The 121,896-nt window shown below is 46.9% G+C and overlaps 1 protein-coding gene across 1 annotated transcript; it reads right to left on the bottom strand.

Annotated features, from left to right (window-relative positions):
* Nucleotides 1–1,902: 1,902 nt before the first annotated feature.
* On the bottom strand, nucleotides 1,903–77,172 carry SP7 (Sp7 transcription factor). Its single transcript, XM_081898838.1, is given in 3 exon segments — nucleotides 1,903–3,403; nucleotides 3,405–3,506; nucleotides 76,632–77,172. Coding segments are annotated over 3 exon segments (1,272 nt in total). The 5' UTR covers nucleotides 76,647–77,172; the 3' UTR covers nucleotides 1,903–2,248.
* Nucleotides 77,173–121,896: the final 44,724 nt, after the last annotated feature.

Below are 121,896 nucleotides of genomic sequence, written 5' to 3'. Positions count from 1 at the left end.
GAAACGGCAGGCTGATCTAAGGTAAATGGAAGCAGTTCAGCAATATGCGTCCACAGAAAGGCACTGTCCCCAAATCAGAGTTGGCCATACCGTTGGGCAGAGAGAGGTGGCATATGTCAAAGATAGCCCCTGTTTGTTACTTCTGATCACTCTCTTCTGCTGGAGGTCAGCTCTGTATGCCTCATGGCCGGTCCTACACCCCCCAAATTCGCCTGCTGAGCCTCAGGTATGGTGAAGGCTCATCATCAGCACTGAAATAAGATTCACCTGCCAGTCAAATCAGCTTCTGAACATGGAATGTGGGACACGGTCCTTTCCTTTGCCACAGGCGGCAAAATGATCAGCTCTGCTCCCCCCAAAATAGGGGCGTGTGCCAGTGGCTCCCCATCACTGATACTTAAGCCAGAGGTCTTAAAGTAAACTAAACCCTTTCCCCTGGAATATGTGCACTTAGCAAATTGAAAAACTGGCTCCGTATTTCTGATATTAACAAGGGGTTTTCAAAATCCCAATGGATCGTAAAAAACCGACACAGAACTTAAAAAAAAAGCATTTCAAGATTATAAATACTTTTTTTCACCTTATGAAGCAAACAAAAAACAAAAGAAACCGAGCAAGTTATAGATCATGCTGTTTTGCACAGAGCAAGTCCCCCAGTTAACAGAGACTACCCTGATAAGATAACAGATGCCTCACATTACAGAGGCCTCTTGGAGAACCTAGTTGCCTCCTTCCCTCTGTTAATTTGTCATCATAATTTAAGGCATAAATATACTTCTAGATTAAATACATGGGGAGAGGGAGCTCCAAGGGTCTTGTAGCACCTTTGCGGGACAACTTGCCCCTTCTTGACTTCTACAGAGTGGTTGGCCTTCGTTCCGCTCCAACCCTCTTTACCTCTGTGCATCTAGCAGAGTACATCAGAAGAAATTTCCACGTTCTCTGGATTTCAATGGAAAGAGAGTCCCGTTTTTTAACAGTATGGGGCCATGTCCACCAACTGTCTGAATATAGTCTCTTATCCATGTGGTCGGCTTCCATTCCCATGGTCCTCAGCTTGGTACATGCATGCTAAACCAGGAGCAAAGGCATGGCTGCCACCTGCAAAAGGCAGACACAGTCTCTGGAGCAATGTTATACCACCAACATGGCATTTGCCAGACTTGCATTGACAGGAGAGGGAGCGATGGAGCCCTTGTTGTGTGTGAAGAAGGGAGAGGTGGTTGTGTAAATGGATGCCCATCCACCCCCCTTCAAAACTGTCCTCTGAACTTGCCTGCTACTGCCCAAGAGCAACATGCTTCATTTTAAATTGAATGAGATTTTAATGGCAAAGCTCCCATTACCTGTACAAACCCCCAACCAATGGCTCCCAATTGCATATAAAAGGGCTTCAAATTTATTCATGCTCCACCAGTCAGTTCTATTTCCTATTAGTCCCACTGTTAACTGCATGTCCAGACTCGGAGATGGCTTCTGTACCTTTAAGAGTGTCACCAGTTATGGCTTTTCTTATCAGTGCTGCAGTGTACCTGAAAAGCCGCCTCTAGTGGAATTTGCCCTAGCTTGCCATTCTTAAAGGAACAGCAGCCCCTTCTGAATCTATGAAGCCTATTTGCCATGTCCTGAGCTAGAGATCGCGCTTGCCTCTTTAAGAGCTCTGGACCAGGGGTATGTTCTGTGGAGACAGGTATTCCACCTTAGTCTCAAAGCTGCTCCAGACCTCTCACTGTCTTCTTCTCTCCACCTGCTGCAAGACTGCTGCTCACTGCACAAAGTTAGAGGAGGTGATTCAAACTGAATCCTCAGTGGGTTACGCTAGACAAAAGGTGATTCCTGTACATACCCTGAGAAAAACCCACTTTATTGGGGTTGCTAGTTTGCTAGGTTGCTAATTGCTAGTTGGCCAACTCTGCATGGCACGACTTCAGATTTCTTGTCCATTCCCTTGAGTGACCATGCCGAGACCAAGGCAGGGACGCGCTTTGGTTGTAACCATCCAGAGGATGACCGGAGACTTAGCTTCAAGATTTTGGCTCGGATATTTGTGTCTTTGGCCACAAAGTCGTGGACCTTCAGGGGTCTCTCAGCGAAGTTCGTTTGGGGGGTTGGAGGGGAAGTGAAGTTTGGCACGAGGTTTGCGTCTGTGCTTTGCCCCGGGGAATAAATTATTTCGCTCAGAGGCGTTAAAGAAGGGTGTCGGTGGTGTGACGCAACAAAGGTGGAGCAAGCACTCAGCACCAGCGACCTAGATCTCCAACAGGTTGCTCTGCTCTGGGCTGGTGGTGTCTTTCTCGTCTCCAGGGAGGCTGTCCTGCAAGGCGGCGCTGGGAGAACCGGCCCCTGCGGCCGCCTCTTCCCGTTCCGCTTCGCCCTCGGGGGGCTTCCCTACGCCCATCTCGTTGTGGGTCTTCTGGTGCTTGCTGAGGTGGTCGCTGCGGGTGAAGCGCTTGTTGCAAAGCAAGCAGGTGAACTTCTTCTCCCGGGTGTGGGTGCGGACGTGGCGCTCCAGCTCGTCCGAGCGGGTGAAGCGCTTGCCGCAGAAGAGCCAGTTGCAGACGAAGGGGCGCTCCCCAGTGTGCCACCGCAGGTGGGCCTTGAGGTGCGAGGCCTTCCCGTAGACCTTCCCGCAGCCCGGGATATGGCAGCTGTGGATGGGCTTCTTCCGCAGGCTGGCTGCCGAGGCCCCGAGCCTCTCCAGCTCTTGGCAGTTGGGGCAGTCGCAGGTCGACCGGCCTGCCGAACTCCCAAAGGAGCCGCCTCTTCCGGACTTCAATCCAATCCCGCCTTCCATCAGGGAGTTGTTGGCCACCGGCTTCGGCTTGTACATCTCTTGGGGCAGCACATGTTGACCTGAAGGGAGAAGGTGTGATGAGGAAGTGATGCCCACAGCCGGGTATGGAGCAGAGTTTAAGGTGGTGAATTCGGAAGTGTAACTGGGCAGCTGGGGGCTGATGGGAGCCTGGCTGGGCATGGTCTGCAAGGAGCTTTGAAGTCCATCTGACTGGGGCTGGGAGCTCAGCCAGTTGCTGTTGGAGTGCATGTCCCACCAGGAAGCCGTGGGGTTGCTAGAGGTGGTGGAGATGCCCGGGTGGATGCCAGCTTTGTACCAGGAGCCATAAGGGTGTGCCATGTCCAAAGAGGTGTAGACACTGGGGAGGCAGTCGGAGGAAGGGTGCCCTTTGGATACCAACAGGGATGATGGGTCTTGAGATGTTGGGGACGCTGGGAAGGAATGGGAGAACGGGCTGTAATCATTGCTGTAAGTGGTGGAAGCTTGAGGGCTTGCTGAAGGAGACAGGAGTCCATTCCCGTTAGGGAAAGTGGCCGTATAGGAATCTCCCATGCCTTCTGCGCTCCAGATTTTTGGAGCAAAAGGCTCCACACCCAGAAGATAAGGTTTCTCTCCCAAGCTTTTCCTCCGCTTTTCCCAACAGGGTCAAATCCAATTTGTGGCAAGTGTCCGTCAACATTCCCAGGGGGCTGGAGCCATTGGAAGCTTCTTCCTAGACGTGGGAAGGGGGTGGGGAAGAGAGAAAAAGAAAGCAAAAATCTTTGGCAAAGGGAAATTGAATATATAGTTTGTGATTACTGTTTGGGATTACTGTACTGTGTTTTTATTTTGTAGTTTTACGCTGTGAACCATCCTGAGATCTTCGAAGGAAGAGCAGTATACACTTATTTAATGAAATAAATAAATTAAACAATTACTATTCAGCATGATATCTGAACTTCAGCTTGTGGTTTGTCTCCCCGAAAGCAGGAGCGGTAAGCCAAGAACAAGCCTTAGCTACAGCTCATGGTTTGTTTGGAAAGAAACACATCATGAGCCTGGTTCAGATAAAACCATGGTTTAGCGCACAGCTTTGCTCCAGAAACAAGAGCAGGGGAGGAGCAAAGGACCTGCGATTTCGACAAGATGCACTAACATCTTAAGTTTAAATCTTTAGTTTAGCTTATGGCTTTAAGCGATGTGCAGCCGAAGCTACTACTGTGTGATGATACTGATAAGTCATTGAGCAAACCCTATTGAAACGAATATGAGCCATGAAAACATGTGGCGTTTTTGCACAACTTCACTTGGATTAAACTATTCTCGTTGTTTTTGCAATTGCTGATAACCTGCTTTTCTGTCAGCTTCCCCCTTCTTGGAACTGAGCTGTGAGCTACATTTGCCATGGGGTTCAACTATCCTGTGAGATGTTTTCCACATCCCAAGAACACTCACCGAGAGAATCAGAACCATTACATAACAGGTAATTTTCCCGTTCCTATTCTGGGCTGCTGGCTGTGTTAAATTCTATCCACACCTTCCCTTTGTTCTGTTGGTTTCAATTAGATGGTAAGCCATATGGTCTGGAAGACTATCTGCTTCCACACAGTGCCTAGTTGTTGCATAACTGTGGTAGTAAAGGGAGGGCCTTTTTAGGTTTACTGGAAAAATTCATGCCCTGTATCATGGAAAAGGTCCCCATTTTGTATCCAGAAACAAAATTTGAAAAGACTTGAAATTCAAGTAGTTTTGCATTTCATTCTGGCTGTTTCACAAATCTCACCTTGTGGCATCACAGCCAGAGGTGAAATTCAAACCCTGCTTCTAAATGCAAGGAAAAATACTATTACAGTGTCTGTTTCTCTGTCTCTCTGTCTCTCTGTCTCTGTCTCTCTCTCTCTCTCTCTCTCTCTCAGAAATGAGTCTGGGCAAATGCATGAATTTTATCTTTACGAACTATTGACTCTTAATTCTAGCATGAACCTACAAAGTTTCATTCACCCAACCCGGCTAAGACAGAATTGACCACACATTTTAAACAAAAACCATTTTCAATTAGTTGAACTGTAATCTCTTCCAAATTGTAGGAAAGGACATAAGAAGAAAGGACTGTAAGCTTTTCCAATATGCTGTAACGGCAGCCAGAATCCTGTTGGCTCAGAAGTGGAAACAAGAGGAGATACCGACGATAGAAGAATGGAGATCAAAATTGATAGACTATGCGGAATTGGATAAATTAACTGGGAAAATTAGATATACTAAAGACCAAAAGTTCATCGAGGACTGGGGAAAATTTGTGGATTATCTGAAAAACATATGTGGTGTAAATACAACACTAGTGGGATTTCAAGAGGCACTGTAAAAAATAAATAAGTATTGTTTACTAGAAATAATGGGAGTAAGGAGGAACAATGGCAATACGAAAGAAGGGAATGTGTATTAAAGGTATAAACATGGATGATTGTCAGAGACGCTGAAGGAAGTCCAAAACAGTCATAATTTGTTGTATTCGGGATAAAATGTATAACTGGATGAAAACTAATTTTTTTTTTAAAGTAATCTCTTCCAAATTGACTGTGAGGTATAAAGAAGGGACAGGGAAGTTCCCATCTGCCCCAACCAACATGACCAATGGTCAGGGATGATGGGAGTTGCAGTCCACCAACATCTGGAGAGACAAAATTTCGCTATCCTTGAGATAAGGTACACATTGCTTATATCCTTCCCTGAGACTATGGCTGGTCAGTCATTAAGACATGTTGCTAGACTACAAGACAGGGAAGAAGGGACTGTAGTCTAGTGTTAGAATGCATGCTTTGCATAGAGAAAGTCTCGCGCTTAATTCCATATTTAATCCCTTTAACCTATGGATTAAAGGACTGGGTGACAATGATGGGAAGGACTCTCTGCTAGTGATCTGGGATCCAGTGCTACTCAGACAACCCTGGGTGAGATGGATAAATAATCTGACCTTGTATAAACTTGCATTTTACAGCCCCATATAGAGGTGGACTTTGGTACTATGGCATTCTTGACCCCGCCCCCTGCCCAGAAAACTAATAATTTTATTTTTACAATAATTCTTTTTGGTACAGTTGCTTTTTCATGGATCTTCTCAGCAGGTACCCATATAAATACAGGGTTGTTGTTGTTTTGTACCCCCTCAACTCTGCACCCTGTGTGGCACCCATCCTGAATCTGGCCCTGGCCCTTCCTCCAACTCAATTCTCATGGTAAGGTTCTGCAAGACAGGGAGTAACTACAGAAGTATTTTGAAAACTTTGGAAGATCAACAACAGCAGAGGAAAGATAATGTATTTGGGGGCTCCGTTAATTTGTCTTGCACGGTGAAGCTTGTAGCTGCCACTGCATTGACTTAAAAAAAAACTGTGTTAAAATAGTACAAAGGTTAAGTTGCTGAGGCCGATACGAAATATCTCCATTTCAAAAGGCCAGACTTTCAGGAGAACCACAAAGGTTGGGAGAGAGCGTGCTTGGCACATCTTAACAGTGGGCAACTGTGTTCACTGCTGAAATGGTTTCTCTTGGGTGGGTTACACAGCCGCAGTATTTGTATTGGTGCCTTCTGCTTCATTAGCATGAGGTGGAGACCACTGGCTTTAGGCCAGAGCCTCTTCATCGGATTGAAGGCATTTGCACTTTCATTTTGCACATGTCGTGCTGACAGAAAGCACCGCTTGAAGAAGTTCTACCCAGGGTGCCGTGTCCTCCGAGCATCCATGGCTGCTCCTTACAAGTATGGCATTTGGCGAGTGGTAGAGAAACCAGCAGGGTGGCGCTGTGGGTTAAAACACAGAGCCTAGGACTTGCTGATCAGAAGGTCGGCGCTTCGAATCCCCACAATGGGGTGAGTTCCCATTGCTCGGTCCAAGCTCCTGCCAACCTAGCAGTTCGAAAGCATGTCAAAGTGCAAGTAGATAAATAGGTACCACTCCAGCGGGAAGATAAACAGCGTTTCTGTGCGCTGCTCTGGTTCGCCAGAAGCGGCTTAGTCATGCTGGCCACATGACCCAGAAGCTGTACGCCGGCTCCCTCACCCAGTAAAGCGAGATGAGCGCCGCAACCCCAGAGTCAGCCACGACTGGACCTAATGGTCAGGGGTCGCTTTACCTTTTAGAGAAACCAGCACCCAAAGAACCTCAGCTTATGTTTAGACAGGAGGGCCACAGAATTTGATATGGGTGATGCAGAGAGGTTTGACAGGTGATAGTGTGTGGGATAATAGTCAGTGGGTGCTACAGGCATCTCACTCGCCCTTTTCTGACTCTCATGCATGTGTTCTCAATCCCATATGGGGCGGGGAAGATGATCAGGTATTGGGGATGAGTGGTGTCGCTCAGTTTGCACCAAAAGAGTTGCCACTGGGTGGGCAGAGGAGACTGAAAGACCGAGGAGCCAATGAGAAGAACATGCACACATGGGATCAAAGCCACTGGCATCTCTTCAGATGAAGGCATGGGAAAACCCTATGTATGTTCTGACCACAAGCAAGTGCAGTCTCACTCCCCTACCTCTCACCGCAACAATGTGCATGCTTCTCATAACATCTTATCCGGAGACCTGTTCCACACAATGTAGGAAGAAGAAGAGTTTGGATTTGGATCACTCCAACAAACACTCTGTGAGGTGAGTGAGGCTGAGAGACTTCAGAGAAGTGTGACTGGCCCAAGGTCACCCAGCAGCTGCATGTGGAGGAGCGGGGAATCAAACCCAGTTCACCAGATTATGAGTCCACCCCTCTTAACCACTACACCACACTGGACACTTACATACAACAGCTGCCCTCTGCTTGCCTACCGAAGATCTTCCTCTTTTAACCAGCCTTTTCCAGTCTGCATCTGTACTAAAATAGTTTTTAAGATTTGTAAAACAGCTTTATCCCTTGTTTTTTTCTGCCCTGGGATGAAGGGTGGGATACAAATTTAACAAATAAACAACCAGCGCAACCCATCAACTCCCACAATTTTATACTATCATGAGTCTCTAATGTAGGAGTGGAAAATATTTTTTGGCTCTGCCAGCTAGATCCTTATCAGATTCCAGCATAGAAGGCGGGTAGTGGATCTGGAAGGTGGATCTGTCAAATGCCTGGCATCACCGTGTGCTGTGATTTCAGTTTTACTGTTCATCAGCTGATGGGCAGTAGAGTTCCCAGGAATCTTTGGGAAAGTCACATGCCTTCCCCATATGATGTGGATATGACCTAAGTTGGGGAGAGTCAACGTCAGCACTCTTCACCCTTGAGCACTGACTGGGCTGGCTGGGACTAGTGGGAGTTGGTCCACCAACATCTGGAAGGGACCATGTTTTCTACCTCTGCAATAAGTGGTTCACGTTAGCCCTTGGGAATCAGTCATATGCATCTGCTTAAAATACCTCTCAGAGTAAAGAACTCAGTGTAACTTCACAGACGCAGAACAAGGCTTAAGATAATGATGAGAACAGACAAAACAACCATGCAATTTACATGACATTATTTGTAAAGTCATCACTGTACACCAAAGAACAAGAGGAACTCAAGAAAACAAGCAAGGCAATAGCTGTTGTATGGTCAGTTCTGACCACAGGGAGTGGAGGAAGAGGGAAGGATAAGAGGAACACGCAGGAGAAGCTGTGGCCGCGGCGTCTCTGGCTTAATCAGCAGGTTTAGCAGGAGAGAAGGAAATCTCAGATTTGCAAGCCGGCAAGGGACGCGGGTGGCGCTGTGGGTTAAAGCCTCAGCGCCTAGGGCTTGCCGATTGAAAGGTCGGCGGTTCGAATCCCCGCGGCGGGGTGCGCTCCCGCTGCTCGGTCCCAGCGCCTGCCAACCTAGCAGTTCGAAAGCACCTCCGGGTGCAAGTAGATAAATAGGAACCGCTTACCAGCGGGAAGGTAAACGGCGTTTCCGTGTGCAGCTCTGGCTCGCCAGAGCAGCGATGTCACGCTGGCCACGTGACCCGGAAGTGTCTTCGGACAGCACTGGCCCCTGGCCTCTTGAGTGAGATGGGCGCACAACCCCAGAGTCTGGCAAGACTGGCCCGTACGGGCAGGGGTACCTTTACCTTTACCTTTAAGCCTAGATAAATAATATTTAAGTTACTTCAGGTAGGCGTCTAATGCCAATGAAGAGATCGGCAGAACTTGTGGGGCTGGAAATGGCACAAAATCCTGTAACAGTAACTGTCCTATTCAAAGCTCAAAAACACACTTCTGTGCTAACAGTAAGTGTGTAAGGGGGGGGGGGGGAGGAATGCCAAGTTATATCGTAACCCATCCCTGCCATCTAAATCTTGCTATTGAACATCTTATTATTATTGCGACTTCTGAGCAACTCCTGTTTTCAATATCCCCAGGTTCCCTCCCCCCACTGCCCCGCTTAATGGCTTCTTTTAATTAAATTATGTTGTGGCATTTTAAACCAAGCTCTTTCCCTCCCGCAAACAACTTCCTCTTCATTTTCCCCCTTTATGTTTTTCAGTCTGGTGTTTCACATGAGCACAATTTTCCAAGACCGACATGTGGTACCACATTATTATTATTATTATTATTATTATTATTATTATTATTATTACTACTACTACTACTATTATCAAACACATCAAATGCACTCTGTTCTCAGTTAATTCCTCAAAGGCTTAAAAAGCAGCAGCAGGGAACCTGCGGCCCTCCAGATATGGCCAGACTCCAACTCCCAACATCCTTGATCATTTGTCCTGCTGGCCAGAGTAAATGGAGAATTCAGCAACATTTTGGGGACCCAGCCCTGGCTTAGAGCCTCCCTGCTTGGGGTCCCTTTATCTTGTCACCAAGGCTCGTGTTTAAAACCTTTCCATGAGCAAGAGAGGAGAAGCCTCTTCTAGAATTAGAACATTTCCGTGACAAAAGATTCTTCCCGATTTAATAAATAATAAAATAATAATACTGGGGCGCGGGTGGCGCTGTGGGTTAAACCACAGAGCCTAGGACTTGCTGATCAGAAGATCGGCAGTTCGAATCCCCGCGACGGGGTGAGCTCCCATTACTCGGTCTCTGCTCCTGCCAACCTAGCAGTTTGAAAGCACGTCAAAGTACAAGTAGATAAATAGGTAGCGCTCCGGCGGGAAGGTAAGCGGTGTTTCTGTGCGCTGCTCTGGTTCGCCAGAAGCGGCTTAGTCATGCTGGCCACATGACCTGGAAGCTCCCTCGGCCAATAAAGCGAGATGGGCGCCGCAACCCCAGAGTCGGCCACGACTGGACCTAATGGTCAGGGGTCCCTTTACCTTTACCTAAAATAATAATACTAGTTCAAATCTGCATTCATCACTATATATGCAATGCATTATCTCCCTACCTACAGGACTGCCTCTCCCGGTATGCCCCACAGAGGACCTTAAGGTCCATAAATAGCAACACCTTAGAGGTCTCGGGCCCTAAAGAAGTCAGATTAGCCTCAACCAGGGCCAGGGCCTTTTCAACACTGGCTCCAGCCTGGTGGAATGCTCTGTCTCATGAGATCAGGGCCCTGCAGGATCTGATTTCTTTCCGCAGGGCCTGCAAGACAGAGCTGTTCCGCCTGGCCTTTGCTTTGGACTCAACCTGACCCTTATGTTTCCCTCCCTTTATGTGATCTATGGGCTACTTTTAAAATGAGGCTGCATTTTAAATTGCATTTTAACCCGTATTTTAAATTGGGTTTTGTTTTTTTTGTCCCCCCCATTATGTTTTTACTGTAATTTTTATTGGTGTTAGCCGCCCTGCGCCCGACTCTGGCTGGGGAGGGCAGAGTATAAATAAAATTTATTATTTATTATTATTATTATTATTCATGAGAACTCCCTTTACCAGCTGGGAGCACAGGCACAAAAATAGAGGGATATATTCCTTCGCATTGAAACTGGATTGGGCCCATTTAAACTGCATTGGGTTGCTTTCCCAGAGCACATACTGGAGAACTGGACTCAGTGTTAGTGGCAGAGTGGTAAATGCTGCACCTCCCAACCTATTCTAGTCCTTCCACCCATCCTCCTTCCCTCCAAACACCCCAAAAAGGGTTTTTTAATTGCCACAAGAGCAGATGGAGGTAGAGGATGAGGGGGTAGAACCTGGAAAGGAAGATGTGGAGGATACAGCAGCTGGACCATCTCCCTCTGCATCATTCACCTGAAAGGTGAAGCCCACTTCTCTGGGTTCCATTAGGTACGCAGGAAGCTGCCTTATACCATGTCAGACCCTTGATCCAGCTACCCCAGTAGTATCTACACTGACGGCAACAGTATCCAGGCTTTCAGAAAGGGTTCTCTCCCAGACACACCTGGAGACTGAACTTCCAGCATGCAAAACACATGAATTATAGCAACACCACCCATCTGTCAATCTTTGGGGGAAGAAGGATGTTTCCCTAGCATAGCTGTCAAGTGTCCCTTATTTGGCGGGACAGTCCCTTATCCCAGCGCCGTTTCCCACTGCTGTCCCTTATTTATGATGTCCCTTAAATTTCCTTGGTTTCAAAGGAAGCAGCTCCTCTCCCTCCCTCCCTGCCGGCCAGGGAGGAGGGAGGCTCCAACTGTGTTCCTTGGCTGCGTTGCTCACCCAATAAGGAGTCTAAGAACGACTGGGGGGTGGAGCTTGCATGCCTTGTGCCGATCAAATCGGCCACATTGCCTGGGGACTCGCCTTTGCTCAGCGCTTCCCAGTGGAGAGGTGGTTTTCCTTGCTGCATCTCCTTTGCCGGGTTGCTGCACTGTGGGAACCACCGCTTGAGGCTTCGTTTGGCTGCTGGTTGACTAAAATCCCTTATTTTGGCTGCTGATCCCTTGTTTTCGAGGCTGTTGGTCCCTTATTTTCAAATCTGTAAGTTGACAGCTATGTTCCCTAGTGGCTCAGGAGACTCCTGTGACCAAGGCAGTCCTCAGAAGCTGTCAGCAAAAGAGGAGCAGCTTCAGTTGGGTGAGTTGTGCTCTGATGTGCCTCAGAGTTGCCTGCTGTGTAGGACTACTGTTTTGGGTCTAATTGCACCAAGGAAGGAACCTTCAAATTTCCTTTTAAGAAGCAGTTCCTTGCAGGAAAGGATACATTGCCCAGTTCATATTGCACCGTCCTTTGACCACGTGGCGCATAATAATTTGCATGAAGCAGCAGGGGGTGGGCTAATTTATGCAGGAGTGTCTATTATGTCTTGGACTAGATCAGGGATGTCCAACAGGTAGATCGCGATCTATTCGTAGATCACCAGGCTGTCCTAGGTAGATCACCGGGGTGTTGTAGGTAGATCAGTTGAAAAAATTGTGGCCTCTCTCCCTCCAAAAAGCTCAACTATCCCCCCCCAAAAAAAAACAACTCAACAACTTTGGGCAGTTAGCCGCCATCTTGGGTAGATCACTGCCAGTTTTTTAATAGTGGGAGTAGATCACAATCTCTTGGGAGTTGGACGTGCCTGGACTAGATAAGTGTTCTTCAACCTTCATTTCCCAGATGTTGCTTTGGACTCCAGCTCCCATCATCCCCAGCCAGCTTAACCAATGGTAAGGGATGATGGGAGTTGTAGTCCAATAGCATCTGGGAACCCAGTGTTGATGAACACTGTACTAGATGACCTTTCCATTCCAACTTACAAAAAGTACTTGAGAGATGGTCATGACCCACAGGGATACTGGCCAACACCACCACTTTCGTAGTTCATAAACACTCTGGGACATTACTAAGAGTTTGTTTAAAGATTTAGATGTGTTCTCCACAAGTACAAGAACAAGGCATTCCAAAGTGTTTCAACATAAAAAAATAGCATGTAGGAACGAATCCCTTATGTCCTAACATTGCTAAGTTGTGTGATTCTCTAGCCCAACTATTAGCTGACACCAGTGGGTTGTCAGGATACTAGGTAAATTGCATTTTGTCAGCCTTTGCCAATCTGCTGCCATCCAGATGTTTTGGGCTACAATTCCCATCAGCCAGGACAGCACAGCTAAACATCCAAAGGGAGAGAGAGAGAACTTAACATAGGGCTGCCATTGTTGGCTGCCAGCACTTCTTACAAGAAATATTTATTGCTCTCATACTGTGTATCTTCATATGCCTTTAAATACTGCGCACCAAGATTGACAATCCCAGAATCATAGAGAGGTAAAAAAATCAAAAGCTCATGGTCTTTACAACGTTATTGACAAGTGTACTACGACAACACACTCACATTTTGAGATAACAAATGCCACTATCCAAAACAAAATTTGAAATCCAAACTTCACATGCCAACTTTTGAGTGGCACAATGTGGTATCAAATCGGAACTATGTGTGAATATCCCTTTTGGATCCAGGCTACAGTGTTAGGATATTTCCGTTCTACCTTAAAAGGGAGCAGGCTTTGTGAGTCACAGAGTCTGCGTATTTCCTGTTCACAGGATGTTTCTGTTGTGTCTATGCTTTCGTTTCTCTCTCTGTGCCTGAACACGCAAGCAGACAGTCATGTTTTTTCCTTTGTTCTGACCAACGCTGGATAAACTTATAAATAATGCTCTCCTGCGTGCATCTTTCGCTGTGCGAATTCTGCTGATAGAGCGTGCATCAGCTCTGGAATGTGGCAAGCTATTTTCTGGAGCTCGTGTCGCTAATTGCTGATACTGTATCTACGGGAGATCAATGGATCGTCCGGAGGCAACGTGGGGGCCATGATGGGCTTTATCTCCCTGGCAGTATCCCAACATACAGTTGTTGGATATCGGCACCTAGGAACTGGGTGATGGCAGTCCTGAAGAACCCCAATAGATTGGGCACTGCTGAATGGAAGCCAAATCCCCCCAAGTCATGTGCTAAATTGTCCAGATTTGTATCACCAAAGCGAGATGTTTGCATAAATTTTGCATGTGCTGATTTATATTCACAGATTCAAATGTAGAAATAATTACTAGAATACCTGTATGTCAGGGAACGGCCATCGGAGCCAGAGGTGGAGGGAAGGCTCCAGAGGGATGCCGGAGAGGGTCCCAGCAGGCAGAGAGGCAGCCCATCTGCTGGGGAAGGAAATCAGCGTAACACCAGTGGAGAAGGGGGGCATATGGGGGAATCAGAGAGGAGGCTCCAGGACTCTTCACCGGAGACCAGCGGAGAGAGCACGGGTGCTCCGCTGCCCACACCCTCCCTGCGCAGAAGACTTCCGCGCAGGGAGAGTAGGAGGAGACTTGGCGTCAAAGAACTTCTTTGCTGGAAGAAGTTCAAGAAACGCCCACTGACGGATTCTGCCAGCGACTGAGACAGGCACGAAGTGAAGGGCTGTCCAGACGGAAAGGGTTCAACCAGGTAACCTGGCCAGGAGTGGCAGCAACTTACGCACGAGCAACCCCTAGAACCATTACACTGTATAACATCCTAGTGGGAAAGGCTGACTAGGTGTGACTCTGTGTCTGCTCAGTTGGCTGTCGATGGGCAACTTCAAGACCCTATTTCTGCTCTCCTCCCTTCTTTAGGGTTCCATATCTTTGAAACAGCCTTCAACAAAACAGCCATTCAAATACAGGACTCCTTAAAAATGCTGAATGAAGGCCTCAAAAAAACTTCAGCAGGAGTCTTAAGTCAGTTTTTCAATGTTATGATCAGTTTTAGCTGATTGTGTATCTATTTTATCTTACTGTACACCGCTTTGGAGAGTAAGGGGTTAAGAAAGAATGAAAGAAAAGTAGAGGACTGCCCCTTTGTCAGCCCTTCAAATAGAGGACTGCTCTCTACAAGGTAGAACACATGGGCACCCCAGAAGGAATGAAAGGCCTTGTAAGCCATGGAAAAGGAAGTCTGTGTGGCTCAAGGGAAGCAAGTGATCTGACATTAAACAAGCAATGCTTGAATTTGAGCCAGGGATCAGTAAAAAAAAGGTAAAGGACCCCTGGATGGTTAAGTCCAGTCACAGGTGGCTATAGGGGTTGTGGCGCTCATCTCGCTTTCAGGCTGAGGGAGCCAGCGTTTGTCCACCGACAGCTTTCCGGGTCATGTGGCCAGCATGGCTAAACCAACGGGAAACAGTGACAGAAACCAGAGCGCATGGAAACGCTGTTTACCTTCCCAACACAGTGGTACCTATTTATGTACTTGCACTGGTATGCTTTCGAACTGCTAAGTTGGCAGGAGGCGGGACAGAGCAATGGGAGCTCACCCCGTCGTGGGGATTCGAACTGCCAACCTTCTGATTGGCAAATCCAAGAGGCTCAGTGCTTTAGACCACAGCGCCACTCGCATCCCCATGGATCAGTACCAAAGACTGCTTAGTATGGATGGAGTTCATCACTGGAGCCTACGAAGACACATCTAATATGTCAACTATTCACCACCATGGATTGTGGAAGCCCCTACCTATCTGCATTTAGTAGGGAAGGCCATTGTGGTCTGAGATGACCTGGACTTTCAAATAAGCATAAACGCAAGTCTTTATTTTTGTTTCAGTCAAATAAATTAAGTACTTAACCACTAGCTCTTCTTTAAGAGTGTTAACCTAGCACAGCCTTCACCACCTTGGTGCCCTCTAGCTGTTTTGGACTACAACTCCCATCAGCCAGGACGGCTGGGGCTGATGGGAATTGTAGTCCAACAACACCTAAAGGACAACAGGTTGGCCAAGGCTGTCCTGCCAGAATCTCAACCTGCCCTGCTGGGTTAGGCTAGGAATCCAGAGAACCGGCATTTACCTTTAGTGGGAAGCCATCACTGTGCCTTCTGCACAATTCCTTCCCACTGTTTACTTTTCCTCCATCCTCTGAGCCAAACAGGACTTTGAATGCCTGTGGCAGCTGTGGGAGGACAGTGAGCAACAAGGAGCCTGGGAAGGGAACAGGACAGAAGGCTCTGCAGTGGCAACTTCTTCCACTGCCTTGGGACTTTTCAAACTAGGGCTACAGCCTAGCAAATATGAGCAATGAGTCATAGGCCTTCTATTGTAAAAGCCAGCAAGCGACTTGCCTGAGGTCAAGCAGTAGATTCCTACCCTGCTGGAACAGGGGAGTATAATTTCTATTCCTGCTCGTTGTGTAGTTGGCTCGGAATTTGTTTGCTCCTGAAGAGAAATTGTCATCTTAGAAGCTGTGTTTTTATATGTTTCATATTTCGTTATTTGTGGTTTATACCATCCCTTTCTCCCTCTCTTTCTCCCTGAGTTGGGGCTGTTTTTATGAGGATTCCGGTCATGCTGACAGGGTAGGCTGTCTTTTCCAAGGATAACAAGTCAACAGGGCCCACAATAAGATGGAAAATGTGCTTTTTTGGTGTGCACACACATGGGATGTTTTGCAAAATGGACTTTGTAAAACTGTTGGTTAAAAGGTAGCAGTTTTACGGTGAGGCAAAACGCAGATGGGCTCCATCATTCAAGCTTGCCTCCTGCATCAGAGACACACACCAATTAAAAACCAGGGGTTGTCAGTGAATCTTTTGAGCAAGGTTAGCACATGGAGAAATCAACTGTGAAAGCTAGGAGCAAGACCTAGCCAAAAACTGTTATGCTCTTTAAAGCCACACTGATTTCAATGGAAGAAATGTAAACACTGTAAACATTTTCTGCTTCCTTTTTCAGATCTCATTGCTTTTCAAGGCTCCGGTTCATTTCACTAGATCTGATTTTTGCCCAGATCCCTTGGAAAAGTGACATTTGTGTGCACACTTTCTCTATTTCCGTGGTGGCTGAGCTGGAGGAAGAGAGAGAAGTGTGGTCAAGTGTGGGCCCATGGCAATGACTTAGAAATCCTAACTTGACCATCAACCAAAAGAAAGTTGTTTACCCCAGGATCAGAGATAAGGTTCTCAAACAACAATGTAACTCTACGCAGGGAGGGTGGAGCGTAGTCTGCCAGGTGACCTCGGTCACTCCAGCAACAACTTAGTGAAAAGCAGATAATGTACTCATCAAAACACCCCATTGCTCAATCACCCAGTGGCCAATTTGTTCAACCAGACTGGCTTGTTCAGAATGTGGGTGCAGATTTTGGCAAGCATAGAAGTGGCAATGCAACAAATTCCTTTTTACAGTCCTATCATCTGGTCGACCAGCTTTCAGTAACCTAGTGAGGTGGGAAAACTGGACTATATGAGCCTGTCCCTATGAAAAATAAATATGAGGGGAAGGATAAGTTTATCACAGCAGTGAGACTTGGCCTTAGTAAAGGTAAAGGTAAAGGGACCCCTGACCATTAGGTCCAGTCATGGCTGACTCTGGTGTTGCAGCGCTCATCTTGCTTTATTGGCCGAGAGAGCCGGCGTTTGTCTGCAGACTGTTTTTCCAGGTCATGTGGCCAGCATGACTAAGCCGCTTCTGGCGAACCAGAGCAGTGCACGGAAACGCCGTTTACTTTCCCGCTGAAGCGGTACCTATTTATCTACTTGCACTTTGACATGCTTTTGAACTGCTAGCTTGACAGGAGCAGGGCCCAAGCAATGGGAGCTCACCCCGTCACGGGGATTCAAACCGCCGACCTTCTGATCGGCAAGTCCTAGGCTCTGTGGTTTAACCCTAGGCCTTAGTTGTTGTTGTTGTTGTTGTTTAGTCATTTAGTCGTGTCCGACTCTTCATGACCCCATGGACCAGAGCACGCCAGGCACCTCTGTCCTCCACTGCCTCCCGCAGTTTGGTCAAACTCATGCTGGTAACCTCGAAAACACTATCCAACCACTTGGCCTTAGTAGGGACCCATAAAACACTTGGCCTTAGTAGGGACCCATAAATGTAGCTTACATTGTAAGCTGGGTATAGCCTGAAAGGAGATACAGTAATACAGTCCTAGCATAGCCACTTATTTAGGAAACGCATCACCCAAAAAGAGGACAAACTGCATAAAATGTGCAAAATCTAATTTATATGTCTAGGTGCACATTTAGAAATACTTAATAGAAATTAAATAGAAAGAGGCACATTTAGAAATAATTAATAGAATTTAAGTAGAGATGCAATACAGCTCACCAGGTGTGACCAGGTAAACTGTGTTCCTGCTCAGCCTGCTGTCCAGGTAATCAAATGTTGGTGAGTGGGATAGCTCAGTCAGTAGAGCATGAGACTCTTAGTCTCAAGGTTGTCTGTTTGAGCCCCACATTGGGCAAAAAGGTTCCTGCATTGCAGGGGGATGGGCTAGATCAGTGTTTTTCAACCATTGTTCCGCGGCACACTAGTGTGCCGTGAGATGTTGCCTGGTGTGCCGTGGGAAAAATTGAACAATTTGAAAGATTTTTTTAAAATGTCAAATTTTCACCCACTAGGCGGGCGCCGGACTGTGTCCACACTATTTTCCACCCGTCCTGGGTGGGGATCAGATCGCTCTCATCCGATTCCCCATAGAGAGCAGCGGGGCTCTGACATCTCCCTCTCCGCACACAGTGCAGAGACGGAGCTGTCATCCGCCGGCTCAGCGGGGATCAGAGGATCGATCCCCGCTGAGCAGAGAACGGTCCGCAACGTTTTTGTTTGCCATTAAAGAAAAAAATATTAAACATTTTCTAATGGTGGTGTGCCTCGTGATTTTTTTCATGAAACAAGTGTGCCATTGCCCAAAAAAGGTTGAAAAACACTGGGCTAGATGACCACTGCTCCCTTCTTAGGGTTCTTCAAACTGAACCTGGACTGAGCCACTTGTTCTCTGGAAAGCTGTAAGCAAATCAATAGGGAGGCAAACATACAGCCCACTTGATCTTCCTTTCACAGCAAACTTAGAAGTCTTCCATTAGCCCAGTTTTTCCATATCAGAAAGCTTTGTAACCAGATAGGATATTGACCCATGGTTTGAAGTTGGATTAATATCCTGGCTTATTCTAAAGCTGATACCCATAGTTTCCTGATTCAGGTGGAGGCTTAGTGTGAAAGGAAGAGTGAAGGAATGACTTATTCACCTCCCAGCTTTTAGAGCCAATATATTGACCCAACTGACTCAGTGTTAAGAACACTAGAAAAGGCCTGGTTGAACAAACCAAAGGTTCGTCTACCTTTCTCTTCCCAACAGATACTTCTGAGAAGTTTACAAGCAAGACACAAAGGCAACAGCCTTCTTTTGTTGTTCATAGTCCACAGCTTCTGGTGTTGCCTCTCTCTCAGCATTTATTGTAGTGCATTTTCATTTATGAAATTTCCATGCCACTTTTCATAGAAGTCCCAGAGCGGTTCACAAAATGTTTCGATAAACCACAGCAATAAAATATACACTGACAATACCAAGTCAACAAACAATGCACATTCAACACTCGATTTGAAACAGCCTCAGAGTTCAGAGGAGGGTTTGGGGACTAAAACCGCTTTGGCTGAAATTGCAGAAGCAGGGAACCTGTGGCCCTGCAGGCGTTGCTGGTCTTCATGAACCCAAGCAAGCATCACCAGTGATCAAGGATGATGGGAGTTACAGTCTGACAAAATCTGAAAGTCACAGGTTCCTCTTGTCTTTGACCAGAGTTGGACAGCAGTATAAATCTGCTCATTCTCTGGGACCTCTCAGTGGTACTTGATACTTCCATAGGGGTCAGGAGACTGTGGCTCTTCAGATGTTGGTGGACTCCAATTCCCATCACCCCTGGCTATTTGCCATGTTGTCTGATGCAAGTTGGAGACCAAGAACATCTGGAGGGATACATATCCCCCATCTCCACTAGGGAGCGGTGCTTTCTCTGTAGCAGCACCTACTTTGCAGAATCCAGTGCCAATGGAAGCGATTCTGGCTACGTGTCTACTGGCTTTTTGACACAAGCTGGTCACATGACTTTTCAGAAGGAGCTGCATGTTGGCTAAGGACTATTGGAACTGTTTGGGTAGTGGGGTTGGCCAGGATTTCTGCTGGAGTCTTTTGGGCTGTGTTTATTTTGATACCAATTTTAAGCTGTAAAAAGTGTCCCTGGTGATTGATTTTGAAGCTTTATTTATTTATTAAACATTTTTCTTGCATTTATATTTGACATTCCTTCCATCACAGAGCCCAAGGCAGCATAAATACAGCACCCAGGTGGTCGCCCATCCAAGCACTGACCAGGCCCAGACCTGCCAAGCTTCAGCAAGGCTTGTTTCATAGAATCACAAATCATAGAATTGTAGAGTTGGAAGGGATCCTGAGGATCATCTAGTCCAACCCCCTGCAATGCAGGAATATGCATTTGTCCCATATGGGGATCAAACCTGCAACCTTGGCGTTATCAGCACCATCCCCTAACCAACTGAGCTATCCAGTTGGTTTCTTATCCAGTTGGCAATAGCCTCAAGTGCCTTCAAACCATACCCTGAAGGCACAGGAGGCCCTGATTTTCGCACCACCATCATGGCAGAAAAAGTAGCATTTAAATGACGAATAAATCTCTGAACACTGATTGCCCTCCTGATCCAATGAAGGCATGACTGGGAAGAGTCGGAACGAGTGATGTGCTACCTGGCAACAGCCTCCGCATAGCTATGCCCTTCTTTCAAACCCCATAGCTGTAGAACCAGCTATATTTCTAACAAGGTCATGTTCACTCTTGCTAGTTGGTTTCAGCTTGTGGGTTTTCTGCAGTGTCCTGGAGACATTCCTGGACTCTGAGAAAACCAAGAGAGGAGACAGCAAGCCCATCCCAGACTCGAGATCACCAGCAAATGGAGACAGGACCTTTCTTGGAGTGGAAAGGCATTAACATCCATTTGCTTTCACCACAGACAAGATCAATAGAGTCCTGCTGGCTACAGACTCTCCTGGGACATTCAGTGCCAGGCTTATTCACACAGGTCTGGTGTCCCACAATTTTGGCAGCGCCGTTTTAATTTGCCGGCGTTGTTGTTGTCGTCTTGGGATTCTCTGCAAACATTCCTAGCCTTACACTCCCGAAATCTGCTTCTCCCGAGCCAAATGTGGCCTGTTCAAACAGACTGGAGATTCTTGCTGGCTTCTGCAGCACAAACAGAAGCCCCTTCGGATCACAGGCAAGCCAATGGGGCCGGAGGTAGGCCAAAATGGCTTTGGGGGAGGTGGTTGGCTACCACATCTTACTGGCTACTGGGCTGGGCAAGGTGCCAAGCAAGGAAGCACCCCTGCCTCCCCTTTCAGCCCCAGGAGAAGTGAGAAACGCCAGGACTCTCAGTTACTCGGACAAAATATGAAGGCACTTGGGCATGCTAGCATGGCAAGAAGAGTTTGGTCCAGGGGTTGCCCAAGATTTAAGGCTCATCAGCACAACTGGATTTGGGGAGGGAAGTGCCACAGGTCACATCCCCTCTTGTTACTTCTATCCCCATAAGAGAAAGAGTGAAAATATTGGTTCCCTGGCACCATATTTGTATAAATTAACTATCCCAAAATACAGATGTGCCTTCACACTGGCCAGATTGGATGTGATGCCCTCTGCCGTACTTGAGGGCAGATACCAAAAGATTCCAACTGAGAAACAACTCTGCCCCTGTGGAGATGGCAATCTGGAAACAGAACAGTGGCTCATGTTCTCCTGTCCTGTCCCCTTTATAAAGATCTGAGGAATGAGATCATCACCCCACTCTTACTTACCATCCCAGACCGCCCATCTGAGGCCACATGGTTCTTTCTTTTATCAGAACAAAATGATCAGACAACAGCAAAGGTTGCTAGGTTTATCGAGGGTGCAATGAGATTAAGGGCCACTATCTGAACGATAATCTTGACCATTTGATTGTCCTTTTTACCCACTGTTGTCTTTTTTCATCTGTATATATTTTATATATTTTATTTGTATATATTTATTGTTTTAGGTGGTTAAGGCGAATAAAGTTTATCTTATCTATGTGGGAATCTGTTTGATTTTCCAAGGGAGCTGGGTGAAAGTCGGATCCAAGAGTATTAATCTGAGCCTCAAAAAGCACATAGAAGTGAAAGAGGAAGTGGGAATACAGGTCACTCTTCCAACTTCCTCCTTCAGTTCTATGCCCCTTTTAAGGGAGAAAAGGGCAAGGGCAGTGAGAGGGGGTCTCAGAGCTTTTTGTGGGTGCCAAGGGAAGACCTCAAGGGCACTATTACACCCATGAGCACCACAATGGTGACCTCTGGTCTAGTTCATTTCTTGCCTAGAACACAAGGAACCATTTGTCACTTTGTCTGCACTACAGATAAGTGGTTCAACTGTCAATTTGTCTCCTTTAGGAACAATCGTTCTATAGCAGGGGTGAGCCTAAAGATCTTGGGTTAAGAACTTAATTCGTTCTGGAGGTCCGTTCTTAACCTGAAACTGTTCTTAACCTGAGACACCACTTTAGCTAACGGGGCCTCCTGTTGCTGCCGCGCCGCCGGAGCACGATTTGTGTTCTCATCCTGAAGCAAAGTTCTTAACCCGAGGTACTATTTCTGGGTTAGCGGAGTCTGTAACCTGAAGCGTTTGTAACCTGAAGCATCTGTAACCCGAGGTACCACTGTATTTCCAATCAACGAACAGAAGGAGATTGGAAGATGCAACCTCTTCCTACTGACTGAATCAGCGAGGGCCTTTCAGACAGGGAATTTACCCAAAATAAATAGGGCCACTTACACTTTGTGGCTCACCTGACTCAGATAGGATCCATGCAGTGTTAGATATCAAAGCTAGGAGGGAAATGTCACCTTAAGCCTGGGTTATGGGCGCAACAATGGAATATCTAGGCACACCTTTTTAATAACAAGAATACAAAGCTGAAAATGAATGAACTGCAGCTAAAATATTATGTTCATTTTTCACATGGTCTAGTCTTTCCCTTGCCCACTCCCCTAATAGTCTTAAGAGGGTCTCTTCTCAAGTCTGCAGAGAGCAGCTGGAATTGGGGAGGCAGAAAAAGGTCCTCCTTTCCTTCCACTTTGCAGTTTTAATCTAAAATATTAGCCGCAGTACTGAGCCCAGAGCTCAGAAACTGCTCATGCTAATGAAATTCCCCGTTGCAAAATGCGCCTAGAACAATGGGAATTTCGAACACTGGATCCATGTTATAACGATGTGCCTATCTGTGGTGCAATGGGCCGGTATGCCTGGTTGTTAACCAGAAGGTTGGCGGTTTGAGTCCATCCTGGGACGGCTGTGGGCAGGATTCCTGAAAAGCAGGGGACTGGACTAGATGACCCTTGGGTTCCCTTCCAGCTGTACAATTCTATGATTTTATGACGTTTTGACAGGTGTCCAACAAAATCTCCAAACGCTTCACATAGAGAAGCATGCAGAGCCAGCCTCAGGTTTCCAAGGTTTCCTGGGTATCAGTGGGCCAAACCCTTCCCTCTTGACCAATATGCCAATGCCCGATTTCCAAAGAAAAGCACAAACTTTACTACTTCACTCGTTGTCTTTTCCATATTTCTTCCAACAGTGTAAGTTAAAAGGCAACTTCTACACACCTAAAAAGGTAATGGGTAAAGGGACCCCTGACCATTAGATCCAGCCGTGACCGACTCTGGGGTTGCGCGCTCATCTCGCTTTATTGGCTGAGGGAGCCGGCGTATAGCTTCTGGGTCATGTGGCCAGCATGACTAAGCAAACCGGAGCAGCGCACGGAAACACCGTTTACCTTCCCGCCGGAGTGGTACCTATTTATCTACTTGCACTTTGACGTGCTTTTGAACTGCTAGGTGGGCAGGAGCAGGGACCGAGCAACGGGAGCTCACCCCGTTGCAGGTATTCGAACCGCCGACCTTCTGATTGGCAAGCCCTAGGCTCCGTGGTTTAACCCACAGTGCCACCCACGTCCCTTTCTACACACCTACAAGGGAGTAAATCTTACTGAACTAATCAGGACTTTATATATATGCCCAGGTAAATCTATTTTCCACCTGATGAGGTGGGGAGAGAAGCCCAGTTGCTTCCGCAGCAAGAATTTGACACGGAGATGCTAGTTGTATTGCAAGCAGCACATGTCCTCTGAAAGATTATAAAGAAACAAAGGGGGGATCCATACACCATATGAACATAAGGAGGAACAACACAGAGCAGATGCAGAGAACCAAAGGCAGATATTCTGTTCAGCCAAAGGAACCCAAATCATACTATTGTTTTATTTTTAAAATGGAACAGGCCGCCTTTTAAAGCACAACTCATCCAAAGCAGGTAGAGTAGAATTAGGTAACTTCGAGTGCAAGTAAACCTTTCCTCAGAGAGCCTTTGATGAGGCTCAGGTATAATTTGGCATATTTGAGCCACATAGCAGCAGAGTCTCTCTGCTGGGGTCTCTCACACACCCCATCCTTGGTCCAGGCAGTAGACCTTTAAAGCCCAAAACGGTCTCGGCCCAGTACACCTGAAGGAGCGTCTCCACCGCCATCGTTCTGCCCAGACACTGAGGTCTAGCTTCAAGGGCCTTCTGGCGGTTCCCTCACTGCGAGAAGTGAGGTTACAGGGAACCAGGCAGAGCGCCTTCTCAGTGGTGGCGCCCGCCCTGTGGAACGCCCTTCCATCAGATGTCAAGGAAATAAACAGCTACCTGACTTTTAGAAGACATCTGAAGGCAGCCCTGTTTAGGGAAGTTTTTAATGTCTGATGTTTTATCCCTTCATTATCATCATCATTAATTTTGTTGGGAGCTGCCCAGAGTGGCTGGGTGGGGTATAAATTATATTATCATCATCATCATCATCATTGATGAGAGGAACGAGAAAGGCAGCACAACCTGCTACACAGACCTCCTTTTTACAGGTCCTAGATAAAAGGTGCTGTCTTAAGAGGCAGACCATTGTTCCATCTCCCCTTGTACCATTTACCCCATGTTATTTTTCCAGAAAAAGAAGTGAGGTAACTCACCATGAACACCTCTATCATTCTCTTAGAATGCAAATGGCGCCCAACTGAGTTCCTTGGAATTTCGGCTGAAAAAATGCCCTTCTTTTATCCTGATTTGCTGCATCTCTTCTGCCGAGGTCTTTCCCATTCTTTTTAACTGGGAGAGGTTCAGGATTGAACCTGAGGCTTTTACATGCAAAAAATTGTAGTCTGTCCTTAGAGCTATGGTCCTTATCCTTTGCCACTTTTCTCCCTTGAGCAAATGAACTTTCAAGCTTGCAAGCTCTTATATAGAAAAGCCTTAGGCCAAAGCCCAGAAATTGTGGCCTTTAAAGCACATCAACCCCAGCCATTGGTCAAGCATAATGGGGGTTATATTTCAACACATCTGGAGGACACTACGTTGGCTATCCCTGCCATAGATTTGCAACTTTAATGCAATATTTATGCTACGCCTTTTATCTGGCAAGTTGTCTAACACAGATTCCCCCCTCGGAGCTGCACTTTTCTTATGAGGAGACTGCATTGTCTAGTCTCCTCACAGAATGTTCTCTGTACTGTACTTTGAAAGAGAATGTGGTGAAACTTGATATAATGTACAGAAGGACTCATATTCTTCTTGACCAGGTTCCAGCCATTTTGTGTACCAAAGCCAAACCACTTAGGTTTTTCATAAGAAGCTGCCTTATGTTGAATCAGATCATTAGGTCCACCTAACTCAATACAGTGGTACCTCAGAAGTCGAACGGAAGCCATTCCAGAAGTCCATTCGACTTCCAAAATGTTCGGAAACCAAGTGTGGCAGCCCTGTTGGACGTTCGGCTTCCAAAGAACATTCGCAAACCGGAACAGTCACTTCCGAGTTTGCGACATTCGGGAGCCAAAACAGACGAGTACCAAGGTGTTTGACAACCAAGGTACGACTGTATTCTCTACACTGGCAGGGGTTACTTTACATGCTACCTATATCCTTCTTTACTCCTGGCTCGCGGTAGGGACTATGTCTAGGTATTAAATAAGTCTCTGTGTCCAGTTCTGAGATTGTAACCAAAATTCCTTGGGAGCGGTTCAAAACCCAACCGTCTCATGAAGTCACAATCCACACTTGAAACGAGGAGCTTTTCTCATTTTAAAAAGGGCGTATGTGCTTTTCCTTGCTGCTTGGAGTCCAGATTGAGAGAGTGTTGCTTGGTCCTCAGAGAGAGGCAAGCCCAAGAAAGTTTGGTGACTGAGCTAGAAGTCATATGGTGCCCCCTCCAGTGGCAGTAAAATGTAATAAAAAACACCACGGCTCCCTATACAGTAATTGGGAGTTCAGTGGAACGTACTCGTGAGTAAACATGAATATGATTATTGTAAATAATAGTACCCCCCATAAAAAGTGCTGGTCTTTAATGCTTCCCCCAAAATCCACCATCTGTGGCAGGCTGTGTCACCCAGCCTAAAGACTGGGGCCAACCCTGTCAACAATTCCTACCGTAGCTTTCCTTGAGACGATGTTACTTAAGTATATTGCCCTGAATGAAACTTAATTCAAGTATCATCACATTGTGCTGGAATCTAGACCACTTAATGCTGATCTTTGTTTTTCTGGAGTCAGGTAGAAAACCCACCCGAATTCTCACAGCCAAGGAATTGGGGAAAACAAAACACAACAAGCGTCTGTCCTTTTTCACATCCTGTTGACTCATTTTTGGTCTGTGACCCGTGAGTTGAGAAACCCACTTCTAAAATCTTGGCAAGAAGGGATGTGCCATCGCTCCTTGGGGAATTCCTTCGACTCTTTGTGCTGGGAAATTTGCGAGAGAGAGATCAAAGGGAGGTGTCTATAGGATTGGGTGTGGGGTGAGGAGAATAGACTCACACCTGCGCTCTGACCTCTGACCTCCTAAACAGCCTGGAGCTCTCCATCTCCAGAAATCAAAAGGAAGGTGAACAACAAGAAGATGCCCGAGAGAAGGGGGGAAATGGCCAGTCACTACTTGTTTGGACTTAAAAAGACAAAAAAACTTATCACTGCAGAACTGCACCACAGCAAGACATAAGACTGGGTCCTATGTGTGGATCTGTTGATCATTCAATGCCTTGCAAAATCAAGTGATCCACTGCCTATGGGAATAGACTGGCATACAGAACACAACACAACAGACAGGATTTTTACATCACGACATCCGACACAGAGTTCCTAATTTCAGCTGCCCATCAACACAGATAGAGCAACATCTCAAATGCAGAGAAATCGGACGATTCATATGAATGTATTCATGACACAGGTCAGGAGCCAGAGAGCAGCTTAAGTTGAGGGCCTTGTGCTACCCCAGCAGAATTTATTTTTCTCCTTTTCCTTTGAACAGCTGGCCACCGTGCCATATCACGAATTGTTTTCGAAACTCCCCCTTCATTTCAAAAACAGTTTGCCATGCAGCCGAGAGAGGCTGCTATTTGAGAAAAATAAAGCATTCTTTGGATCCACACTGAGATGATTATGCAGTGCTCAACTGTTCCAATTCACTTCGGATGAACAACAGGACGGGTTTCTCGTAGGGATGGACTGAACAATCCATCCCACTCGATGGACTGTTAACATTTAGGGAGAGATCTGCTCCTCCCTTTGCTTGCTGCCATTTGCAGAAATCAGATCTTTGAGAACAGCTTTCTTTCTCTTCACATTTTCGGTCAAGAGTTCCTTATCGTCCTATATTCCATGCCTTTAGTGGTCTCTTTGGCACACTATTTTATATCTCTGAATTCACAAAACCCAGTAACAAGGAGTTCCACAGGTAAATTGTTTCTTTGCTTTTAAAAAACTCATTTTGCTTCTTTCCTCAAGAGACAGCATAAATGGCGGGTCTATCTTTACTTTTTCTAATTTTTTTATGTTTGTAGGCATTGATTTTATTAATCCCCATAAAGGAGCGTTTTGCTTTGTGCACCCCAAACATTTAACGCATGTGACTTTTCCCAAAGAATCATGGAAACTGCAGTTTAACCCCTCACAGAACTACAATTCCCAGCACCAAACTACAGTTCCTAGGATTCTTTGGGAAAAGTAATGGGCTTTAAATGCATAGTGTGTACATAGGCTTAACCTCCATAGGAGAAAAGCCAGCTTAACAACAGACTACTCTGCTGGAAATCTCTTTGGAACAGTTAAATCTGATGTTGTAGCCGCCATCAACTGCTGAACACTCTGGACAAATGTATGTAGGCAGATATACAAGAGCTGTGCTCCTGTGTAATAGATATATACTGAAATGTGGAAAGATCCAGTGGACAAGATCAGAGGATGGGGAATCCATGGTCTTTCAGATGGTGTCCAACTTCAACTTTCATCAGCCCCAGACAGGATGACCATATGCCCAGGTTGGCATCTATCTATCTTGGGAGACCATGGAGGAGTGTGTCTTTGTGGATGAAGTCAAACTGTTACAAGGGTAAAGCGCCTGCTCTGACTGTAGAGACTGATCCCGGAGAGACATGTTTTGTTGCGGCCGGGGCAGATGAAGGTGTCTGACTGTTACGGCTGGGTGATACCTTGTTGTTAACATTGTGGCATAAAGGTAAAGGTAAAGGGACCCCTGACAATTACCGGTAAGTCCAGTCGCAAACGACTCTGGGGTTGCGGCGCTCATCTCGCTTTACAGGCCGAGGGAGCCGGCATTTGTCCACTTCCGCAGATTGTGTTTTCCGGGTCACGTGGCCAGCATGACTAAGCCGCTTCTGGTGAACCAGAGCAGCTCATGGAAACGCCATTTACCTTCCCGCCGGAGTGGTACCTATTTATCTACTTGTACTGTGTGCTATCAAACTGCAAGGTTGGCAGGAGCAGGGACCGAGCAACGGGAGCTCACCCCGTCGCGGGGATTCGAACCACCAACCTTCTGATCGGCAAGCCCAAGCAGCACAGTGGTTTAACCCACAGCGCCACCCACACTAAAAACCAGCAGCTAAACACCGCAATTTGCTGATATATCACAATGTCGGAAATGTATCTTGGCCTCTTCTTAGCCACTTTAAGGAAAGAAGCAGCAGGTGAGATATGTCCCCAACCCCATACAGTGGTACCTCAGGTTACATATGCTTCAGGTTACATACGCTTCAGGTTACAGACTCTGCTAACCCAGAAATAGTACCTCAGGTTAAGAACTTTGCTTCAGGATGAGAACAGAAATCGGGCACCGGCGGTTAAGAACTGTTTCAGGTTAAAAACGGACCTCCGGAACGAATTAAGTACTTAACCCGAGGTACCACTACTGTACTGCTCTGACTCACGTGAGCAAGAGCAGGATGGGGGCTGGGTGAACTGAGGGGCGGGCAGTTTCACATGCCCCACGGTTGATCAAGCCCCACAAAAAAATCTGGCACACACGAGCCAGAAGGGGTGTGTGCTTTCTTAAACCAGAAGCCAGAGGGATGGGGGAAAGGCGGAGGCAGACATGCAGCCGGGCAACCTGTTCCTGCCAGTCAGTTGCTTCAGGAGTGACCGTTTGAGAGGAAGAGTCCGCCTGCCCGTCCTGCGAAGGCTGCATGTCCACCACCTCTCAGCTGATCAAGCCCCACACTCTGGCTCTCAGGAGCTGGAGGTGAGAGGCTTCCTTAAACTACTCAGCTGGCGGACGTGCAGAGCAGTTTAAGGAAGCGGAGCAGTTTAAGGAAGCCCCCACCTTGTGCTAAGATCAGCTGAGAGCCAGCAGGTGCGCAGCCTTTGCACAGGTGGACTTTTTGAGCTGCCGATACATCACAGGTCCCCAGCCAGTGCCAGAACAACACAGGCAGGCAGGGAGACGGGAGTGGGGCGCACTGTGCTGGTGGCGGCTGGGGAGCTGCGATGTATCGGCAGCTGGAAAAGTCTGAAACCGGTATAGTGATCTGAATTTCTTGATTTATCGCCCAGCTCTACTGATGGTAAGAGATGCGGGTGGCACTGTGGGTTAAACCACAGAGCCTAGGACTTGCCAATCAGAATATCAGCTGTTCAAATCCCGCGACGGGGTGAGCTCCCGTTGCTTGGTCCCTGCTCCTGCCAACTTAACAGTTCAAAAGCACCTCAAAGTGCAAGTAGATAAATAGGTACTGCTCCGGCGTGAAGGTAAACAGCGTTTCCGTGTGCTGCTCTGGTTTGCCAGAAGCGGCTTAGTCATGCTGGCCACATGACCTGGAAGTTGTACGCAGGCTCCCTCGGCCAGTAAAGCGAGATGAGCGCCGCAACCCCAGAGTCGGTCATGACTGGACCTAATGGTCAGGGGTCCCTTTACCTTTACTACTGATGGTACTGCTGCAGATGCGCAATGGCATTTCTTCTCTCTGTGCTCCTCCCAGCGGTCATTCCTCTTCTGGCCACTGCTATGGATGCACAACCTGACTGTCTGTCTCCAAGCACTGTGGTCATCTGCAAGGGATTCCCAAGGCGGGGTCTCTGCGTGTATTCTTCTCTTCTCCAAATTACCCCCTTCTTCTACCATCACTTTGTAGCAGCCCAGATTCCCAGGACTATGTTTACCTCAACCATCTAGTTAGTTTCAATCAGATTTCCTGACCCATCCTCCAAGCACGTCCCCTTTGAAGTAAATCCCAGTGAGTTCAAAGAGGCTTCCTTCCTTCATCAGAATCACATAATCATAGGAGATGAAAGGGATAAAAATGGCAGTGGCTCCCTAGTCAAATCTAGACCCAAAATAAAGGGCCAACGACCATTATCTGCCTATACACCTCAGATCACAGAGTGCATGAGAAGAAAGCAAGGTTTCACGGGACAGTTAGGTCAGGGAGGTTGTTCTAGGTGTCTCCAGCCAGTCAATCCATGCACACTGCAGGAGATGGCAGAACACTTTAATCTGCTTCAATTGCACAAGCCTAAATTTTATGGGATGCACCTGAATCCCTTCCACAAAACAGTGACAGGCACCTAAAAATTACCTAAGGGTTAAACCACAGAGCCTAGGACTTGCCGATCAGAAGGCTGGTGGTTCGAATCCCCGCCACGGGATGAGCTCCCGTTGCTCGGTCCCTGCTCCTGCCCACCTAGCAGTTTGAAAGCACGTCAAAATGCAAATAGATAAATAGGTACCGCTCCGGTGGGAAGGTAAATGGCGCTTCCATGTGCTGCTCTGGTTCACCAGAAGCGGCTTAGTCATGCTGGCCACATGACCCGGAAGCTGTACGCCGGCTCCCTCGGCCAATAAAGTGAGATTAGCGCCGCAACCCTGGAGTCAGCCACAAATGGACCTAATGGTCAGGGGTCCCTTTACATTTACTTTTGCCGCTGCCATTGCCAGGCAATTTGATTTGGTGAGCATTTCCACTTGTCCTGTGCCCACAAGGCAAGGTTCCAAGCAATTTTCCCTTTGCTCCCAGGGAAAACCCACTCTTTAGTGCTGAATTGGAGAAAACGTCAATCCAGAGGAAATCAAAATTGCTGTTTGCTCCGATTGAGCACTAAAGAACAGTTTCCCCTGAGTCAGGTGGGGAGCAGCGATGAGCAACAGCTAAGCATAAGTGAGGCTAAGCCCCAATTTCAAGTATCGAGGGACAGGGAGGGGCCTTCTCCCACTTCTCTTCCTCCACACCGTTCATCACCATATGCACCTCTATCTATCACAGGAGTGGGGAGTCTGGAGCCATCCAGCTGCCAGCTGTGCGGTGGTTTAGCATCTGGATCCCACATTGCTTTCCACCAGGTAAGTAGCCACTTTCCCCTTGCAATTTGACTGGTGGTGGTCCAATGGTCACAACCTGAGCCTTAAGGAAACACTTAGCACAGCACCTGGCATTTAGTGGCATACTGCCTGCGACAGAACGAAGACATCAGGTTTAGTAGCCGTTGATAACCTTACTGTGCACGAATTTGACTAATCCACATTGGTGGCCATCACTCTCAGGAGTGTGTTGACTAAATGGACAATGACCAAATGGGCAACCTGATTTTTTTTAAAAAAATGTTTTTGCATGCTTGCTTAAAGATGCACCTGTTTGCCTAGACCTTTTGAAGAGGGGTGAAATACATGGTGATAATTTGCTTCTGCTGTCTGATTTATCTGTGATTGTTATCTGTGATATAAATTTTGCAATACTGCTTGGCTTATTTTTATGGTTAATTATTACTGTATTTTTCGCTCTATAAGACGCACCAGACCAAAAGATGCACCTAGTTTTTGGAGGAGGAAAACAAAAAATATATATATTATGAATCTCAGAAGCCAGAACAGCAAAAGGGATCGCTGCACAGTCAAGGCAGTAATCCCTCTTGTTGTTCTGGCTTCTGGGATAGCTGCACAGCCTGCATTCACTCCATAAGATGCACACACATTTCCCCTTACTTTTTAGGAGGGGGAAAGTGAGTCTTATAGAGCAAAAAATACGGTACTTTAATTTTTACTGTGTGCTGCCCTGAGACCCTTGGGCGGAGGGCAGGCTACACATATAGGGGTGGCAAAACTGGTTCCCTCCATATGTTGATTTTATTGTTTTCTCTTTTTTGTAAACTGCTTTGAGGTTTTATTTTTTACAGTCAAACGGTGTGTACATTTTATGAAATAAATCAGTGTTTCTTATTTTACCTTGCCCTTCAACGTGTTGCTGAGGCAGATTACAAACAGCCCAAAAACAATACCAGTGTTTATTTTCGTGAGGGAACATTTCAGAAAGTGGCAAATTCAAAAGAGCTGGTAGGTATTAGTCCTAATTAGGTGATATATCCCCAAGAGTCAGTCTCTTTCTGATCTCCCTCCACATGAGTCCTCCACATATATCTAAGGCAGGGCAGCAGAAGACTGCTCAAGAACTCCTGGACCTCAGTAACCCATGAGAAGTTAGCATCTGAAAAGAAATACCATGACAGCACTCCCAGGCAGATGAGCCTAGCAGATGCAGCAACAGTAATCATAGAATTGCAGAGTTGGAAGGATCGAACCTGCATATATCTTTAGAAACCTGAAAGGGTTTGCGCAACTCACGTGGTTAGCATCGGAATCCCAAAAGCAGCCTTCCTCAGCCTCGGGATTTTGGCCTACAACTCCCATGATCCTTAGCTAACAGGACCAGTGGTCAGGGATGCTGGGAATTGTAGTCCCAAAACATCTGGAGGGCCGAGGTTGAGGAAGTCTGCCCAAAAGGATCCAGGCGCAGAATGCAAAATAAAATTTAGAACGATGTGCTGCTTTTGAGAAGACTGCTTCGTGGACGCTCTGTGGGGCACAATCCCAAAGGTGTATTGGGGAAGAAGTCCCCACTTGAGGTGGCCACTTCCATCACCCCCTCCCTCAAGACACACTGCAGACCCAGACTGTGCTATCCTGGAGGGCACTGTGTCCTATTCACAAGGAATTTGACAGGAGTGCTGCCGATGGAAGCAAAGATCAGGTGTGGAACCGCATACCCACCCAGTTAGATTAGGACCGTGGCAGCGTAAAGGGTTAAAGGCCTTCTTCTTCCAATAGCACAGTCCAAACCTGTTCACACGCTGCCGGACAGGCAGCAAAACCCACACAAACCCACAAAACCGTGCCAGGTTTAATAAGAACCTGGGAAACCAGTGTTTCAAGTCCTCCCTAGGCCATACAGCTAACTGGGTCACTCGCTCCCAGCCTAATCTCCCTCACAGGGTTGTTGTGAAGATGATATGAAGAGAGGGAGAGATATGAACACCACCTTGAGCTTCTTGGAGAAAAGGTGGCATATTAATGCGATAATAAGTAAAATGTCTCGTATTGCCCAAAATCTGTATCGAAGCAGAGGGTTTTCTTGGTTCCATTGCAGTGATTTCATTTTTTTATCATCTAGTTCATTACAGAGAGAAGAGAAGCTACTTCACATTGCTACCATTGGTTCCAGTAAAGCAAAACCGGCCTTAACATAAGGGCAATTTACCACAGCGGCTGATTTAGCCCCACGGACACCAAGAGAACAAAGCCACTTTCAACCACCAGTTAATTCCCTTGCAAAAAGAACAATTTCTGCTATTGAAGGACTCTGCTCCAAAGTAAATTGTTCACCTCACGTTGAAATGGGGGAATATCGATGGGAGGGTCCCTAGCTCACTGGAAGAGTATGGGTTTGCACATAGATGGTCCCTAGGTCACACCCACACCATATATTTAAAGCATATGACTTTCCACAAATAATCCTGGGAACCCTAGTTTCCCCGTCAAAGAGCGATAATTCCCAGCACACGTAACAAACAACAGTTCTCGGGATTTCATGGGAGACGTTATGCGCTTTAAATGTCTGCCATGCACATGACCCACATTGACATAGCCTACAACATTTCTCCAATGAAAATAGGGATGCCCTATTCAATAATAATAATAATAATAATAATAATAATAATAATAATCCATCTGGGTTGCCCCAGCCACTCTGGGCAGCTTCCAACAGGTATAAAAACATAATAAAACATTAAACATTTTAAAAAAACCTTCCCTGGTGTCCTGCAGCCAATCAGAAGCAGCAGAAGCTGTGCCGGACGTTCGGCTTCCGTGGCAAAGTTCGCAAACCGGAACACCTACTTCTGAGTTTGTGGCATTCGAGTTCCAAGTTGTTTGTGAACTAAGCTGTTTGAAAACCAAGGCATGACTGTAGTTTATCTCCTTGGCTTCGGAGTCACATAACTCCATACCCTCCAACATTTCTCCAATGAAAACAGGGATGTCCGAAGGAAAAGCGGGACATTCCGGGATCAAATCAGAAACCGGGATGGCTTCTGCAAATCCGGAACTTTCCCTGGAAAACAGGGATACTCAGAAGGTGTACTCCATGTCTCCAGCTCGTGATCAGGTTGGGTAGCAAGTTCTGGGGGAAAGCCTTGCCTGAGAGAAACCACCAGCCAGAGCAGACAGCTCTGGGGTTATAAAGACCAATGACTTGATGCAGTGCAAGACACCAGATGTTCAAAAAACCCTCAGTGGTTGTTCAAGGCAGGAGCAGCCACAGAAGGTGGCAATGGTGGGCATTTGTCAGGTCCCCAAGACCAGCAGAGGGACCACCATCATAACAGCAGCACCATCTCCACTTCGCAGGAGATCTAGGGCATCTCACTCTTTTCAGGAGGCGCTGAGCATGCTGTGCACCAGGACCCACAAAATGTTGGAGCCAGCTCTTAATTAGGTTGCGTTTCGGCAGAGACACTATGATCTTCAACAACAAGTAATCTGGCGCTCCAGTGAACCAAGAATGGATCACCATCAGCCCGCGGACTAGACGCAGTCTGTGCGTCTCCTGTTGCATGTTGCTGGTTTATACTTAAACGTTTGGCCTGCACACTCAACTGAGCACTAAGAACTCCTTCCTTGCAGAGTTTAGAGACGCAGAGGAGCTGATCTGTGTGGGACAGGAAAAACTCCCACTTAAATCTTACGTCCATTTTGGGCAAGCTGCTATCACTCAGCCCCAGATCCCCATCTTTGACTCAGAGGTTAAATAATACTAGCCTAGCTTACAGGGTTGTTGTACGGATGCTAAGGATTATTGGTGTTTGAAATGCACAGAATTCTAACCTCTGGAAAGGAGGGAGATGGTTTAGCCAAATGGACCAACCATGCCAACATAATCCTGATAACTAAAATTAGATTTCTGAATGGTTTGAGTGGTTTCAACGATTCCTACCATTATTTCAAAATGTGTGTGTGTACAAGAATCCTTCACAGAACCATCTTCTATGCCAGAGCTGGTTAAATGTGCAATTTTTTGAACTTAAAATGTTTTTAGTGATCGCTTAAGAGTCCTAATACTTACAAGATAATTTTATTTAGTTCCCTGAAACAAGCAATTCTTTTTAACGTGGAGCACCTAAGACAAAATCTAAGAATAGAATCGTGGCCGTTCAAATGCCACTACCTTGATGAAGTCCATCGCCCCTTCTTCTCCATTTCCCAAAGTTGCACATTTTAGCCTTGAAGGAAGGGGCGTCTGTCTCTAGGCTTTTCTTTAATGTGGAACATGACCTTATTAATGCACCTATTTCCAGACTGTATTGCTCACAACTTTTTTTTTTAAAAAAAATCAAACTTCAAACAACTTGCCGTTCCTTTAGAAAAAGAAAAAAAGAGAACTGCTCAGTGCTGGTTTTATTTTCCAGTCAATCATTAGTTCCATTTTTAATTAAAATGGCTTGTTATCATCTTAACCCTTTCAGGTCCTCAAACCCCAACCCTTTACTTTGCATCATGACTGCATCTTTAAAATATATATATAAAAAAGCCACCCACAAATCTTAATAACAAAGTTGTAAACAGAAGAGCAGGATAGGGGGAAAGAAAATATCTGTAGCCAATAAAATCTGAAAATAGCCCTGAACTAAGATTCTGTCCTCAGCTGAAACCTAAATATTTGTGAATACAGTGGCTGAACAGTTGGTTTTCTTCTGCGTGTTTCTCAATCCTCACTCCAGAAGCTATGGAGGGGGGAAGATATCTCAAAACAGAATCAATTTCTCTGGAACAAAACTCCTCTCTTTCAAAATCAGATTGGTGAAACATTTGCAGTCCATTTAATCTTTTTTTTTGTGCTGCTGGTGATGAGGAAATAACAACACACATATAAACACACATCAGGAAATGGAATAGTTGGTTTTTGTGTTTTTTTCCCAAGTATCCCTTCATGACAAACTAAATACAGATGACAAATACTAGGCAGCTCAGGAGAGCTGTACCCCTAGACCATCAAATGGACTCTATATAAAAGTTCAGGCAAAAAAAACCATCCTTATTCTATTTTGCTAACCTCTGATCGACTCTCGCTTTTATTGTGCACAGTTGCACACCTTCCCCCCCAACCCCTTAAACTCCAGGTTCTGCCTGTTGCGTTATTTAGAAAGCTGCAAATACCCATTTATAAAAGGAAACGGAGGAGGGGACGGGTGGGTAGGTGGGTGGAGGGAACAAAAGTAAAATTGCTCCTTACTTCTTTCCTCAGCTCCTTGAGGTCTCTGAGTTTTGGTTTCCACCTGGTCTGACAAAAGATCCCTCTTGCTTCTTCAAGTCAGGGCTCTCTGGGGCCCCTGATCCCGCACAGCAGGGAGATCACCTCCAGCACTGGCGATGCCATCGCTGTCCCAGCCTGAGGGGTTTGCTGCGGAGTTTTGAGGAGGAAGGAGAGAGACAAGCAAAAGAGAGAGAGAGCGAGAGCTGGTCTGTAGTTGGAAGAGAGAGAGAGAGAGAGCGCTCCTCTGCTTTACAAGATCCACCCTCTAATTACAGCCTGGGAGCCTTTGAGGACCCGCTAGTATCCAATAAAAGAGGAGGAACTGTGGTGCAGAAGGGGATGTAGTCAACATCTTCAGATTGGGTTTTCCTCCTCCACCACCACCACCACCCCTCCTTCCCCCAGACTTTGGAGGGAGAAAAAGAGGAGGGGAGCAGGCACAGAGAGGGATTAAAAAGAGAAGAATGGGGGAACAAAAGCACAGGGAGGGAGGAAAAGGAGCAAAGGGCGAAAAGTCGGCAAAGTAAAGAAGGGAAGACAGGGTCCAAGAGGGGAGCGGGGAAGTGGCCAAGCAGGACAGGTAGCTAAGAAAGCTACCAGAGGCAGATCTACCCAGGGATGGCTGTGGGCAGGATTCGTGCATTGCAAAGGGTTGGTCTGGATGACCCCTGGGGTCCCTTCCAGCTCTCCAATTCTATGATTCTAAAATTGCAGCTCCAATGACTAATAAACAGATTTATTCATCATAGTACAGTGGTACCTCGGGTTAAGTACTTAATTCGTTCCGGAGGTCCATTCTTAACCTGAAACTGTTCTTAACCTGAAGCACCACTTTAGCTAATGGGGCCTCCCACTGCTGCTGTGCCAATTTCTGTTCTCATCCTGAAGCAAAGTTCTTAACCCGAGGTACTATTTCTGGGTTAGCGGAGTCTGAAGTGTATGTAACCCGAGGTACCACTGTATATTTCTTTCGGTAGATCTTTTTGCCGATTGGCACCGAATATGGTTTTGTTTTTTTTTAAGTACATCGATTATCCTACATTTCTTCCATTGTGGAATTTTAAGGCAGTGAAGCTGTGATTCCCAGGCAGTCTTCCATTCAGGCTCTGACAAGACCCAAGCAGGCATGGCTTCCGCAAGGTGGCTCCATCGGTGAGCAATGTTGGGCTCTCAGCCAAAGGTGCACTGTGATTGCACCTGATAACTGATTATCTACAACCTTTCTGTATTCCTTACAACAGCCATGTGAAGTAGTCCAGCTTTTTATGTTTTCATCTTCTCCGCCTTGGGACTGAGCGAGCCACTTGGCATAGCACAAATACAATTGTTTGTGTTGATTGGCAAGGATATTCCTCAGCTGGCTTTTTTCCTTTTTCATTTCTTTTGTGCCGGCCAGACTTGATACGGAGACACTTAGCAGGCGAAACTTTGCTTGATCTACCTTCTAGGGAAACCTTTGCAATTTCTTGGGCCATTGTTCAGTGGGAGATTGAGTGCAGAGTGTCCCAGGTTCCAGCAGCCTCATACTGAATGTAAATGGATTGTGGAAAAGACTCTATGAATCAAAAGTGGAGATACTATATGTACTTTTCTTTCTTTCTTTCTTTCTTTGCTTCTTACACAAGAAAATCTTTAGCAATAAAAAAACTTTTCAAAAGAAAAGAACATCTCAGGAGTGAGGAAACCCTCTCTAGCTGAACTCTTCCGTGGTCTCGGCCAATCAAAGTAGAAGGATTATTACTATTATTTTATTATCTGTTAAATTTGTGTACCGATCCTCATCTGAAGATCACAGAAATGCAAAATGAGAACACAAAATGCATAATAAAGGCAATAACAAGAGTAGAAAGCAGGTTCGTGCAATCTAAATCCGTGTACATCGGGTGGCTGTTTGGAAAATAAAATAAAATAAATGTGGCAGCAGGGCCAGTTTAAAAGTTGTCATCTGCAGCTGCCTGGAGCTTTTGCTACTAATGCTGTTTTGGCATCACAGTTCCAGGAAGATGTGTCCAAAGATTCAGAAGGGAGCTTCCAGGAGAACAGAGGACCTGAAGACAAACAAGACGCTCTGCGTATGTTCATCCTAGAGAAAAGCTGTTAAGAGGAAGAGGCAGTGGGTTCAGATTAGAAGAGATTATTAAGTTAAACATCATATTTCTTCATAGGAAGGCTGAGGTATGTGGTGGGGGAAAGCACAGAAGGAAGATGCTCAGGGAACTGACCAGCGGTGGTGGATTGGCGGCGCATGATTTGCAGAGAATCAACAAGGGCTTCTTTCGTTAAAAAAAACCTCTCAGGAACAATCACAGCAACAAAGAGGCTCCTCCTCCCTTCTAAACTGTTTTGATCTGCGGTAACTCAGTTGTAGACTTTGTACCTGTATAGGCAGGTGACATCTGGCTCCATCACACATGCACACCCACAACACACATGCACATTGTTTTGTACCTGGGACTGCATACATGCCATGCCCTTAAAGTCCATTTGAAGCACATGTTTTCCACCCAGGGATTCTGGACACTGCCATTTACAATTCACAGAAGACTTGCAATTTCTAGCAGCCCTTAACAAATGACAGTGCCCAGAATTCTTTGAGGGGCCAGCGTGTACCTGTATGTAGCCTAGCTCCAGTCTGTGGATCCTGGGATTCTTGTAAGTAGGAATAGATTGATCGATCCTGCAGAGCTGAACTCTGCCCACAGTGTACAGGGAGATTAGAATTCAAATCAGCCGCTTCTTAGTTCATTCGGTGGTTTGGGGCTGATTGCTATCTCCTAATCTGCATGGCAGGGCTGTTGAGAGGCTAAAATGGCAAATGATATTTTTACATTTATGTCCCATCATTCTTCCAATGATCTCAGAGTGCTGTACATAGTTCTCCCCGTTTATCCTCAACAACACCCCTGTAAAAAAATAGTGACTGGACCAAGGTTACCCAGTGATCTTCAGTTTTCCATAGACCGGTGACACCCAGGCTGGGCTACTGCCATGTGCTCCACATGGGGTTGCCTTTAAATATGGTTTAAAGGTAAAGGGACCCCTGACAGTTAAGTCCAGTCACGAACAACTCTGGGGTTGCAGCACTCTTCTTGCTTTACAGGCCGAGGGAGACGGCATTTGTCCGCAGACAGTTTTTCCAGGTCATGTGGCCAGCATGACTAAGCCGCTTCTGGCCTTCCCGCCAGAGTGGTACCAATTAATCTACTTGCACTTTTTGGCGTGCTTTTGAGCTGCTAGGTTGGCAGGAGAAGGGACCAAGCAACAGGCGCTCATTCCGTTGTGGGGATTCAAACCGCCGACCTTCCGATCGGCAAGCCCGAGGCTCAGTGGTTTACACCACAGCGCCAGCCGCGTCCCAAATATGGTTTAGTGACTGCAAGAGATGCAGCATGTGTCCACCCAAGTGGGGGGGGGGGACACACGACTAAGTGGTCAGAATATGTGACCTCCATGTTGAATCAGTTCAACTGGTTGTCAGGGTGCCAACTTCTGGTCTGGCGTGGGGTCAACACCTTCCTTTCACCTCTTGGTCAGCATCCAACACCCTATGGCTGTAACTGCCCTAGTGGGTTGGGCAGGCATCAGGAAGCAGAGCTCTTTGCAGACCCTCTAAGTATCCCTATTTTCCAGGGACGTCCCTGATTTAGAGAAGCCGTCCTGGTTTCTGATTTGATCCCGCAATGTCCCCTTTCTCCTTAGGAAGTCCCAATTTTCACTGAAAAAATGTTGGAGGGTACGGAGTTATCCGACCCTCGAGCTGTCTGAAGGCAATCCTGTATAGAGAAGTTTTTTAAAATGTTTAATGTTTTGTTATGTTTTTATATATGTTGGAAGCTGCCCAGAGTGGCTGGGGCAACCCAGTAAGATGTGTGGGACAGAAACAGTCAAATTATCATTATGGAATGAGACATCCCTATTTCCATTGGAGAAATGTTGGAGCTTATGTCTTTGGGCATTTATGGAAAGCTCTGTGAAGAGGACTATGTCACTGCAGGTCTTTTGAAAAGGTCCTGAAGGCTTGCTTATTTTCTATTGCATTCTCTTTATAAGCTTGCTGAATTTATAACATTGTTTTAGTAGAGATACTTTAGAGAAACTCCGTGCTTTCATTGGGCTGGCTGTGTTTTTAGTGTTATGGGTGGTGCTTATCTCTTTTTCATTTTTAGTACTACGGTTTTCTTGCATTTGGGGGCTTATTTGGAGGCTTGAGAGGGTATTTATGCTGAAAAGCAGCTTATACATATTTTAAATAAATAAATAGGTCTAAGCAAAGTCCTGGCCAAGCAGGGATTCTCCCCAGTGTTAGTCACACCTGCACTGTGCATTTTAAATCACATTTAAAGCATGTAAAAAGGTAAAGGTGGTTTGTTAAGGGTGCTGGGAATCATAGCTCTATGAGGGGTAAACTACAGTTCCCATGATTCTTTAGGGGAAGCCAACTTGACTCTTCTCACAGGTAATAATAATGATTACTCATGGGATATTAGTAGCATAGCAGCAATAATAATTTCCGTAGTATATTTGGCAGGTTTCAGCTGAATTTCCTGGGGGACTGTTCCCTTCTATTTTATCATGAACTGAAAGTCCCTTGGTTGTTCCTATCCAGAGTCACCATATATGAGCAGCACTAACCAATATAACATTTCCCCCCTCCTCTCTCTCCCTCTCTTGATGATCACCCTCATCCCCTCTGCCTGACACAGGAGACCTTGCTGTGGAGCCAATGAGCCTTCCCTTTGCTTGTATTTTCTCCTTAGTTAGGAAAAGAAAAAGCCACTAATTAAAGATACAGCAGCTCTTGTGGTCATTTGGAGTCTGCGCTTTGCTAACATTTGGAAGTGTTTAGTTTTTTGTGAATCTGAAGTTGGGGGGGGGGGAACGGTGGCGGCGGGGAGAGCAGTGATTGGTGGAAGGAAAAAGAAATCAAAGATCACAGTGGCATGCGCTCCTGACCTCAAATTGATTTTCCAGCATGACATTAAAGCCTTAAAAAAAATAAAAATGCACACAGAAAGAGAGAGAGAGAGAGAACACAGCCAGGAAGGCAAAGATGGGGACTACCCAGCCCAGGGAACACGCTGTATCCGCTACCACTGCTGCTACCAAACGCTGTCCACTCCAGGCTCTTGTTACCCACTCAACACTTTCCTGGAGAGCTTTGTGGCGTGTTGGGAAAGAAGGAGTTGAACTATTCTGTGTTCTATTTACTCAAAAGCCGAATAAAAGTTGTGTGAGAACTTCAATACATAACAAAAGTTTTGTGCTTTGGCCACCGAAGGCAACATATATTTGAGCTGTACAGTGGTACCTCGGGTTACATACGCTTCAGGTTACAGACGCTTCAGGTTACAGACTCCGCTAACCCAGAAATAGTACCTCGGGTTAAGAACTTTGCTTCAGGATGAGAACATGTGCTCCGGCTGCACGGCAGCAGCAGGAGGCCCCATTAGCTAAAGTGGTGCTTCAGGTTAAGAACAGTTTCAGGTTAAGAACGGACCTCCGGAACGAATTAAGTACTTAACCTGAGGTACCACTGTATTTTAATCCTGTCCGGCCCACAGTGATCCCAGATGCCAGCAGACAAGACCTACACTTTGCCTTCAAAACAATCATGCAAGGTAGCTTGGGCTGAGCGAGGGTGGCTGGCTGAAGGCTACCCAGGACTGAGCAAGGATTTGAATTCAGGTAGACTAAGAACACATCCACACGATACCGTTAAAGCACACACCTTCCCCCAGAGGATCCTGGGAACCGTAGTTTACCCCTCACAGAGCTGCAATATCCCAGTACCCTTATCAAACTATAGTTCCCAGGATACTTTGAGAGAAACCATGTGCTTTAGAAGGATAGTGTGGAAGTGAGCATAGCACAACTCACTGACTCCTGCAAGGAACTAGACCAATTCTTCCTTTGGAAATGGCTCTTCGGAGGGAAGGCTGCGTCTGGGCAGCTGTGCGTTGTGCGAAGAGACAACTGGGAAGGGACAGGCATGGTGCTGCTGGCCACCCTTTTATTCATTGATTTATCTGGAGGAGCCCTGCCCCACAAAAAGCATATTTAAAAGATGCCATTTCCACAGCAGCTTACAGTGCAATCCTAACCAAGTGGGCCACAATACTCTGAGTGACCACCTACCTCTAATTTTAGAGCTTGCAGGTCGGCCTTTTGACTATTCTATTGCCGAGCCACAATATATACCTTCTGTAAATTTGGGTATACTTGCTCCCAAAAGACTCAAATGGTCCCCAATATTGAATGAAAATCTAACCCTCCTCCTTCAGTCAGCGGAGTTTAAGCTTATTCGCTCCGCTATTGTGTCAGGCAATTCAGTAGATGCGATTATGGAACGCTTTAAATCACTTTTGGAAAGATTGAAACCCCATTTAACAACAGTGATACATAGCTCCGCTACAAAGAGGGCAAAGGACGGAGCTAGTTGGTTTGACCTGGAGTGCAGGCAAACAAGGAGACAAACGAGAACAGCCTACCAGAGATATAGGAAATCAGGGACCGCCATCCTACTTAATGCTTATATTTATCTGAGACGGTCTTACAAACAATTATTAAGGAGAAAGAAACTGGAAGCTGAACGAGCCGCATGGCAAAGTTTGGTTAAGGCATCGCACGAGAAAGATACTACTTGCTTTTGGCGAACCATATCTGGTCTACTGGACCAGGAGTGCACTAATTCCATCTGTACAGTGGAATCAATGGAGTGGTTGCGCCATTTTCAATCTTTGTTCTATGACCAGGAAGCCCAACATTACAAACTATGCATCCAATTGGAGGACCTACCCCATTGGCCACCAGTAACTGTAAAGGAAGTGGAGAACTTAATCGCACAATTAAAGAACAACAAGGCCCCAGGGAATGATTACATCCCTGCCGAACTTCTGAAGTCCAACATTGGCTGGTGGGCCCCCCTGCTGGCGTCTCTATTTTCTTGGATCGACTCAACGGGTTTACTCCCAGATGGTTGGACTGAGGCAATAGTTATTCCAATCTATAAAAAAGGACCTATGCCAGACCCGGCGAGTTATAGACCAATCAGCCTTCTGCCTATACCCAGCAAACTATATGCCAAACATCTTTATATTAAGCTAACTAGCTGGCTGGAAACTGAAGCTATTCTAGCGGAAGAGCAAGCGGGTTTCAGGCAAGGCAGATCCACCATAGACCATTGCTTCACTCTAGCCTATTTAATTGAGAAATATGCCAAAAAATCCCGTGGGGTGCTATACGCAGCCTTTATCGATCTAAAGGCTGCTTTCGATTCAATTCCACGTGCAAGACTCTGGGATAAATTGAGCACATCAAGTATAGACAAAAGACTATTATTTCTGATCAGCTGTTTATATAAAGACACGGTGCTGTATGTAAGAACTTCGTTAAATGGCCATCTTATAGGACCAGTTCCTGTCAGCAAGCGGGTCAAGCAAGGTTGCATCCTGGCCCCAGTTCTATTCAACTTTTACATCAATGATATGGTTAACTGTTTGTCATCTCCGGACTTCCATGCCCCCAAACTGGCTGACAAATCAATATCAGTGCTTTTGTATGCTGATGATGCGATACTCCTATCTCGAACAAGAATAGGCTTAAATAGGCTCATAGGTGAATTTTCAGCATACTGTAGGAGAGAGCAACTGGCAATAAACTATCAGAAAACCAAAATTATGGTTTTTGCAAGGAAACACAGACAGTACAGCTGGAGGATGGATAACCAGACAATTGAACAGGTTAAAGCCTTCAAATATCTGGGTATCGTTTTCCAGTCGACCGGGTCCTGGGATGTCCATCAAAAATGTGCCAAAGAAAAAGCAGCTCAAAGTATTAAGATGCTGTCCCGCTTCTTTTACACGAAGGGGGGCAGATACATCCCAGCAGCCTTTGAAGTTTTTCAAGCAAAACCTCTGGCGCAGTTACTGTATGGGGCACAAATCTGGACGGGGAACCACTGCTCCAGTCTTGAAACTGTTCAGTCTAAATTCCTAAGGCAGATATTCGGCGTCCCCTCCTGTGTTCCAAACGCAGCATTACGACTCGAGGCCTGTCTTCCATCTGTTGAAACTCAGACCTGGCAAAGAACACTCAACTATTGGCTTCGTCTTAACCTAAATCCACCCGGTCTACTGCCTCTAGTAATGCAAGACCCTCACAAAAGCAAGTGGTTCAAAACTGTGCATCAAAAACTCCTTACATGCGGTCTGCATTGGCAGTCCCTACTATCAATGGGCCTCATTAAAGCAAAGAGTCTAATAGGCCAGCGCCTGAAAGACATTGAACGGCAAAACAACCTGACTATCTTAAAGAAACTGCGCCCATGGTATACCTACTTTCCCCCTTCCCATTTTGACTCTCCAGCTTCATATTTGTTTAAATTAACCATCCCAAAATATAGACGTGCCTTTACATTGGCTAGATGGGATGTTCTTCCTTCTGCTGTACTCGAAGGTCGTTACCAAAAGACTCCATTCGAAAAACGACTCTGCCCATGTGGAGATGGTAACACGGAAACAGTGTCCCACGTCCTCCTATCCTGCCCCCTTTACAAAGACCTAAGGAATGAGATTATTACTCCACTCATTCTCTCCAACCCCGGCCGTTCACAAGACACTACACTGTATTTTCTCTTATCTGATACGGACAGTCAGATAACAGAGAAGGTCGCGAGGTACATCGAGAGAGCTGTGAAATTGAGGGCCACCATCTGAGTGACAGACTTGTTCATCTGACGGACCTCCTTCTGCTTGTTCTTTTCTTCCTTTTATTCTTACTTTATTTTTAATTCTTGCATAGCTGTGGCCTGTTGGCTTTGCTAATAAAGTTTTGATTGATTGATTTTTGCCTTATTTAGTTTTCGTGTGTTGACTCCTCATCTTTTTTTTTTCATTTAAAAAAATATGGGTAAGTTCCTCTGTCTGCAACCCCTTTCTCCAGGAAGGGAGCAGGAGTTAGCATGCAAGTGTGCCCCACAGCTGATGATGAAATCCACTGGTCTGGACCTGCAACGGAACAACACAGAAAAGCCATTTCCTTCCATGTTTATAAACAACAACCCTTTCCATAGTTTAAAAAAATCATTACTGTACCTGTTAAGTAGATGCCTTTGGACCATGTAATTTAAAAAATGTTAGGATGCAACTGAGTACATGTTAGCTTTGTTGGTTTTGCTTTCTGCATGAGTCAAAAAGGGCAGAGACGGTACGGAGGCATGGAATTTGAAATCCAGGATGACGGAGCCTCCATTTGGAGTTGCAGGTCTGACTGGGACAAGGGAGAACTCCCGGAATATGGCCCCTTCCAGACTGTTGCTCTTATGTGGCGGAATTCCGTTGCATACCGGCAAATTCAGGTTGCACTGTTCATTTCTTGCATGTCGGTTAAAACCTTTGCAGCCAGCATTGTAAAAACCTGTCTGCAAAAAACAAAACCAAACAGGAGGATTGCTCAATAAACAGATTGTCTGTAAGCGACCTGAGAGACAAAGGTCACAGTAGGTCACATTTGCAGGTCACATTTGCAGGTCACAGTAAACCAGGCATGGCCAAACCCGGCCCTCCAGCTGTTTTGGGACTACAACTCCCATCATCCCTAGCTAACAGGACCAGTGGTCAGGGATGATGGGAGTTGTAGTCCCCAAACAGCTGGCGGGCCGGGTTTGGGGATGCCTGTAGTAAACCATGGCTAATGGTTTGACTGGGTTCAACGAGATCGCTTCCGTTTTGCTGCTCTCCTAGTGTGAGCAGGAGCAACCAGCCACAACAGGGCAGCCATTTGACTTTGGTTTGTCTGGCGTTTACTGGTTTGGAAGTAGCGCTAAGCCAGGGATCATGGTTTGTTGCTCCTGCTAGGCCCTGGCGGAGGAAGAGGAGTGCGGGGGGAGCGCACCGCCCCCGGCAGCGCAATCCTGGTGGGGTGCCATCACGGCTGCCCCCCCGCCCGTGCTGGATGCCACACCCGCTACTGCTGCTAGGGAAGGATTGGAGCAGGAACCACGTAAGGTAAAGGGACCCCTGACCATTAGGTCCAGTCGTGACCGACTCTGGGGTTGCAGCACTCATCTCGCTTTATTGGCCGAGGGAGCCGGCGTACAGCTTCTGGGTCATGTGGCCAGCATGACTAAGCCGCTTCTGGAGAACCAGAGCAGTGCACGGCTGGAGCGGTACCTATTTATCTACTTGCACTTTGACGTGCTTTTGAACTGCTAGGTTGGCAGGAGCAGGGACCGAGCAACAGGAGCTCACCCCGTCACAGGGATTCGAACCGCCGACCTTCTCATCGGCAAGTCCTAGGCTCTGTGGTTTAACCCACAGCGCCACCCGCGTCCCAGGAACCACGTGCACATGTACAATAAACCATTGACTATGGCTTACGCTGCTGGCATGTGAAGGCAGCCCCAAAGTTGTTGCCAGCTGGAAAGATTGAGTTTAGAAGAGCACAGAGCATAGAAGAGTTGCTGAGCTGCAGTAGCACCTTTGGGTAAAGGAGACCTGGCCATTGCTCTCTCACCTCTTTCCCCATCCACTGATGTAAGGATAAACAGTAAACTGGTTCCTCCATGGGCTTATCTCCCAGCTAATCAGTTTGATCTGCCTTCTCCATCCTGAGGGCAGTACTGAGGGGGAAGGGTGTGTGAGCACAGAGCCTTGCTGGTTTAATACGCACCCCTTCCTCCAACATCTGGGCTGGCAGCATCAATCTGGCATGATATAGGCACTCATAGGAAATATCACATGTGAGTCCACGGAGGAGTAAAAAAGAAGGAAATAAGTTATTAGCCAAAGTCATGTTGCTACTGAAAACCTGTAACTCCCGAAAGTGGGAGGAGGACTTCTGGTGGTGTTGGAATGTTGAGAGCAACAAATATTTACAAAGAAAGAAAGAAAGAAAATGAACTGGACAAAACCAGACTGCGTTCACAACATGGGGTAGGGGGAGAGGCATATGGCTGTACTTTATCTTTAAAATTATCGTTGCAAAGATTGGTAATCGGAGAATGTTTTTCAAGAAATCAAATTGTTTTCTTCAGTAGCTGCTTGAAAAAGAAGTCTCCTTTATCGGTAAAGCAATATTCCAAGGTTTGGGGGGGGGGTTTAAATCAAACTGAGATTGCAGGAATTTGTGTGGATTTACATTATTGCAGCCGTAGCAAAGAAAGTCAGTAACAGAAGGGGTATCTTTTGACCAAATGGAATATCATAGTCTGGCCTTTCTTTGACTTTGTCCACAGCTACCCTCCAAAATCTTTGTACAGTGGTACCTCTGGTTATGTACTTAATTCATTCCAGAGGTCCGTTCTTAACCTGAAACCGTTCTTAACCTGAAGCACCACTTTAGCTAATGGGGCCTCTTGTTGCCGCCGCGCTGCTGGAGCACGATTTCTGTTCTCATCCTGAAGCAAAGTTCTTAACCTGAGGTACTATTTCTGGGTTAGTGGAGTGTGTAACCTAAAGCGTCTGTAACCTGAAGCGTATGTAACTCGAGGTACCACTGTTGTGAACAGGATCCATTCCAGAGGCCCGTTCCAGTGGCGTAGCGTGGGGGGTGCAGGGGGAGCCGGCCGCACCGGGCGCAACATCGGGGGGTTGGGGGGCGCAAATCCACGGGTTAGGGGGCGCAAATCCACGGGTTAGGGGGCGCAAATTACTTGCCTTGCCCCGGGTGCTGACAACCCACGCTACGCCACTGGCCCATTCACAACATGAAAAGAGCGCAACCTTCAGCAGTGCATCTGCACATGCGCGGGTTGTGATTCGCCGTTTCTGCACATGCGTGTGACATCATTTTGTGCGTCTGCGCATGCACGAGCGGCGAAACTCAGAAGTAACCCTTTCCGGTACTTCTGGATCGCTGTGGGATGTAACCTGAAAGAACGTAACATGAAGCGGACGTAACATGAGGTATGGCTGTATATGTGGCCAGATTTTAAAAATGTATAAAAATTGTCGACTATTGTTTAAGTATATAGATACCATTTTGAAAGCCAGCAAGAAGCAAGCCTCAGTAAGGAGCCGAAAGACAGCCCACAATGAATTGTTGACGGAGATCAAGATTTTTTGACCGTGTTGGCTGGGGCTGATGGGAGTTGGAGTCCAACACTATCTGGAAGCAACACCATTGGCTACCCCCGGCCTAGTTTATTTCCCAGCCAGTATGACGCAAGGTGACGTGGCAGGCTTGCATACGATCACATACTTGTTCAACTGGTGTAACCCAAGGATTCACAGTGGCACTGCTAAGACTGGAGTACACACACACACACACAAAAAAAAAATCCTGTACCAGGCCTTCTGGATGGAGTAGCAAAAAATAAATTTTAAAAAAAGACCACCGCAATCTGATTGGGACTTAAACATAATCTAATATACCAGTGGCCTCAAAACAGGATACATCTAAAACTCCCAACTTAAGTATTAAAGAACAGTTATGCAAGGTTTGGAAAACTGCTGAAATGGCAAAACTCCCAAAAGGCATCCATATAAGGCAGAAAATGTACCCGATACTTTATAAAAATCATTATTAGATTCTGTAAACATCAGAACAAAATGAAGATAATCAATACAATATTTCCCCAGTATTTAATATCTCTGCAGCTGTTCCAAGTCATGTAAGCCGAATCACATTAACTCTTTATTATTCTTCCCTGCACAATCATAACTTTGATATTTTATTTGGTATTCAGTTTTTTTCTTATGTTTAAGAAAAACAGGCTGAGGATCTGCGTTGTGTCTGGAGATTTGGCACTGGGGCAGTAGCTGGGGCAAGGCTCTTGATGCCTCTCTGCCTCCTCTCCGCCCAGTTACTGCAGGTGTAATAAGCCGAACAGTGCTGCTAGGGCAGAAGGCAAGGAGACCAACAGTAGGTGGCGCCAGAGCCAGTGGTAGGTGCAGCCTGAAGCAATGACAGGCCCTCCCTGCTGAGTCCTTGAAGGGCAATACCAAAACAAAGGAGGAAGAAGCTGAGCAGCAGTGCCAACAGGAGCTCCCAGTGGCACAATGAATCAGTGCATATGACCGGGTTCAGAATACCAGTGCAAAGCTTATTCATTTAAATTCATTTAAATTCATTTAAATTTACAATCACCAAGCAAACAAATAAAATAATTTTCATAAGTTCCCTTGCACTTCCCCCCTCCCCTTTGTGGGTCCTTATGTTAACCTTTTCCTCCTGCATCTTCTCTGTTAATCCAATTCTATTAAATCTCCAATAAAACCATCATCCAACAAGCGTCATTCCAGTCCTACTAATAATTTCAATTGTTTACAACGAATCTTTTAGGTAAATTCTATATTTCCCCCATTCCTTATTGAAATGTTGGTCTACCTGATTCCTAATTCTTCTGGTCAGTTTTGCCATTTCTGCAAGTCCATCAGTTTAATCTGCCATCTTCTCTGGTACGGACTTTGCCTTCTTTCCATCTCTAGGCTAATAGTGTCCGGGCAGCAGTGGTTGCATACATGAAAAGTCTCTTCTGGTCACTTGGAATTTCAGCACCTACAATTCCTAGAAGAAAGGCTTCCAGTTTTTGTTTTTGTTTTGAAAAGGTTGTCTTAAACACACCCATCCAGCCCTGTTCATTGTCATCTCCCAAAATACTTTTACCACTTTGCAAGTCCACTACTTATGGTGGACTTACATTTCCAGCATGTAGTTGATCTTGTTTTATACATTTTAGCTAATTTTGCTAGGGGTTAAATATGGAATAGGTGTGATATAGGCGTCTTTCCAAGAATCTGGCACCCTCCCTGTGTTTAATATCCCATTCATTACATCTTTTATTGGTTGTGCCAGAATACCAGTGCAAAGTTTAGAGGTGGTATGTAACTCCTGTTACCAGCTTTGGGAAACATGTGTTTGTGTCTTTATGTGCCTCCACCAGACTCTGAGCTGTGTTACAGAAACCCTGTTTCTGAATATCCTCTAGGTAGCAGAACAGATTTTCCACAGACCCTCTTTGTGTACTCCTTGGCAACCGTCAACCTTTGATATGACTCTTCAGGCATGGCTGTTGAATTGTTGCTGTTTAGTCGTTTAGTCGTGTCCGACTCTTCGTGACTCCATGGACCAGAACACGCCAGGCGCTCCTGTCTTCCATTGCCTCCCACAGTTTGGTCAAACTCATGCTGGTAGCTTCGAGAACACTGTCCCACCATCTCATCCTCTGTCGTCCCCTTCTCCTTGTGCCCTCCATCTTTCCCAACATCAGTGTCTTTCCCAGGGAGCCTTCTCTTCTTATGAGGTGGCCAAAGTCTTGGAGCCTCAGCTTCAGGATCTGTCCTTCCAGTGAGCACTCAGGGCTGATTTCCTTAAGAATGGAGAGGTTTGATCTTCTTGCAGTCCATGGGACTCTCAAGAGTCTCCTCCAGCACCATAATTCAAAAGCATCAATTCTTCGGCGATCAGCCTTCTTTATGGTCCAGCTCTCACTTCCATACATCACTACTGGGAAAAGCGGACCTTTGTTGGCAAGGTGATGTCTCTGCTTTTTGCAACAGGCCCATTTTCTCGGTGGATCAAGCAAGGTGTGGGACCATTTTGTCTCTGGTTCTGAGTCATTATTGGAGCTAAATTGTTACTTTGAAAGAATGGGCACAGCAAATATGGCAAGTTAAATGGGTGTGATTTAAGGAGATTGTAGGTGCTGGTCTTCTTGAAGCCTTACCCAACCCTCCTCCTTTATAATTCTAGTTGCACCCTTGGAGTGCAAACCAAACTTTGATAATGGTAGATCCATCCAGGCAAGTGATTTAAGATAATACAGACATGCTTACTCTGCACATAGCTTGAGAGTGTAAGTCTTCCGGTTGTGTCCTCAGGAGTTGAAACCCACAGACTCCCTTACCTCCTGCGGCAACATTTGCCAGGAACCTCATTTTGATGTCATTGTTTGCTGTGGGGCCCTTCTACTCAAACACTCCCCTTTCCAGGCCCTCCTTCATTGTGCTAGCGCCATGGCAACAAGGTCCTGGATGAGGAAAATCCATCCTGCTCACAGGTTCCTGGTTTTGGAGGTAGAAGACAAAAGGCTCCACAGGTGAGATAGGCCTTGGGCAAAAATGCATGACAAAGACACATTCCTGCTTAACAAAAGGATGGATGGGAGGTTGGGGAGCAGAGCAGCTAATAAAGGAATATCTCCTAAATAGCCAAGGGCATTTTGAGGAACTTGCAGAGGATGCTGGTGGTGTGAAGAAAGTTCTTATTCATTTTTAAAGTCAGGATTGCTCCTTCAGGTAAAAAACATTTCAGCAGGAAGACAGGCAATGCATCATGGGAAAAAAAGAAAAGAAAAAGAGGACACAGGTTTGAATATGTTAATTTATATGCATAGATGCAATTTTAAGAAATGCATCTCACTTACAGCTAGGAAGACTGTGCAGGCGAACTGTGTGCCCTGCTCAGTTTGCTGTCCAGCTGCTAAGTTACTGTTCGTGGGCAACTTCAAGGCCTCTCCTGCCTTTGTGGTCCTGGACTGGATAGCTTTTCAATTAGAAGTCTTTGTCAAACAGAGGACTGACATCCTTCCAAACAGGGGACAGTGCTCTCTGTATAGTAGAATGGCCACTTTAAAGGGGCACACTCAGAACAATTTAGCTTGGAATAGTTACATCTTAGGAACGCAGGTGGTGCCCAAAGAGCCTAGGGCTTGCCAATCAGAAGGTCGGTGGTTTGAATCCCTGCCACGGGGTGCGCTCCCATTGCTTGGTCCCAGCTCCTGCCAACCTAGCAGTTCGAAAGCACGTCAAAGTGCAAGTAGATACACTTTAGTTACATCTTAGGGATGCGGATGGCGCTGTGGTCTAAACCACAGAGCCTTAGGCTTGCCAATCAGAAGACCAGTGCTTTGAATCCCTGCGACGGGGTGAGCTCCCGTTGCTCAGTCCCTGCTCCTGCCAACATCAAAGTGCAAGTAGATAGTGCAAGGCAGGAAGGTAAACGGTGTTTCCGTGCGCTGCTCTGGTTCGCCAGAAGCGGCTTAGTCATGCTGGCCAAATGACCCAGAAGCTGTACACTGGCTCCCTCGGCCAATAAAGCAAGATGAGTGCTGCAACCCCAGAGTCGTCCGTGACTGGAGCTAACGGTTAGGGACCCCCTTACCTTTATCTCTAACCATTGCACCCTGCTTATGGTTTAACTGATTAAATCAAGTAGCAGAAGCTGGGTCTCTCTCTCTCTCTCTCTCTCTCTCACACACACACACACACTCAAGCACTAACTAATAAAAACAACACGCACCATGTTCCCTACCTAAGCTAGAGAAAGGGTTGCACAGCTTCTCTCTCTGCCATGTGAATTATCACACAAATGGGCTCATTGCACAAGGACCTGTAGGTTTGATGCTCCCACATCTCACCTGAGGTGATGGGGAAGGGTGCTCCCAGTCCTCTGCCACAAGGAGGAAAACAGTTGTTACCTCAAAGTTGCTACCACTCAAGAGTAGACCAGTCATAGAAGCCTAGGGGATGAGATCCATTTGTCCCCCCCAATAAAATATTGAGGGGGCCAGGCACCCCCAAAGTTGATGGCCATTCAAATGATGTGTACGCACCTCACCTTGTGATCGATTATGCAAGAAGGGGCTTACCTGGGCTCTCCAATATTTTATTCAAACTTAGAAAAATGGCAGACGAAGGTGATGGAATATGCAGAATTGGCAGAACCGACCGGGAAAATCCGAAACCAGCGTGACCAAGTTTTCCAAAAAGACTGAGGTAAATTTGTACAATATTTGAAGGACAACTGCAAACAATTAACAACACTAGCAGGATTGATTTAAGAAGACTTGTGTATGATTTATACCTTTTAATATTTATTTTAAAAGGTGATAATTGGAATGATTGAAAGATAAACAGGAAGAGGTACAAATGCTATGACTTAGAAAGGAATTATGAAAACCATGAGGTGGGAGGGAGGGAAGTTGATCAGCTCTTATGAGCGAAATTAATGTGAATAATAAGAATGTATTTAAATATTATGAAATGAAAACTTAATAAAAATATTTCATTCAAGCTGGCACCCCTGAGGCCAGTTGCTGTTGTGTATGCTAAAAGGTTAAGTTGATGATGTTTGGCCTCAGGCTGCTGCAGTTTTCTTCCAATTGCAGCTACCGTGTGGTTTCCCCCTCAGTCTAGTTATATTGCAATAAAATAAGAGTGTGTTGAGGGCCTAGCTATGTGGCTATCACAGTAAAATAGGGGTTTTCCCCCCCTGGGTGTGGGGGGCCTAGGGCACAAGGGCCCCTAGGTACAACTCTGCCAATCAGACCTCGAGGCCCTTATCCTCCATAAGTCCCCTTGCCATTCCCTTCGCCTAGAACTTCAACCAAGATGGCTGCCACCAAAAGCGATTCCTATGGGACCCTTTGGTCCATTCAGAGTTTTGCGGTCACCCGACCAAAGGGAGTGAGCTGAGGAGAAATGAAAGGGTTATAAATAAACACAGCATTTAGGTCCTTTGGCTGATTACAGGGCAGAGCCGCAGTCTGGCTGTGCAGGAAACTTGCTCTCTTATTTTAGCATCTTGTGTTTTGGGTGACCCGACTCCCAGGGCCACGAGCGGAGCCAATCTCAGTTATCTCAATACTGTTGTCCCATGTCAGTAAAGAGATATTTGGAACTGTTGGAAGTCCTTTTTATTCTGCGTTCATGATTAATTGTGCTCATGAGGGTGCTGAAGTGGTTATATGTGACTCCACTCTCTTTTTTTATTGTTGTATTTTTCAATTTTACAAACATCAGATAAAAGCAGAAAGCAATACACATATCCCCTTTGACTTCCCTCTTCCCTTTTGTGGATCCTTACGTTATAATCCCCCCCCCGCATCGCCTTTATAATTCCAATTTTTAACTATTCTTCAGTTCAAAATTTTAACTACATATTTTAAATCAATCCTGCTAAGTAATTTAATTGTTTACATTAATTTTTCAAATAGATCATATACTTCCTCCTTTATTAAAAATTGATTCTTCCTGGTTTCTAATTCTTCCCATAAGTTTTGCCATTTTGGCATAGTCCGATTTTTCCATCTGCCATTCTTCCTGACTGTATCTTCCTTCGATCTATGGGCTAGCAACATCCGGGCAACTGTGGTCATGTACATAAACAGTTTTTTTCTGGTCCTTCAGTATCTCCACACCTAATATTCCTAAAAATAAAGCTTCTGGTTTCTTCCCACTTTCAACACGTTTCAGGGTGAGAGGCAGCTTTGTTTCTGGTCAATGTGTCTCTTGTAACTTCCTGCTGAAATCCTCTAATTTTTATGCCCCAAATTCTTTATTTTCTGCCCTGCTTTTGTTGCACTGTAGCCCCTGCAGACAACGTGATAGCATTGGGGTAGCATCGCAGAACAACTAATAAGGCTGAATGATGTGTGGAGAGTTCAGTCTAAATCCATCGCTAGTTCACTATTATTGCTTCAATGGCATGTTGCTAATGTTGTTGTTGTTGTTTGGTTGTTTAGTCGTGTCCTACTCTTCGTGACCTCATGGACCAGAGCATGCCAGGCACTCCTGTCTTCCACTGCCTCCTGCAGTTTGGTCAAACTCATGCTGGTAGCTTCAAGAACACTGTCCAACCATCTCGTCCTCTGTCATCCCCTTCTCCTTGTGCCCTCCATCTTTCCCAACATCAGGGGCTTTTCCAGGGAGTCTTCTCTTCTCATGAGGTGGCCAAAGTATTGGAGTCTCAGCTTCAGGATCTGTCCTTCCAGTGAGCACTCAGGGCTGATTTCCTTCAGAATGGAGAGGTTTGATCTTCTTGCAGTCCATGGGACTCTCAAGAGTCTCCTCCAGCACCAGAATTCAAAAGCATCAATTCTTCGGCGATCAACCTTCTTTATCGTCCAGCTCACACTTCTGTACATCACTACTGGGAAAACCATAACTTTAACTATATGGGCTTTTGTTGGCAAGGTGATGTCTCTGCTTTTTAAGATGTTGCTAATACATCCACAAAACAAGAACAGTCTGGAGGGGGCCAGGGATTTCCTCTGGTTCTTTCTCCACCCTCTCTCTCTCTTCCAAAGCACTGCTTCTGTCACAAGACAAAAGAGAAAGTATCTGGTCATAGAATGAATGGAAATGTGGCCAGATGTGAAAACAGTGAAGAATATGTCTGGAACCAATAGAGGCAAAGAGAGTAACGGGCTGACAGTCTCCAGAACGGAGGTGTCACTCACAGGATGAGGTTACCAGATGCCCCTCATAAGGAGAGCGCTGTGGGGTCAGGCTGAAAGCTCACCCATTCCAGCATCCTATTTCTCACAGTGACCAACCAGATGTCCCTATGATAGGCAGCTCACAAGCAAGGCAGTTATCTCCCCACTTGTGATTTCATTTTGAAAGGCATGGTGCTGCTTCCAAATCATAGCATGTCTGTACAATATGAGTTTTAAAAATTGTTATGTACTAAGCTTAGATCCTAGAACAATAGGCAAGTAGGATCCTCGAATGCAACAACTGATTGGCTTGCAGGAAAAGACCAATCAGGCTCCAGTTAATCAGCCTATTATGCTGGTGTGATCATAGAATGCAACAACTGATTGGCCTGCAGGAAAAGACCAATCAGGCTCCAGGAGGGAAACAGAATCAGCCAATCAGACGGGACTCATTGTGTAAATAATGTATATAAAAGCCTGAGGGTTTTGGGGGGGGGGGCAATTAAATCACTGTTTTACAAGCTGCAATAAAGAGCATAAAATCACTGCAGGACTCCGAGTATATTTCAAAAATTGTTTCTAAATTGTATTTTAAGCTGGTGGTAATCTACCCTGGTACCTAGGGGCGAAAAACAGGTTGTCAGCAACAACAACATGGGGTGCCCTTTATTGCCAGACCTAGCTGTAATCCTCAAGGCAGCCACCAAGAGAAACGAGGCTACATTCACAAGTGATGTTTAAATGTACTGTTGCATTTTCCCTCTGCCTTAAATTTCTTAAAGCGCACATTTTTGAAAGCGTAAAATGTAGACTTTCAGTCAAAAAATAACATTTCACCTCTGCTTTTGGTACAACAGCCCCATTCTGGAATCAATGCATCGATGTCCTAAAATTCAACAGAGTTGGGCAGGTACTAGAAACAGGCCAAAGGCAGTAAGCAGTATCAGAGGTCAAAGTCAGGCCAAAGGTCATTCCCAAAGGAATCGACTGCAAGGGACTAACACAAGGATGAACCGAGGAGGTAGTATCCTGAGCAGCAATAGGAAGGCGAGGCTGTGCACACATTTTCAGAGCTATTACCCCTCTTTTTAATACAGTAGCTCTAGGCGCGTTTCGGCAAGGGGATAACTAGAAAAGCATAATTAAGAAACAAAAGGACATACGCATCTGCTGAATTAGCTTTCAGGTCCCTTCATGGATAAGGAATTGGGTATTTATTCCCAGGTTTAGATGAAAGCGTGTCAAAAACTCATCTTCATCAGAACTTCAAATGGTGCAGGGATAAAGTACCGTATTTTTCGCCCCATAGGGCGCACCGGCCCATAGGGCGCACCTAGTTTTTTTGGGGGGGAATAAAAAAAATATTTCCTCCCCAGACGCGGGGCTGGGGCGGGGGAAGCCCAAGCTTCCGCCGACCCCAGCCCCCAGAACAGGCTGCTATCCGCAAGCCGTGAGAGCCCGGCGGGAAGTCACGCCAGTCTCCCCAGGCTTGCGGATATCTGCCCAAAGCCCGGGATGTGCCCCGCTGTGCTCCCCGGGTTTCAGGCTGCCGCGGGCTCCCAAGGATTGCAGATAGCTTCCTGAAGCCTGGAGAATGAGAGGGATCAGTGTGACCAACCCCTCTCGCTCTCCAGGCTTCAGCGAAAGCCTGCATTCTCCCCATAGGACGCACACACATTTCCCCTTCATTTTTGGAGGAGAAAAGGTGCGTCCTATAGGGCGAAAAATACAATAGTTGTATGTATTGCAGCATCTTTCATGAAAACTTTACATCTGTGCAAAGCTCTGTCCAGGCAGGATGTGTGTGTGTGTGTGTGTGTGTTTATATTTCACATCTTGTCGACCGGGACTTGTTTCAAAGTGGCAAGTGATGCTGCTTCTCTTACCACTACAGTCTCCAAAATAATTGCCCAAGCTTCTGCTCTGCCAAGGCTTGTTAGAGGACACTAGAGCAAGAATTGGATCATAACTACTCCGTTTAAATCACATGGTTTGCCCCAAGGAATCTTGGGAACTGTCACTCACATCTAATAGAGCAACAATTCCCAGCACCCTTAAAGGTAAAGGTATAGGGACCCCTGACCATTAGGTTCAGTCGTGGCCAACTCTGGGGTTGCGGCACTCATCTCACTTTATTGGCCGAGGGAGCCAGCGTACAGCTTCTGGGTCATGTGGCCAGCATGACTAAGCCGCTTCTGGCGAACCAGAGCAGCGCACGGAAACGCTGTTTACCTTCCCGCCGGAGCAGTACCTATTTATTTATTTGCATTTTGACATGCTTTCGAACTGCTAGGTTGGCAGGAGCAGGGACCGAGCAATGGGAGCTCACCCTGTTGTGGGGATTCAAACTGCCAACCTTCTGATCGGCAAGTCGTAGGCTCTGTGGTTTAACCCACAGCGCCACCCGTGTCCCCCCAGCACCCTTAGTAGACTACAATACATTTCTGCCATTGGTTTTCTGCAGTTTCATACAGCTCAGTGAATCTCCTTTATCACAGATGCCCAAATCACCTCTGATATGTCCCTTATTTTTCAAAATGTGGCATTTCAACCCATGCATGGGATGTGCATATCTGATATGCCCTAATTCTGTCCGCTTTTTCAAATGTGACTCTCTGGTTTCACCCATGAATAGACTTTTCTTCCTCCCTCTTTGACAATTTCCGGTCTCTCCAGGGGAGGCAAGGACTGTGGAGGGTACATCTTTGGGTGGTAGGGGGCCTGGGGGGGGCGGGTGGCGCGGGAAGGGAATATAATTGAAGGGAGTGTTCTGTGCGGGGTATACTTTGTAAATTAGATTTCTAGTGGAATCCAATTTGGAGCAGACAGCGCCGGGTTGACAGCTACTAACTCGATTACCTGCACCTTCTAATGTTCATTCTGTGGGAATTGCCAGCCAGCTCAGCTTGCAAGGCGGATGGGTTTGATTTAGCAATGGCTTCAGTGGGGCATTTGCAGATTTGGGGAGGGGGGAACAAGCCCTGCGGTGAAGTGAAGCCATTGCGTTTCCCTCAGCCTCAACTGAGATGCTCAAGGCAATCGAAAGACGCATGGGCAGCACCGCTTACGAAGCCGCACCACTTCTCAGAATGCATAGCTGCCATGTCATGCTTCTTCTGTCAGGGCTGGGCCCAATTCTGCCTGATTTGGGGTTTTAAGCATGTCCGCCCCACTGGTCTTCAAGCTCAGGAGCCTGGACAGCTCAGTTTTTGTTTTTTGTTTTGCTTTCCAACAGTTTTATTTTACAGTGGTACCTCAGGTTAAGTACTTAATTCGTTCCAGAGGTCTGTACTTAACCTGAAACTGTTCTTAACTTGAAGCACCACTCCTCCTGCTGCCGCCGCGCCGCCAGAGCACGATTTCTGTTCTCATCCTGAAGCAAAGTTCTTAACCTGAAGCACTATTTCTGGGTTAGTGGAGTCTGTAACCTGAAGCGTATGTAACCTGAAGCGTATGTAACCCAGGGTACCACTGTATAACAAATTTCACATCATGCTTCTTCACCATGCTTTAGAAATTCTTGGATATTATACCATCGTTCTTTGCAAGGCGCAGGATTGAGTCCTCAGATTCCCCCATTCTGCGAATTGCTCCACAAATTGCCTACGTTTTGAATTGGCCATTGACTCTGCCTGTGACTTTATCAGCCTCAGAAATATTCATCTGGATGCAGGCACGGTCTTTAGCACCAATTATCCGGTTGCTAGCAGAGCATTTACGAGGAACGTAGAGATCCACAAATTCCCCAATTCCCCAGCGTCGTTCTGCATTGTGTTTTTCTAGGGTTTTGCCACAAGTGACGTGCAACCAGAAATCGCTCCTCACACGCCACGAGCCCAGGCCGGAAACTCTGGACAGCTCAGTTAGTTAGAGTGTGGTCTGATAAAGCCACTTCCACACTAAGAAGGAGGTGGGGTTGCGGGCTTCACGGTCCCTCCACACACGCAACGGCCCCACACGATTGGGGGGATTCCAGGCCGTGTCACCCCCTAGCCGGCCAATCGGCTGGCTCAGGGCGGGGCCTGCCCTATAAAGGCAGGACGCGGCTGGGGATCTCCCTCTCTGCTGCCCACCCTATAAGGTTTTCTTTTTGACCTTGCTATGGACCTTGGTTGGTCGCCATTGAGGGGCCTGGTAGGAATTTTTCCACTTGGCAAATTGGCACCAGCCACTTGCTTTTCGCCTACCTCATAGCAAATCATCACAACTTCCTGGGTATTGGCGGTTAGGCATTGGTTTAGTTCTGTAGATGGACGAGGGGGCGTAGCGCCATCACCTGCCCCGCATATTGAAGGGTAGTCCGATAAAGGATTCCGGGGGGCGTGGCCCTGTCCAAAGTCTAGGGAGGTTAGGGCCTAAGGTGCACACCCTATTGGTGACCCCGGGGGAGTTCCTGGTTGATGTGCATCAGTAGGACTCCCCCTACTGGTGGTAAACCCTTCCTGGACTTCAAGCAGACAGGCTGGAGTCGGTTAGGACCAATGCCTAAGCCAATACTGCTCATCACCTGTAACCAATAAAGTTGTGGCCTTTTTTAGCCCATTAACCTTAATAATTGTGTCATGTGTCATTATTTCCACCTTGGGGGGGGGGTCAGGAACTCGCCATGCAACATCAAGGTTGCAGGTTCAATCTTCCTGCATTGCAGGGGTTTGGAATAGATGATCCTTAGGCTCCCTTCCAAGTCTAGAATTCTATTATTCTTGGGACAGTGAAGGCACCATCTCTCAAAGAATTGCTTAGGGCAGGAATGGGGAACCTCAGGCTGTGATTCCTGCATTGCAGGGGGTTGGACTAGATGGACTTTGGGGTCCCTTCCAGCTCTACAGCTCAATGACTGAAGAGACTCTTTGATTGTTCCCATTCCATGAAAGATTCCAAAGAGACAGAATTAGAACAAGGACCATGAATGAAAACTGGCTTACTGTTCTGATGTAAACTGCATTTACTTGGAAGAAAGTTCTGTTGAAACCAGTGAGACCATGGAATATGTTCAGGACCGAGATATCTGTGCAGTGGAAGTTGGTGGTTAGAGATTTTGGGGTTGTATTTCTAAGCTCTGAGAAAGGAACTAAGTATAATGGTTTAGAACAGGATGGCGTAAAGCCCTGGAAGGGAAGCGGGATTTAGATATTTAGAATGAGAGTTGGGAAGATTCCTGGGCTTTATCCCCAGCTTTGCCACTGGGCTTGGCAACCCTGTTTTTTGGATGCTTTCCTAGAGGTTTCGTGTCATGAAGAAATGTCTTTCAGAGACTAAGAGACCCAGAGACGAATTTGCTGCGGAGTAGCAATCAGATTTTTTTTGCTGATAACAAAAGTCGATCTCATTCTCCGTTTGTATTCATCCTGAGAATTCCCTCTACTGGTTTTAATTCTTCTAAGTAGCAATAGGGCCCTGTAAATGAATCTTTAATTCTTGGAGGCTCCAGAATAATCCTGCAGGGCTCACAGGCAACCTGAGCTGCCATTAGCAATGCATGCTTAAAACATTCCTGCACAAGTTTGTGACCCACTGAGCTGAACACAGCCTACCAATCTTGGAAAAACCTGAATCTTGAATTTTCAGTACCCCATTTTTCTATTTTGCAAAGTGTATGTTCCTGTAAAAGGGACGCGGGTGACACTGTGGGTTAAAACACAGAGCCTAGGGCTTGCCGATCAGAAGGTCGGCGGTTCGAATCCCCGCAATGGGGTGAACTCCCGTTGCTCGGTCCCTGCTCCTGCCAACCTAGCAGTTCGAAAGCACATCAAAGTGCAAGTAGATAAATAGGTACTGCTCCGGCACGAAGGTAAATGGCATTTCTGTGCGCTGCTCTGGTTCACCAGAAGTGGCTTAGTCATGCTGGCCACACGACCTGGAAGCTGTACGCTGGCTCACTCGGCCAATAAAGTGAGATGAGTGCCACAACCCAAGAGTTGGTCACGACTGGACCTAATGGTCCCTTTACCTTTACGTTCCTGTAAATCAGGGTCATTTAGGGTTACAATGGTGCCCCAAAAGCTTCTCAGCTGCCCATCACTGCCCCCTTCGTCATCTGGTGGCTGGGGTGGTTATTTTATTTTTTTCTCCCTTGAAAAGTACATAGAGCGGGAGGAGGAAGTTGAAAGAGTGGTACAGTTTCGCACTTCTTTTTTCAACTCTATGCGCTTTTCAAGGTTCATGTTAATTCCACTGGATGTGACTTCAGTGCAGATCCCTTGGGAAAGCATGAACAGACATGCACTTTCTCTCTTTCTGTCTCTCCTCTGGGGGTCTGAAGGGGAAAGAAAAGAGACCAGCGGGTAGGTGACTCCCAAAAGCCAACACATTCATCAATGAATTAGTTAAAGGTAGAGGGACCCCTGACCATTAGGTCCAGTAGTGACCGACTCTGAGGTTGCGGCGCTCATCTCTCTTTATTGGCCAAGGGAGCCAGCGTACAGCTTCCGGGTCATGTGGCCAGCATGACAAAGCCGCTTCTGGCAAACCAGAGCAGCGCACGGAAACGCCGTTTACCCGCCGGAGCGGTACCTATTTACTGTATCTACTTGCACTTTGATGTGCTTTAGGTTGGCAGGAGCAGGGACCGAGCAATGGGAGCTCACCCCGTCGCGTGGATTTGAACTGCCGACCTTCTGATCGGCAAGTCCTAGGCTCTGTGGTTTAACCCACAGCGCCACCCGCGTCCCTGCATGAATTAGTTAGCTGTGTGCAAATATATATTATTTTGATGCACCTTTCCAGTTCCCTTTCTCCATATTTGTGTTAATTGGACACAATGCAGACAGCTAGAGCCGGATTATGAGGGCTTCAGTTTAAAGCAGCAGCTGAGTGAGATCAGCTTCAAATTCCAGCCTGAGAGCAGGGGCATACCAAGGGTTGGCCAGTTTGGCCTCCACTAACGGGGCATAAAAATTGTGCCTCTCTATTCTGGATTGGTAAGGCTAGGAGCCCATCCACTCCCTGGGCTGCATCTCCATAGACTTGATTGAATGTCAGGCCTAATGAGCAGAGTAGCTCCTTACTGGCAGTCTTCCTGCATGAAAATCAGATGCCGGGACTAAAATTCCCCACCTTCTCAGGGCTTTTTCCAAGCAATCAGAGACTGAGCCTTCATGCAGCCAAGCAGCTCTTTCGCCCTTTTCATGCCTCATCTGGTTCTGGGAAGTGGCAAGTGAGGAGGGAAGCTTGTCACAGGAGGGGGAGACACTCGTGACTCTTTACCAGCCTGGTCCATCTCTGCCTCTTGGCCTCTCTCCTCCCACCCTCCTGTTTCAGCTTCTGCCTCTGATGCTGTTCTCTGTCACAGACTCTCTCAGCTCACTAAGCCCTGTTACCTCTTCAGCTTCTGAAATTTGGGGCGTGGCTTCTGCTTTGTGTGTGTGTAGAGTCCTGGATTTCTGCCCTGAAGTCCTGCCCCCTGATGGCACCACTAAGGAAAGCTTGTCTGAGCAATGGGCATAAGCTAAGCAACAGAGGAAGAATGTGCCATTTCAGTGTCTCAAGCTGCATGGGAACAGGGCTGGTTTAAAAAACCAGTGCTGACAGGGGACATTTTACACTTTACACTGGCACCTTCTTTTCTACCTCCAGCCCCTCTCCCAGAGGAGGCGGCCAATGAAGTCCACGCACATCTGGGCATTGGCCCCCCATCAGCAGGAATGATGTCTGAGTCACGGCTTCGCATGTCGCTACACACCAGCAGCCGAGCGAAATAAAAGGGAGGCAGGAGAAAACTGGCAGAGGCTCTGTGAAGACACCCACAGTAGCAGATTGCGACGAATGCTTTTCCTTCTGCTTCTTAAACTGGGAAATTAAAAGCAGCTGAGGGGAAATCCAAATGTTATCTCAACCGCGTAGCTGCTGCCGATAATCACTTCCACCAAAAATCGTTTCCACGTGCTCAGGGCTCCACGTGGCTGTGGTAATGTATGGAGGATATCCTGTTTGCCAGCCCCTTCACACAAACCCCAAAAAGCTAACCCAAGTTGCTGGTAAATGGGTGCATCTTTCCCAGGAGGTGGGACTTTTACTTATTCTTGGACTCTTGCTGCATCTATGATAGCTTCACAAGTGTGAAAGGCACTTACTGTGTGGTACCCACACAACATTATTGAGAGATGCAACACACATCCATCTACATCAAGGGTGGGCAACCTCTCCAGTCCGAGGACCACATTCCCTTGCAGGCAACTTTCCAGGAGCCACTCACATGCCAGTGGTGTGCAAGGCCAGAAGTCATAGAAACTAACACATTATAGAAAGACAGATAGACAGACAGATAGATACAGTGGACGCTCGGGTTGCAAACATGATCCGTGCGGGATGCTCGTTCGCAACCTGCAGCATCCGCAACCTGCAGCGGCGCGTCTGCGCACGCACGGGTTGCGATTCGGCATTTCTGCGCATAAGCAAAGCGTGATTTAGTGCTTCTGCGCATGCGCGACAGCCAGAACCCGGAAGTAACCCATTCTGGTACTTCCGGGTTTTGGCGGTCCGTAACCCGAAAAAACGCAACTTGAAGCGTCTGTAACCCAAGGTATGACTGTATATAGATATATATTAAAGTTTTCATAAGTTTACAAACAGACACACTACGTATAAACACATACATCCAGTGCTTTTTTTCTTTTAAAAAAATGTTTAGGGGCACTCTCTAAACATTGAAATACTGTCACTCAATGAGGCCAAACTTAGATTTAAAAAATGTTAAAGGGTATGCGTCCCCCTGCGTCCCCCAGAAAAAAGCACTGTACACATCCAATACAAATACATATTTGACTTCCCTCCCCTCTTTTGTGGTTTCTTTCTTAATTTCAGTTTTTTACACTGCATCTTCTACTTTATTCCATTTTCAAGTTAATCTTCTGTTTCTCTCCATTATATTTTTAACCGTTTGTTTTAAGTTAATCCTACTAATGAATTAGTTAATCCTACTAAGTTAATCCCACTAATGAATTAGCAGGTGGCGCTGTGGGTTAAACCACAGAGCCTAGGACTTGCCAGTCAGAAGGTCGGCGGTTCGAATCCCCGCAACAGGGTGAGCTCCCATTGCTCGATCCCAGCTCCTGCCAACCTAGCAGTTCGAAAGCACGTAAAAGTGCAAGTAGATAAATAGGTATCGCTCCGGCGGGAAGGTAAACGGCGTTTCCATGCGCTGCTCTGGTTTGCCAGAAGCAGCTCAGTCATGCTGGCCATATGACCCGGAAGCTGTATGCCGGCTCCCTCGGCCAATAAAATGAGATGAGCGCCACAACCCCAGAGTCAGCCACGACTGGATCTAATGGTCAGGGGTCCCTTTACCTTTACCTAGGAAACCTAAGGAAGCATCAATTGTTGGTGCAGAATCTGCAGCTGAATCTTTCGCCCAGCGACTTTGAGAAATGCACAACTGTCAGCCCAGTCCCTGGTCAAAGTCTGATGGCTTAGGGACCCTTCTTAACCTTCAAGAGTTGTGATTAATGAACACGGGAGAGCAGATTTCCAAACAAGGATGACATTGGTGTACGTAGCCCTGCCAAGCAAGTGCATCACTCAGATATCTTAGCTCTTCTCCCCACAGATGATGCAGGTTTTAAGTTGCAGACAGACAACACCTTCTCCAAACAGTTGGATGGGGGTCCATAGTGGGCATTGCTGCTTATGTACACTGGTCTTGATGTTTTCTCTGGCCAACAGGTTTTTCAGGCTTTTGTGGTGCTTTAAAAACTTGGAAAACCTGTTTGACCAGAAGTGACAGTAGGGCAAAAGACACGGGCATCTACAAGAATGGGGAACCTGAAGCCCTCCAGCTCTGGTTGGACTCCAATTCCCATCAGCCCCAGCCAGCAAGGGATGATGAGAACTGTAGTCCAGCAAACATCTGGAACACCACAAATTCCTTGCACCTGATATTTAGGTAAAGGTGAAGGGACCCCTGACCATTAGGTCCAGTCGTGGCCAACTCTGGGGTTGCGGCGCTCGTCTCGCTTTATTGGCCGAGGGAGCCGCGTACAGCTTCTGGGTCATGTGGCCAACATGACAAAGCTGCTTCTGGCAAAGCAGAGCAGCGCACGGAAACGCCGTTTACCTTCCCGCCGGGGCAGTACCTATTTATCTACTTGCACTTTGACATGCTTTCAAACTGCTAGGTTGGCAGAAGCAGGGACTAAACAACGGGAGCTCACCCCGTCATGGGGATTCGAACCGCCGACCTTCTGATCGGCAAGTCCTAGGCTCTGTGGTTTAACCCACAGCGCCACCCACGTCCCTTATGCCCCTGATATTTACTTTTATTTTTTTAAAAAATTGTATGCCACTTGATTGTAGCAACACCTCTGAGTGGTTTGCAAGAAATATTAAAATTATAAATGAGGAACAATCACATGCCATGCCTCTTTTAAAAGCTGTTGCATGTCTGCAGCCTTACACTGTTGAAGCAATCCTAGAAATCATAGGAAGCCTATGATGGAGTTATTCCTCTCTCTCTCTCTCTCTCTCTCTCTCTCTCTCTCTCTCTCTCTGTGTGTGTGTGTGTGTGTAGGAGGGGCTCCCTCCAACCATCTTACCCCCAGGGGCTAAAGATCTGAGGGAACTCCTCGCCCAAACAGGCGCTTCTCCTTCAAAGAGGAAGCAAAATAAACTGTAGAATGAGTTCCATGTGCAGAGGTTGCTGTGTGTGTATGTGTGTGTTTAGGGGAAGGGGTTGGGGGTGGGGAGTAAGAAAGGCTCCTGGGATGAGTAGAGGGGAGCGTGGAAGCCACAAGGCACCGGGCAGGATGGGTCCCACCCAAGAATCAGGGAAAGAGAATATGGCAAAGAGAAGCAAATAATTAGGGGGAGGCGGGGAACAGAGCGTTGCCCCCCGAAGTGTGTGTCTTTGCATGAGAGCACACACAAAGAAAATCTGCTATGGAGATATGGGAGCCGATAAACTGGTTTCATTCTGATAATAAAAGTTGGTTGCAGATTGATTCTGCATTCCCCTGCAGTGTGTCCATTTGAAAACAGATGCAGATGATGCCAGCAAGGGGTGTGTGTGTGTGTGTTTTATGTACTGAGTTGAATAGGATCCAAAATGCAGCAGTCTGATTGGCCCTAGAACAATAGGATTCAGAATGCAGCAGTCTGGTTGGTCCTAGAACAATAGGATTCAGAATGCAGCAGTCCGATTGGTCCACAGGAGCCACCCAATCCAGCTCCAGGTGGAAGTGAATCCGCAACCTGATTGGCCTACAGGAGAATGCCGGAATTAGCCAATCACGTGGGGCCCATTATGTAAATAATGTATATAAAGCAGACATCCTGGGGGGACCTCCATTTCCCCTCACCACTATGAGCTGAATAAAGAGCATGAAATCCGCTCTCGACTCCGAGTATATTTTAGTGTGTGTGTCCATTCCTGCCCAGTGATGTTGTCCAAGGTCACAGTCTCTCCCCCCCCCCCCCTTTCTTCTTCATTCATCCAGGGCAAATAAAGGGAGCAAAACTGTGGATACCTTAACAAATCAGAAGCTTTTCAAACTTTTTCAGTCCACTGTCCCTCAGACCTTGTGGGGGTCCAGACTATATTTTTTTGGGGGGGGGGGGAAGAATGAATTCCTATGCCCCACAAATAACCCAGAGATACATTTTAAATAAAAGGACACATTCTACTCATGTAAAAACACACAGTCCGCGGGCTGGATTTAGAAGGTGATTGGGCCGCATCCGGCCCCTGGGCCTTAGTTTGCTGACCCATGGTGTATCCAGTAACCCCACCCTGCCCCTTGTGGACAGCAGGATCTAGAATCAATCTAGATTGAAAGCAGCACATTGAGGATGAGCAGCAACAATTCTGTATGGGGGGGGGAACACCCTATATTTTTGTGTTACAAACTGGTTACGTGTATACACAGCTCAAGCCAAGGATGTCGCATCGAACATTAGGATAGCGCCTCTGTTTCCTACAACTGGAAACCATTTCCCCCTATTCTTTATGCGGAAACTTTTTATTTTTTGACTGGGTGGGGGAAAGGTGATTAAAATCTGGTGGGTGGGCCATCAGAGGCCAGATAAAAAATACCTCCGGGGCTGCTGCTTGAGTGACTCTAAAAGGCATGGAGCTATTATGGACTGCCAGCCTCTGAGTCAACAGGGAATTTCCTCCCAATTCTAAGAAGAGATTCAGAGGTGGGATTTCCCCCCCCCCCCCGGACCACAGCAGGAGGGGTAATTCCTCCCCCTTCCATGCCTGCTCCGGCCCCACCAATTATTAATTCCCCCCTCCCACCCACGTGCATTTTTAGGGGGAAACAACTTGCACATTAAATACAAAGAAGTGTGTGACATGACGCCTAGTCCGGCCCTTAAGACTAAACATTTTGGGTTTGGGAGTTAATTATCCAGACTAAAAAGTCTTATCTGGATGTACAAATCACTCCTAGCCTAGTTCAGCCCTTAGACTAAAAGTTTTGGGTTTCGTAGTTAATTGTCCAGCCTGAAAAGCATCATATGGCCCTACAAATCTGCCCGATGTGAGATGCAGGCTGCCTCCATCTTGTTTAATCCCTGCATCTTTTTTTGCCTGCCTGTCCTCATGCACACCCCTTCGGCTCTCTTGCGTTCTCTCTCCCTCTTTCTCTGAAAAAGGCCAATCCCTGGCCGTCCAAGGAGCCTCCCTCAGCCCCGGATGTTTCCCTTGTGGTCAGAGGCCCTGAAATAAGCTCCTCTAATGGGTGTGTGGGCTGTGGCGGCCGCTCGCTCCACCCGAAGCCCCACTCGCCTTTGCCAGCTGCCACTGGGCTCCAGACAGCTCAGCAGCGGAGGGGATGGGGAAGGCCACAAGCATGTGGAAGCTACCTCCCATCGCTTTCTTCCCTGCTGGAGCAAGGACAGAAATACCGGGCGAGGGAGGGTGCCAGAGGCGTAGGAGAGGAAGGATAACTTCGGCCCGCAAAGGGCTTCCTGCAACGACACACACAAATGCACCGTGTGGGAGCTGACAGGATCCCTGAAGGAGTTTACGGAGGTTCACCTACAGCCCTGGGCCAGGGCTTAAGTTGTAAACAAAGAAGCGCACATTTGCCCTCTGACCCAGAGGACTAGATTGGTACAGCCCGTCAACTTGTGCACATGAACAGCACACACGCTCAAAGGCACTGGCTGCACAAAGCCGTTCTTTTTTTGTCCTCTCACAACCTAAACCGGGACGATTCTTTACCCGAGGGCCATATTGGCTTCCAGGGGCCACATGCCAGGCCTGGGCTGGGGGGGGTGGAATGGGTGTGGCAACTATATGCCCTCCAGCATTTCTCCGATGAAAATAGGGATGTCCCATTTCAAAAAAATAAGAAGAAGAATTTTATTATTTATACCTGGGTTCTCCCAGCCACTCTGGGCAGCTTCCAACATACATTAAAAGAGAATAAAACATTAAACTTTTTTTTAAACAACTTCCCTATTCAGGGCTACCTTCCGATGTCTTCTAAAGGTTGCATAGTTACTTCTCTCCTTGGCTCGGGGGTCGCATAATTCCATACCGTCCAACATTTCTCTGATGAAAATAGGGACGTCCTAAGGAAAAGCGGGACATTCCAGGATCAAATCAGAAACTGGGACGTCTGTAATCCTGGGACTGCCCCTGGAAAATAGGGGCACTTGGAGTGTCTGTAACCAATGCGGCTTTTCCCATTTGGGGAAGAAATGGAGACAGTGAGAGATTTTACTTTCTTGGGCTCCATGATCACTGCAGATGGTGTCAGCAGCCACGAAATTAAAAGACGCCTGCTTCTTGGGAGAAAAGCAATGACAAACCTGGACAGCATCTTAAAAAGCAGAGACATCACCTTGCCAACAAAGGTCCGTATAGTTAAAGCTATGGTTTTCCCAGTAGTGATGTATGGAAGTGAGAGCTGGACCAGAAAGAAGGCTGATCGCCAAAGAATTGATGCTTTTGAATTCTGGTGCTGGAGGAGACTCATGAGAGTCCCATGGACTGCAAGAAGATCAAACCTCTCCATTCTGAAGGAAATCAGCCCTTAGTGCTCACTGGAAGAACAGATCCTGAAGCTGAGGCTCCAATACTTTGGCCACCTCATGAGAAGAGAAGACTCCCTGGAAAAGACCCTGGTGTTGGGAAAGATGGAGGGCACAAGGAGAAGGGGACGACAGAGGACGAGATGGTTGGACAGTGTTCTTGAAGCTACCAGCATGAGTTTGACCAAACTGCGGGAGGCAGTGGAAGACAGGAGTGCCTGGCATGCTCTGGTCCATGGGGTCACAAAGAGCCGGACACCACTAAGCGACTAAACAATAACAACAACAGTAGGCTGGTTTCTTTGCACTCGCCACCACAGCCGTCTCTGTTCACCATCCAAGCAAGCAAGAAATATTATTAGAGTTCATTGATCCATTCCAGCCAGGTGAAAACACCCAAGGGTTGGTGGGCGGTGGTGGGACTGGGTAGGAATCTTGGGGGTCAGAGAGATAGGCCTGGGAGGCCACGTTCCCACCACTCAGTCTCTATGCCCTGCATCTTACTGGACCCCCAATTCCTTTATCTGCTTTTGGGAGCATTTGAACCTTTCAAAGGCAGTTTGATGGGAGATGACAAGACCACCCGGTACTGCACTGCAGCGATTCCACCTGAGCAAGTTGCAAGTGCTCCAATTCTATGATTCAGTGATACTGAGATCATGATGATGCACATTGCAATGTATAGTCCCTTGCAGGTTTATTTAGTAATAATATTTTTTTCCCGTAGAGAAAGTTACATTTGTTACTCGACGATTATATTCCAGTTCAACAAAACTAGTGACTTCCCACTTACCCAATACTGATGTTTATAACTCAAATTCTGTACAATTGCGTCGTATCTAATTTCATCCTCTGTCATATATTCTGCTGCTTTCTTGCGCTTCAAACCCTGATGTGGTCTTCACATATGGAAAATAACATTTTAGATAGACTAGAAAGGGTTTCCAGTCTCCTTTAAAAGTTTCCACATTTTATCAGTGCTGTCAATTTTGCCATCTCTGCCATCTCTGCATATTCCAAGATTTTCACCAACCATTCTTCCTTCCATTTCTGTGCATAAATAATCCTCACCACTATAGTCACATACATAAATACCGGCATTAAGGCTTCCTTTGGGGTTTTGCTAGTATCCCCAGCAGGAAAGATGCTGGCGTCTTGGGGAAAGTCACTTAATTTCCCCCCTTTATTTCATTCTTTACCATGTCCCCAAAGGCCTTTGCCTTTTTCATGGTTCGACTATGGCTGACGCACAAAACCAGTGTGCGCTTGTCAAGTCATACGGGTGGACACACAGCCTAAATTGTGGCTGTGTGTCCTCTGGCTCAGGAGGCAGAATAGGCAGCCCCAAAGTCAACCCGGAGGGTAGGGGCAAAGCCATAAAGTCGGACTTCGGGGGCCTAGGGCCAGGGGGGGGGGACTGACCACCAGACCACACTGAGTCTTTTTGTTTGCTTTTTACTAATGTATCCTTTTTTGCCTCTCCCATGGCAAATCCGCAGATGGTTTGGCCAGAGCTGGCTCGGATCTTTCTCCAAAACCTCTGGCTCAACTCCCTCTTTAATTAACAAGCAGAGCCCTGTTGCTTTTTTAAAAAGCGTTCCTTTTTTTTACATGCCTCCTATTCTCCCATGTAACCTCTGGAAATAAAAGTAGAAACGTGGGCAACTGATAGGCCTTGAACAGCTCTCCCTCTCTCGGGAGCTGACCGCCCTAGCGCCATGGGTGTTTTGGAGGCCGGCTCCAGAACCCAGGCTAGCCTAGCAGACACTGGGAGTCTTATGTTCTCCCCCTCCCTGTTCTGAACCAGCGCTTCATTGGGCTGCAGCATCTCATGTGCTCAGGAAGAATGCCGAGTCAGGCACAAACCATTGCACACTCCGAAAAACAGCCTCAGCGTCCGCCAACGCCCAGGACAGATTCACCAACTCCCTGTGCTTTGCAGAGAGGTGCGTTTTCATAGGCTGCCACACTTGTCCGTCAGTCGGTTGGATGCAGCCTCTGAAGTTCTGGAAGCTGGGCTTTGGAACTTTGTGGTTTGCTCCCCTTCCCTGATTCCCTCTGACCTACTGTCTAATTAGCACCAAGGCCTGGGGCTAAAAATACCTTTGAGCGCAGGGCTGGGCAAGCTCCTCTCTGTTCCTTTCTTGTTTTGCAGGCTGTGTGGTCACCACGGGGAGTGGGCGAGACCCACCCAGCCCTCCCCGTGCCAACCTGGCAGATTGCAAACGTTGGCCACAAAGCCATGCACCACTGAAGTTATTTCTGTCCCTTTGCATTGGCTCTCGCTGTCCTCCAGCCTGGGGTGTTTGCAGGGTCCCATCCCTGGTTCAGAAGGCACATGGACAGAGGCTGCAGTGCTCTTGGTGCGCCTTACGAAGCAGCTCTGACCGGAAGGGCGTTCCCACGTTGCGTTCAGTAAGCGTACAAATTGTGCACACAGATACTTGAGCTGCACACTTGTGCAGTTGTTCGCAGGTCAGGTTTAAGGAGTGTGCAGTCTGTGTGGCTGTGTACACAGTAGCTGAGCTGTGCAAAGGAAGAACGTCAGTGTGTGTGGTGACAGCTTGCACATGTATTCAGTATAACATGTGAACAAGCTTACAGGAGCAGTATCAATCGATGGATAACATTTGGTTCTCACTGTTTCACAGGACTCTCAAAAGCAGCTGGACAACATCATGAAAAACACACACACACACACACACACACACACACACGAAGAACATCAGAATAAGTGTCTCTGCTTCCTTTCAGAAAAGGATGAGCGCTCTTTATTAGAAAACAACAAGAAGAGACCGTGTCTCATTTTCTCCCCGCACACTCCAAACATGGTCTTGAGACATCAAGGGAATCCATCACCCCATTGCTGCATGCACCATGGGGGGGAAATGGGAAATTCTTCCTGCTGCTGACAGTGGAATAAATACTGGCCCATTCTGGTACTAGTGGCCTCAGATGTTCCATATAGAAAGGAATTCAGAATCCACCCGCCCCAGATAGAAAAGAATTAAGAGGTTGCGCTTCAGACTACCCATTCTTCAACCAAAAGCTGGCAACCATAGAGAATCCCTTCCCTGGGATTGATGGATGAATGGATAATTGCCCACAGCCTTAAAGCAGAGAACAGCAGCGTATCTGCCGATCCCCTGGAAATAAGAGATAACCATCCTATCAATTCAGAACAAGGAAGAGTCTGGCTGTCCTGCCATTAATTTTCGCTGGCTGGCATCTGTCTGTCTCAGGAGGCAATGGAGGAGTCAAACTGCTGGAAGGTTACAGCGCCTGCCGTAAGGTTGGAAGGTTACAGAGGCTGAAGAGACTGATATGGGAGAGACATGTTTTGTTGCAGCTGGGGCAAAGGAAGGCGCTGGGTTGTGCTGCCGCAGGTGCACCATGGTGTTTCTTCTCTCTGGTCATTCTGCCTCTGGTCACAGCTCTGGGTGCACGGCCTGTCTGTCTCCAGTCACTGTGGTCATCTGCAAGGGATTCCCATACAGCGGGGTTCATGTTGCCAGCCTTCATGTCACATTTGCAGATATCTTTGTAGTGCATAGTTGGTCTGCCAACGGGCCTGGTATCTGAATCCAGCTCCCTGTAGAGAACGTCCTTGGGGATCCTGCCATCTTCCATTCTGCGTACATGACACCCAGCTCTATCTCTTTTTTAAATCAGAATCAGTGAAGGCGGTGAAGGTCTTGTGTGAGTGCCTGGAGGCGGTTGGAGGGTGGATGGCGGCTAACAGATTGAGGTTGAATCCTGACAAGACAGAAGTACTATTTTGGGGGGACAAAGGGAGGGCGGGTGTGGGGGTTCCCTAGTCCTGAATGGGGTAACTGTGCCCCTGAAGGACCAGGTGCGCAGCCTGGGAGTCATTTTGGACTCACAGCGCTCCATGGAGGTGCAGGTTAATTCTGTGTCCAGGGTGGCTGTTTACCAGCTCCACCTGGTACACAGGCTGAGACCCTACCTGCCCGCGGACTGTCTTGCCAGAGTGGTGCATGTGCTAGTTAGCTCCCACTTGGACTACTGCAATGCGCTCTATGTGGGGCTACATTTGAAGGTGACCCATAAACTGCAATTAATCCAGAATGTGGCAGCTAGACTGGTGACTGGGAGCGGCCGCAGGGACCATATAACACTGGTTCTGAGAGATCTGCATTGGCTCCCGGTACATTTCTGAGCACAATTCAAAGTGTGGGTGCTGCCCTTTAAAGCCCTAAATGGCCTCGGTCCTGGATACCTGAAGGAGCGTCCCCACCCCCGTCGTTCATCCCAGACACTGAGATCCAGCACCAAGGGCCTTCTGGCGGTTCCCTCATTGCGAGAAGTGAGGTTACAGGGAACCAGACAGAGGGCCTTTTCGGTAGTGGCGTCTGCCCTGTGGAACATTTCTTCAGATGTGAAGGAAATAAGCAGCTATCTTATCTTTAAAAGACATCTTTTAAAGGCAGCCCTGATTAGGGAAGATTTTAATATTTAATGCTGTATTGAAGCGCTGGTTCAGAACAGGGAGGGGGACCCTTTTAATTTTCAGTGCAGGGAAACTGGCAAGAGGGATGTGTTGAAGTGGGTGTGTTTATTGTGCAGACATGGGGGTGGGTGGGGAGGGGAGGCAGGGGGTATGTTTCTTTTTTTAGTGGAGAAGCCAGGGCAGTCCCTTTTCTGTGTTGGTCCTGCCATCGCTCTGTGGCCTAGGCTTGGTTTAGATGAATCATCATTTTGAGTGAACACACAAACCATAATTAGCTTTGGAATATAAATATGGAAAGTTCGGCGAATGTTACTGACCAATATAGCTCCCCAGCTCATTATCTGCACCCGGGCTGCTCCACACAGCTATTTTCTGAACAAAGGGCTTCGCTTCACTTTCCAGTTATTTAAATAAAGCTCAGGGAGATTTATGAGACTTAGAAGCTGGGAGAGGGATGGCAGCGCAGGAGGAGATGCTTGGCTGTTCAGCGTAGCCGCTGTGGAGACAGAATCTCTCCCTCTGAGGAGAAGTCAGAAGCAGAGCTCATCCTGGCTCCTCAGTCTTGGACGGAGGGAGGAATAGCTGGGGCAGGAGAATAGCTGAGGATTTACCTCAGCAAACACACTGCAGGCTGCTTTGGGGGCCAAGGTGAGCTAAAGTGACTCGGGTCACACCCAAATCGTACATTTAAAGCACTCTTAAAACTTTATTTCATTTTGGGATAACAATGATACAGATTCCTTCAAGTACCAGACTGATATATTTGCTTTGGGTGCTTGTAAATTTCCCTTTTCAGATACAGTAGAGAAGGGGGGGGGCGTTGTTAAGAGTGCTGAGAATTATAGTTCTGTGCAGGGTAAACTAAACTAGAGCTTCCAAGATTCTTTGGGGGGACGTCATGACTGTTAAGGTGGTAAGAGCGCTATAAATGTATGGTGTGGCTGTGACCTCAGACTGTCATTCCCCTGGCGGAAATTCAACTCACCTTGAATGGCACCACCTCTCTCATTCTCTGCCTGTTCTTCCTGAAAACATACAAACTCAAGGATCCATCTTGCCTAAAATCCTGTTTCCAAATGTCTCTGGGAATCCAGAAGGCAACAACCCCCCCTCCCCAAACTGCAACTGTTATTCAGATGTACACTCAGAGCTGTCTTTCCCATAGGGCTTAGTGGCTCGTTGCGCCAGGGCGCCGTCCTCTCAGGGGTACCCCAGCGAGTGGGGGAGCTGCGCGGCTTTGCCAGTGGCCTCCCCTTTCCCTGCACACCGCCAGCTGCACCCCGCCAACTATCTTTCCTTCCTACCCTCCTCGGCCCGCCCCACTCTGCAGGCAGGCGCATTGGCGCTGCTCCCACAAGTGCTCTGTGGCAGTGGCACGGCAGCAGCGGCCGAGGAGCCGCTCCTCGACTCTGAGGCGGTGGCCGTCTCCTCCTCCTCCACCACCTCCTGTCCCTCGGCCATGGGAATCCCCTTAGCCGCCTCCCGCGAGCTGCTGTCGCCGCCGCCTGAGGAAGCGGCAGGAGCAGCGGTGGCGGGAGTGTGGTGTAGTGGTTAAGAGCAGTAGACTCGTAATCTGGGGAACCGGATTCGCGTCTCCGCTCCTCCACATGCAGCTGCTGGGTGACCTTGGGCCAGTCACACTTCTCTGAAATCTCTCAGCCCCGCTCACCTCACAGAGTGTTTGTTGTGGGGGAGGAAGGGAAAGGAGATTGTTAGCCGCTTTGAGACTCCTTTGGGTAGTGATAAAGCGGGATACCAAATCCAAACTCTTCTCTTCTTCTCCGTGTCACCGGTTCCTGCCCCACCACCACTCCCTAGGACACAGGCAGTGGCGTGGCAACCGCCTACTGCTCTTCGGGCCGCTGGGCAGCAGCAAGAACGCCGGCAGCGGGCTGTCATCAGGCAGCAGAGGAGGAAGAGGCGCCCCGCAGGCAAGCATGGGGTTCCGGCGGTCTGGCCAGCCACGCCGCATCCACCACATCGGCGCTGTCTTCTATGGGCAGCGACTCCCGGGGCTATGAGGTGGTCTGCAAGTTGGGCCCCGAGTTCTAAATTCTGGGAAAGGGAGGGGGCGCCGGGGGGGCTCTTTGCACCAGGGTGCCGGATATGCTTAAGACGGCCCTGTGTACACTGCCTCTGAATATGGAGGCTCAATGAAACCATAATGCTCTTAGCATGAGACTTGATTCCTGTGTTGCAGGGGATTAGACTAGATGATCCGCATGGTCCCTTCCAACTCTACAGTTCTTTGATTCCCGCCATGCTAGCTTCATTGGGCGAATGACAGCCTAGTATTATGAGAGAGGGAGGCACATTTCTATATATACCCTTTCTCCACACCCTTTATAATTTTTTGTACGTCTATCCTCCTATTGAAACATATTTTTCTCCAAACGAAAAAAGTAAACCAAACTCTTTTTCCTCCTGGAGAACATGCTATAACCCACTTCTTTATTTAGCTAGATTTCTTACCTGCCTTTCACCAAAAGGTCCCAGGGAAACACAGCAACGCAAAACGCAATTTTTGGCATTTTGGCATATAAGCCAGTCTATAAATTATTGCCATTATTAAACAGATAAAATTAATGACAAAACTAGAGGCTGCTGCCCCTCCCCGCTCAGCTTGCCAACCCAAACACCCACCCTAGGTGCTGTGTGAAGAAATACGGTACTTATTTTCCTTCGGCCTTTTTACCTGCCCTGAAATCATCTGTCTCAGCAACAGAACCTTCTACAGAGAGTTTTGCCAGGGGGGAAGGTAGCTGCTGCCCTCAAGTTCACAATCTAAAAACAGCACAAAAGGAAAATGATTAGGGAGGGAGGAGGAGACGAGCAAACTCAGGTTCAAGGTCTTAGTTACACGTTGTCCTAATGATAAGCCAGAATGGAAACATTTCAAGGAGAAGAGCCATCAAGATCTGCTAACAGCCTGATATGCCATCTGCTGCCAGCTGACAAGATGATGGAGTCATTCAAAAGGGTTGCTCAGGAGAATTAGGATGAATGAGGGAAAGACACTGAGCTGAGTCACAGAATAATATCTGCCAATGTCAGGGGATGACTTGCATGAATTGGCTGTTGCTGATCCAATACGGCAGAAAAGACTTTCATAGCACCTGAGATGCAATGCATTTCAGTGGCGTCATTTCACACATTCAACTGCCAGTCACTGAGTACAGAAAAGTCAAATGATATATGTGTAAAAACATCCCCAAAACACTGGGCTCCAGAAAAGGCTGGCACACAGAAGCCTAATTTCCCTCCCAAAATTTCTTTCACAAACGATGCCCCTGAAAAGACACCTTAGAGCTGCTCTTTCTCCAGTGGGTTTGGCTCAACTGACAGACCCTCCAAGTGTCCCTGTTTTCCAGGGACAGTTCCAGATTAACAGAAGCCGTCCGGTTTCTGAGTTGATTCCAGAATGTCCCACTTTTCCTTAACGGTAAAGGGACCTCTGACCATTAGGTCCAGTCATGGCCGACTCTGGGGTTGTAGCGCTCATCTCACTTTATTGGCCGAGGGAGCCGGCATACAGCTTCTGGGTCATGTGGCCAGCATGACTAAGCCACGTCTGGCGAACCAGAGCAGCACATGGAAACGCCGTTTACCTTCCCGCCAGAGTGGTAACTATTTATCTACTTCCACTTTGACGTGTTTTCGAACTGCTAGGTGGGCAGGAGCAGGGACCGAGCAGCGGGAGCTCACCCTGTCACGGGGATTGGAACCACCGACCTTCTGATCAGCAAGTCCTAGGCTCTGTGGTTTAACCCACAGCGCCACCCGCATCTCTCACTTTTCCTTAGGTTGTTCCTATTTTCATTGGATAAATGTTGAAGGTTATGGACCGCTGAGTCCTCCAAAGGCAACCCTGTACAAGGAAGTTTTAAAAATGTTTAATGTGTGTGTTTTTTAATATGTTGGAAGCTGCCTAGAGTGGCTGGGTAATCCAGTCAGATGGTTTGGGTATAAATAGTATCATTATTATTATTATTATTATTATTATTATTATTATTATTATTATGGAATAGAATGTCCCTGTTTTCATCAGATAAATGTTGGAGGGTATGCACTCTATTCTGATCTCTCACAAACCAGCTACAGATTTTTAATGCGCTGCAATTGTTTTGTGCGTGCGACACACTTAGGACCATCGACTTTCCAAAGGTGCGAACACACAGGGGGAGCAGAAGTGAGATCATGTCAGTTAGAGCTGAGGCAATCTCTCTCTCTCTCTCTTCCTCCCCCCCCACCCAAAAAAGGCTTCCAAGCCACACTCATTCAGCCCCATCTCAGGGTTCACCGCATGCTGAGAATGGTTCCCTAATTGCAGGCTCCAAAGAGAGGCGGCCGGGCCAGGCTTCTGCAAGCCACATGAGAAGCGACACCGGGGTAAGCGGAGGCTCTCCGGGTCTGGCTCGCGGCCCCCACCCCACCCCCATCGCAGACGTCATGTGGCAGTGATTGAGCTGTGGTTGAGAGACCTCATCAAAGCCACGGTCCCCGTGCACAACAAGCTGCATACGCAGCAGAGGGGGTGGGAACTGGGGTGGGTGGGGGTAGAGAGAGAGAAAGATGACTACAACATCCAGGCAGCTCAGTTGAAAGGGTTAAAGGACCTACTGTCATCCACATTCTTAGGAACTGGGATTATCTGCCACTATCACTTTGTTATAAGGGGGGAAAAACTGCTCCTTTTCCCTTATGGGGAACCCAAAAGCCCGTATAGAATCCTTTAAGTGGATTCCCTATTGGTAAGTGAAAATAACAGAGTATATTGAGAAGCAAAGCGGCTAGTAAGCCTGATCTTTATTGTAACAGAAAGTAAAAAGGTAAAGGGACCCCTGACCATTAGGTCCAGTCGTGACCGACTCAGGGGTTGCGGCACTCATCTCGTTTTATTGGCCAAGGGAGCCGGCATACAGCTTCCGGGTCATGTGGCCAGCATGACTAAGCCGCTTCTGGCGAACCAGAGCAGCGCACGGAAACACTGTTTACCTTCCTGCCAGAGCGGTACCTATTTATCTACTTGCACTTTGACGTGCTTTCGAACTGCTAGGTTGGCAGGAGCAGGGACCGAGCAACAGGAGCTCACCCCGTCGCGGGGATTCGAACAACAGACCTTCTGATCGGCAAGTCCTAGGCTCTGTGGTTTAACCCACAACGCCACACGTGTCCAGTGCTGCAATTAATCCAGAATGCGGCAGCTAGACTGGTAGCGGCTGCCGAGACCACATAACACCGGTCCTAAGAGATCTGCATAGGCTCCCAGTACGTTTCCTGGGAGTCATTTTGGACTCACAGCTGTCCATGGAGGCGCAGGTTAATTCTGTGTCCAGGGTGGCTGTCTACCAGCTCTACCTGGTACTCAGGCTATGACCCTTCCTGCCCGCAGACTGTCTCGCCAGAGTGGTGCATGCTCTGGCTATCTCCCGCTTGGACTACTGCAATGTGCTCTACATGGGGCTATCTTTGAAGGTGACCTGGAAACTGCAATTAATCCAGAATGCGGCAGCTAAACTGGTGACTGGGAGTGGCCTCGGGACCACATAACACCTGTCCTGAGAGATCTGCATTGGCTCCCAGTACGTTTCCGAGCACAATTCAAAGTGTTTGTGCTGACCTTTAAAGCCCTAAACGGCCTCGGTCCTGTATACCTGAAGGAGCGTCTCCACCCCCATCGTTCATCCCAGATACTGAGATCCAGTGCCAAGGGCCTTCTGGCGGTTCCCTCATTGCGAGAAGTGAGGTTACAGGGAACCAGACACAGGGCCTTCTCAGTAGTGGCGCCCGCCCTGTGAAACGCCCTCCCTTCAGATGTGAAGGAAATAAGCAGCTATCCTATCTTTAAAAGACATCTGAAGGCAGCCCTGTTTAGGGAAGTTTTTAATATTTAATGCTGTACTGTTTTTAACACTCGATTGGGAGCCACCCAGAGTGGCTGGGGAAACTCAGCCAGATGGGTGGGGTATAAATAAATTATTATTATTATTATTATTATTATTATTATTATTATTATTATTACTGCTGCAACAGGGTCCCACTCCACACAGGCAGGAAGAAGGAGAGAACCCAGAACAATGGTGCACAAGCCCTTATATAGACTTTTGAAATTGCCCACCCTGTAGCCCAAGACCACCCCCCAAAACATCATACATACATCACAGAAAGAGGCGGGTCTACAGCAGAAATCCTGTCTGCCAGGATACCTGAGAATGGTCACTGATTGCTTTACCTGGGCAGCCTGGCCATTCTTTTGTGATGGTTAATACTTTAGTTCCTGAATCCATGTCACAGGCTCACCCTATTCATAAACAAATACGCCCTGAAGATAGGATTTGTAAGCGGAAAAGACAATGGGAAGGCTTTCCCCATTTGCCTCCCTTACTGCAGAGGTCATTGGGAGAGTCAAAATGACTTCAGGATTGCTCTTCCATACTATTTCAGACACATGGTTTATATACGGTACTTATGTATGTATTTGCCTTGTACATTTATGAACATTTCATTTATATTTGAGACCTTAGAATTCTTGTAACAGCTTCTTTGTAAAAGCATGTGGAAAGGAGCTTCACATGTAACAACGTGTTATATGTAGGGCTGCCTCAAGAGGACGGTTCAGAAACTTCAGCTGGTGCAGAATTCAGCAGTCTGGTTGCTCACAGGGGCAAGACAGTCAGAGCGTATTGCGCTGATTCTGGCCCAACTGCACTGTCTGCCAATTAGTTTCTGGGCCCAATTCAAAGTGCTGTTTCTGACCTAGGACTCAGCTACACAGCTGCAAATAAAATGTTTTAAATGTGTTGTAGAGTGCAGTATACAAATGTGACACTAGGTGGCGAGAGCGAGCTGTGCCAAATTTAATGCCTTTTTCAAAATGTTTTTTAAAAAAGCATTTTCACAGCATTTTTAATATGTAGTAATAATAATAATAATAATAATAATAATAATTTATACCCCGACCATCTGGCTGCGTTTCCCTGGGTGGCTTCCAACAAAATATTAAAATACAGTAGTCCATCAAACATTAAAAGCTTCCCTAAACAGGGCTGCCTTCAGATGTCTTTTAAAAGCCTGGTAGTTGTTTTTTTGGACATCTGGTGGGAGGGCGTTCCACAGGGAGGGCGCCACTACCGAGAAGGCCCTCTGCCTGGTTGCCTGTAATGTGTAGTTGTAGATTCTACCCTATAAAGCCTTAAATGGCTCAGGACCACACAACCTCAAAGACTGCATCTCCCCTTATGAACTAACCCAGATCATGTTCTGAGGCCCTTCTTCATGGACTTCTCCACAAGAGGTCCAGAGGGTGGCAACACAAGAGGGGCCTTTTCTGCAGTGGCTCCCTGTTTGTGGAATGCTCTCCCCAGGAAGGCCAGTCTGGCACCTTTATTACATATCTTCAGGTGCCAAGTGAAGATAACCAGGCCTTTCGCCGATTAACATTCTATGGCTTTTAAAATGTGTTTTTATGTTGTGATCACACACATACACAAAGAGGACTGAATCGAGCTAAGTCAGGGTGAAAGCGGAATAACTTTTGCCTGCACTATGGACCTTGCCTTCTGTCTCCTCCCTCTATGTGCCCCTGTGCCCACCCCCCAAAAAAAATCTGCTCTGGAGGGATGGTGGAAAACCCAGAGAAGATTTGGGGAGGTGCAGATAGAGGAGAGGAGGAGAGGGAAAGAAGGGGGAGTTCTGATGCACTTGCGGAACTCATTCTGCTTTCACAGTGGCTTAGCTGGACTTAACCTAAACCATGGGTGGGCAAACTGCCTTCTAAATCCAGCCCACGGAAGGTCTGGCAATCAGTGTGTTTTTACACGAGTAGAATGTGTCCTTTTATTTAAAATATAAGGTAAAGGTAAAGGGACCCCTGACCATTAGGTCCAGTCGTGGCCGACTCTGGGGTTACGGCGCTCATCCAGTGGCGTAGCGTGGGTTGTCAGCACCCGGGGCAAGGCAAGTAATTTGCGCCCCCTAACCCGTGGATTTGCGCCCCCTAACCTGTGGATTTGCGCCCCCTAACCCTAACCCCCAGATGTTGCGCCCAGTGCGGCCGGGCCCCCCTGCACCCCCCACGCTACGCCACTGCGCTCATCTTGCTTTATTGGCCAAGGGAGCCGGCGTACAGCTTCCGGGTCATGTGGCCAGCATGACTAAGCAGCTTCTGGCAAACCAGAGCAGCACATGGAAACGCCGTTTACCTTCCTGCCAGAGTGGTACCTATTTATCTACTTGCACTTTGATGGGCTTTCAAACTGCTAGGTTGGCAGAAGCTGGGACCGAACAACAGGAGCTCACCTCGTCGCGGGGATTCAAACCGCTGACCTTCTGATCGGCAAGTCCTAGGCTCTGTGGTTTAACCCACAGCGCCACCCACGTCCTATTTAAATTGTACCTCTGGGTTATTTGTGGGGCCTGTCTGGTGTTTTTACATGCATAGAATGTGTGCTTTTATTTAAAATGCATCTCTGGGTTATTTGTGGGGCATAGGAATTCGTTCTCCCCCCCCCTCAAAAAAAATAGCCCGGTCCCCCACAAGGTCTGAGGGACAGTGGACCGGCCCCCTGCTGAGAAAGTTTGCTGACCCCTGATATCCTAAACTGTCCTCAGAAGGGCAAAATGCAATCCTTCTGCTGAGCTCAGTAACATCAGACTGACCTCTAAACCAGACGCCCAGCAGAATTTGCACTGAAGGCCTCTGGAAGCACACAGCCTCTCTGATGAGCATGAATGCCATCCTTTGAACTTGGCCTCCACCCATGCAACTGAATGTGGAGGCATATATTTCTTTATTTCTGTTCCAAAACATGGACATTGGTGCTGGATGATCAAAGAGACTAGGCACAGACATTTCGGGGCCCCGTGGCAACAGATCAAAATAATATTGATTTGATCTTGAAAGAAAATTACAATACAATTATGTTCAATAACATAATACAGTCGTACCTTGGATCCCGAACGCCTTGCGAGTCGAACGTTTTGACTCCCGAACGCCACAAACCCGGAATTGAGTGTTCTGGTTTGCGAACGTTCTTTGGAACCCGAACATCTGATGCGACTTCCGTGGCTTCCGATTGGCTGCAGGAGCTTCCTGCAGCCAGTCAGAAGCCGCGTCTTGGTTTTGGAAGTCAAATGGACTTCCGGAACGGATTCCGTTCGACTTCCGAGGGATCCCTGTATGTCAATTTGTTTAATAACATTAATGGTTGTTAATGTTTGTTTTGTGTAATGAAATTACCGGTAGTTTATTTTATTGTTGATTTAAACAAACATATTAGGAGATAATTTGCAAGCCCCAATCCCCTGAGATTTCAACTGCCTAGGGTGAGGTTACCAGATTTTTTTCAATGAATCCAGGGAAACTTTTCAACTTCAATGGATTTTCTATGGGGACTGATTTGTAAATCTGGGGACTGTCCCCAGGAAACGGGGACGTCTGGTAACCTTAGCCTAGGGGCCTCCAGAGGGTTTAATCCGGCACTGATGGACTGGATGCCCTCCATCGCAAGGGGGTAACGATCGCAACTTTAAATGAAACAAATACATTAAATACATTAAATTGCCACAATATCAGTAGCAAAGCCGACAACATGGTAAAGTGCTAAGCTGGCGTAATGGGTGCTATTCCTTCACCCTGTTTTAATTCCCCACTAGGTTAAAAATGCTCTGCAGATAGAAAAGCAACTAAGCAAAAGGGCTGAGACAGAACTTTCTCTCCTTGCAGTTTTTCTGGGCTTTTTTTAATGTTTGCAAGGAAGATAGAGTAGCCCTGCTTTCCTCCCTTTCAAGGGCTGCTTAACTAGTCCAAGTCCAGTTAAAAGATCAACAGCATACAAAGAGAAAACAGGGAGATCTTGAGGTTGCCCATCAACGGTGCCTGAACGACCCACGGAGATTGTTTGCTCGCCGCCTTTCTCACTAGAGCAAGACGCACTGTATCTTGGAGAGGGTAGAGTAGCCATAAAGAAACAAGTGCTTCTGTGTGCATGCTAGTCAGATACCCTGGCAAAATGTGAAGCTTTCCCTAAGCAAAGCAGATCATTTCCTCTTGGCACGGGTGTTTCACATTCGATGCCACTTTCCCTCTTCCTGCCTCTTGTCTTGCCCTGGCTCTGCTCCTACTGTACAGTGGTACCTCGGGTTAAGAATTTAATTCATTCCGGAGGTCCGTACTTAACCTGAAACTGTTCTTAATCTGAAGCACCACTTTAGCTAAAGTTCTTAACCCGAGGTACTATTGCTGGGTTAGCAGAGTTTGTAACCTGAAGCGTATGTATCCTGAAGCGTATGTAACCCGAGGTACCAATGTATTTGGGTCCTGGGCCTGTTGCTGCAGGGGGGTGGGGCCTCTCGCTTAAGAGGCCGGGGGCCAGCGCTGTCCGAAGACACTTCCGGGTCACGTGGCCAGCGTGACAAGCTGCATCTGGCGAGCCAGCACAGTACATGGAAACGCCATTTACCTTCCCGCTAGTAAGCAGTCCCTATTTATCTACTTGCACCCAGGGGTGCTTTCGAACTGCTAGGTTGGCAGGTGCTGGGACCAAGCAACGGGAGCGCACCCCGCCGCGGGGATTCGAACCGCCGACCTGACGATCGGCAAGTCCTAGGCACTGAGGTTTTACCCACAGCGCCACCCGCGTCCCTGCTCATTAAATAAGCAGATGCAAATATATATACAGTATAAAAGGCTTTAAAAGTATGCCACAGTTATCATGCCCTAATTCTACTGCCCCCACTTCTGGGGTCAGAAATTATAGCCATCTATCAAGAGACGACTCTACACGTGGACATCACCAGATGGGCAGCATCGAAATCAGATTGATTATATTCTCTGCAGCCAAAGATGGAGAAGCTCTATACAGTCAGCAAAAACAAGACCTGGAGCTGACTGTGGCTCAGATCATCAGCTTCTTATAGCAAAATTCAAGCTTCAACTGAAGAAAGTAGGAAAAACCACTGGGCTGGTAAGATACAATCTAAATCAAATCCCTTATGAATACACAGTGGAAGTGAGGAACAGGTTTAAGGATTTAGATTTGCTGGACAGAGTGCCTCAAGAACTATGGATGGAGACTTGCAACATTATACAGGAGGCAGCAACGAAAACCATCCCAATGAAAAGGAAATGCAAGAAAGCAAAGTGGCTGTCCAACAAGGCCTTACAAATAGCGGGTGAGAGAAGGCAAGCAAAATGCGAGGGAGACAGAGAAAGATACAGGAAATTGAATGCAGATTTGCAAAAAATAGCAAGGAGAGACAAGAAGGCCTTCTTAAACGAGAAATGCAAAGAAATAGAGGAAAACAACAGAATGGGAAGAACCAGAGATCTGTTCAAGAAAATTGGAGATATGAAAGGAACATTTCGTTCAAAGATTACCATAATAAAGGACAAAAGTGGAAAGGACCTAACAGAAGCAGAAGACATCAAGAAGAGGTGGCAAAAATACAAAGAGGAATTATACCAGAAAGATATGGATGTCTCGTACACCCCAGGTAGTGTGGTTGCTGACCTTGAGCCAGACATCCTGGAGAGTGAAGTCAAATGGGCCTTAGAAAGCACTGCAAATAACAAGGCCAGTGGAAGTGATGGTATTCCAGCTGAACTATTTAAAATTTTAAAAGATGATGCTGTTAAGGTGCTACACTCAATATGCCAGCAAGTTTGGAAAACTCAGCAGTGGCCAGAGGATTGGAGAAGATCAGTCTACATCCCAATCCCAAAGAAGGGCAGTGCCAAAGAATGCTCCAACTACCGCACAATTGCACTCATTTCACACGCTAGCAAGGTTATGCTTAAAATTCTACAAGGAAAGCTCAAGCAGTATGTGGACCAAGAACTCCCAGAAGTGCAAGCTGGATTTAGAAGAGGCAGAGGAACCAGAGACCAAATTGCAAACATGCGCTGGATTATGGAGAAAGCTAGAGAGTTCCAGAAAGACATCTACTTCTGCTTCATTGACTATACAAAAGCCTTTGACTGTGTTGACCACGGCAAACTATGGCAAGTTCTTAAAGAAATGGGAGTACTTGATCACCTCATCTGCCTCCTGAGAAATCTCTATGTGGGAAAGAAGCTACAGTTAGAACTGGATATGGAACAACTGATTGGTTCAAAATTGGGAAAGGAGTACGACAAGGCTGTATATTGTCTCCCTGCTTATTTAACTTATATGCAGAATTCATCATGCGAAAGGCTGGGTTGGATGAATCCATAGCCGGAATTAAGATTGCCGGAAGAAATATCAACAACCTCAGATATGCAGATGACACAACCTTGATGGCAGAAAGTGAGGAGGAATTAAAGAACCTTTTATTGAGGGTGAAAGAGGAGAGTGCAAAATATGGTCTGAAGCTCAACATCAAAAAAATGAAGATCATGGCCACTGGTCCCATGACCTCCTGGCAAATAGAAGGGGAAGACATGGAGGCAGTGAAAGATTTTACTTTCTTGGGCTCCATGATCACTGCAGATGGTGACAGCAGCCACAAAATTAAAAGACGCCTGCTTCTTGGGAGGAAAGCAATGACAAACCTAGATAGCATCTTAAAAAGTAGAGACATCACCTTGCCAACAAAAGTCTGTATAGTAAAAGCTATGGTTTTCCCAGTAGTGATGTATGGAAGTGAGAGGTGGACCATAAAGAAGGCTGATCAGCGAAGAATTGATGCTTTTGAATTCTGGTGCTGGAGGTGACTCTTGAGAGTCCCATGGACTGCAAGAAGATCAAACCTCTCCATTCTTGAGGAAATCAGCCCTGAGTGCTCACTGGAAGGACAGATCCTGAAGCTGAGACTCCAATACTTTGGCCACCTCATGAGAAGAGAAGACTCCCTGGAAAAGACCCTGATGTTGGGAAAGATGGAGGGCACAGGGAGAAGGGGACGACAGAGGACGAGATGGTTGGACAGTGTTCTCAAAGCTACAAACATGAGCCTGACCAAACTGCGGGAGGCGGTGGAAGACAGGAGTGCCTGGCGTGCTCTGGTCCATGGGGTCACAAAGAGTCGGACACGACTAAACGACTAAACAACAACAAATAAACACATGCCATCTATAAACACATGCCATCTATAAACACATGCAATAATATGCACCTAAACTCAGGGAAGGCATGTGTTTTCCCACCTCAGGCGACAAAATACCTTCAGCCGGCCATAGGGACTCTTTATCAGACATTATATATGCCTCTTCATACCAACCAATTCTGCACAGCCCAAGATATTTTGCCGCCTGAGGCGCAGGGCAAGATAAGCCTAGTCCATGTTCAAAAGCCAAGCAGCTGTGTTGTACGTCAACACCGTCGAAGGGGCAGCGTCCTCCGCTACATCCAAGAGATGCTGGCTAGATTAGGGTTGTCTGTGTGACATGCTCAGGTGTCTCCCCGTTTCTGTTCCCCCTGCAGCATCTGCTGCCTGAGCAACTGCCTCACTCTACCTAACGGTAGGGCCGGCCCTGACCGTGGAAAACCCCTGAGCCTCTCTAGCCCCTCTGCAGTGCCGCCGCATTTATTTACGACTGCCGTGCGATCAAAGGCTTGACACCCTTCTCATCTGAAGCTGCCTTCACCAGCTGAGGCACGCTCGCGCTGTAACACATCGGATCGAGAGCCAGCCTGAAGGGTTCGGCTAAGAGGAGTGCCGATGTCAGGAGGAGAGCGAAGCCTGCAATTATAAGCCACATGCTGACAGGCAGAGACTCCCGCACGTGCGTGTCCCTCTCCAGCGTGTTAATCCCAACGCTTTGCAACTTTCCTTTCGCAAGATAGCATTCCCTTGGCAGCTTTCCACCCTTTCTTCTGACAATGGGCTGCTTCTGCGAGCCTGTCAGCAAGAGCCAGGCCCCTTCCCAGGAGGAACTGGGATTCAGGGGGGTGCGGAGGCGTGCAAAACCCAACATCCCAAGAATCTCAGCTTTCACGTTCAAGGAAGCACATTTCCCAACTCTTCAAGCCCCCAAGATGGGTCTGACAGTGATGGTGTGGGGTGAGGAGGAAGAGGAGGGAGCGTGCATGGCGAGATCTCAGCAGCGAAGAAGTGCTCAGCTAACTTTGCAGCAAGAAGGCCATTTCAGCATACAGTCAAACCTCGGTTGTCAAACGTAATACTGTTATACCTCAGGTTAAGTACTTAATTCGTTCTGGAGGTCCGTACTTAACCTGAAACTGTTCTTAACCTGAAGCACCACTTTAGCTAATGGGGCCTTCTGCTGATCCCGTGCCGCTGGAGCACAATTTCTGTTCTCATCCTCAAGCAAAGTTCTTAACCTGAAGCAATATTTCTGGGTTAGCGGAGTCCGTAACCTGAAGCGTATGTAACCTGAAGTGTATGTAACCTGAGGTACCACTGTACAGTCATACCTCAGGTTACAGATGCTTCAGGTTGCGTTTTTTTGGATTACGGACCCGCCAAAACCCGGAAGTACTGGAACGGGTTACTTCTGGGTTTTGGCGGTCGCACATGTGCAGAAGCGCAAAATCACACTTTGTGCATGCGCAGAAGTGCCGAATCACAACCCACACATGCGCAGACGCGCTGCTGTGGGTTGCGAACGCTGTGGGTTGCGAACGTTGCATCCCGCACGGATCACGTTTGCAACCCGAGCGTCCACTGTATGTTCTGGAAGACCGTTCGACTTCCGAAACATTCGACAGCCGAGGCGTGGCTTATGATTGGTTGCAAGAGCTTCTTGCCCTCAAGTGGAAGCTGCGATGGACATTCGGGTTCCGAAAAACGTTAAAAAACCAGAGCATTTACTTCCGGGTTTTCGGCATTTGGAAGCCAAAGCATACAATAACGGAGGCGTTCGGGAACCGAGGCTTGACTACAACCTCCAATATTCCTCCAATGAAAATAGGAACGTCCTATGCCATAATAATAATTAGTGCTGTTTTTGTAGCATTAGAAGGGACCTGGAGGGTCATCTGTCCAACCCACTGCAATGCAAGAATATGCAGCTGTCCCATACAGGAATCAAACCTGCAAACTTGACATTATCAGCACCACACACTAACCAGCAGAGCTATCTCCCCTCCGTCCTTTTAAAGATGCGCATATCTAAATTCCATTGCGTGTGCAGCAACAGTGACTATTGCTCCCATGGGCCCCCAACCTAGGAGAGGTGTTCCCTCTCTAGACGGTTTTTTGGTCTCCAGATGTGCGAGAGTCCTTGTCCTCTCTCTGTGCTCACGAGAAAGTTAAAGTGACTGGGTTCAGGGCTGCCTCTCTCCGCACCCCCCTGCAAAACTCTTGCCAACAGCAGCACAGGGGAGGGGTTCTGACTCTTGATATATCCAGGAACTGCATTTCTGTGGTTCTAACCAAAATTGCTGGAACCAAGTGGCGGAGCCCAATGGCGCTGCCTTTCCCATGGCCCAGCCTTTGGTGGTTACAGCCCCAGTACCAGGCATTCTCCCTCCCTCCCTCCCTCCCTCCCAACCCCCAGGCTCCTTTTCAAATAACGGGAAAGGGTCCCCCCAGTTTGCAACAGCGAATCCTCCTCTGTTTGCCTCTCGTTGCAGCACCAGAGAAGCAGCTCAAGGGCACATGACTGCAAACAGCCTCACCAGCTGTGCAGGTATATTCTGTGAATTAAGGGTGGCTACCAAGCTGTCGAATGACAACTCCCATCGAATGACAACTCCCGCCAGCTATTGGCCATGCTGGCTGGGCCTGGATGAGAGTTGGAGGGTCATAGGTTAACAGCCTAAAATCGAGTGGTTGTGAGTCATGCGCCTCCGTGGGGGATTGGCTGGTCTGCACATGCTCCTTCTTTGTTTAGAGAAAGCTAAGAGTTCCTTCCTTTGGGCACTGCAGATGCAAAGCTATCAAGAGCATACATGTTCTACCGCATGTGGTGGACGTGCAAGATAACAAAAGCATTCTGGGAAATGATATACAAGGAATTGAAATAAATGTTTAAAATAATGTTTGTGAAAAACCAGGGGCCTTTTTATAGGCTTTTTAGGTGCAGAGATACCTAAAGGAGCAGAGGAAATTACAGTGGTACCTCTGGTTGCAAACAGGATCCATTCCAGAGGTGCGTTTGCAATATGAAAAGCCCACAACCTGAAGCGCCGTATCTGCGCACGTGCGTGGCATGATTTAGCTCTTGTGCGCATGCGCAAAGCAAGATTTAGCGCTTCTGTGCATGCGTGAGCAGCAAAACCCAGAAGTAACCCTTTCCGGTACTTCTGGTCGCAGGCCTGCAAGCCACAGTCAGGGCACTTCCAAACATCCTCTTTATTGAGCAATTATCCATCTGACCATTGGTCCACCTAGCTCAGTATGTCTACTCTGACTGGCAGAAGCCCCCCGGGATTTCTGGTAGGGCAAGTACCCAGCCACCAGGGCTGGAACCCGGGGCCTTCTGCACGCGAAGCAGACCTCTGCCTCTGAGCTACCATCCCATTCTGATTTCTTTGCAAGGAAGTCAGCTGATGTCCCATCGAAGCAAGCGCAACCCCACAATTTCCAGCGCATTCTTCTGCCGCTTTCCTTTATCGCAAAAAGTCCGGTCTTTAGAGGAATGTGGGTTTGTTGCGCAAGATCACCCCCAGGCTTGGTCCACTCTACTTGCACAGCCTGCATTTGCCAGTACAGTGATACCTTGGGTTAAGTACTTAATTCGTTCCGGAGGTCTGTTCTTAACCTGAAACTCTTCTTAACCTGAAGCACCACTTTAGCTAATGGGGACTGCTGCGTGATTTCTGTTCTCATCCTGAAGCAAAGTTCTTATCCCGAGGTAATATTTCTGGGTTAGCAGAGTCTGTAACCTAAAGCGTATATAACCTGAAGCGTATGTAACACGAGGTACCACTGTATGTTACTTAATCCCACCCGAAAGTAGGAACAGTCTGGAAGCACTCTCAGTTGAAGTGTTCCTGCATGGGGGAGCAGGGTGCATATTAGATATCCACATGACAATCAGTATGAAAGGACTTTCTGTGTGAAAAGCAAAGAACAGTAAGCGAGATGTTAAGCCTCGCACATGAAAACACTTCTCTAAGCTGAATCTGGGCTTGATGGACTGTTGTAAACATTTTAACAAATCCTTATGGAGGGCTATATGACCTGAGCTACACGATCAGCAAAATCTCATGATGTATTTATTGACTGCCTGGACTCTGACACCTGCAGTCAAAAGCAGACTTTCGTTTTGGTTCAACTACACTTTGCTGCTTTTGTTTGGAATTTTTTTACTTGTTTATTATATTTGTATATAAACTATATTTATTCCTTTATTCGTTGGGCTGGACTGAGAAGGGTGGGCAAGAAATAATAGTAATAAATAGCAATAGCAACAAGGAGTCTAGCAACAATTACATCCAGGGAGTTTGCTGATGGCCTAACTCAGCCTGAAACCTTCTTTCCTGTGCAGTCTGCAGCATAGCTACTCCTGAATCCATGCTGGAAGTAGCAGTAGCAAAACATGTTGTTGTTGTTACAATGAAACAGTCAGTTTCAATCAGCTACTCTTCAATGCATTGCAGTTACCTTTTATAACTAAAACCTGATGGTGGGCAAATTCCTCTTGGCTTACCTGCAATTGGCTCACCATTTACCATCTACCTTGGTTATAAATCAGAAAAAGCAATTCCACTTTCTGAGAGTACTCGCCCGGCTTGTAACATTGGAACTCTCATACCCATGGTGAACTCTCATATCCTGCCACCTAGGATAATGAGTGCTTCATAAGACCACCGATTATAGAGAGCTACCTAGACCACAAACAGACCATCTTACAGCATGGTCATTTCAAGAGGGGTTTGTCCCTCAAAGCTGTGCAACCAGCCCTTCAGCCAGCCTGCCCAACATGGATCCCATATCTTCTTCGTTCTTCTTCCCAGCAACCCTTCCTCAAAACTCTCTTTTCCTGTTACGTCACACTCAGTTACCTTGGCAACCTTCCAAACTGAGTCTCTGCTCACACTTCAGGACAAGGGGGGGAAGGACAGTTCTCTTGCATTGTCATTGGCCCTCAGTGGCCCTTAATGGCCCTAGCTTGCCCAGGTCATTTTGCATAGGCTAGCCCAGGAATTCCTCTGCAGATTCTTTCCTTCCTTCATATCCCCCAAACTCAAAATCCTGGCATTTACAGTCATACCTCGGGTTGAAGTAGCTTCGGGATGAGTATTTTCGGGTTGCGCTCTGCGGTGACCTGGAAGTAACGGAGCTCGTTACTTCTGGGTTTTGCCGCTCGCACATGCGCAGACAGTCAAAATGACGTCACACGCATAGACAGAAGCAGCGAATTGCGGGACATGCGCAACATGTTCACTTCTGGATGCGAACGGCCTTCCGGAACGGATCCCTTTCATATCCAGAGGTAAAGTGACCCCTGACCATTAGGTCCAGTCATGACCAACTCTGGGGTTGCGGCGCTCATCTCGCTTTATTGGCCAAGGGAGCCGGCATACAGCTTCCAGGTCATGTGGCCAGCATGGCTAAGCCACTTCTGGCGAACCAGAGCAGCGCACGGAAACGCCGTTTACCTTCCCGCTGGAATGGTACCTATTTATCTACTTGCACTTTGATGTGCTTTTGAACTGCTAGGTTGGCAGGAGCAGGGACCGAGCAACGGGAGCTCACCCCGTCACGGGGATTCGAACCGCCGACTGTCTGATCGGCAAGTCCTAGGCTCTGTGGTTTAACCCACAGCGCCACCCACGTCCCACTGTATTAATTTCTGTGGTTTAGGGCAGGGGTCAGCAACCTTTTTCAGCCATGGGCCAGTCCACCGTCCCTCAGACCATGTGGTGGGCCGGACTATATTGTTTTGGGGAAAATATGAACAAATTCCTATGCCCCACAAATAACCCAGAGATGCATTTTAAATAAAAGGACACATTCTACTCATGTAAAAACACTCTGATTCCCGGACCGTCCGTGGGCCGGGTTGAGAAGGCGATTGGGCCGCATCCAGTCCCCGGGCCTTAGGTTGCCTACCCCTGGTTTAGGGGTCGTCTCCACTTCAATCTATAACAATATGCAAAATGGCCAGCCAGCAGAATAAATTGCTGACCGGAGATCTTCTGGGAGGTAGCCGATAAGATCCAAACGTGGTAAAGGAACAGATTGGCCTTGTAGCGTTGCTTTACCACCCAAAGAGGGAGAGCAGGGAGGACTGCCACCCAGGGCTGCCCACCCCACGCTTGGTCTGGGTCCTGCAACCGTACTCTGCTCCCTTCCCCTGAGTTCCCTTGCACTGACGCCAAGGGGAATAGCTTTTTTTCCAGAGCCACAATCCCTGGGCAAATGGGGAAGACCAGCAGCCCAGGCCACAAGCCATGGGGAGTGCATGAGCCGGGGAGAGCCGCCAAGCAGGCCACACTCTGCACCCCTTTGCCTTTGTAACAATTTCCGATTGGGCTGCCTGAATCAATCCAAAGAGAGAAGCCACTTCCTGGAACATTTTCTACATCCGAAACCACAGGAGAGGGCCCCCGTCGCCAGCGGGGAGGGGAGAGTGATCAAAGCCAGATGGTGGGCTGGGCAGGGAGACGACAGGGAGGGGGACATGCTTGTACGACAACACACACAAAGGCAGGCACTAATATCCGACACGCATAGGAAATCGTTAATGCAAAGGCAGCCAGCGGGAGAAATCTCTGCAGAGAGCGCTCTAATCAGAGGTGCATTCCTTGTGATATATACAGAATACATGCCATGTTGCAACCAGTGGGTTGGGTAAGAGGCAAGGGCTGTCAGTCTTTGTCTTGTAGCCCCGCCCCTCCTCCTCTAGCCACACCCACTGATCACAACTCAATCCCATCTGCGGGCGCACCACTTCCATAAAGAAAGAAAGAAGCACAAGATCCTCCTTTTATATAGAGGAAAAGTACTTCCGAGCATGTGCAGAGTGGCTTTCCCTTGACCACTGAGCTACTACAGGCAGACCCCATACCCTTAAGAGGTGGCGTGAAGACCGGTATTTTTGCAGGAGGGATACATGCACATACTGGAAATGTACGTTTGTGCAGTTGATGTGGGTTAAAGGGATCTACCACCTCAGTACAACAAATCCACTTAAAAACTAAAAATGGAATTTTTTGAGGTTAGGAAAGTGATGGGGAAACACTGAAAAGTGCGGAATGAATGGGTGAACAGTGGGAAGATTGGAAGGATATACAGTGGTACCGCGGGTTACAAACGCTTCAGGTTACATACGCTTCAGGTTACAGACTCCGCTAACCCAGAAATAGTACCTCAGGTTAAGAACTTTGCTTCAGGATGAGAACAGAAATCGTGCTCCGGCGGCAAGGCGGCAGCAAGAGGCCCCATTAGCTGAAGTGGTGCTTCAGGTTAAGAACAGTTTCAGGTTAAGAACGGACCTCCGGAACGAATTAAGTTCTTAACCCGAGGTACCACTGTATCCTTCAAGTAAGCAAATCAGGATGAAAGCTCTATAAGCATAATAACATAGGGAATTTCCTTACACAGAGTCAGGCCACTGGGTCCATCCAAGTCCATACTGTTTTCAATGACTAATAACAGCTCTTTAGGATTTCAGGCAGAAATCTTTTTTAGCCCTACCTGGAGATACCAGGAATTGAAACGGGACCCTGGTGCTCTATCCCTGAGCTACAGCTCTTCCCTAAATGGGTTACCTGGAAAAGCCCAGTGTTATGGGACAGGGCTCCCCTCCCCCCAGGGCAGATGGCAGCAGAGCCCATCACAGTCTTGCTCTATAAAGCCATGATAGCTGCTGCCTCCTCTAAAACTCATATCCCCTGTTATGTACTGAGTTTAATAGGATCCAAAAGGCAGCAGTCTTATTGGTCCTAGAACAATAGGACCCAGAATGCAGCAGTCCGATTGGTCCACAGGAGCCACCCAATCCAGCTCCAGGTGGAAGTGAATCCGCAACCTGATTGGCCTACAGGTGAATCCCGGAATCAGCCAATCACGTGGGGCCCATTGTGTAAATAATGTATATAAAGCAGACATTCTGGGGGAACTTCCATTCCTCCTCACCACTATGAGCTGAATAAAGAGCATGAAATCCACTCTCGACTCCGAGTATATTTCAGCCCCTATGATTCCTGGATTTTAAATTATATATATCAGTTATGTGACACACACACCCCGAGCCAAGGAGATAAGTAAGTATACAACCTTTAGAAGACATCTGAAGGCAGCCTTGTCTAGGGAAGCTTTTTTTAGTGTTTAATGTTTTATTATCTTTTTATATATGTTGGAAGCCACACAGAGTGGCTGGGGTATAAAGAGTAAAATTATTATGATAACTATTGAATAACTAGGAACTATTGATGTTCCTATTTCCATTGGAGAAATGTTGGAGGGTACGCAATGGATCTAGATCGTGTGTGGACTGCACACGCAAAACAAGGAGTTTCCATTGATTCTAGAATAAAATGTCTGCTGTCTACGCAGCCTTGCTGTCGGTGGGCAGCTTCGTGGCTCCTGCTCTCACTTTCTATCATTCCTCTTTTCTTTTCTTTTTAAAAAAGTAATTTTTATTAAAGTTTTAAGAGTTACAAAAAGCAAAAATAAAAACACCATATTAAACAAAAGCAAAACAACACATCACAATAAGCAAAAAAGAAAGAAAAAAGAAATAAAGAAATAAACAGAAAAATACAAACAATTAAAAAACACAGCAAATCTTCCCATAACTTATCTTTCATTTACTTATTTCCTTGACCTCCTCACACCTCCCTTTTTTGTATTCTAGTTCGGTTAACTAATTCAGCAAATCCTTTCCATCTTTCCCAATTTTTGTCCTGTAATTTATCTTGATATTAGTGTAACTATACTTTCCCTCCTTTCACCAATTAACAGTCTGATTTTTCCTAAACCTTTATAACATTTCTACTAAAACCACATAACTTCATTCCAACCTCCTTCTAACATTCATTAATTTTACAATGTTTCTGTAGATAGTCTTTAAATTTCTTCCAATCTTCCTCCACCGACTCTTCTCCCCGGTTTCGAATTCTGCCAGTCATTTCCGCCAGTTCCATGTAGTCCATCACTTTCATCTGCCATTCTTCCCTGGTGGGTAAATCTTGTGTCTTCCAGTACTTTGCAATAAGTATTCTTGCTGCTGTTGTAGCATACATAAAGAAAGTTCTGTCCTTCTTTGGCACCAATTGGCCGACCATGCCCAGGAGAAAGGCCTCTGGTTTCTTCAGAAATACCTTTTTCATTTCGTTATAAATCATCTCCCAGAAAGTCTTAATCCTTGGGCATGTCCACCAAAGGTGAAAGAATGTACCTTCGGTCTCTTTACATTTCCAACATTTATTATCGGGCAAATGATAAATTTTTGCAAGCTTGACTGGTGTCATGTACCACCTGTATATCATTTTCATTCCTCATCTTTAAAACAGACTTGGACTGGATAGCCCTCAAACAGAGGGTGTGTTCAAACAGAGGAATGCACCTCTGACTGGCCATCAACACAGAGGACTGTCCTACACAAAGTGTGGCACCTGGCCACCCTGTTCGTAAAAATCAGCAAATACCCCATTTGCTCTGCATCTCACAGTTTCTCGGGATGGTCTCTAGTTTCTTTAAAAAGTGCAAAGCTTCAGCAAGGTCCTGACATGAGAAATTCCCTGCTCAGCATCCTGATTTCCACCACGACAAACTTCACATATTCCACTGCTGAGGACAACTCAGAGATGGCCAAGGGCCACTTCATTTCTCCCCTAAGTCTGCCCTGCGGCCTAATCTTTCTGGCCTCGGCTTGGAATTCCTTCCAGCTGCTGAGCAGTGACATAACCCCCAAGCCTGCGGGATTAATCCTATTAGATCATCTTTACATCCTAGAGAAACCTCAGTCTGTTTTCTCTGGTCACTGTCTGAGGCCAAGAGAAGCTTGAGATGTTAACTTCTTGCTGTCAGGAGCTGAGCTTCCTGAGGAACAAACAGGATTTAGCCCATGCTAAACTGCAAGGCGAGGCATAAATATTAGCCCAGCAAACTTCCTTGCTCCGATATTCTCCGACCCACATAAGAGGATTCCAGGTCAACTTTCTGATTGCTTGAAACAATGTGTGGCTTTTACCAATGGCGTCTTCCTTGCCTCAAAGTTGCTGAATGGCTATAGATGTCAGCAGGCAGTAAAGTTTCTTTCCAGGCTGTGAAAAAGTTTGTTAAAAGCAGAAGCACAGGCCGGGCCTGTTTTTGTATAGTCAGTTGGCAACCCTAAAAGCAATCCAGTATTTGCTGTATGGCAAATGCATTGCCCTGAAGTTGGCCTGCATGAGTCCTTGTCAGTCAGTTATTGAATTGAGAGGTGCACAGAATATCCACTGTTGACTGTCCATCTGCCTACTCTGCCACTGCTGCCTCCCTCATGGCAAAATTTAGACTGGAAGCTCCTAGGAGCAAGGGAACGTGCATCTTTTTTAGTTCAAGTTGCTCTGTAAAGCAAAGGTATGTTGATGGTGGTATAGAACTTAGTACTATAGAGAAGAGAGTCTCTTCCTTTAAATTCCTAGGAGTTTATCTCAGTGAAGACCTTACTTGGAAAATAAATACAACCCAGATGGTTAAGAAAGCCCAACAGAGACTCCATCTCCTCAGAGTCTTGCGGAAGAACAATGTCAATCAACATCTGATGATCTCCTTCTACTGGCCAACAATAGAAAGTGTCCTTTCATACTGCATCACGGTGTGGTACGCTGGTTTGACATCATCTGATAGGAAGTGCCTACAGAGGGTGGTAAATACAGCACAAGATATTATGGGCTGTCCTGTGAATCCACTGGATGAAATAGCGGAAGAACTTGCCTCAGGAGAGTGAGGAAAATTCTCAGGGATGATTCACACCCTGGCCAGCACTTTCTTGATCTCCTGCCCTCAGGCAGAAGATATAGAAGCATGATTAGTCGCACCAACAGGGTAAAGAACAGCTTCTATCCGTGGGCTGTTAGGCTGCTGAATGAAAAGATAACAACAGGACAACTGACTTTCGGGTTTGGTGGGTGTGCGTCAGTAAACGAGGGGAATTAAGACTAAGAGAGCTGAGTGGGGGGTGCTCGTGTAATCTCACTGTATACAAGTTGTACAAGTGACAATAAAGTATTTCAATTGCAACTAGTACGGTGGTTGTTATCTAAAGCTAGTTTCCACAACGTGCCACCACCTTCTGGCAAACCAGAATCTGGGGTGCTGCTATGTAAAAAGAAGCAGACTCGACTCTGATAGCATACCATACATTTAAAGAACACACCTCGAATCCTGGGAACTGTCCTTAAGCCGTCTACACATGATATACCTTTAAAGAAGCCCATTCTTTCCTGCAAAGAATTCTGGGCACTGTAGTTCCCCCCTGACAGAGTTCCAATTCCCAGCAGCCCTTAACAAACTACAGCACCCAGAATTCTTTGCAGAAAAGAATAGGCTTTGAGTGGGCGTTAAAGATACAGTGTGCACACAGTCTAAATGTGCTTTAAATATGGGGTGTGTGTACAGCCACTCATATTTACTGGTATCGGTTTTTTGCCGGGGGGGGAGGGGGTAAATAGATCACTGCATTGCAGTAAGGGCAAAATGTGCTTTCCATCCCTGACATTGTTGAGCTGTCTGCAAGTGGGTTTGGGGTGTCTTCCTAGGCACTGCAACAACTCTCCAGGAATCACTGTAATACCCGGGACTTTCTCCCCTGCAAGCTCCACTTATCAAAATGACGAGCAGTTTAATTATAACATTCTAACGCCTGCTTCTTGGGAGAAAAGCAATGCCAAACCTAGACAGCATCTTTAAAAGCAGAGACATCACCTTGCCAACAAAGGTCCGTATAGTTAAAGCTATGGTTTTCCCAGTAGTGATGTATGGAAGTGAGAGCTGGACCATAAAGAAGGCTGATCGCCGAAGAATTGATGCTTTTGAATTGTGGTGCTGGAGGAGACTCTTCAGAGTCCCATGGACTGCAAGAAGATCAAACCTATCCATTCTGAAGGAAATCAGCCCTGAGTGCTCACTAGAAGGATAGATCCTGAAGCTGAGACTCCAATACTTTGGCCACCTCATGAGAAGAGAAGACTCCCTGGGAAAGACCTTGATGTTGGGAAAGATGGAGGGCACAAGGAGAAGGGGACGACAGAGGATGAGATGGTTGGATAGTGTTCTTGAAGCTACCAGCATGTGTTTGACCAAAGTGTGGGAGGCAGTGGAAGACAGGAGTGCCTGGCGTGTTCTGGTCCATGGGGTCACGAAGAGTTGGACACAACTAAACGGCTAAACAACAATGTCTGCAAAGTATTGTTCTAGTCTTGTATGCTCTCAAGTGAAAACAAGAGGATTTGTACACTAGGTGGCAGCAAAGGCTTACTTTTCAACCCATTCTCCAATTGTAAATATTGGCAGGATAAAGTTTGGGATAATTCTATCCTTTCTAGCCATTTATATATAGAACCTTTAATCCCACAGATACTTGGCGATCTTTATCGCTTTTACCTGAGGTGGATCACCATTATTCCCATTTCGCAGATGGGAAACCGAGGAGCTACGATTTACCCAAGAGCGCTTAAGAGGCCCAGGCAAGAGGTGGGGTTTGAACCCAAATCTCTATTTACCAGACCAAATAGTTAAGCTGTGCAGCCTGATCCCATCCTTGCTAACTCAGCAGTAAGTCCCACTTTGCCCCACGGGCCCTATTCTCAGGTGCGTCTAAGCTTGGAGTCACCATGTGCCTGTTCCCAATGCCACTTGATATGTAGTCCCCAAAATAATGGGGGGATTATTATTATTATTATTATTATTATTATTATTATTATTTATACCCCGCCCTTCCCAGCCAAGGCTGCATTCAGGGCGGCTAACAAGCTATAATAAAAACAAGTTGAATGACTACAACTTAAAAAGAAAATTAAAATACAACATTAAAATATTGAAACATTAAAATGTTAAAATGTAGCCTCATCGCAGGAGGAGAAAGAAAAAGAAAAAAGAAAGAGGGGGAGGGAATCAAATTGGCTCCAAGCCAAAGGCCAGGTGGAACAACTCTGTCTTACAGGCCCTGCCGAAATAAATCAGATCCTGCAGGGCCCTGGTCTCATGAGGCAGAGCGTTCCACCAGGGGCCAGTGTTGAAAAGGCCCTGGCTCTGGTTGAAGCCAATCTAACTTCCTTAGGGCCCGGGACCTCTAGGGTGTTGCTATTTATGGACCTTGAGGCTCGCCGTGGGGCATATCGGGAGAGGCGGTCCCGTAGGTACGAGGGTCCTAGGCCGTGAAGGGCTTTAAAGGTCAAAAGCAGCACCTTAAATCGGACCCTGTACTCCACCGGGAGCCAGTGCAGCTGGAAAAGCACTGGGTGAATATGCTCCCTTGGCAGGGACCCGTGAGGAGCCTCGCTGCAGCATTCTGCACCCGCTGGAGTTTCTGGGACAGCTTCAAGGGCAGCCCCGTGTAGAGCGAATTACAGTAGTCAAGCCTGGAGGTGACCGTCGCATGGATCACTGTGGCCAGGTCGGGGCAGGAAAGGGATGCTTAGGGATGCTTAGTTCAGGTCACAGGGGAATCGGGTCTTATTGGTCCGGGTCGGAAAAGCTGTTTGGGTAACCAATATACATGACCGTCACAGGAAATGTCTCTTAAAATGTAGGCTGTGTTGAACTGCTGTAAAGCAGTGGGGATGATTTCAGAGAGGGAAGTGAAGGGGGCTCACCGGCTCCAGGGGGTTGAGGCTCTTTAGGCCCCCTTAATCTTTTCTTGAAGGCCCCCCACTATTCAGGCCGAACGTGGAGCCGAGTTTTCAGCGACATCAGGATGTCAAACGGAAGGTGTTATCTCTGCGCTGTGCTGCTGTGTTCTTCGTTCTCTACGACTACACAAAGGCTGACCTTCAGTCGATCCATTTTTGCTACGTGCCAGCCAGTCCGGGGCGAGTGTCTGCCTGCTGACCTCAGATCCTAACCGGCAGAAAGACTTTGCACGCATTCAGAGCAGAAGGAGGGAAGCGTCAGAGCACCAGGCTGAGAGAACTGCGAGCAGCTGGAATTATGTGTGACTTCTCGGAAGATCAGACCGCTGAGCTCAAGGCGGCTTTCCAGCTCTTTGACAGAACTGAAGATGGCAAGATCCTGAACAGCCAGTTTGGTGATGTCATGAGAGCCCTGGGCCAGAATCCTACCAATGCTGAAGTCATGAAAGTTCTGGGGAACCCTAAGAGAACTCTAAGAACCCTAACAATCCTAAGAGGGACGCGGGTGGTGCTGTGGGTTAAACCACAGAGCCTAGGACTTGCCAATCAGAAGGCTGGCGGTTCGAATCCCCGCAATGGGATGAGCTCCCGTTGCTTGGTCCCAACTCCTGCCAACCTAGCAGTTCGAAAGCACATCAAAGTGCAAGTAGATAAATAGGTACCTCTCCAGCGGGAAGGTAAACGACATTTCCGTGTGCTGCTCTGGTTCGCCAGAAGCAGTTTAGTCATGCTGGCCACATGATCCGGAAGCTGTACGCCGGCTCCCTCAGTCAATAACGTGAGATGAGCGCCGCAACCCCAGAGTTGGTCATGACTGGACCTAATGGTCAGGGGTCCCTTTACCTTTACTTTAAGAGTGATGAAATGAATGTAAAGGCCCTGAGCTTCAAGCAATTCCTGCTGTTATGTACTGAGTTGAATAGGATCCAAATTGCAGCAGTCTGATAGGTCCTAGAACAATAGGATTCAGAATGCAGCAGTCTGATTGGTCCTAGAGCAATAGGATCCAGAATGCAGCAGGAACCACCCAATCCAACTCCAGGTGGAAGTGAATCCACAACCTGATTGGCCTACAGGAGAATCCCGGAATTAGCCAATCACGTGGGGCCCATTGTGTGAATAATGTATATAAAGCAGACAGTTCGGGGAAACTTCCATTCCTCACTACTATGAGTGGAATATAGAGCATGAAATCCACACTCGACTCTGAGTATATTTCACTGCCCATGATGCAAACCATTGCCAAGAACAAGGATCAAGGCTGCTTTGAGGATTATGTGGAGGGGCTGAGGGTCCTTGACCAGGAGGGCAACAGGACAGTCATGGGAGCGGAGATACTCCATGTGCTTGTCACCCTAGGGGAGAAGATGACCGAGGAAGAAGTAGAGATGCTTGCGGCCGGCCATGAAGACGGAAATGGCTGCATTCACTATGAAGAGTTGGTACGGATGGTTCTGAGCAGCTGAAGATCACCTCTAGCTTCTCCCGATAACCTTTTCCAGTTTATCCTTAAAATGTTTGTGCCTTTTTATCTGTGTCTGAAACTACTTTTGGTTCCCTCTTTCTTCCACCTCTTGGTTTAGTCCTTGAGGCGGGGACTAAGGAAAGGAAGGGGAAAAATTGTCTATAGTAGGTTCTCCTGAAGGGCAGGGAAGCAAACTGCTGGCTTGTCTTGCATCACTGTACTTCCAGAAGTGTTCTGCTTATTTCCTCTTGGTTGCTTTAATAAACTGTTCCCAAAAATGTCTTACTAAAAATAAAAACAAATGCTGACCTTCTGTTTCGGGCGCTCTCTGTTTCTTTCCCCCATCCCTTTATTTTTCTTGATTCGAGTTCCACAATGGATAAACAAAAAGGAATTTCAGATACGTTCAATTGTTCAGAGCCAGTTTTAGACCTGACCAGTAGATGTCACCGAAACCATGGGATATGGCTAGAAAATCATATTTCCCCACCAGACCTTGCTTTTGTTTTCGTTTCAAAATGCACTGCTGTTTCCTCTGCCCAACGCAGTATGAGTCAAATGTTATTTGCCTCCACCATTGCACAGCACCGCCAGCACCACGTTTAGGACTCATGTTGGCGCCTGGTTGCCAAATTTTACTGATCTGAAGGCAAGGCTGTCGTCAATGTGACGCATAACAAAATACTGTACAGTTTTCAGAAACCCATTAGACTACGTTCATTACTCTCTTTCTTCAAAATAGCAATGATTATGCTGCCCTTTGGTGGCAGGTTTTTTTTTGATCAAGTGTCAAATGGTTAAAAGCAAACAGCCACAACAGTCTACTTACACGAGAAGAAGAGTTTGGATTTGATATCCCGCTTTATCACTACCCGAAGGAGTCTCAAAGCGGCTAACAATCTCCTTTCCCTTCCTCCCCCACAACAAACACTCTGTGAGGTGAGTGGGGCTGAGAGACTTCAGAGAAGTGTGACTGGCCCAAGGTCACCCAGCAGCTGCATGTGGAGGAGAGGGGAAGCGAACCCAGTTCCCCAGATTACGAGTCCACGGCTCTTAACCACTACACCACACTGGCAGCCCTATAGAGAAGCTTTCCATATAGGAAGTTACATTTCAAGAGCTTATGCTACAAGTGTTAATAGTCTTCTGTGACATTGTGGAATCTGGCAGAACAAACCCTTCTTAGAGGCGGCCCCAGACATTAACAGCAGGGAGTGAGAACCTGTAGCCCTCTAGACATTGCTAGACTACAAATTCAAGATAGACTTGTAGAGTTGGAAGGCGGTCTTCAGGGTCCTACCTGCTGCAATGCAGGAATCTCAGCTAGATCATACATGACAGATGGCCGTCCAACCTCCCATGTCTGGCCATTGGCCATGCTGGCCAGGGCAGATAGGAGTTGGAGTTTAACAACAGCTGGAAGGTCACAGATTCCATCTCTCTGTTTAACAGGAACGGGATGAAGCGTGGCATGGTGGCTCAGGCAGATAATGACTTCCTAAGTGTGCTTCATGGATGCTGAGTCCAGATTTGGACCCAGCTATTTCCAATTGCTATGCTACAGCGACTGGCCTCATGGTGTAGAACCTCCATGCTCAAGAGAAGAATACCAGGCACAAGAGACAAATAACAGGGGGAACCAGCTGCCTTTATGTCCTGCTTGTAAGCTGTCCAGAAACCTTTGTCTGGTGGCCCACTGGCAGAAAACAGGACTAGACTAAGTTTTATTCTGGCCGGCTGGACTCTTCTTAGATCTTTAGGACAAATAAAGCGAATACGTTTGCCCTGATAAGAAAACTCTGCCCAGGAGGGCTTATCTGTGACAGCCATTTCACACAACCAAGCTGTTGTATGACAGCCGCCATTTTGTCGCATGAGGAATATCGCTGCTCAGTTGACCTGCCTTTCCTATAGTTGGTTCGTTTCTCTCCTGAACTTGGTCAGCATTTTGGAAAGTGGGGGAAAGAGAGGCAGGTGCTCAATTCTCTTCCCGCCAATGAATTTATGGGTTGCCCTGGCAATTTGGAGGATAGCACTGCACTGCCCACTTTGTATGTGAGCCAGAGATTGGCTTGGAAGAAGCACGGTAGCACATCCTCTTGCGCCAAATTCATTTTCTGCACTATTTCCAGGAGACTTTCCCCCCTTCTTTCATAAACACTGGCTGTGCGCAGACAGCTCTGAAGGAGGATCCATCTGTGGCGCCACTCTGTGAGCCAAGTGCAAGCGGGCCTCCGTCCCAGCACCGACACATGAATGCAACCATCGATCTGGCAGGGCTGAGTAGCTCATTGATCCCCCTGCCAGCTTTGGGGAGGAGTGTCTGGGAGCTCAAGCAAGCAGCTTTCAAAGAATTCTTCCAAAACTCTTTGGTCAGAGGGGGGAGGATTTTATGAGATGAAGTGGATAACACTAAAAAATGGATGACGCTAGAGATCAAACAATGCAAATATATATGTGCACACGCCCTCCTCAAATTAACAGGGGGGGGGGGAAGAGTGGGAGGCACTCTCAGCTTTGAAGGAAAACACCAGCCTCTAGCCAAATCTGTTCATAGCAGAAACACAATTCCTCATAGCGCACGATCCAGCCCGTATTAAGCGCTTTTAAGTCCCACAGATTTCAGAAGAAACCTTTCGCATTTAGTTATGTGCACCTCACATCTCCAAGCCCCGAGAAGTTGTCACATTCATCCAGGTTCGGTTCCCTTTGGAAGGAGTTCGCTCACAGGAGGTTTACAGGCATTTTGTAATGTTTGAGTTTATTTACAAAAATACAGGTGAGGCAGAGGCACAACTTGAACTGAGGGTACCCAGCATGGTACCTGTGGGCACAATGGCATCCGCAGATGCCCCCTAATTGGTGCCTAGCGATATCTGCTTTCAGAGGTGCCATCTTTTAATAAAGTATGGGGGGGGAGGGAAGCCCTGCCTTGCATAACTGATGCTCAACATTTTTTTTTTTTAATGAGCAATTTCCCCTTTTTGATTGCCTGTTTGGGGAACTCTGTTTCTTGTCAAGTATTGCCCACTTTTTTTGTCTGTTTTATTTGTTAGGTAGAGGTGTTTTGCCTGGGTTTTTTTGGGGGGGAAGGTGGGGTTCTGAGCATCGCCTGATTTTCTTCTGTGAAACATTCGTTCTGTGCTGTCCATGACAGCATGGCCATAGCCGGGGGGGGGGAATGTGGGGCAGCTGCCCCCACTAAATCAAGTGAGTAAAAAAATAATACTTAACTAAAGTAGAAATTGTAGAAAGATTTTGACAGATTTTTCTGAGCACTTGGGGTCAAAAGAAAGCAATTTAAAACAACCGTTGCTGAGACATTTCATTCCGAATCATAGAACAGAATCATAGAATCGAATCATAGAATCATAGAATCATAGAGTTGGAAGAGACCACAAGGGCCATCGAGTCCAACCCCCTGCCAAGCAGGAAACACCATCAGAGCACTCCTGACATATGGTTGTCAAGCCTCTGCTTAAAGACCTCCAAAGAAGGAGACTTCACCACGCTCCTTGGCAGCAAATTCCACTGTCGAACAGCTCTTACTGTCAGGAAGTTCTTCCTAATGTTTAGGTGGAATCTTCTTTCTTGTAGTTTGGATCCATTGCTCCGTGTCCACTTCTCTGGAGCAGCAGAAAACAACCTTTCTCCCTCCTCTATGTGACTTCCTTTTATATATTTGAACATGGCTATCATATCACCCCTTAACCTCCTCTTCTCCAGGCTAAACATGCCCAGCTCCCTTAGCCGTTCCTCATAAGGCATCGTTTCCAGGCCTTTGACCATTTTGGTTGCCCTCCTCTGGACACGTTCCAGTTTGTCAGTGTCCTTCTTGAACTGTGGTGCCCAGAACTGGACACAGTACTCCAGGTGAGGTCTGACCAGAGCAGAATACAGTGGCACTATCACTTCCCTTGATCTAGATGCTATACTCCTATTGATGCAGCCCAGAATTGCATTGCCTTTTTTAGCTGCTGCGTCGCACTGTTGGCTCATGTCAAGTTTGTGGTCAACCAAGACTCCTAGATCCTTTTCACATGTACTGCTCTCAAGCCAGGTGTCACCCATCTTGTATTTGTGCCTCTCATTTTTTTTGCCCAAGTGCAATACTTTACATTTCTCCCTGTTAAAATTCATCTTCTTTGTTTTGGCCCAGTTCTCTAGCCAGACGGAGGATGATGACAGGCGGGTGTCCTGTCCCGTCCCCTCCCTATCATAAATCCTGTTTATGCCCATGCATGACAGTTTCTTTGATTCCCAAAGGTGACCCTGGACCCCAAAGGGTTGGATCTTCCTGGCATAAACACTCCAGTTGATGTCTTGGAAAGTCTCCTCTGCTGCTTTCATACCAGCCTCTCGGGAGATGGGCTGTCATCACACTGCCTTGCCTCAGGTGTGCACATTCTGGGAGACCCTAGCCAGGGGTCAAAACCAAGACCTCTTGTGTGCTGCAGCTGCCCTGTTCCACTGGTCTCCAGATCAGCACAGAGCACCTTCACTCCTGGGTCCACAAAGGGGGCATGCCAAGGAATGCTGTTGCCTGAGTCTTTCCTCTGTGTCTGTGTACTAAGGTACAGGTCATGAAGGAGTGGTGTAGTGGTTAAGAGCGGTGGACTCGCAATCTGGGGAACCGGGTTCGCGTCTCCGCTCCTCCACATGCAGCTGCTGGGTGACCTTGGGCCAGTCACACTTCTCTGAAGTCTCTCAGCCCCACTCACCTCGCAGAGTGTTTGTTGTGGGGGAGGAAGGGAAAGGAGATTGTTAGCCGCTTTGCAACTCCTTACGGTAGTGATAAAGCGGGATATCAAATCCAAACTCCTCCTCTTCTTCTTCTCCTCCTCCTTCTCTCCCTCTCTCATTTAAATAGATGCTTGTAGCTACTGCATTGCTGCAGCTAGGGAAGCCCATCTCTGGTGGCGAGAATCAACTAGCAAGGCGTTCATGGAGCCCCTTTGTCCAGAGCCCCTTCAAACTTGGTCCTGGTGGAAAAATGAGATTGACTCAGTCAATATTTTACTATCTGTGACTCCTTCCTGCAGATGATTACCTGACTCCTTACAAGTGTTAATACAATCAAGTCAACAACCATCCCTTATCAGCCAACATAAAAGGTCAAAGGTGGACCTATTTAACATATCTTTAAGCTCTAATGTCTGTTGTCTTTGTTCATGGGGTTTTCTTGGCAGGAATACTGGAGTGGCTTGTCCGTTCCTGCTCCAGGTGGATCGCGTTTGGTCAAAACTCTCCACTATGACCTGTCCATCTTGGGTGACCCTGCATGGCATAGCTCATAGCTTCTCTGAGTTATTCAAGCCCCTTCGCCACGGCAAGGCAGTGATCCATGAAGGGAAGACAGGAGTGTCCGGCGTGCTCTGGTCCATGGGGTCACGAAGAGTCGGACACAACTAAACGACTAAACAACAACAACAAAGCTCTAATGATCACCGGAGGTAATATTTGCATCTCATTGCCATTCAACTCCCACCTCCTTTATATGCCTGGGCTCCCAAAGGTTGTTGTTGTTGTTTAGTCGTTTAGTCGTGTCCGACTCTTCGTGACCCCCTGGACCAGAGCACGCCAGGCACTTCTGTCTTCCACTGCCTCCCGCAGTTTGGTCAAACTCATGTTGGTAGCTTCGAAGACACTATCCACTCCCAAAGGTTAGGCAACAAAATGTGTTAGTCTGTAAGCTTCTTTGATTGTAGCTCCGTATCTAAGCTGTTAACTGTTCTTTATAGAAATTTACATTCACATCTAGACAGGCTAGGCAGTGCTTCAAGGCAGCTAAAAATATTAGGAACAATGAAACAAGCATAAATGCAAATGACAAAGAGGCATGCAGGCATAGTAGGTATATTGGACTGTTGGGTTCTTTTTTTATTCCTGATGCTGTTTTGTATGGAATTCATGTTTACTATGGATGTTTTAATAGTACTACCATTTTGCTTTGTTTTTATGTATTTCTGCCCTGTGATTGCCATATAAAGGAGACGCTATAAATATGGTTGGGTGATGATTCTCTCTTCCTTCAGGCTCCCCCACACTCAGTCTGTTCTGGAAGGGAGCTTTAGCCATACCCAAATGCCAGGCACCAGAAGGTGCCAGCCTATGATAGTAACATACAGTACCCGAGGTGGCAGCAAATCATTTCATGCCTAGGTAAGGTAAAGGTAAAGGGACCCCTGATCATTAGGTCCAGTCGTGACCGACTCTGGGGTTGCAGCGCTCATCTCGCTTTATTGGCCGAGGGAGCCGGCGTACAGCTTCCGGGTCATGTGGCCAGCATGACTAAGCCGCTTCTGGTGAACCAGAGCAGCGCACGGAAACGCCGTTTACCTTCCCGCCAGAGCGGTACCTATTTATCTACTTGCACTTGATGTGCTTTCGAACTGCTAGGTTGGCAGGAGCAGGGACCGAGCAACGGGAGCTCACCCGTCATGGGGATTCAAACCGCCTATCTTCTGATCAGCAAGTCCTAGGCTCTGTGGTTTAACCCACAGCGACACCCGCATCCCTCATGCCTAGAAGAGGGGGCTTATTCACACTAACCATTTGCCCCTATCTTTCCAGGGAGGGACCTGCACTTTAACACTCCATGTCCGAGTGTGTGGTTTTCTGCCCCGAAGCATTCCCTGCGGAAATTTGCTCTTTAAAGCTGAATCGGAGCAAACGTCTATTCGGGTTTTCCGTGGGCTGATGTGAACTCCGACTGAGCTTTAGAGAGTGGGTTTTTGTGGGGAAAGCTCCAGAGAGAGAGAGGGAGAGAGAGAGGGAGAGGGAAGGAGAGAGAAGGGTGAAGCGCTCGGATACAGCGCTTTAAGCTTTAAATCATGGACCGGAAAGAGCAGAGGAAAGGTAACTTTGGATAACCATTAACTCAGATCTGTCTTCAACAGAGGTGTTTGGATTCAGCTTCATGAATCTGCAGCCTGTTCACTTCACGAAAGCAGAGCTGAAGTGACAAATATAAAAGTAGTGAGAAGCATAAGCTGAGGAGGAGGAAAGCCCCAGGCCATCTAGCACTTCAGTGAAGGAGACAAATCTTCTGTGTACCTTCCTAGGGTGCCAGCCAGTAAGTCTTGAGGCTTCCTCCCATTGGACAAAAATAATTGCAGGCTCAGCTGACCCATTTGCTCGGTTTCAAGGTGTGACCAAACATTTAAATTGCGTGTTTTCATGGCTACACCCACAGTTAATTGAATTTACTCTTTACCAATGTGGGAGGGGGAAATTAGTTTTCACAATGTCTGTTTCAGCCCTGGAGCATTATTCCTGTGGAACACAGATTAGATAAGGGGTCAGCAAACCTTTTCAGCAGGGGCCGTCCACCCTCCCTCAGATCCTGTGGGGGGCTGAACTATATTTTTTTGGGGGGGTGAACGAATTCCTATGCCCTACAAATAACCCAGAGATGCATTTTAAATAAAAGGACACATTCTACTCATGTAAAAACACACTGATTCCCGGACCGTCCACGGGCCGGATTGAAAAGGCAATTGGGCTGCATCCGTCCCCTGGGCCTTCGTTTGCCTACCCATGGATTAGATTATTTCATAATGCAGTTAACAAGGAAAAATGTGAGTAGATTCTATAGTATGTATCTTGTGGGGCAACTAATATGTATGCAGTGCTATTTTTCTAGAAAAAAAGAGGTGCTGGAACTCACCCTGAACGCCTCCCTTCTCTTAGAATGGCAATGGCACCCACCTGAGAGGTGCCAGGAGTGAGCTCCGGTGAGTTCCAGCTGAAAAAAGCCGTGTGTGTATATATGTTTTGACACCCCACAACTGAGCATATGGAATATAACCACACACACACTTTTTAGATGCTGAATTAACAGCAATCTATTAGCTATACATGGGAATTAGAATGCAGGCATGTAGCTACCTGAAGAATGACATATCTATTTATCAGCTTTTTGGAAATGTGTTGGCTCCCCCTTTTAGGAGGGAGGGTTTAACTGAGGGATGTGTTCAGCTGGCGAATGAGGGTGTCATTTAATAATTTTGCAGCTGCTATTTTTAGGAGGTGTTAATAGCATATGAGAATTGTTGTTGTTGTTTTTTAGTCATGTCCGACTCTTCGTGACCCCATGGACCAGAGCACGCCAGGCACTTCTGTCTTCCACTGCCTCCCACACTTTGGTCAAATTCATGTTGGTAGCTTCGAGAACTCTATCCAACCATCTTATCCTCTGCCGTCCCCTTCTCCTTGTGCCCTCCATCTTTCCTCACATCAGGGTCTTTTCCATTGAGTCTTCTCTTCTCATGAGGTGGCCAAAGTACTGGAGCCTCAGCTTCAGGATCTGTCCTTCCAGTGAGCACTCAGGGCTGATTTCCTTCAGAATGGATAGGTTTGATCTTCTTGCAGTCCATGGGACTCTCAAGAGTCTCCTCCAGACCATAATTCAAAAGCATCAATTCTTCGGCGATCAGCCTTCTTTATGGTCCAGCTCTCACTTCCATACATCACTACCGGGAAAACCATAGCTTTTACTATACGGACCTTTGTTGGCAAGGTGATGTCTCTACTTTTTAAGTGATCCCCCTTCATGGATCACTGCCTTGCTGTGGCAAAGGGGCTTGAATAACTCAGAGAAGCTAGGAACTATGCCAAGCAGGGCACCCAAGATGAATAGGTCATAGTGGAGAGTTTTGACCAAACGTGATCCACCTGGAGGAGGAATCGGCAAGCCACTCCAGTATCCCTGCCAAGAAAATTCCATGGACAAAGACAACAGGCATATATGAGAATTGGTGTACTGCTATTATTATTATTATTTTAAAGTACCTGTATAAGTAACAGTAGGGACGCAGGTGGCGCTGTGGGTTAAAGCCTCAGCGCCTAGGACTTGCCGATCGAAAGGTCGGCGGTTCGAATCCCTGCGGCGGGGTGCGCTCCCGCTGCTCGGTCCCAGCGCCTGCCAACCTAGCAGTTCGAAAGCACCTCCAGGTGCAAGTAGATAAATAGGGACCGCTTACCAGCGGGAAGGTAAACGGCGTTTCCGTGTGCAGCTCTGGCTCGCCAGAGCAGCGATGTCACACTGGCCATGTGACCCGGAAGTGTCTTCGGACAGCGCTGGCCCCTGGCCTCTTAAGTGAGATGGGCGCACAACCCCAGAGTCTGTCAAGACTGGCCCGTACGGGCAGGGGTACCTTTACCTTTACCTATAAGTAACAGTGAAATGCGAATCACGACTACACACAGCTAAGTGTTATTGAATCCACTGGGGCTTCCTCGCCAGTAAGCACAATTAGGATTGCAACCTACATTACTCATGTGGTATGAACTTTGTGTTCTTAGCTTTGATGTTTAGAGGACAATGGGAATGATGAGTCTGCGTACTTACTATACATTTAAAGTTGAATGTGCTGTAAAGGTGTGGTATGGACACAGCATAAGTGTAATGCAAGACAGATTCTTCCCCTGGATTGGTAAATAAGAAGGCAGGCATGTGGAGGCTGTCTGAGGTTATGGGGCAGTGCTCTGTTTGCCCTAATAGACTGCATTTCTTCAGAAGCTCTCACCCACGTGTCCTGTGTTCAAATTATGATGGGAGGGGACTCGTAATTAAATCTACAAGCATCGTTCCTGCAATTTTGTCCACATCGTGGCTCCCTTGTAGCTTTTGAAGGCCATACCAGTAGTGATCTTTCAGACCACTGGTCACCAACATTCTTTTGGGCCAATGGCGACATATATAATTTGGGGGATATGCCATGGGAGCAAGTCACAAAATAGCTGCTGCGGAGGTTGTGGCATAACACAAAATGAATGCCACATCTAAAAAGAGCCAAAGAACTGACAAGGCCACAACATTGTATGGTCACGTTCCCCCATCAGCCAATGGAGAGAATGGCACCGACATCAGCTATCACCACACTTGCTCACAGAGAGAAGCTCTTTGTGCCTCTCGTCTGTTCAGAAGGTGGGTGTCCAATCATGGCATCCAGTGGAATGTGGCCATGTTTAAAGGAGCATGCTCAGTGTAGGAGAGACTGAGTTGCTGCTAAGCTAACAGAAACTGAACAGGAAGAGCAAACAGTCTCTCATGCATTGCAGACCCTCCAAGTGTCCCTGTTTTCCAGGGACGGTCCCAGATTTACAGAAGCCATCCCGGTTTCTGATTGGATCCCAGAATGCCCCACTTTCCCATTTTCATTGGAGAAAAGTTGGAAGGTATGGAGTTATGTGACCCCTGAGCCAAGGAGATACATTATACAATCCTTAGAAGACATCTGAAGAGAGCCCTGTGTATGGAAGTTTCTTAATGCTTAATGTTTTATTATGTTTTTATATACAGTGGTACCTCGGGTTAAGAACTTAATTCGTTCCGGAGGTCCGTTCTTAACCTGAAACTGTTGTTAACCTGAAGCACCACTTTAGCTAATGGGGCCTCCTGCTGCCGCTGCGCCGCCAGAGCACAATTTCTGTTCTCATCCTGAAGCAAAGTTCTTAACCCGAGGTAATATTTCTGGGTTAGCGGAGTCTGTAACCTGAAGCGTATGTAACCTGAAGTGTATGTAACCCGAGGTACCACTGTATGTTGGAAGCTGCCCCGAGTGGCTTGGGCAGCGCAGTCAGATGGGCAGGGTAATAGTGGTGGTGATTGAATAGGATGTCCCAATTTTCATTGGAGAAATGTTGTGGGGTATGGCATTGTGTCTTTTTGAGAGGATCTTTACTGAAACATTTTGCAGGTGCCGTAGGAGGTGCTCATGAATACCCTGGGAACAGTGATAACCCCCGTTTTAATTCTCATGTAGGGCCACCCTCTTTAGATGGTAATGTGTACTTCCTCACAGTGTGTTAAGCCAGCTCTGCTGTGTTTGGGTCCCTCCTGTTATTCTGCCTTGGACGTCTGCTCCAAACTCCTGCCCTGATGGCACCACTGCAAAAAAAAAATAAGGGATCCAGGTCACGCCCCCACCCCCACCCCGCAACTCAAGAACTCAATGCCCCCCTTCTGTTCTTTAAATGAAACCCCCTCATCACTGAGCCTTAACTGATGCAGACACACAACAGGTCTGCCAAGGCCGTCAAATGTAGTTCAGTCCCAGGGCAACTTCCCCTGATATTGCCAGCATGTTTGTGGCTACAAAACTAAGTTGAGACTGAACAGAGCCACACAAAAAATGGTAGGGGGAGAGGAGGAAGCTGACAAGGCAGCCCCAGATGCTTTACAACTCTGGCGAGAGATCAAAGCGGGAGGCTCATCCTTTTCGCATTGAACTTGCTTCCCCTGCCATCACCCCCCACCCAGAGAGACCCCCATCAACGCACTGATGCTCCAGACCAGGAACTCTGTGGTGGCTTCAGCTAGAGTCTAGCTTTGTGTGAGCATTCGCGGGGCAGAACAAATCAGGCCACCTGGCATTCCATGGTCACAAACAACAATTACTGTTTTGGAGAGGACATGGAATTGGGGGAGGAACAGGAATGGCCGGCATCCAGAGAACAGAGATTTGGGAGCAAGTTAGATGAAAGTTTTTTGTTTGTTTGTTTGGAAGATGCCAAATTGAAATAAGGGGAGGTGATTGATAATAATAATAATAATAATAAGAAGAAGAAGAAGAAGAAGAAGAAGAAGAAGAAGAAGAAGAAGAAGAAGTCTGCCATTCAAAGTGGAAATACCTCTTTTCTTAAAGATGTTGGATGGAGCAGGTCTACAGTTCCTTTGTTGTGTGAGGGGTGTGGCCAAGGAGCCTGGCTCCAGTTGTCGGACGTTACCTTGCTTCAGGGCATGTTGCCCTCCAGAAACCCCTGATCATTGGTCATGCTGAATGGGGCAAATAGAAGTGGTAATTCAAAGCAGCTCCAAACTACCATATTGGTTACCTTGCCTTAAAGGTAAAGGTAGGGCCCCCTGACCGTTAAGTCCAGGCGCGGACGACTCCCTCATCTCACTTTACTGGGCGAGGGAGCCAGCGTTTGTCCGCTGACAGTTTTCCCGGGTCATATGGCCAGCATGACTAAACCGCTTCTGGTGAACCAGAGCAGAGTATGGAAACACCGTTTACCTTCCCACCGGAGTGGTACCTATTTATCTACTTGCACTTCATGCTTTTGAACTGCTAGGTTGGCAGGAGCAGAGACCGAGAAACAGGAGCTCACCCCGTCGCCGGGATGTGAACTGCCGACCTTCTAATCGGCGAGCTCTAGGCTCCGTGGTTTAGACCACAGCGCCACCCACTTCCCTGTACACCTTATAAAGTACACCTGCCTTTAGGGTGTACTCTATAACCTTTTGGTAACTAAACCTCATGGAATGTCTCTTGCCATCATACAATCCACTCCACTTTGCATACCATCCTTTAAAACAGTGGTGTGCAGGCAGTGGACTAGGGGGACTAGGCTAGTCCCCTAAACATTCCCCTGGCACCTCCTTCCCAAAGCCCAGGAAGCTTCTGTCCAGCTTTGGGAGGGATGTGTGATGCTCTGACAGGGTCCAAGAGCCCTCCTGCCACCCTCCCAAAACCTGCCTGGCTTCCCGCTTTGCAGCCGAAGCTGAGGTATGCAAAGAAGGAGTTCTCCTGGAAAACCACCACACCTCTTTTCCAATCTTAGGAGCAGCCTTGAAAAATGTAATAATAATTTACAAAGTTGCACTAAGAAAACCAGCTCCTCTGAGCATGCCTGGAGTGCTTTTGTGCTGGGCACCTGCATTCCCCTTTCCAGCTCAAGCACCCAAGCTTCAAGGACAGAGAGCCTGATATTCTGGCAGAGCAACAGCGCTAAAGATTCTGAAATCCAGCAGGGAGTGTGAGCAGGCCTCGCCATTTTTCAGAGCGCAGAAGAAGGAACAGCACATGGCTGTTGGGCAGGCCGCCTCTTTCTGAGCCAGCCTCCCTGGTTCCTTCTCTTCAGGCCAGGGGGAGTGCATGTTCAGCCTAGGGGGAAGTCCATGCCACACCCTGGTCCTGTGCTGGGGGAAGATAAGACCGCTGGATCCGTTCTCTTGCCTGCCCTTCCTGCTGCTGATTAACAGGAGAGAGGAGTGGCTGAGAGAGCTATAAAGCGAGGCGCCAGTGATCGAGAAAGTTGCCGGAGCGGTTCATGTCAGGGGCTCCTGAGCAACAAACCGCAGTGAAGTGGCCAACCCGCAAAATACCACAGCTCCAGAAGAGGGGATGCCCCGGGACCCATCAGCAACATCCCTTAGGCTGAGATTGAACTCCAGGCAAATGCCCTGTCTGAACTGGGAGTAGGAGGAGACTGGGAGTGAAGCCCACCTCGAAGCAGTCAGGCTGCACCTGAGTCCATGCAGGCTGAACCCCAGCACTTCTCTTTTGATGAGTTACTCCCTCCAAAACAACATGGGTCATTTCTGTAAGCCTTCGGCTAAAGCACCATTGATGACCTGTTTACTGAGCATTCTTTCTGATTTGCTTGCAGGGTGTTTATATATAGACTTCCTCTTAGTTGCTTGCCCACATACATTTCCCCATCCTTTACAAACTGCATCAGTGCATTTACCCACAATTTTCAAACCAGTGTTTCTTTTTTAAAGGGGGGAAACTGAAACCTGCATTTTCAGTATGTGCTTTTGTTTTTTGTTTTTATTTACATCCTGCCTTTCTCCCTGTGCAGGACCCAAGGTGCCTGACAACCTGAATTAAAAAACAGGTAAGAGCTAAAACGTGGGTGGCGCTGTGGGTTAAACCACAGAGCCTAGGACTTGCCGATCAGAAGGTCAGCAGTTCGAATCCCTGCGACGGGGTGAGCTCCCGTTACTCGGTCTCTGCTCCTGCCCACCTAGCAGTTCAAAAGCATGTCAAAGTGCAAGTAGATAAATAGGTACCACTCCAGCGGGAAGGTAAACGGTGTTTCTTGTTTCGCCAGAAGCGGCTTGGTCATGCTGGCCACATGACCCGGAAGCTGTACGCCGGCTCCCTCGGCCAATAAAGCGAGATGAGCGCCGCAACCCCAGAGTCGGCCACAACTGGACCTAATGGTCAGGGGTCCCTTTACCTTTTTAAGAACTAAAAACACACCAGTTGTAAATATTTTTAAAAAACAATTACTGTACCTTTCCGTGTATAAGACTATGTTCTTTTACTCTAAAATAACGTTCAGAATCTGGGCTCGCCTTATACACGGATAGTATCTCCCCCCCATTTTCTTAAATCGGAGTCCCAAAAATAGGGGGCGTCTGATACATAGGGGCCTCTCATAGATGGAAAAATACGGTAAGTAGGCTACTGTGTTAAAAACAGCATTGGTTCAAAATGTGAACAATTCTGAAGCGGGGACCCATCCAGAAAAACCACAGGCAGCAGAAGCCTGTGGTCCTGAGACCCGGCGGGCGCCAAAAGCAGCCCCTAAAACGACGAAGGGACCCCGTAAGGGGCTCCGGACCGCGGAGGGGGTAGCGGCGCTGTGGGTCGTTGCGCGATCAACGGAGCGAAGCCGCGTCGCTGTTGCCGGTGAGCGCTGACCTTTCTTCTTGAAACTGCTAACTTTGGAAAGCAACAACCCGTGAGTAATTTGGACAATATACTTTTAAAGCCTCTAAAAATTGTGAATTTGGCTGAAAGCGGAGCGACGAAAAACAGGAAGTCCGTCTTCCGCTGACACTGAACTTGAAAGTAAAGAGCAGGAGGAGTGGAGACAAAGAGTAACGTTTTGCATTGACTGATCTGGCACCTATTTAAACTGTTGTTTCTGGCTGATTTAAAGACTTTAAGTGGCTGATTTTTGGACCTTCATTGAGACAAGGATACCTGTCTTCTGTTGATCTATTGGATTACAAATAAAAGTAAGAAACCCAGGTACTGGAGCTGCCTGAGTAACTGAGCAGTCAGTCTGCAGGCTTTGGATACTTTGAATCTGAACTTTGGAACACACTGAGTTTGAATTTGTTACTTTGAAACACTTGTTGTCTAAGCACTTTTGGAAACAATGTTTGGCTTTAAGTTTTAACTCTGCTAAAATTTATCTTTGTGAAGATCTTTGGAGATCAATTCAGACTTACTAATTTTAATTGGATTGGACTTCCTCCCCAAAGACATTCTAAGCTCCACCTAGAGGATTTTTGGATTTACAGCAGTGACTTTGTTTTACTTTCTCTTTCCCGGCCTCCTGTTTGAGTGTTACCATCTGGGCTCTTACTTTCTCATGGGAACAATTCAGTTTGACCTTGGTTTTTAGATAACTTTGGAATGAGTGGAACAAGAAAAAGGGGAAGAACCAGACAAACAACGTTAACTTTACCGACAGTCTCACAGCGTAGATCATCTGTGCCTGTTTTGCCTACTACTTTGCCTCCTGAGGCAGAAGCGGCTTCCCTGCTACAATCAGGGGAGGGAGAAACTGAGGAATTACAACTGGAAGATATGGCCTCAGGAGCAAGTGGCACTGTTTTGGAGAAAATTTTTGAAAAATTGGAGGCTCTGGACAGAAAGGTTGACCAGCAATCAGCTAAAATTGACTTAAACACAGAAAGTTTAAATAGACTAACTGGACAAGTTGCACAGAATGTTCAATCTATTGGAGAATTGAAGGAGGCTGTAGGTGAAAATCGGAAACTGGCGGAAGACACTAGCCAAAGATTGGGACAGCTTGAAAAAGAAGTAAGACCACTCAGCAAACAAGTAGGAGAACACCAGATCTACTTTTCCATGACAGAACTTCGGAACAGGGAGGCCAATTTAAGGATACGCTCAATTCCAGAAGTGGAAGAAGGTAACTTAACTGAGTTCCTCACCAAAGAATTTTCCAAGTTTTGGAACTTAGAAGAAAAAGACTTTAAAATACTATCTGCTTTTAGGCTTGGAAGACTTATAAAGAAGGAGAAGCCCAGAGACTGTTTGATAATATTGAGATCAAAGGAGGAAAGGGACAAGATTCTAGGCCTGCACTACGGAAAGTCACTGGATATTTTGGACAAAAGAATTGAAATTTATAAGGATATTCCTAAACAGCTGTTGGATCTTCGAGCAGACTACTCGGAATTAGTAAAATTGCTAAGGAGCAACTCAATCATCTTCAGGTGGGAGTTTCCCCAAGGTTTATCGTTTACTTTCAGAGGGAGGAAGACCAAAATTAGAACGCCGGAGGACAGAGACAAGTTTTTGGTGGCACACGGAGAAGATCTTCATAAGGGACTTGGATTACCCCCAGGGCCTGAACCTCCGGGGGTTCCTGCACCCCCGGACCCCCGAAAATCTGAGAACAAGGTACCCCCACAGCAAGAATAACCAGATATATTCAGGATGTCTCTGCAACTTTTGAGCTGGAACATAAATGGCTGTAACATTCCAGGAAAAAGGAGAAAAATCTTTCACATTTTAAAAAAGGAACATTTGGACATTATTTGCTTACAGGAAACACATGTGACCAGGCTCCACAGAAAAGTGTTAATAAATAAAAGACTTGGTCAGGAATTTATATCTTCGGATACAGTTAAAAAGAGAGGTGTGGTAATTTATGCAAAAGAGAGCCTTTCACCTAAATTTCTGTTTAAAGATGAGCATGGAAGAATTTTGGCGATAGAAATACAATATCAAGGGGAAAAAATACTGATATTAGGAATTTATGCTCCAAATGAAGGAAAATCGGAATTTTACAAGAAGTTGCATGAGACTATGCTGGACTATCTGGACTACAACAACATCATTATGATGGGAGATATGAATGGAGTTGTATCAACCAACATGGATAAGTCACAGAGCCAAAAAATTTCTAAAGATGGGAGACTACCAAAGACCTTTTTTGAAATGACAGACAATATGGACTGGATTGACATTTGGAGAGTGAGAAACCCCTTGGGAAGGGAAGGAACATTTTTCTCTGAAGCCCAACTGACTTGGACAAGAATCGACCAGATATGGATAACTAGAGGTCTGGCACCTAAGATCAGAAAGGTGGAAATCTGCCCAAAGACATGCTCCGACCATAACGCACTGAGAATGGACATGACATTGATTCCAACCGGTTCCTTCAGATGGAAGATGAATGATGGCCTGTTTAGAGATCAGGAGATTACTAAGAAGGCCCAAAAAGCTCTAAAGGATTATTTTGAGATCAATATGAACACCACAGTGGAAAAAAGAACTATCTGGGACGCAAGTAAGGCCGTGATGAGGGGGTTCCTGATACAACAGAACACGGTAAAGAAAAGGAAACAAAACGAAAGGAAAGATAAAATTTTGGAAAAAATCAAGGAGTTGGAGAAGAAGTTAAGACTTAATCCGAAGTCTCAGCCGATTCTGAGAGAAATCAAACTTTACCAAGCACAATACTGCAAACTGATAAATCAGGAAATAGAATGGAAAATCAAACTAATGAAACAAAAAACTTTTGAGTCGGCTAATAAATGTGGAAAACTGCTAGCTTGGCAGTTGAAGAGGAGACAAAAGTTAAATACAGTGACAAATTTAGAGATTGAAGGAAGATGTATCCAGAACCCCGGAGAGATTAGAAAGTGTTTCCAGAGATATTTCAAAAAATTATACACTCAAGGGCCACAAGATGAAGCAGCGATTAAACAATTTTTAAAGACAAATGGACTGGCAAAGTTGTCAGAAGAAAATAGATCAATTCTGAATGGCAAAATAACACGACAAGAGATTGAGCAGGCCATCCAAAACATGAAACAGGGCAAATCACCAGGACCAGACGGGCTGACCTCCAAGTACTATAAGACATTGAAAGACTATTTGATACAACCACTGATGGAGGTCAGCAATGAAATTTTAGAGGGGAAGAAGGCGCCAGAATCGTGGAAAGAAGCTTTCATCACATTGATACCAAAATCGGAAACTGAAAAGACACAGCTTAAGAACTACCGTCCCATCTCCCTTTTAAATGTGGATTACAAAATATTTGCAGACGTTTTGGCAAGTAGATTCAAGAGGGTTTTAAACAAAGTAATTCATAAAGACCAGGCAGGCTTTCTCCCAGGTAGACATATGTCTGCTAATACAAGGAACATTATAGATATATTGGAGCTTTTACAAACAGACATAAATACTAAAGCTGTTTTAATTTTTATAGATGCGGAGAAGGCCTTTGACAACATATCCTGGAAGTTTATGAAAGGGAATTTAAAAGAAATGGGAGTGGGCCGGGGGTTTGAGAATGGGATTGATGCAATATATTCAGAACAAAAGGCTAAACTGATAGTTAACAATGTGGTTACAGAAGAGTTTAAAATTGAAAAAGGAACACGACAAGGCTGTCCGATTTCCCCGTTATTATTTATTTCGGTCCTGGAGGTGCTCTTGAACACGATTAGAGGGGACAGGTTGGTGGAAGGGATACAGGTCGGAGCGAAACAATACAAACTTAAAGCGTTTGCAGATGACTTAGTTCTGACATTACAGGAGCCAGAATCTAGTATGAAAAGAGTACTACAACTAATCCAAGATTTTGGTCGGGTGGCGGGATTTAAACTAAATAAGCAAAAAACCAAGGTGTTGGGAAAAAACTTGACAGATATTGAGTCGGAACGGTTTCAGAGAGAGACAGAGTTAACTGTGGTTAAGAAAGTTAAATACCTAGGGGTAAACATAACAGCAAAGAATTTGAGTCTGTTTAAAGATAATTATGAAAAATGTTGGTCTGAAATTAAGAGAGACTTGGATAGCTGGTCAAAATTGAAACTTTCATTGTTAGGTCGAATAGCTGCTATTAAGATGAATGTATTGCCAAAAATGTTGTTTTTGTTTCAGACATTGCAGATTGTAGATAAAACGGAGTGCTTCCGGAAGTGGCAGAAAGTTATCTCCAAATTTGTCTGGCAGGGCAAAAAGCCCAGAATTAAGTTTAAGATATTAACGGACGCAAAAGAAAGAGGGGGCTTTGCCCTGCCAGACTTAAAGTTGTACTATGAAGCCGCAGCTTTCTGCTGGCTAAAAGACTGGCTACTTCTGGAGGACACGGATGTGCTGGATTTGGAAGGTTTTAACAATGCATTTGGATGGCATGCATATTTATGGTACGACAAGGTTAAGATTAACAAGGTCTTTAAGAACCATATTGTCAGAAAAGCAATATTTAATGTCTGGACAAGATACAAAGACTTATTAGAAAACAAAACACCGAGGTGGCTGTCACCTTTGGAGGCTAAGGCCCGAAAAAGACCCAATATGGAGGCCAATTGGCCAAAATATTGGGAAATACTAGAAAGGGATGGAGACAATTGGAAACTGCAGAGTTTAGAGAAAATGAAAGATAAAGTGCGAGACTGGTTACACTATGCTCAGATTAAGGAAGTGTTTAAGATTGATAAAAAGTTAGGATTCCAGGTGGAGAAATCGAAACTGGAAACAGAACTGTTAGAACCTAAGACCAAGGTACTTTCAAAAATGTATAACTTGCTGCTGAAATGGAACACACAAGACGAATTGGTTAAATCGGCTATGATAAAGTGGGCCCAGGATATTGGGCACAACATTATGTTTGAGGACTGGGAAAGGTTATGGACCACCGGGCTGAACTTCACAGCATGTAATGCTCTGAAGGAAAATGTAATGAAAATGATATATAGATGGTACATGACCCCAGTGAAATTGGCTAAAATATACCATTCGTCTGATAACAAATGTTGGAAATGTAAGGAAAATGAAGGAACATTCTTTCACCTCTGGTGGACCTGCCCTAAAGTGAAGGCCTTTTGGGAAATGATATACAATGAGTTAAAAAAGGTATTTAAGTATACCTTCACCAAGAAACCAGAGGCCTTCCTTCTGGGCATGGTCGGCCAGAACGTGTTAAAGAAGGACAGAACATTTTTTATGTATGCTACAACGGCGGCAAGGATACTTATTGCTAAGAGCTGGAAAACCCAAGATCTACCCACACTGGAAGAATGG

This window comes from Podarcis melisellensis (genome assembly GCF_964234715.1).
Source record: "Podarcis melisellensis genome assembly, chromosome: 2".
Lineage (NCBI taxonomy): Eukaryota > Metazoa > Chordata > Lepidosauria > Squamata > Lacertidae > Podarcis > Podarcis melisellensis.
The sequence above is the reverse complement of the archived record's forward strand: the minus strand, read 5'-3'. Positions and strand labels throughout refer to the sequence as shown.